Below are 114,905 nucleotides of genomic sequence, written 5' to 3'. Positions count from 1 at the left end.
TATGCATCTGGTTTATTTTTCAAACGCTACCCAGAACATATCCCATATGATCAAAACAATCCTGAAGCGTGGATTCTGATTGGTCAGACCAGCGTTGAATAGTATGAAGCACGGGCACTTCCTGATTGAGTTTCTGCCTATAGGACGAGAGGAGCAAGATGGAGTTGTGGTCAGATTTGCCAAAAGGAGGGCGGGGGAGGGCCTTGTAAGCATCCCGGAAGTTTGAATAACAATGGTCGGGAGTCTTAGTAGTGCGAGTAGGACATTCAATATGTTGATAGAATTTCGGCAGCCTAGTCCTCAGATTTGCTTTGTTAAAATCCACCGCTAAACTAAATTCAGCCTCAGGATATGTGGTTTCCAGTTTGCATAAAGTCCAGTGAAGTTCTTTGAGGGCCATCGAGGTTTCGGATTGAGGTGGGAAGTAAGCGGCCGTGGCGATGACAGAGGAGAATTCTCTTGGGAGATAATATGATCAGCATTTAATTGTGAGGTAGTCTAGGTTTGGTGAACAAAATTACTTGAGTTCCCGTATGTTCCTAGAATTATACCATGAGTTGTTAATCATGAAACACACCCCCTGCCATTCTGATTCCTGGAGAGATATTTATTCCTGTCTGCGCGATGTACTGAGAATCCTGCTGGCTTTACTGACTCCGACAGAGTATCCCGAGAGAGCCATGTTTCCGTGAAACAAAGTATGTTACAGGCCCCGATGTCTCTCTGGAAAGAAATCCTTGCTCTAAGCTCATCAACTTTGTTATCCAAAGACTGAACATTAGCGAGTAATATACTCGGAAGCGGTGGGTGGTGTGCGCGCCTCCTAAGCCAAACCAGCAGGTCGCCTTGAGTGCCTCTCCCCCGCCTGCGATGTTTTGGGTTGGCCTCTGGAATAAGTTCAATTGCTATGGGGAGAGTGAACAAAGGATCTGCTCCATAGAAGTCATATTTCCGGTCATAATGCTGGTAGTTCTGGTGAGTTACCACAGCTCTAATATCCAATAGTTATTCCTGGCTGTATGTAATGACACAAAACATTTCCAGAGCTAATCATGTAAAAAATAATACATAAAAAAAAAAAAAATCCTGCAAAGTTTTCTAAGAGCTAGTCGCGATGTTGCCATCTCCGTCGGCGCCATCTTAACATCACCATTAATCAAAGGGCTATTTTCAGATAGCCTGTTCTTTTTCCTTAAGACTATTCAAAAACAACACCTTATCCATGTGATTTATTAAAGCCCCCCAAAAAATGGAATACAGATGTACAGCAACACATTAGCTGGGTGTTAGGCCTATGCAGTAGTACACTGCCAGAGAGAGAAGGAGAGAGGTTACAAACACTGCGAGTCCAGAGATGATATATGACTAGCAGCAAAATGACAGCAGCTGTATGAGGTATTGACCACTCCTCAGTCCTCACTGAGACTTGCACCTGATTTACACACTTAGGCAGACGGTGGGGGGGAGACATGGAGAGTATAGGGCAAGGAGAGTGGTGGGGGGACTGAATGAGGAGAAGGTGGGGTGAGACGGAGTGTGGGTGATGTTAGATAGGGAGTAAACAGTAGCGAGCTACCGTAGTGATGTAGAATATTTATCTTCAGAGAGAAAGGAAGAGGAGAAACAAAGAGAAAAGACGGAGAGGCGAGAGCTATGGCTCTTGTCATCCATTAGCTCCGTTTCCCTGTCAACTACCTCCCGCTCAGGAACTGTGTGTGTTCCCTATCAGATTGAAGAGCAGAGAGTGTGCATGCGTTACTATGACCATACAGTGAAATCAGAAGGTATTCCAAATTTTGTTGTGTTACAGCCTGAATTTAAAATGGATTACATTTAGATTTTGTGTCATTGATCTACACACAATACCCCATAATGTCAACATGGAATTATGTTTTTAGACATTTTTACAAATTAATAAAAAACGAAAAGCTAAAATGTCTTGAGTCAATAAGTATTAAACCCCTTTGTTATGGCAAGCCTAAATAATTTCAGGAGTAAACATTTGCTTAACAAGTCAGATAATAAGTTGAATGGAATAACTTATTGTGTGCAATAATGGTGTTTAACATGTTTTTTTGAATGACTACCCAATATTTCTACCCCACACATATCTATAAGGTTTCTCAGTCAAGCAGTGAATTTCAAGCACAGATTCAACGACAAAGACCAGGGAGGTTTTACAAATATACAGGTGTCCTTCCTAACTCAGTTGCCGGAGAGCAAGGACACGGCTCAGGGATTTCACTATGAGACCAATGGTGATGTTAAAACAGTTAGTGTGGATGTGATAGGAGAAAACTGTGGATGGGATCAACAACATTATAGTAACGCCAATAATGCTAACCTAAACAACAGAGTGAAAGGAAGGAAGCCTGTACAGAATACAAATGTTCCTGTTTGCCATAAAGAACTAAAGCAAAACTGCAAAAAATGTGGCAAAATAAATGTAACTTTATGTCCTGAATACAAAGAGTTATGTTTGGGGCAAATCCAACTCAGCACATCACTGAGTACCACTCTTTTCAATCATTAAAGACTGCTTTTCATGAATCTGTGCTTTCAATCTTAAAGACTTTCCCAGAAAGACTCACAACTGGAATCGCTGCCAAAAGTGGTCATGTCAGATGTTCTATGTGATGTCAGGAGGTAAGAAGAAGCCACATTAGAATAGTGAGATTCCCTCCTTAGGGACAAGTTGGGGACGTGTGTGTGTGTCTCCTGTGGTGAGACGTGACCCAGCATGATTCCTGTGCATCGTGACTGGAGTGGGCGGGAGAATCCGCCCTGCGCTAAACACGACCCGGGAAACGCTGAGTGCGTTTCATTTTCTACTGCCTGTGACTGTTATGTGTCCCACCTCCACACACTCTCCTCTCCCTCATCCCTCTCTGTGTCGCTCAGAGAAGAAATCCTGTGACATCTAAATCAGCCACATTCACCACCATGCTGAGTAATGGCGGCCCGGAGGGATAGAGGGAGAGAAAGTGAGATGGAGAAAGAGAGAGAGTGGGAGGGACAGAGAGAAAGAGGAAGTCCCCTCTCACAGAGAAGGAATACTCCCCTTCCTTTCTCTCTCTGACACTCTCACAGAGAATACTCCCCTTCCCTTTTTCTCTCTAACATCCTCTCACAGAGAATACTCCCCTTCCCTTTCTCTCTCTGACACACTCTCACAGAGAATACTCCCCTTCCCTTTTTCTCTCTGACACTCTCACAGAGAATACTCCCCTTCCCTTTCTTTATCTGACACACTCTCACAGAGAATCCTCCCCTTCCTTTCTCTCTCTGACACACTCTCACAGAGAATCCTCCCCTTCCTTTCTCTCTCTGACACCCTCTCACAGAGAATCCTCCCCTTCCTTTCTCTCTCTAACACCCTCTCACAGAGAATCATCTCTTTAACATTTTATCAAGCTCACTCTCTTTCCACAGAGAAATGGGCTTTTTATTATCACAGTCCAATGAGAGAATATCACTCTCTTTCTGTCAATTCCCCACCCCCGTTTCCCATCTCTCTCTCCCTCTCAGAAACTCCATTCATCTTTCCCGATGTGCTATTCGTAATTCATAAGGATTTCCCGCATTTATCTACAACCATGTGTGACTGAATTGTGAGTACCCTGCATCCTTGTCTTTTTGCTACTGAGAGCAGTGATAGGGTAACAGGTACTAACTGTTGAAGTCATATGCCTTGAATAAAAGTGTGCAATAAGGAGAAAAACTAAAGATCTCAGCTAGTTACATCTGTCACAGTGTCTGCTACAGATAAGTGAATTACAGGGATGTGTGGGAAAGTAAGCTTTTTTGTGTGTGTGTGTGTGTGTGTGTGTGTGTGTGTGTGTGTGTGTGTGTGTGTGTGTGTGTGTGTGTGTGTGTGTGTGTGTGTGTGTGTACGGGGCATCTGTGAGGGTGTATCAAGACCTCTCTTCTCTCTGTCTGAGTCACTGTTATTTAACCAGTTGTTTTAGTCATCCACCCTCTGTCTGTCCGTTGTGTTAGTCTGTGCACTTGTAGTTACTTTCAGTTGTGCTTCATATGGTCTGCTTTAAAATAGTCCATGTTCAAAACAGAATAAACAGTGTGTTTCTTTTGAACTTAGTTGTAAGAGTACAGCACATCTCTTTTTCAATGAGGCTATATTCATTTAGATACTGTTTCATCTATTTTGAAAGAGATTCCTGCTCTGATGAATAAGGGTGGTCTTGCTAGGAATGAGAAGGGATATTGGAGAATATGGTCAAACTACCAACACTGCTAAACGCTAGCATGACATATCCACTCAGCAGCTTAGTGAAATATTGTCTCTGCATTACTCAATCACTCTATTTCCACACACACACACACACACACACACACACACACACACACACACACACACACACACACACACACACACACACACACACACACACACACAGTCTTATACAGCTAACCTTGTGGGGACACACAATCCAGTCCCATTAAAAATCCTATTTTCCCTAACCCCTAACCCTAACCCTAACCTGTACACTTACCCTAACCCTAACCTTAACCCAAAACCTAACATTAACCCTAACCCTAACCCTAAAACTGACCCTAGTTCCCAAACCTAATTCTAATCCTAAACCTCATAGAAATAGCATTTGACCTCTTTGACTATTCTTGTGGGGACTTCACACGTCCACACACACACACTGCTGCTCACACTCAGAGGTGTTTTTGGCCCTCAGAGAGAGGGATGTAATGGAGGGGATTCATTTCTTGTAGTTTGCAATGAAACCATCGAAAACGGTCAAAAGACAGTCAAATCAATCAAACGGAAATCAGCAGGCCTAGTTGAACGGAATGGCACCTACATACTTGGATGTGTCCCCAGTCTGGCCTAAGCTCTCTCTCCTCTGACCTACTTGGCTTTAGCCGAGGGGCTGAACGGGCGAGAGAGACTCTGCGATCGATGGCATTGTAATCCAGAGATATGGATGCTGGCTGCTTATGCAGAGTGTTTCATTCATGCAAACATTGATCTGTTTACGATGGCAATATACTGCAAACACAAACCAAACCAATTCAGCCGAACGTTGTCAGAGTCTCCAAAAGAGAAATCTGTCCCCAGGAGCAATCTTAACATAGATGTTCTACAGGGGTGACATGGCCTCTTCAGGTCACTTCAGCTCTGAGAGAAGAGAGAAGAGAGAAGTAGAGTGTTGAGGTGTTCATCTATAACAGAAGATGCCAGATAAGGAAGTAAAGAGGTTAGATTATTGTTGATGGTCAAAGTAAAACATTCTAACTGCTTCTAACATTCTAACTGTGTTACTGTGGGGACAATAGTAATGGTATGGTACAACAGACACACACACACATAAACACACAAGCAGCCACAGGTCATGCCTAGATGTCCCTCGTAGTTATGTGGATGCTGAGTTATTGTAAGCTGAAATCAATGGCTGTCATCTCTGGCTGAGTTGACTAATGTGTACAGGACGCTGCTGGAAAATATGGCGCGTTACCAAATGCTGCACCCACACACACACACACACACACAATAACACAGACACACACACACACACACACACACACACAATAACACAGACACACACACACACACACAATAACACAAACACGCACACAATACAGAGTTTCCGATCCTTATCTATTATCAGCCAGGTAACTGCAGCAGCAGAAGACGGAACCTGGGCCTAGTTATTTTAGTATGGCTAGGTCATCTTAGTACACAGCGTTGTACCAGAACTCAGTTTCTTGGCCATTTCTCAGAACAAGAATAGATTGAGTTTCAGAAGAAAGTTCTTTGTTTCTGGCCATTTTGAGCCTGTAATCGAACCCACAAATGCTGATGCTCCAGATACTCAACTAGTCTGAAGAAGACCAGTTTTATTGCTTCTTTAATTAGAACACCAGTTTTCAGCTGTGCTAACATAATTGCAAAAGGGTTTTCTAATGATCAATTAGCGTTTTAAAATTATCAACTTGGATTAGCTAACACGACGTGCCATTGGAACACAGGAGTGATGGTTACTGATAATGGACCTCCGTACGCCTATGTAGATATTCCATAAAAAATCGGCCATTTCCAGCTACAATAGTCATTTACAACATTAACAATGTCTACACTGTATTTCTGACCAATTTGATGTTATTTTAATGGACAAATGTGCTTTCTTTAAAAAAGAAGGACATTTCTAAAGGACCCCAAACTTTTGAACGGTAGTGTATATCCCGTGCCGGCTCCGCGGTGCCTACATTATGGCTTAGCATTGTTTCGACTTGGAGAAGAAAATCTCTCAAGTCTAAAGGTTTTGGCTAGAACATGGGTCTAGTGTCTTTAGCTAAAGCAGTGATCAGTGGTATCCATAACCTGACCAGACTTCCAGACAAATGTGCGGCTGGTGATTTCTTAGCAATGTAAAAAGTCCCTCTGTTGGTAAACAGTTAACCTTTGAGCCTGTCCTGCTTGTATACAGAGCCTGGATTTAATGCCTCGTCCGTAACGATCTGGTGGGATGTCGTCAAGCCGTCTTCCCCTGGTCTTTTGGTCATTAATCTTGTGTCCTCTGCTTGGTCATTTAATTAAGATTGGGTCAGTATTAGACAATCTGCAGAGGAGAGGAGAGGCCACGAGCCTACACCTCTTCGTCAGTGATTGGTCAGCAGTACTACTCCTAGTAGTATAGGGAACAGTGGACTGGATTCTTCAATGAACTGTTTGTTGTCATTCAATGAGAGAAGACTCGTTTTCATGCTCATTTTTTAACTTGAGAAACACTGCACCAAACGTCTTAGCTAATGTAAAATGGCGTGACTAAGACTTCCTTGGCAAAACGTGAACATGTATTAAGATTTCTTGATTGATCTTAGACTCATTCTGACTATTTTAAGGAAGTGTATACTGGATATGTTGTTGCTACGGTGTCTCAAGAGGGACAAACAGTAATATTAATAATTATGATAATTTTTTTCTCGTTTTTCATTTAAGGGAGTATGCAAGGCCCCTTCGCCTAGCCGAGTTCTGATAGGAGCAAACCTAGTATATGGGCACCTTTAATAATACAATTGCTTCTTTTCCCCTGTAAAATCAACTCACTTTATTCTTAAAGTAGACAATGAAATATGTTATTCTTGTAAAATATATCATATATCATAGAATAATTGACTACAACTGCACCCCTTTAGAGCTGAACAAAATCTTCCAAACATGTCCTCCATCGTTGGAAAGTGCGTGGGCGACAGAGAGAAACAAAATAGTGCAGTTTGAGGGCATGTGGCGGAGAGCGATGCGGACACCGGAGATGGGGGTGTGAGCGGGTGGGTCTGGGCAGGGATGATGATGTGGATTTAAAAAAAATATTTAATCATTTCATCTTTATTTAACCAGGAAGGCTAGTTGAGAACAAGTTCTCATTTGCAACTGTGACCTGGCCAAGATAAAGCATAGCAGTGTGAACAGACAACAACACAGAGTTACACATGGAATAAACAAAACACACAGTCAATAATACAGTAGAACAAAAGAAAACAAAAAGTCTATATACAGTGAGTGTAAATGAGGTAAGTTAAGGAAATAAATAGGCCATGGTGGCGAAGAAATCCTGGTCTGTTTGTATCCTCCTGCCCAGGCCCAGGGTGGCAGGCTGGCGGAACGGCACTACAAGCTGGGTTTAGAGAGGTGTGTGTGTGGGTCGGGTGGCAGGGCCTAGTCAGGGCCCGGTGGAAGCAGAAGGTGGAGAGGGAGAACCACGACAGATCAGAACAGATCTGTTGACAGCTTGGCTGAGGACCACAACACCGGGATGGAAGAGGTAGGGAGTCTTATTTATATTGGTGTGTGTACGTTGTGTGTACAGTATGTGTTTCAGTTGTGTGTGTGTGTGTGTATATGTAGTGTGTTAGACACGAACATGTTACCCGCGTGAGTGAATCCCCAGAACACGCCACTCATCTATGTGGAGTGTCCTATGATGAATGGCTAAAAGGCCCAGAGAAAAGAAGAGGACGAGACAGTGATGAAAAAAAGAGTGCAAGAAGGCTGCGATGTAGACAGGTTCATCAGCAACCTCGGTGAATTTAAAATGACTTATTTTCTTTTCTCATTCAGTGGTTAGAAACTAGAGAGGATTTTTTTTAAAGCATGAGCTGGTGCACACCCAGAGACAATTATTCAGTGTAGAGGTGCTGACTAACGGCGAATAAACTCTAAGCTATAAAAACTAGAAAGGAGAGGGGAACCTGCAAGTACCTGCAGTGCTTTTGCGGAGAGGGAGAAAGAGAGAGACAGAGATAGAACGTGAGGGGAGGGTGCAGAGAGAGAGAGGACAGTGCAGCAGTGTAGCCTAGTGGTTGTTCGTTAATGTGCACCACTACTGTCTTTGGCATAACGAGTGGCATGTTACAGAGACTGGTACCCAGACTTACTCGCCTCTGCGCATGCGCTGTCGTATGATGTACAAAAGTAGTGTTAATGTGATGCTGTCACCTACAGAGAAACTCAGCCAGGGGAAGACCATTGACTTTAATATCCAACACTCTCAGTGGGTGGCATCATACAGGTATAGGTGCATGAGCATAATATACACACGTCAGTAAGCACACAGGCATTAGATAGTAACTGTAGATTCAACACTTCACTACAGTACCAGTCAAAAGTTTGGACACACCTATTCATTCAAGTTTTTATTTTTACTATTTTCTGCATTGTAGAATAAAAGTGAAGACATCGAAACTATGAAACAACACATTTGGAATCATGTAGTAAACAAGTTTATGTTTTAGATTCTTCAAAGTAGCCACCCTTTACCTTGATGACAGCTTTGCACCCTCTTTGGCTTTCTCTAAACCAGTTTCAACTGAAATACTTTTCCAACAGTCTTGGAGGAGTTCCCAGATATGCTGAGCACTTGTTGGCTGCTTTTCCTTCACTCTTCGGTCCAACTCATCCCAAACCATCTCAACTGGGTTGAGGTCAGGTGATTGTGGAGGCCAGGTCATCTGATACAGCACTCCATCACTCTCCTTCTTGGTCAAATAGCCCTTACCCAGCCTGGAGGTGTGTTGGGTCATTGTCCTGTTGAAAAACAAATGATAGTCTTAATAAGTGCAAACCAGACAGGATGGCATATCGCTGCAGAGTGCTGTGGTTGTCATGCTGGTTAAGTGTGCCTTGAATTCTAAATAAATCACAGACAGTGTCACCAGCAAAGCACCCACACACCATCACACCTCCTCCTCCATGCTTCACAGTCGGAACCACACATGCGGAGATCATCCATTCACCTACTCTACATCTCACAAAGACACGGCGGTTGGAACCAAAAATCTAACATTTTGGACTCATCAAACCAAAGAACAGATTTCTACCGGTCTAATGGCCATTGCTCTTGTTTCTTGGCCCAAGCAAGTATCTTCTTCTTATTGGTGTCCTTTAGTAGTGGAGCCCTGATTCACACAGTCTCCTCTGAACAGTTGATGTTGAGATGTGTCCATTATTTGAACTCTGTGAAGCATTTATTTGGGCTACAATTTCTGTGGCTGGTAACTCTAATGAATTTATCCTCTGCAGCAGAGGTAACTCTGGTTCTTCCTTTCCTGTGGCGGTCCTCATGAGAGCCAGCTTCATCATAGCGCTTGATGGTTTTTGCGACGGCACTTGAAGAAACAAAGTTCAAAGTTCTTGACATTTTCCGTATTGACTGACCTTCACGTCTTCAAGTAACGATGGACTGTCATTTCTCTTTGTTTATTTGAGCTGTTCTTGCCATAATATAGACTTGGTCTTTTACCAAATAGGGCTATCTTCTGTATACCACCCCTACCTTATCACAACACAACTGATTGGCTTAAACACATTAAGAAGGAAAGAAATTCCACAAATTAACTTTTAACAAGGCACACCTGTTAATTGAAATGCATTTCAGGTGACTACCTCATGAAGCTGGTTGAGAGATTGCCAAGCGTGTGCAAGCTGTCATCAAGGCAAAAGGTGGCTGCTTTGAAGAATCTCAAATATAAAATATATTTTGATTTGTTTTGGGTGGGGTTATATCCTTCCTGTTTGGCCCTGTCCGGGGGTGACCTCGGATGGGGCCACAGTGTCTCCTGACCCCTCCTGTCTCAGCCTCCAGTATTTATGCTGCAGTAGTTTATGTGTCGGGGAGCTAGGGTCAGTTTGTTATATCTGGAATACTTCTCCTGTCCTATTCGGTGTCCTGTGTGAATGTAAGTGTGCTCTCTCTAATTCTCTCTTTCTCTCTTTCTTTCTCTCTCTCGGAGGACCTGAGCCCTAGGACCATGCCTCAGGACTACCTGACATGATGACTCCTTGCTGTCCCCAGTCCACCTGGCCGTGCTGTGGCTCCAGTTTCAACTGTTCTGCCTTATTATTATTTGACCATGTTGGTCATCTATGAACATTTGAACATCTTGGCCATGTTCTGTTATAATCTCCACACAGCCAGAAGAGGACTGGCCACCCCACATAGCCTGGTTCCTCTCTAGGTTTTTTCCTAGGTTTTGGTCTTTCTAGGGAGTTTTTCCTAGCCACCGTGCTTCTACACCTGCATTGCTTGCTGTTTACGGTTTTAGGCTGCGTTTCTGTACAGCACTTTGAGATATCAGCTGATGTACGAAGGGCTATATAAATAAATTTGATTTGATTTGATTTGATTTAACACTTTTTTGGTTACTACATAATTCCATATGTGTTTGATGTCTTCGCTCTTATTCTACAATGTCGAAAATAGTACAAATAAGGAAAAACCCTTGAATGAGTAGGCGTGTCCAAACTTTTGACTGGTACTGTAAATTCAGATAACTTAAAAAGCATAAATTCTACACAGCATGTCGCAGTAAACAAAGCCTACCTTTCACCAGACTAGAGGTCGACCAATTAATCGGAATGGCCGATTTCAAGTTTTCATAACAATCAGAAATCGGTAATTTTGGACGCCGATTTTGCAGATTTCTTTTATTTATTTATTTATTTATTAGACCTTTATAGGCAAGTCAGTTAAGAACACATTGTTATTTTCAATGACGGTCTAGGAACGGTGGGTTAACTGCCTTGTTCAGGGGCAGAATGACAAAATTTTTACGGTGTCAGCTCAGGGATTCAATCTTGCAACATTTCGGTTAACTAGTCCAACGCTCTAACCACCAGCCTTACGAGGAGCCAGCCTGTTACGCGAATGCAGTAAGAAACCAAGGTAAGTTGCTAGCTAGCATTAAACTTAATCAATATAATCACTAGTTATAATTACACATGGTTGATGATATTACTAGTTTATCTAGCGTGTCCTGCGTTGCATATAATCGATGCGCATTCACGAAAAAGGACTGTCGTTGCTCCAACGTGTACCTAACCATAAACACCAATGCCTTTCTTAAAATCAATACACAGAAGTATATATTTTTAAACGTGCATATTTAGCCAAAATAAATCTAGGTTAGCAGGCAATATTAACCAGGTGAAATTGTGTCACTTCTCTTGCGTTCATTGCACGCAGAGTCAGGGTATATGCAACAGTTTGGGCCGCCTGGCTCATTGCGAACTAATTTGCCAGAATTTTACGTAATTATGATATAACATTAAAGGTTGTGCAATGTAACAGGAATATTTAGACTGATGGACGCCACCCGTTAGAAAACAAGACGTATTTCACTGAAAGAATAAACGTATTGTTTTGTAAATGATAGTTTCCGCATTCGACCATATTAATGACCTAAGGCTCGTATTTCTGTGTGTTATTATGTTATAATTAAGTCTATGATTTGATAGAGCAGTCTGTCTGAGCGATGGTAGGCACCAGCAGACTCATAAGCATTCATTCAAACAGCACTTTTGTGCGTTTTGCCAGCAGCGCTGCTATTTATGACTTCAAGCCTATCAACTCCCGAGATTAGGCTGGTATAACGATGTGATGTGAAATGGCTAGCTAGTTAGCGGGGTGCGTGCTAATAGCGTTTCAAACGTCACTCGCTCTGAGACTTGGAGTGGTTGTTCCCCTTGCTCTGCGTAGGTAACGCTGCTTCGAGGGTGGCTGTTGTCGTTGTGTTCCTGGTTCAAGCCCAGGTAGGAGCGAGGAGAGGGACGGAAGCTATACTGTTACACTGGCAATACTAAAGTGCCTATAAGAACATCCAATAGTCAAAGGTATATTAAATACAAATGGTATAGAGAAAAATAGTCCTATAATAACTACAACCTAAAACTTCTTACCTGGGAATATTGAAGACTCACGTTAAAAGGAACCACCAGCTTTCATATGTTCTCATGTTCTGAGCTAGGAACAGCTTTCTTACATGGCACATATTGCACTTTTACTTTCTTCTCCAACACTTTGTTTTTGCATTATTTAAACCAAATTGAACATGTTTCATTATTTATTTGAGGCTAAATTGATTTTATTGATGTATTATATTAAGTTAAAATAAGTGTTCATTCAGTATTGTTGTAATTGTCATTATTACAACAAAAAAATAGAAAACGGCCGATTGATCGGTATCGGCTTATTTGGTCCTCCAATAATCGGTATCGGTATCGGCATTGAAAAATCATAATCGGTCGACCTCTACACCAGACACAAAGCTATGGTCGTGTAAGAATACACACACGTTATACAAAATGTCTATATACTTCACATTTCGATAAAGTAGGGTCTCTGCAAATGTAACTGCCACGGAGTTATTTGAATTCTATGACCGCATAGAATTAGCATATAACCGCAAATTCAAATACAAAGGTTCACAAACACAAATGGTTATGGCTCACTGAGGAGTGAGGCTTTAAAACTCAGGGAGAGATGATAGGAGGGGCTGAGTTTTTACCGCTACTATTATTGTCAGGGCGGAAGCATGCATAGAGTTTCTCAGTGAAGGTGCAGCCAGTGAAAGGGTAGATATGAGACCGGGCCTCCACATCATAATCCACAAATACTCCCTGGGGCTTTTCTCTCAGGGGGAAATCAGGAGAGGAGTTATTGGCGTGGCACTGATTCCATTCCTCAGACACACACTCCAGTATCCATTCTGAGGGGTCAGTGGAATCTGCCCCTTCCTGTTGCTGGACTCTCTGGTCAGAACGACATCCCAGTCAGTCTACCCCTAGACCGTCACCTCATAGTAGAATCTCCCTGAGGAGAAGCCCTTCTTTCCTAGGATACCGGTCCGTGAGGAAAATGTCTTTGGGTTGTTAGGGAGAGTCTGTCGTCTGTCTACATGCCTCACTTGTTTCCTATACTCAGACCGGATGAGGCCAGAATTTGCTGTATCAGGGTCCAGAGTCACATCCACTGCATACAGCTGAATCCTCTTCATTTCAGTATCACATTTCAAATTCTTCACTCCACTCCACTCCACTCTGGAGTGTCTGCTCCAGCTTAGACAACTCTCCTCAGGTTCCCCACACCCAGACCTGCACGCCATCTCGTATCTCTCGCTCTGCTTCTCTCTTGCTGAGGTCTATTGAGTGTGTGATCTACTGAACATTCTGCAGTCGTTCCTGGAACATCTGCTACACTTCTGCCTCTGTCTTCCCTTGGCTGAGCCTTCCTCTCGCCACACTGTTCCAAGTACAGCAGGGCTCCCCAAACTCGGTGCACGTTTTGGTTGTTGCCCTAGCCCTACACAGCAGATTCAAAAAATCTACTGATCGTCAAGCTTTGGTAATTTGAATCAGCTGTGTAGTGTTAGGGCAAAAAAACAAAACGTGCACCGAGTTTGGGGAACGCTGGTGTAGAGGGACAGTGTAGAGAGTCTTGTGATCTGTTTTCATGCATGAGACACAAACACGTCTGGTCAGTCCTACAGAACAGCTCCAGGAGTTTGTCATGCTCCTTACACACCCTGTCTTCCAGGTTCTGCACAGGGTCGATCAGCTTGTGTCTCTTCAGGGCTGGGACTATGTGAGGCTGCAGATGAGTCTCTAAGTAAGAGTTCAGATATTCCAGGCCGGACTGCAGGGCCTGGAGCTTCGTTCCCGTGCAGACATCACAGGCCACTCCTCTAAGCTCGGAATGGCAATGGTGTGGGCTGCTAGTAACTTTCACTTGAACTGACTTCCTGAACTGAGATCTGGTCTCCTATCAAATGATTTTTTACACATTGGACACTGGCACAGGTCAGTGGTATCCCAGTACTTTCTAATACAGATCTTGCAGAAGTTGTGTCCACATGGAATGGCTACAGGTTCAGTGAACGCGTCCAGACAGAGCACAGGAACTGCTATTCAGACAGACTGCTGGCGGAAGCCAAATCTAGACACCTGTGTGTGTGACTGTTCTCTCGGTTCTGTCTCTCTGGGCCCACACTGGTTCAATCCAGTTTGTCTCCATGTCATTTTAATGAAATTACATTGAACCAAAGTGGAATAGACGTGGTGGGGGGGCGGGGGGGCGGGCTGTCTGTCTGTATTATCAAAGGAGGTTGCGAGACCGTTCTCCTGTGAACAATACACACTCTGTCTCTTAACGTTAACATACAGTTTGACTGTTCTTCCTGGGAGACGGAATCCTCTACATGGGTGAACCCACTTTGATCATTTGGTATAATAGATTAGTTCTTCTTATCCATCATTTTCAATCATCTTATGACACAGAGAGAGAGGGGCAAATGTAATGAAAAAGAAGAGAGCGAGATGACAGTGCAGCAGCGTAGCCTACTCTAGAAAGAGGCCCGATTTCCCGACTTGCAATTTTGAGTTGGATGACCATTCAAAACGTATCTTCCCAGTCAGAGCTTGTCTTTGTCCGAGTTCCCAGTTCTCTTGAACTCACTGAAGTCTGTGATTTCCCAGTTCTACGTTTGCAGCTGTTTTGAATGTGGAAAAAGTCTTGCTGGATTGACAGCATGGCCAATGTTGAATGTTTATCCTTTAAAGCTTGGAAAAGAGACCCTTAAACCCAGACTTGGAACACACTCCACTGAATAGCAGGCTAGTGATTGCTTTTCAGTGCTTGCAGTTAGCCACTGATTCCTTCCAAGCCTCTCATTGTTGAATTTGCGATTTCCTACTAGATGTAATGTTCATGCCCAATGGCTGATGAGCACCGATACATTTGATCTATAATTTCTGTTCCTTATTTATCTTCATATGACAACGATTGAAAAGGTTTGGCCAGTAGATTGTCAACTTGATTCATGACGATGACTGCTAGATTGTTAGCTAAGATTTTTTTTGTTATGATGTTGACCTGGTCAGTCCAATCAAAGCTACTGTAGACATAATGTAATTTGACCTCATTTTATCTGTGGCCAATGACCTTAAGCCTTCTTAGATGGGCACTTCTAATGTAAATCTATGGCAGATAGAATTTTCGAGCTCTACCTGTAGATTTTGTTGGTGAGGTAGAGAACATTACCAACCCCGACACTCTGTATTTTCTGTTGGCTGCCTCACCACCACAGAAAGCACTGAGCTGGGCTGAAAAACCTGCATTTTGGAGCTGCCTTACTCAAGAAAACAAAAAAGAGACCATGTTTGTTTATTAATTGATTTGCAGGTGTACTACACAGGAGGTTGGTGGCACCTTAATTGGGGAGGACGGGCTCGTGGTAATGGCTGGAGCGGAATTAGTGGAATGTTGTAAAATACATCAAACACATGGTTTCCGTGTGTTTGAGGCCATTCCATTTGCTCCGTTCCAGACATTATTATGTACTACTTCCGATCTTTTCCACAAACACTGGTTTTACCAGCTCTCGCCCACTTGGTGGCACCACATCCACTGTCAGACATGTAAGAGTCTGGTTGTGTACTTACTAAAACAACATACTGTGTACTGTTTAGTAAAAACGTATGCATTAGTAAAAACGTATGCATTAAGCAACAAAACATACTTCTCATTCATACTGAGAAGGCGTCATCTAATGCATAATCCCGCTTCTTCCCCATCATGCATTCGTTTTTGTAGAGCGTATCCCCTATTCAGATTATCAACTGTTGTCAAAAACATGTTGTCAAATTTCACATAGCCAGGGCTGCCAACTTTTGAAGAAAGCTTGGAGTGAGATTTGCTATGTGAATTTCATTGTCCCCTGGCACAACCCCTAGACGAAAAACAATACTGTTTTAAAGCTCATTTCCTGCAATTCTACATATTTTGATTACACTTAGTCATATGACCAGGGTGTAAAATGTAAAAAATAAAATCCACAGGTCAGGTGTATTCAGACTGCTTTGAACATTCAATTAACACTCAAAATTAGATGACTTTGTTACTTTGAGATTTTTGGGGGAATGAAATTGAAAGTAACATTTTCATATTAATAGTCGATGGCAGTGGATAACCAAAGGCTATTTTTACTCGGACCTTCAAGTACGATGGTAGATTCCTCCAATGCTTTTACTACAAAGGTGATCTTTCCACCCCTACTCTTGTTCACGGTGGTCTGCAAACACACAACCTTCTGGCCTGCAGCCCTGTGCGCTATCAAGACTCCTGTGTGGCCATGTAATGCATATAGGACGAATTACATATTTTAAAACGGCTCTGGTCTGTCCAAGAAGTGAGGGTAACAACCTGGTCTCAGAGCATTTGATATTATTCTGTACAGAAATACGAGACAATAAATGTAGTATGATATCTCACATTTTGTACGGTATGTATTCATTTGTGGATGTCCATCACCCATTTTAGTATGATATCTTATGAATTACAATTTGTATGATATGTTACAAATTCTGGTTAGGTGGCTAACGTTAGCTAGCTGGCTAAGGGTTAGGGTTAAGTTTAGGGTTAAGTTTAGGGGTTAGGTTAAAGGGTTAGGAGTAGGGGAAGGGTTAGCTAAAAGGGTTAAGGTTAGGGGAACGGTTAGCTAACATCCTAAGGAGTTGCAAAGTAGATAAAAAGTAGTTGAAAAGTTGCTAAAAATGCTAGTTGTCCGCGATGAGATTTAAAATCATAACCTCACGTTTACATCCACCCTGACCAAACACCCTATTTTATTTTTTGCCTTAAGTAACAATCTGTCTTATGTAACCATACCAAACATAACATATCAAACGATTGTGTGTCCTGTTGCGTTGAGTCTGAGACCAGGCTGTGGTAAACGGTAGATATGTTGTCAGCTATCCACTGTGTTTGAATTATTATTCTGGGTACAGGGGAGGGTCACATTTTTTTCAAGTGTTCAGGGGGGTTTATGTCAAATATACATTGCTGAAGAGCACCAGCTACAATCCTGCTACAGGTTGTGTGTGTGTGTGTGTGTGTGTGTGTATGCTCTTGTATACTCCATTGCCTAGAGAGACAGGAAACATCTGGACTGGTTTGAAGAGAACGCGGACACCAGCACAACCTTACTGCACAAAGCGCATAGGGCTCAACAACCCCACATCTACTACCCTCCGCCAGCAATGGAGTGCATCAAGCAAGGAAGTGCAAACAAAATTGTGTGCTCTGCAAATCAAATCAAATTTTATTTGTCACACATGGTTAGCAGATGTTCATTGGATTGTCTCAAAATGCTTGTGCTTCTAGTTCCGACCATGCAGGAATATCTAACAAGTAATCTAACAGAACGAATTGTGGACAAATAAGGCACACGAAATCCAAATTTATGCAGACAAAAACATGCACAATTTCTACAACTTAGCTAAAGCTGCGTATGAACCTAGAAGTTGCCATCCAGTTCTGGGCTAACAGGGTAGTCTATGATGACAGTAATTGTAAGGGGTGCGTGTTGGTGGCAAGGAAGTCAGGCGCAGGAGAACAAACTTGGTATACAGTGCCTTGCGAAAGTATTCGGCCCCCTTGAACTTTGCGACCTTTTGCCACATTTCAGGCTTCAAACATAAAGATATAAAACTGTATTTTTTTGTGAAGAATCAACAACAAGTGGGACACAATCATGAAGTGGAATGACATTTATTGGATATTTCAAACTTTTTTAACAAATCAAAAACTGAAAAATTGGGCGTGCAAAATTATTCAGCCCCTTTACTTTCAGTGCAGCAAACTCTCTCCAGAAGTTCAGTGAGGATCTCTGAATGATCCAATGTTGACCTAAATGACTAATGATGATAAATACAATCCACCTGTGTGTAATCAAGTCTCCGTATAAATGCACCTGCAATGTGATAGTCTCAGAGGTCCGTTAAAAGCGCAGAGAGCATCATGAAGAACAAGGAACACACCAGGCAGGTCCGAGATACTGTTGTGAAGAAGTTCGGATTTGGATACAAAAAGATTTCCCAAGCTTTAAACATCCCAAGGAGCACTGTGCAAGCGATAATATTGAAATGGAAGGAGTATCAGACCACTGCAAATCTACCAAGACCTGGCCGTCCCTCTAAACTTTCAGCTCATACAAGGAGAAGACTGATCAGAGATGCAGCCAAGAGGCCCATGATCACTCTGGATGAACTGCAGAGATCTACAGCTGAGGTGGGAGACTCTGTCCATAGGACAACAATCAGTCGTATATTGCACAAATCTGGCCTTTATGGAAGAGTGGCAAGAAGAAAGCCATTTCTTAAAGATATCCATAAAAAGTGTTGTTTAAAGTTTGCCACAAGCCACCTGGGAGACACACCAAACATGTGGAAGAAGGTGCTCTGGTCAGATGAAACCAAAATTGAACTTTTTTGGCAACAATGCAAAACGTTATGTTTGGCGTAAAAGCAACACAGCTGAACACACCATCCCCACTGTCAAACATGGTGGTGGCAGCATCATGGTTTGGGCCTGCTTTTCTTCAGCAGGGACAGGGAAGATGGTTAAAATTGATGGGAAGATGGATGGAGCCAAATACAGGACCATTCTGGAAGAAAACCTGATGGAGTCTGCAAAAGACCTGAGACTGGGACGGAGATTTGTCTTCCAACAAGACAATGATCCAAAACATAAAGCAAAATCTACAATGGAATGGTTCAAAAATAAACATATCCAGGTGTTAGAATGGCCAAGTCAAAGTCCAGACCTGAATCCAATCGAGAATCTGTGGAAAGAACTGAAAACTGCTGTTCACAAATGCTCTCCATCCAACCTCACTGAGCTCGAGCTGTTTAGCAAGGAGGAATGGGAAAAAAATCTCTCGATGTGCAAAACTGATAGAGACATACCCCAAGCGACTTACAGCTGTAATCGCAGCAAAAGGTGGCGCTACAAAGTATTAACTTAAGGGGGCTGAATAATTTTGCACGCCCAATTTTTCAGTTTTTGATTTGTTAAAAACGTTTGAAATATCCAATAAATGTCGTTCCACTTCATGATTGTGTCCCACTTGTTGTTGATTCTTCACAAAAAAATACAGTTTTATATCTTTATGTTTGAAGCCTGAAATGTGGCAAAAGGTCGCAAAGTTCAAGGGGGGCGAATACTTTCGCAAGGCACTGTAAATGGAGTTGTTTAATAAATGCTGATAATAAAAAAAAACATACAAAATAACAAAAGTGAGTACAAAACCCATCGCACACCAACACAATACATGCACATCACATACAATCAAACAATCTACGACAAGGACATGAGGGGAAACAGAGGGTTAAATACACATGTAATTGATGGGATTGTAATCAGGTGTGAAGACAAGACAAAACCATTGGAAAATGGATCAGTGATGGCTAGAAGGCCGGTGACGTCGACCGCCGAACACCGCCCGAATAAGGAGAGGGGCCGACTTCGGCGGAAGTTGTGACAGTCTCCCCCCCAATGCGCGGCTCCAGCTCGTCGGCACCGACCTCGGGGACGACCCGGAGGGCAAGGCGCAGGGCGATCCGGATGGAGACGGTGGAAATCTCGCAGCATAGAAGGATCCAACACGTCCTCCACCGGAACCCAGCATCTCTCCTCCGGACCGTACCCCTCCCAGTCCACGAGGTACTGAAGGCCCCTCGCCCGACGTCCCGAATCCAGTATGGAACGAACAAAGTACTCTCCTCAGGACTTTAAATGGCCCCACAAACCACGGACCCAGCTTCCGGCAGGGCAGGAGGAGGGGCTGGTTTCGATCCTCACTGCGGTGACGGTCTGCGCCCACTTTCTGGCGCAGTACGGCGTGCTGAAGGTGGACATGGGTGGCCTTCCATGTATCCTCCACACGCCGGAACCAGTCGTCCACCGCAGGAGCCTCGTCTGACTCTGATGCCACGGAGCCAAAACCGGCTGATACTCAAGTACACACTGGAAGGGAGAAAGGTTAGTGGAGGAGTGGCGGAGCGGGTTCTGGGCCATCTCTGCCCAGGGCACGAACGCTGCCCACTCCCCCGGCCGGTTCTGTCAATAAGACCTACCCACATCCTGGTTAACTCTCTCCACCTGCCCGTTACTCTCAGGGTGAAAACCTGAGGTAAGGCCGACCGAGACCCCCAGACGTTCCATGAACGCCTTCCAGACCCTCGATGTGAACTGGGACCCCGATCAGACACTATATCCTCAGGCACCCCGTAGTCCCGGAAAACGTGTGTAAATAGACCCTCCGCAGTCTGTAGCGCCGTAGGGAGACCGGGCAACGGGAGGAGATGACAGGACTTAGAAACACGATCCACAACAACCAGGATCGTGGTGTTACCCTGTGAAGGAGGAAGATCAGTCAGGAAATCCACCGACAGGTGCGACCATGGCCGTTGTGGAACGGGTAGGGGTTGTAACTTACCTCTGGGCAGGTGTCTAGGAGCCTTGCACTGGGCGCACACCGAGCAGGAGGGAACATAAACCTTCACGTCCTTAGCTAAAGTGGGCCACCAGTACTTCCCACTAAGACAGCCCACCGTCCGACCGATACCAGGATGACCAGAGGAGCGTGACGTATGGGCCCAATAGATCAGCCGGTCGCGGACAACATGCGGAATGTACAGGCGTCCAGCCGGACACTGAAGGGGAGAGGGCTCTGTATGCAACGCCTGCTCAATGTCCGCGTCCAGCTCCCACACTACAGGCGCCACCAAGCAAGAGGCGGGGAGTATGGGAGTGGGATCCATGGGCCGCTCCTGTGTCATACAGCCGAGACAATGCGTCTGCCTTAACGTTCTGTGAGCCTGGTCTGTAGGAAAGGGCAAACACAAAACATGGCCCACCTTGCCTGGCGAGGGTTCAGTCTCCTCGCCACCCGGATGTACTCCAGATTGCGGTGGTCAGTCCAGATGAGAAAAGGGTGTCTAGCCCACTCAAGCCGACAGCCAACAACTCCCGATCCCCCACGTCATAGTTTCGCTCCGCCGGACTAAGTTTCTTCGAGAAGGCACAAGGGTGGAGCGTCGGTGGCATACCCGAGCGCTGAGAGAGCACAGCTCCTATCCCAGCCTCAGATGCGTCCACCTCCACTATGAATGCCAAAGAGGGATCCAGATTGGCCAGCACGGGAGCAGAGGTAAACAAAGCCCTCAGGTGACTAAAATCCCTGTCTGCCTCAGCTGTCCACTGCAAGCGCACCGGGCACCCCTTCAGCAGTGAGGTAACGGGAGCCGCTACCTGACCAAAACCCCAGATAAACTTCCGGTAGTAGTTGGCAAACCCTAAGAATCGCTGCACCTCCTTTACCGTGGTGGGAGTCGGCCAATTACGCATGGCTGCAATGCGGTCACTCTCCATCTCCACCCTTGACTTGGAAATGCGATACCCTAGGAAGGAGATGGACTGTTGGAAGAACAGGCATTTCTCAGCCTTGATGTATAGGTCATGTTCCAACAGGCGACCAAGCACTTTGCGCACCTCGGCGCATGTAGCGGAGTATATCAAAATGTCAGCAATATACACCACTACACCCTGCCTGTGCAGGTCCCTGAAAATCTAGTCTACAAAGACTGATGGCGCATTCATCAACCTGTACGGCATGATGAGGTGGTACTGAAAACCGTCTTCCACTCGTCTCCCTCTTGGATACGCACCATGTTGTAAGCGCTCCTGAGAGCTAGTTTGGTAAAGAAGCGTGCCCCGTGCATTGACTATCGCTGTGGCTATGATCTGCAGCGGGTAACTATACCTCACCGTGATCTGATTTAGACCCAGGTAGTCAATACACTGACGCAGACCTCCCTCCTTCACAAAAAAGAAACTCGAGGAGACGGGTGGACCGGATGTACCCCTGACTCAGGGATTCGGAGACATATGTTTCCATAGCCTCCGTCTCCACCTGTGAGAGGGGATCCACGTGACTCCTGGGAAGTGCAGAGTCTACCAGGAGATCTATCGCACAATCGCCCCATCGATGAGGTGGTAATTGAGTTATTTTTGGAGAAGGCGAGAGCCAAATCGGCATATTCAGGGGGAATGCGCAAGGTGGAGACCTGGTCTGGACTCTCCACCGTAGTAGCACCAACGGAAATCCCTAAACACCTACCTGAGCACTCTTGCGACCACCCCGTGAGAGCCCTCTGTGGCGAAGAAACAGTGGGGTTATGACAAGCTAACCAGGGTAAGCTCAGCACCACTGGAAACGTAGGAGAGTCAATAAGGAAGAGGCTAATTCTCGCCGTATAACCCCCCTGCGCCACCATGCCCAAAGGAGCGGTGACCTCCCTAATGAACCCTGACCCTAATGGTTGACTATCTAAGGAGTGAACGGGGAAAGGCACATCCACAGGAAAAATGGGGATCCCTAAACTATGGCCTAAAGCTTTATCTATCAATGAGATTCCCAGCTGCGCCTGAATCGACGAGCGCCTTATGCTGAGAATGCGTGGAAACCTCAGGAAAAGTGACAGACACAAACATATGAGCAACAGAGGACTCTGGGTGAGGATGGTGCCAGCTCACCTGGGGTGACGCCAGAGCGCCCTGCCTGCTGTCTCGATTCCCAGAGGAACCCACCCGGCCCCGACCGGCAGTGTGACCTCTGCACGAGCGGGAACCCCCTCCGGTCTCCCTGCACACCGCTCCTCCCAGCTCCATGGGTATCGGAGAGGGGGTGCGGGAGGATGGAACCACCAGACCCCAATCTGAACATCCGCGAGTAGCCAGCAGGTTGTCCAGCCGGATGGACAGGTCCACTAGCTGGTCAAACAAGAGGGTGGTGTCTCTGCAGGCCAGCCCCAGACAGACGTCCTCGCGTAGACTGCAGCGGTAATGATCAATCAGGGCCCTGTTGTTTCATCCCGCGCTGGCTGCCAGGGTCCTAAACTCCAGGGCGAACTCCTGGGTTCTCCTCGTTTCCTGCCTCAAATGGTAGAGGCGCTCACCCGCCACTCTACCCTCGGGTGGGTGGTCGAAGACTGCCCGGAAACGGCGGGTGAACTCCCCAAACTGGTCCAACGCCGCATCTCCCTCTCTCCATACGGCGTTGGCCCACTCCAGGGTTTTCCTGGTGAGGCACGAGACGAGGGCGGACACCCTCTCATGGTCTGATGGAGCTGGGTGGACCGTGGCCAGATAGAGGTTTAGTTGCAGGAGGAAACCCTGGCAGTTGGTAGCACTCCTGTCGTACTCCTGTGGCAAGGAGAGACGGATCCCACTGGGTTCAGGCGGGAAAGGGGCGCTCAGGGGAAACCCCAGTTGTGCTGGTGGAGGCGCTGGAAAAACTCCCTGTCTCTCCCAGGGGTCCATTGTCTGGACAACGCAATCCATGGTGACGCCAAGATGGTGAAGCAAAGCTGCAAGCTCTTGGACGCGCTCCTCCACCTCAATGGCCGGGGTATCTTCTCCTGCTGACTCCATAGTTGTGGTCGGAGATTGGGGTGTGTGTTGGTGGCAGGGAAGTCAGGCGCAGGAGAACGAACTTGGTAAAAATGGAGTATTTAATAAATGCTGATAAAACTACAAAAACCAAAATGTACAAAATAACAAAAGTGGGAACAAAACCCATCACACACCAACATAATACATGCACATCACATACAATCAAACAATCTCCGACAAGGACTTGAGGGGAAACAGAGGGTTAAATACACAACATGTAATTGATGGGATTGGAACCAGGTGTGAAGGAAGACAAGACAAAACCAATAGAAAATGAAAAATGGATCAGTGATGGCTAGAAGGCCGGTGACATCGACCCCCGAACACCGCCCGAACAAGGAGAGGGACCGACTTCGGCGGAAGTCGTGACAGTAATAACTATAACACTAACTGGGTTTCTACTGTTCACCATGTAACAAGGCCAGTTCATTTAACTGAGATTTTGTAAAGATTATAATTTATTTACAATACATTATTTTGGCCATACTGTAAATATATCAGAACTGTATAAGAGTGAAACTAAATAACAGTTAATTGGCTTACTGTATTTTATCTGTTGGCTTTCTGGCCCCTTCCTGTGTAGGGACTGTGTAGTTGTTCAAAAACATACACATGTTTTCTTTCTGAGCACAATAAGCATAAAGTCTCTCGACTTAGGTTTCACTTCAGCAAAGTGAAACTCCTCCCCATCTAATGATGTCATGCAATTTTCTACACTTGCAGTAAGACTTAACACTTTACATGGCTGAACTGTTTTTCTGTTGTCAGTCAGAGGTTAGAAACTAGACGAAAACCTGGAAATACCAGCAGAGTTTTAACAGAGGGAGAAAATGAGTGAGCAAGAGAAGGAAAAGAAAAAGAGAGAGAGTTGACAGTGTAGCAGTGTAGCCTACTGGTTGTTCATTAATTTGCACCTCTGCTGTAAGTTACTAGGAATATATGTTACTGTCACCGATATACTGCAGGGTATACAGTGCCTTGCGAAAGTATTCGGCCCCCTTGAACTTTGCGACCTTTTGCCACATTTCAGGCTTCAAACTTAAAAATATAAAACTGTATTTTTTTGTGAAGAATCAACAACAAGTGGGACACAATCATGAAGTGGAAATACATTTATTGGATATTTCAAACTTTTTTAACAAATCAAAAACTGAAAAATTGGGCGTGCAAAATTATTCAGCCCCCTTAAGTTAATACTTTGTAGCGCCACCTTTTGCTGTGATTACAGCTGTAAGTCGCTTGGGGTATGTCTCTATCAGTTTTGCACATCGAGAGACTGAATTTTTTTCAGATTCCTCCTTGCAAAACAGCTCGAGCTCAGTGAGGTTGGATGGAGAGCATTTGTGAACAGCAGTTTTCAGTTCTTTCCACAGATTCTCGATTGGATTCAGGTCTGGACTTTGACTTCCATTCTAACACCTGGATATTACGTTTATTTTTTATTTTATTTTATTTTATTTTTGTTTATTTTTGAACCATTCCATTGTAGATTTTGCTTTATGTTTTGGATCATTGTCTTGTTGGAAGACAAATCTCCGTCCCAGTCTCAGGTCTTTTGCAGACTCCATCAGGTTTTCTTCCAGAATGGTCCTGTATTTGGCTCCATCCATCTTCCCATCAATTTTAACCATCTTCCCTGTCCCTGCTGAAGAAAAGCAGGCCCAAACCATGATGCTGCCACCACCATGTTTGACAGTGGGGATGGTGTGTTCAGCTGTGTTGCTTTTATGCCAAACATAACGTTTTGCATTGTTGCCAAAAAGTTCAATTTTGGTTTCATCTGACCAGAGCACCTTCTTCCACATGTTTGGTGTGTCTCCCAGGTGGCTTGTGGCAAACTTTAAACGACACTTTTTATGGATATCTTTAAGAAATGGCTTTCTTCTTGCCACTCTTCCATAAAGGCCAGATTTGTGCAATATACGACTGATTGTTGTCCTATGGACAGAGTCTCCCACCTCAGCTGTAGATCTCTGCAGTTCATCCAGAGTGATCATGGGCCTCTTGGCTGCATCTCTGATCAGTCTTCTCCTTGTATGAGCTGAAAGTTTAGAGGGACGGCCAGGTCTTGGTAGATTTGCAGTGGTCTGATACTCCTTCCATTTCAATATTATCGCTTGCACAGTGCTCCTTGGGATGTTTAAAGCTTGGGAAATCTTTTTGTATCCAAATCCGGCTTTAAACTTCTTCACAACAGTATCTCGGACCTGCCTGGTGTGTTCCTTGTTCTTCATGATGCTCTCTGCACTTTTAACGGACCTCTGAGACTATCACAGTGCAGGTGCATTTATACGGAGACTTGATTACACACAGGTGGATTGTATTTATCATCATTAGTCATTTAGGTCAACATTGGATCATTCAGAGATCCTCACTGAACTTCTGGAGAGAGTTTGCTGCACTGAAAGTAAAGGGGCTGAATAATTTTGCACGCCCAATTATTCAGTTTTTGATTTGTTAAAAAAGTTTGAAATATCCAATAAATGTCGTTCCACTTTATGATTGTGTCCCACTTGTTGATGATTCTTCACAAAAAAATACAGTTTTATATTTTTATGTTTGAAGCCTGAAATGTGGCTAAAGGTCGCAAAGTTCAAGGGGGCCGTATACTTTCGCAAGGCACTGTATATAAACAAATTTGATGCTTGTATTCTCACCTCTGTCCCTGCAATGCTGTATGGTGTAGAGATACAAGTCTTACTGTGATACTGTCACTGACAGAGAAACACATTCAAGGGACGACAATTGACTTTAATATCCAACACTCGTAGTGGGTGGCTGCATGAACATAGTATACTGTATACACTTCAGTAAGCACATAGACCGATAGATGATCACTTTTTAGATGATTTAAACAGTAAGTAGTATTCTTCACAGGAGGTCACAATACACAGCCTGCCTAGACATAGGATACATTCTACCTGTTATGTGAACATGTCATGTTTTGAAAAATGCCTATCTAATGTTTCATATTGTATAAGGCCACTGGTTGCACAATGGTGGAAACAATGGTGTTTGAACCAGGTGAAAAAACAAATAATTGTGACAGCGACAGTAATGGTGAACATATTGGTTTTCCTTGCGACAACAGCAGATAGCATTGGCTTATATCACGAGTTAGAATTTAAGGTTGAAACTCAGTCTGTGTGATTGACAGGAGAAATTATCAGAGGTACAGTTTTTTTTTTACCACGACTCGTAATGGAAGAGCTAAATAATGGATCGAGTTTCTCAGTGAAGGTGCAACCAGTGAAAGTGTAGATATGAGACCGGGCCTCCACATCATAAATAAAGACCTGACCCTCCTCATAATCCTTACTGGTGCTCTTTCATGCCGTCCCTAGGAGGGGTGCGTCACTTGAGTGGGTTGAGTCACTGATGTGATCTTCCTGTCTGGGTTGGCGCCACCCCTTGGGTTGTGCCGTGGCGGAGATCTTTGTGGGCTATACTCGGCCTTGTCTCAGGATTGTAAGTTGGTGGTTGAAGATATCCCTCTAGTGGTGTGGGGGCTGTGCTTTGGCAAAGTGAGTGGGGTTATATCCTTCCTGTTTGGCCCTGTCCGGGGGTATCATCGGATGGGGCCATAGTGTCTCCTGACCCCTCCTGTCTCAGCCTCCAGTATTTATGCTGCAGTAGTTTATGTGTCGGGGGGCTAGGGTCAGTTTGTTATATCTGGATTACTTCTCCTGTCTATCCGGTGTCCTGTGTGAACTTAAGTATGCTCTAGGACCATGCCTCAGGACTACCTGGCATGATGACTCCTTGCTGTCCCCAGTCCACCTGGCTGTGCTGCTGCTCCAGTTTCAACTGTTCTGCCTGTGATCATTATTATTTGACCATGCTGGTCATTTATGAACATTTGAACATCTTGGCCATGTTCTGTTATAATCTCCACCCGGCACAGCCAGAAGAGGACTGGCCACCCCTCATAGCCTGGTTCCTCTCTAGGTTTCTTCCTAGGTTTTGGCCTTTCTAGGGAGTTTTTCCTAGCCACCGTGCTTCTACATCTGCATTTCTTGCTGTTTGGGGTTTTAGGCTGGGTTTCTATACAGCACTTTGAGATATCATCTGATGTACGAAGGGCTATATAAATACATTTGATTTGATTTGAGGACAACATAGTCCTCATTAGCTTGATACGTATTTCCAGTCTTCCGCCACATGGTCCAATATCCATCCTTAGGACTCGTTGTTAGGTATCCCTTCCTGTTTGTGGACTCTCTGACCACTCCTAAATCCCAGTTAAGCCCATTCACCTGCAACTCATAGTAGAATTTCCCAGAGGAGAAGTCCTTATTTCCCAGGACACAGGCAGCTGGGTCAAACCTCTTTGTCAGGGAGACTACAACACGGGTTTCCCGGTATCACTTGTTTCTTGTTCTTAGACCGTGTGAGACAGAAGTGAGCAGTATCAGGGTCCAGAGTCACATCCACAGCATACTGCTGTATCCTCTTCAGCTCAGCATCACACAACTTCTTCACTTAACTCCACTCCACAGTGTCTCCTCCAGCAGAGACGCAGCTCTCTGCAGGTGCCCCACACCCAGACTGCTGTGAACCCTGATCTCAGACCAGTCCTTGACGGGAGAAAGACTGCAGAGGGATGGGGAGCTCTGGAGGAGGTGGGTGGGGACCTCACTACGTGAGAGCTGCTCCAGCATGTTTTAAAATGTCTACCGTACATCGTAAGGCCATTGTTTGCACAATAAGTTGGAAACAAATCAAATATCACAGTGACAGTATTGGTAAACATATTGGTTGTCCCTTTGTGACAACAGATCGGATTCCCCAAGTTAGACTTGGAGGTTGCAACTCAGTCTGTGTATTCGACAGGACATATGATCAGAGGGATAGAGTTTTGACCACGTTTGGAAAAATAAGGACTGAAGTATGGATAGAGTTTCTCAGTGAAGGTGCAGCCAGTGAAAGAGTAGATATGAGACCGGGCCTCCACATCATAAAAAGAGACCTGACCCTCGTCATAATCCACAAACACCCCCACCTTCTGGGGCTTCTCTCTCAGGAAGAGGTGGACAGCAGAGTCTTCATTAGCGTTGTACTCGTTCCCATTCCTCAGCACAACAGCCCAGTATAAATCAAGAGGGCTCAGAAAAATTTCCCCCTTCCTGTTGCTGGACTCTCCGGCCATTCCTAAATCCCAGCTATCCCCTTTCACTTGTACCTCATAGTAGAATCTCCCCGAGGAGAAGCCCTCCTTTCCCAGCACACTGGAACACTGGGAAAACCTATTTGGGTTGTCACGGTGATTGTTTGGTGTGTTGGACTGTCTCACTTGTTTCCTGTCCTTAGACAAGATGAGATACCTGCTTGCTGTATCAGGGTCCAGAGTCACATCCACTGCATACTGCTGAAGCATTTTCAGCTCAGCATCACACAACTTCTTCACTTCACTAATGAGTGTCTCCTCCAGCTGAGACACTGCTCTCCTCAGAGTGCCCACACCCTGATCACTGTGAACACTTATCTTAGACCAGTCCTTGGTGGGAGGAAGGCTGCAGAGGGATGCGGAGCTCTGGAGGAGGTGGAGGTGGTCCTCAGTGTGTGACAGCTGCTCCAGCTCAGTGTGTCTCCTCTGTAGCTCAGTGATTTCCTGCTCCAGCTCTTTAATGAGGCCTTCAGCCTGCCTCTCTGCTGCTTTCAGCTTGTCCTCGACCACCTCAATGAAATCAACCTGGCTTCTCTCAATGGAACGCACCAGGGCAGTGAAGACCTGCACGCTGCCTGCTATCTCGCTCTCTGCGTCTCTCTTGCAGAGCGCTATTGAGTATTTGATGTCCTTAACCTTCTGCAGTTGCTTCTGGATCATCTGCTGCACTTCTACCTCCATCTTCCCCAGCTGGGCTTTCTTCTTTCCATACTCTTCCTTTAGAGGGACGGTGTAGTGAGTCTTGTGGTCTGTTTTTATACACAAGACACAAACACACGTCTGGTCAGTCCTACAGAACATCTCCAGGAGTTTGTCATGCTCCTTACACACCCTGTCTTCCAGGTTCTCCACAGGGTCGATCAGCTTGTGTTTCTTCAGGGCTGGGGCGATCTGATGAACCTCCAGGTGAGTCTCACAGTAAGAGGCCAGACACACCAGGCAAGACTTCAGGGCCTTGTGCTTCGTCCCAGTGCAGACGTCACAGGCCACTCCTCTAAGCTCAGTAGGGCAATGGTCTGGGCCGCTGGTAGCTTTCACTTGAACAGACTTCCTGAACTGAGCAGCCATCTCAGAAATGAAAGTATTGACAAAGAGATCTGGTCTCCTATCAAATGATTTTTTACACATTGGACACTGGCACAGGTCAGTGGTATCCCAGTACTTTCTGATACAGGCCTTGCAGAAGTTGTGTCCACATGGAATGGCTACAGGATCAGTGAACACATCCAGACAGATAGAGCACAGGAACTGCTCTTCGGACAGGAGACTGCTGGAGGATGCCATATCTAGACAGAGACCAAATGAGAAATCATGGGACATTTAATAGAATGAGTCCACTCACAAGACATTATGTCGGTCATAGTGCATAAGTGTATGTAAAGTGTCTGTTGAAAGGCACAAACAAATGCAATGTAGCTTCAACTCTATAGTCATCAAGGGTGGCATTATGATACACTAACTTCCCAATTCTAATAGATATTTTACCATATTGCACAAGGAAAAATCCTGAAATCATCTCAAAGAAAACAGGTGAAGACATAAAACACTAGTTAACCAGTTCTGCATCTGTCCATGCAATACTTACCTTTCTTTAACTGGGGCTGCTTTCTCAGCTCTTTCTGTTTGTAGTATCAAATAAGGCCTGGAGATTGTATGCAGTTATTCAAAAAAAGATTTGTGAAGAGAATGCAACTGTGCTTATGTGTACAATACACACTCCGTCTCTTAAGTTTCACTTCAGCACAGTGAAACTAACACGCTCCTCCCCATTTGATACTGTCAAGCAGTTTTTCTGCACTTCCTGGTAGACTTAACCCTTTACATGTCTAGACTCTCTTTGACAAGCTAGTTTAACCAGTTAAATGTAACTACATGTCCTCAAATGTAATCCAAGTCATCTCCAAAGTAGTTATTCATCATGAGAAGACCATACATATGAACTAGTAATGCTAGTAACTAGTAACTCAAAGAAAGGTTCAAACGTCAGGTTTCTAGTGTAAACAGTTATAAAATCGCTGAAGCGTCGTCACTTTTGAGGACACAAGCTCAAGTGCACAGTACGAATATGGTGAAAATATGACATGTTTTGATTGATGTATTTTCTATGCAACAAAACACCCCAAAACATGTAAATAAAAATAATGTACGAATAAGGCTTGACATGACATGCTTTATAAATATAGCAAAATCAAATGAAAAAACTACTATAATATTTCACCTTCCTTATAACTGTAAAATACATATTGTTTCTATGTTTAGTGTTAGAAGATTTGCATATTTTCTAAATGTCCCTTTTGATAACGTCTGCCCCCATCGCTGTGAACGTCACAGAGCTCTAGCTTGGCTTCCTGAACTCGTTAGGAACTCACCTTTCATCTTATATTAATATTGTCTGTTTATGACAAACAAAGTGTTTTTTTGTTTAATATCTATACATTACTTTAGATTAATGGCTATACATCGATCTCTGAATGTCCGACCGTGATGAAACCACTCTCCCCTGCTAAGCTACGGTGTAACGATTGCAGGCATGTGCTTTGTCAGTGGCTGGGATCTAGGATTCAGCCAGGAGTTGATGGACAGTCGGAAGAGCGAATGAAATGGTCAGAGGGACATCCCAGGGCTCTGTACAGGCAAGTTCTTACACACCATTCTCAACAAAACATTTCTGTATGGACCTTGCTTTGTGCATGGCGGCATTGTCATGGTGAAACAGCAAAGGGCCTTCCTCAAACTGTTGCCACAAAGATGGAAGCACAGAATCGTCTAGAATGTCATTGTATGCTGTAGTGTTGTAACGAGTGCGCTGAGAGTCGGGAAGCAAGTACAGGGTCAGTGAGTGTTTTAATAAATAAACAAAACAATACTCACAAACCACCAACAACGTACCGACATGAAACAGAGTCAATAACACCTGAGGAAAGAACCAATGGGAGTGACAGATATAGGGAAGATAATCAAGGAGGTGATGGAGTCCAGGTGGGTGTCATGAGGCGATGGTGCCCTTGACGATGGTGACAGGTGTGCGGGATAATCAGCAGCCTGATAACTTAGAGGTCGGAGAGGGAGTATACATGACAAGTGTTAAGATTTTCCTTCACTGAAACTAAGGGGCCTAGCCTGAACCATGAAAAACAGCCCCAGACCATTATCCCTCCTCCACCAAACGTTATAGTTGGCACTACGAGTTCTGGGAGAAAACGTTCTCCTGGCATCTGCAAAACCCAGATTTGTCCAATTGGCATTGCGCATAGTGATCTTAGGCTTGTGTGCGGCTGCTCGGCCACAGAAACCCATTTTATGAAGCTCCCAACGAACAGTTCTGGTGCTGATGTTGCTTCCAGAGGAAGTACGGAACTCGGCGGTCCCATTCTGCGAGCTTATGTGGCCTACCATTTCTCGGCTGAGCCGTTGTGGCTCCTAGGCGTTTCCACTTCACAATAACAGCGCTTACATTTGACCAGGGCAGAAATTTGACGAACTGACACGGTATCCGATGATGGTGCCAAAGTCATGTGGTGTATAATACAGTGGAGACATGGCTTCACTTATCCAATGACAAACAGATTAGTTAAGAGTTGGGGTTCTTCGAGAAAAGTAGGAAGTAGTCATTTTGTTGCGCACAACACAAGCTCTTATCATTTAGTCATTATGCTCCATTCCACCTTCCACTGTTCTGATGGTCGCTAAGCAACTCTCTTTCATGGTTGGATTTGAAACCATATTGGCCCCCTCTCTCTCTGTGTGCTTGCATGTAGACAGGCGGTCTGGTTAAGTGGTGTGTGTGTGTTATGGGTTCTGTTCTCACTCATGCGGATGGGGAGTGTAATTCAGTGGGAGAGGCTGAGTGCTGAGTGGGTTGGGCCTGGTTGGGAAAGGTCACAGCGCTCCCTGTCAGTGACCACCCCTCTGTACTCCCCACCAACACCCACTCACTGGCCTAACACTCCACTGTGCCTGAACAGAATGGAGACACACACACTCTTACACTCACACACTCATACTCACACACGCAGACTTGCACTGTCATGCACATGCCCACACGCATACACTCTCACACTGTCACACGCACAGATTCTCTCACACTAAAATTCTTTCTCTCTCTCTCTCACACACACACACACACACACACACTCCTGTACACACTCGTCTCCCAGACAGCGGAGCCCTGCAGCATGAGGGGACAGTCCATGTGGTTGTGGTTCATCTAGCTGGACAGCTCCTCGTTACTTCTAATTAACTCCTCATTAATCACCCACTCAGCACTCTCTTATTCTCTGTCATTACAGACTACAGTTTGATTTTCCTTTTTTTTTTGTCGTCGTCGTCAGTTGTCCATTAAAAGGTTGGTTATATCTGTGGCCTCCTTTCTCTGAGCTCAACCTTGCGCTCTCCTCTGACTCCGTCACACACAGACACTCACCACAGACACTCACCATGGGCACCAGTGATTTCAGCCCTCTACTGATTAATTGTACAGATTTCACCTTTTATTTTAAACCACAAGAATCTCTTGAGAGAGAACCTGGCTAGAAAGGTGCTAAAGACGTGGGATGAAGAGCAGAGTTATAGGGTGGGAGATGCGCCCTGATGCGCCCACTCTGTCGTCAGACTGAGGACAAAACTGATTATTGCTACAACCTAGAAAACATATCATTGATTGTGATTATTGGTATGTTATTAATAACTGTTTAATCCTTTGCTTTCTGCCCTGCATCTCTCATATAGTGATGTCCACCGGCTCTGAGGCGGGGGAGAATGAGGAGAGGAAGGTACTTCCAGCAAGTGTACTACGACTGGCACACAGATCTTCTCCTCACACACTGGCTTTACTGACTCTTGCCCACTAGGTGGCACCACATCCACTGTCAGACCGGTAAGAGTCAGTGGTTGTGTCCGAAATCTGTCTTGCCACTACTTTACTAAAATGACACACCGTGTACTAATCTTACCACACACTATTTAGAACGTACTGTTTACCAAAAATGTTAAGCAACAACTTCTCATTCATACTGAGAAGGTGTCATCTCATGCACAATCCCGCTTGTTCCCCGCAATTGTATTTTTGTCAAACCCGTGAGTGTGAAAAGACGATCCTCTTCCTCGAAGGAGTGCAGCGAGTTCTACTTGATGAAAAGCCGGAATGACATCCTGGCATTTGAAGAATAATCCATTTTTCGAAATTTAACATAGCCTATTATAACACGTTCTATTTTCGTATACACAAAAAGCCATTTAGAACTCCAGCAGCATACGGGTATTCGGGCACGGCCACTGGCTGCCTCACAAATTACATGACACCCTGATATTCCCCAAAGGGTGAAAAAATAGTTGATGATAATTTAGGTTTACCATGAAATCATACTATGACATGAGGAGGTCATATGTGCTCATGACAAGTCTTACATTACTGTATTGTATGTTCTGGCTGTAGTATTACATTACTTGCAGACAGCAAATGAGGAACGCATAAACTGGAGTGAATCTGTGAATCGACTTTGCTCTCTCTCAGTCAAGTAGTGGTGGGTAGGTTTGGCTAATCAGCACCTCCAATTCAGGTGCACCCCCCCCCCCACACACACACCAACAGGACACACCCCTCTGCCGCACAAATACACACCATCAAAGTAGTGAAGCAAACACACACACAGCACATGCACATAACTTGTGTATACCTCTGTGCACACGTTATGTACACTCTGCACATCACACATCGCACACACAAACAAAACTACAGTTATAACACTTGTTTTGTTGACATTTCAGATGAATATACCTTTTTTTCCAGACAAATGAAACATGCACAGCAAAAATGTTGTGTGCAGGAATCATTTGGTCCAATAACGTTACTAGTATCTTGTGGATACCATGATCGCACATATAAGCAATGTAAAACATATATATTTCTAATGTTCTACAATAAATGTGAATTTTCACGAAAAGGGTTGTAAAAGTTTCCGGAATTTCACAACCCTCCACAGACATAAACCTGACAAGTTGGCAATATATAAACACAAGAAGTGTGCTTGGAAATGTGGGAGTTTTTGTTCCTGCCTCATATGTTCAGGAATTACACTTAATTACAGTAAAGTAAACTAGAGTTTCTTAACCCTGCACACACATACAATGTCATCAACAGAGTTATCAACAGAACTTTGAGTGACATAGTCCTCTCTGTCGCCAGCCCCCTTTATAACCCTGGGTGTGGGGACAGTATAAAGAGGAGCACTCGAGCTACGCAGAATAGTCCGTTCTTTAAGACTACTCAGAACATTCTAATCTTTTTCAGAATATATAATAAGAATGAATGAAGTTCTAGCCTTACTACTGCTGTCTCTGTGCTGCGGCCTGTCCAGGGGACTGGGCGGTAATCGGGACAGTGAGGGGTACCTGGGGACTGGGGCTAGTCTAGCTGTCTGTCTGCCCGACACCTGTGCCTTGTTCAGGGAACTTGCAGCCATGAAAGAGAGACTAGGAACCATGGACCAGACGCAGGCTGCCCTGAAGGAAAGTTTTGGGGCCATGGGACAGAAACTGGGAGCTGTGGAGACCAAGCTACAGGGCAGTGAGAGTCAGGTGGAGGAGCTGAAGAAAGTGAATACAGGTAAGTAGCACAGAGATGTAACAAGCAAAGCATTCTGTGACGTGTTACACAGCGTCACACACGTATTCTTATTTCATTTATTTATTCATCTTATGGATGACTATCTTGAATACAATTCCCATAGGGCGACGCACAATTGGCCCAGCGTTGTCCGGGTTTGGCCGGTGTAGGCCGTCATTGTAAATAAGAATTTGTTCTTAACGGACTTGCCTAGTGAAATAAAGGTAAAAAAAATAATAATAATGACAATAATAATAATTTGTTGAGCCTTTACTACACTGTAATGTTGAGGTTTTATTACGAAATATGTTATGTTATTACAGCTCAAGAGGAAGAACTGAAAGCCTTGAAGAAGAGCTTATCAACTGGTAAGAGCAAGGTTCCACTCTTCCTCAAAGTGGCATCTACAGTGCCTTGCGAAAGTATTCGGCCCCCTTGAACTTTGCCACCTTTTGCCACATTTCAGGCTTCAAACATAAAGATATAAAACTTTATTTTTTTGTGAAGAATCAACAACAAGTGGGACACAATCATGAAGTGGAACGACATTTATTGGATATTTCAAACTTTTTTAACAAATCAAAAACTGAAAAATTGGGTGTGCAAAATTATTCAGCCCCTTTACTTTCAGTGCAGCAAACTCTCTCCAGAAGTTCAGTGAGGATCTCTGAATGATCCAATGTTGACCTAAATGACTAATGATGATAAATACAATCCACCTGTGTGTAATCAAGTCTCCTTATAAATGCACCTGCACTGTGATAGTCTCAGAGGTCCGTTAAAAGCGCAGAGAGCATCATGAAGAACAAGGAACACACCAGGCAGGTCCGAGATACTGTTGTGAAGAAGTTTAAAGCCGGATTTGGATACAAAAAGATTTCCCAAGCTTTAAACATCCCAAGGAGCACTGTGCAAGCGATAATATTGAAATGGAAGGAGTATCAGACCACTGCAAATCTACCAAGACCTGGCCGTCCCTCTAAACTTTCAGCTCATACAAGGAGAAGACTGATCAGAGATGCAGCCAAGAGGCCCATGATCACTCTGGATGAACTGCAGAGATCTACAGCTGAGGTGGGAGACTCTGTCCATAGGACAACAATCAGTCGTATATTGCACAAATCTGGCCTTTATGGAAGAGTGGCAAGAAGAAAGCCATTTCTTAAAGATATCCATAAAAAGTGTTGTTTAAAGTTTGCCACAAGCCACCTGGGAGACACACCAAACATGTGGAAGAAGGTGCTCTGGTCAGATGAAACCAAAATTGAACTTTTTGGCAACAATGCAAAACGTTATGTTTGGCGTAAAAGCAACACAGCTGAACACACCATCCCCACTGTCAAACATGGTGGTGGCAGCATCATGGTTTGGGCCTGCTTTTCTTCAGCAGGGACAGGGAAGATGGTTAAAATTGATGGGAAGATGGATGGAGCCAAATACAGGACCATTCTGGAAGAAAACCTGATGGAGTCTGCAAAAGACCTGAGACTGGGACGGAGATTTGTCTTCCAACAAGACAATGATCCAAAACTTAAAGCAAAATCTACAATGGAATGGTTCAAAAATAAACATATCCAGGTGTTAGAATGGCCAAGTCAAAGTCCAGACCTGAATCCAATTGAGAATCTGTGGAAAGAACTGAAAACTGCTGTTCACAAATGCTCTCCATCCAACCTCACTGAGCTCGAGCTGTTTTGCAAGGAGGAATGGGAAAAAATTTCAGTCTCTCGATGTGCAAAACTGATAGAGACATACCCCAAGCGACTTACAGCTGTAATCGCAGCAAAAGGTGGCGCTACAAAGTATTAACTTAAGGGGGCTGAATAATTTTGCACGCCCAATTTCTCAGTTTTTAATTTGTTAAAAAAGTTTGAAATATCCAATAAATGTCGTTCCACTTCATGATTGTGTCCCACTTGTTGTTGATTCTTCACAAAAAAAAACAGTTTTATATATTTATGTTTGAAACCTGAAATGTGGCAAAAGGTCGCAAAGTTCAAGGGGGCCGAATACTTTCGCAAGGCACTGTATCTATCCATGTCCTTCTTGATATCTACTTGATTGTTTGTTCATTCATTCATTCCCCAGCCCAGCCAAAGGTGGCCTTCTCTGCAGCTCTCAGAGACTCTGGCGGTGGGCATATTGGACCCTTCACAACCAATACCCCTTTACAGTACAAAAGAGTCTTCTCCAACACCGGCAGTAGCTACAATCCTGCTACAGGTACTGTGTGTGTGTGTGTGTGTTTGTGTGTTTGTGTGTGTGTGTGTGTGTGTGTGTGTGTGTGTGTGTGTGTGGTCAATCAGGTAGTGTTATTTATCTTCCTTCATAGGCATCTTCACAGCCATGGTCAGAGGGATGTACTGCTTCCGCTACTCCATGTACAGCAACAACTCTGGCCGTCCCAACTCTGTCGTGTCTCTGATGAAGAACAGTGAGATGCTGGTTACTACGTGGAACACTGATGACAGTATGAATGTCCACGAAAGCGCTAGCAACGCAGCGGTAGTGCAACTGGAGGTGGGAGACGGTGTGTACATCCAGCTCTGGGCTAACCGGGTCCTCTATGACGACCGTAATAACTACAACACCTTTACTGGGTTCCTACTGTTCACTGTGTAACAAGACCAGTTGATTTAACTGAGGTTTTGTAAAAATGTGAATTGATTGACAAGATATTAATTTGGCCACACAGTATAGGTTTTCAAAAACAAATACATCATATCTGTATGAGTGAAACGAAATAAAAGTGAATTGTCTTACTGTGTTTTATCTGGTGGTTTTCTGGCCCCCTCCTGACTAATGTGTTAAACGGACCTATTTGGATCTGTAAATGTCTCCTGAGGCCACTAGCTAGGTCATTACCTAATGTAATGTTATGCCAGGGTATTAATGTGCTGCTGGTCCCTGTGCTGTGACAGTCAGTTGACACCATGGAAATCCTGTGGGCTGAGCTGCTCGCTGCTGCTGCCAGAGATGCTGGATCAACGACAAGACGTCTAAACAACAGACCCACTGCGGCCAAGGCCATTGTCTTACCTTTGTACTGACGTTGTGTGTGTGTGTGTGTCCTGTGGATGTGCGTACACACGTCATATATCACCACAGAGGAGCCATAATGACAAACTGCAGGAACACTGAATGCGTATAGTCGCTGGTGAAAGTCTACACACCTCTTACGCAGTCTTCACATGTTGCTGCCTTCAAAATAAATCTTTAAAGGGATTCAATTAGATGTTTTTTCCTACTAATATACACAACCTACTCCACATTATCAAAGTGGAAGAGAAATTATAGAACCCCCCCCCTCAATAGGATTGAGATCTGGGCTCTTCGCTGGCCATGGCAGAACACTGATATTCCTGTCTTGCAGGAAATCACGCACAGAACGAGCAGTATGGCTTGTGGCATTGTCAAATCCGACCATCACCCCTGCCTTGAGACAAAACTGCGACTCGTCAGTGAAGAGCACTTTTTGCCAGTCCTGTCTCGTCCAGCGACGGTGGGTTTGTGCCCATAGGCGACGTTGTTTCCGGTGATGTCTGGTGAGGACCTGCCTTACAACAGGCCTACAAGCCCTCAGTCCAAATTAATTGTTTATGGTTCATTGAACAAGCATGGAAAACAGTGTTTAAACCCTTTACAATGAAGATCTGTGAAGTTATTTGGATTTTTACGAATTATGTCCTGAAAAAGGGACGTTTATATCCATTGTCTTTGTCAAAATTTCTCATGTTTAGTCAATTTGGTTGGGAATCATTGATGGACAGCGATATTCAAACCTTGTTTCTGATTTTCAAGCAGATTTAAGTCAGGACTGTGACGGGCACATTCAGGTACACCCGACGACAATTGGAAAGTATTCTGGTGTGTCTTTGGCACTCAAATTTGCGCAATTGTCCTGCTGAAAATTGTAATTCTATCCCAGGGTTTTCAGACGACGACGGTGGGTTTTCGTCAAATTTTTTACCTGGGCTTTGCTCCTCATCTTTATTTTGATCCTGACAAACTCCCCGGTGTCTGCAGGTGATAAGAATACCCATAAAATGATGCTGCCACGACCAATATTTGAAAATACAGACGATCAACAACATTGCATTCACTCCTCACTACTGGCCTGTATGACAAAGTGAAAAGGAGGCCTGTGTTAATAAAATCCACTCCAAATAATAAATGATGTTTGCATCGAGGACGTTAAGTAATACTGCAAGACAACACAGCAAAGAAATGACATTTTTGGCCTAAATGAAAAACGACAGGTTTAGGCCTGTAATACTCAAGGCAGGCAGACTGGTGGACAAAAAGGGATTGATTCCACCAGTCAGCAGAGAAAGAGAGGCCCTCCACCAGTCAGCAGAGAAAGAGAGGCCCTTCACCAGTCAGCAGAGAAAGAGAGGCCCTTCACCAGTCAGCAGAGAAAGAGAGACCCTCCACTAGTCAGCAGAGAAAGAGAGGCCCTCAAACAGTCAGCAGAGAAAGAGAGGCCCTCCACCAGTCAGCAGAGAAAGAGAGGCCCTCCACCAGTCAGCAGAGAAAGAGAGGCCCTCCACCAGTCAGCAGAGAAAGAGAGGCCCTCCACCAGTCAGCAGAGAAAGAGAGGCCCTTCACCAGTCAGCAGAGAAAGAGAGGCCCTCCACCAGTCAGCAGAGAAAGAGAGGCCCTCCACCAGTCAGCAGAGAAAGAGAGGCCCTCCACCAGTCAGCAGAGAAAGAGAGGCCCTTCACCAGTCAGCAGAGAAAGAGAGGCCCTCCACCAGTCAGCAGAGAAAGAGAGGCCCTCCACCAGTAAGCAGAGAAAGAGAGGCCCTCCACCAGTCAGCAGAGAAAGAGAGGCCCTCCACCAGTCAGCAGAGAAAGAGAGGCCCTCCACCAGTCAGCAGAGAAAGAGAGGCCCTTCACCAGTCAGCAGAGAAAGAGAGGCCCTTCACCAGTCAGCAGAGAAAGAGAGGCCCTTCACCAGTCAGCAGAGAAAGAGAGGCCCTTCACCAGTCAGCAGAGAAAGAGAGGCCCTCCACCAGTCAGCAGAGAAAGAGAGGCCCTCCACCAGTCAGCAGAGAAAGAGAGGCCCTTCACCAGTCAGCAGAGAAAGAGAGGTCCTTCACCAGTCAGCAGAGAAAGAGAGGCCCTTCACCAGTCAGCAGAGAAAGAGAGGCCCTCCACCAGTCAGCAGAGAAAGAGAGGCCCTTCACCAGTCAGCAGAGAAAGAGAGGCCCTTCACCAGTCAGCAGAGAAAGAGAGGCCCTCCACCAGTCAGCAGAGAAAGAGAGGCCCTTCACCAGTCAGCAGAGAAAGAGAGGCCCTTCACCAGTCAGCAGAGAAAGAGAGGCCCTTCACCAGTCAGCAGAGAAAGAGAGGCCCTTCACCAGTCAGCAGAGAAAGAGAGGCCCTCCACCAGTCAGCAGAGAAAGAGAGGCCCTTCACCAGTCAGCAGAGAAAGAGAGGCCCTCCACCAGTCAGCAGAGAAAGAGAGGCCCTCCACCAGTCAGCAGAGAAAGAGAGGCCCTCCACCAGTCAGCAGAGAAAGAGAGGCCCTTCACCAGTCAGCAGAGAAAGAGAGGCCCTCCACCAGTCAGCAGAGAAAGAGAGGCCCTCCACCAGTAAGCAGAGAAAGAGAGGCCCTCCACCAGTCAGCAGAGAAAGAGAGGCCCTCCACCAGTAAGCAGAGAAAGAGAGGCCCTCCACCAGTCAGCAGAGAAAGAGAGGCCCTCCACCAGTCAGCAGAGAAAGAGAGGCCCTCCACCAGTCAGCAGAGAAAGAGAGGCCCTTCACCAGTCAGCAGAGAAAGAGAGGCCCTTCACCAGTCAGCAGAGAAAGAGAGGCCCTTCACCAGTCAGCAGAGAAAGAGAGGCCCTCCACCAGTCAGCAGAGAAAGAGAGGCCCTTCACCAGTCAGCAGAGAAAGAGAGGCCCTTCACCAGTCAGCAGAGAAAGAGAGGCCCTTCACCAGTCAGCAGAGAAAGAGAGGCCCTTCACCAGTCAGCAGAGAAAGAGAGGCCCTCCACCAGTCAGCAGAGAAAGAGAGGCCCTTCACCAGTCAGCAGAGAAAGAGAGGCCCTTCACCAGTCAGCAGAGAAAGAGAGGCCCTTCACCAGTCAGCAGAGAAAGAGAGGCCCTTCACCAGTCAGCAGAGAAAGAGAGGCCCTCCACCAGTCAGCAGAGAAAGAGAGGCCCTTCACCAGTCAGCAGAGAAAGAGAGGCCCTCCACCAGTCAGCAGAGAAAGGGAGGCCCTCCACCAGTCAGCAGAGAAAGAGAGGCCTTCCACCAGTCAGCAGAGAAAGAGAGGCCCTTCACCAGTCAGCAGAGAAAGAGAGGCCCTTCACCAGTGGAGATTGAAACCATGTATCTCGTTCTTTCTCTCTCTGGCCCCCATGGAGCAGCAATCTAAGGCCATCTCCAAACAACACAAAAGAGATGAAGAGAAAATTAGGGTCCTTTGCGTCCTCTGCCCAGACTGGCCCTGGTCAGACATTGGAGTAATATTGACCAAACATTCCTCTCAACAATGATGGAGATGTGGAAATTACTATCAAGGATCCATAATGTACGAGTCCACAGAAATGGATCTGATTGGCTAGTCTGAGTGGACAGAAGGCAAATTATGGTTTGTTCAGAATTGGGGTTCAGAATTGGCTTTCCTATGCCACCGTAGCAGCCATCCCCAGCCTCTGCCCCTCTCCTCACACAGACATACACAAACGCACACCTGTCCCTACATGCTCACCTCCCTCCCTCGGGAAATTCTATACTTGTCTGACCGACCGGCCGCTCCGTTTGGCTGGTCGCACTAGCAACGGCCTGCCCGTTGCCAACGGCAGCAGAGGATAAATAAAGTGTGTGTGTGTGTGGGATGAATGAGGCCGCCAGACAGCCTTGCCATCGTCAGTGAACAGAGAGAGAGAGGGAGAGAGTGATAAACGTAGGGATGAAAAGTGCTGGATAAAGACAGAAAATGGGGGGAAGGGGGGGGGGGTATGTTGCTGAAGATAAGGATATTATAGATGGCTGTATTTCCTGTCTCTACTGCTGTGTCGTATACAATACACATAATACATCACAGGAGGTACAACGGAAAGGGAGATTCCACAACATTTTTCTAGAAATTAGGCAGATGCTGTGGCTCTAGAAAATAAATCTAACCCAGCTGCTCTCAAATGGATTATGTTAATCCAGTTGCATTATCACATAATGATGAGGATGGCTGGCTGTAAATTACAATGAGAGGAACGTTTTGAAGTGCTCTGATTCACCGTGGTGTGCTATGCAGACATAGATTTATAGATGTGATTCTGACTGGGTAACATTTGGTGTCTTCATATTGGGCAATGAGGCCACGTGCACACAACGCGCGCACACACACACACACACACACACACACACACACACACACACACACACACACACACACACACACACACACAATGCAACAAGGTTTTATTCCATCCCTCCGTCTTGCCAAGTCAGTCAGCTCAGTGATGTCAGTGTGCCTATGCAGGATTACTGCCACAGCTGTTGTAACTTGCTGAGATCCAAAAATACACACACAAACAAACACACACCCTTTCGACTAGTCATAGGCTACAGGAAAAACGAAGCACTGATAACCAAATGCACACATCTCACACCGATGGAGGAGATGGACAGTATCGCTCACGTTCCTGCTCAAGGTATATAGACTCACTCACTATCAATGATTACATCAACAACAAAACAGCACCATCCCACCAGTGTGAGAACTAAATAATATCTCTTAGGAGTAAGGGCCATAAGAAGTGCCTGAGGAGGGTTGGTGTGAGGTTCTCCTCCATGCTGTGATTGTTTAGGGAGGGTTAAAGAACCTTTAAGTCATTGAGCAGGAGGAGTGTGTGAACACACACACACACACACTGGGACCAACAGCCAGCAAATGAGGAATATGCAATAAGAGTGGGGGTGTGATTGAATCAACCTGCTGCCTCTTGGCTCCCAGCTCTTGACTCACAGCCCATAACTGAATAACAATGCCAGGGAGTCCAGGTTGATTTGCAACTCATGGTGATTGATTTAGATTCTTACTCTCATCCACTCTACTTCTACACAGCAGGTCATTTACGAGCGCTCCCGTTGGCTATACTATCAGTATCAGTACTATCAGTATTATTAGATTTTGGGAGGATTTTTAGTCTCACAAAAACTAGAGCTGACCTTCAGAATTTGGAGAGGTGATGTTTCTCGCTCTTCTACCATGAACTCTGGTCTGAAAATCGTTTTTGGATTGCAGAAACTCCCCCTGGCTTGCACTGCTCCTTTCTTTTTGTCTCGCTCTCGCTCTCTCTGTCTTCCCCCCTCTCAATTCAATTCAAAGGGCTTTATTGGCATGGGAAACATACATTGCCGAAGCAAGTGAAATAGATAAACAAAAGTGAAGTAAACAATTTAAAAAATGCACAGTAAACATTATTCTCACAAAAGTTCCAAAGGAATAGAGACATTTCAAATGTCATATTATGGCTATCTATATACAGTGTTGTAATGATGTGCCAATAGTTTTCATTTAAATTTGATTTGAAGTACAAAAGGTAAAATAAATAAGCATAAATATGGGATGTATTTACAATGGTGTTTGTTCTTCACTGGTTGCTCTTTTCTTGTGGCAACGGGTCACACATCTTGCTGCTGTGATGGCACACTGTGGTATTTCACCAAATAGATATGAGTTTTCTAACATTTTGATTTGGTTTCAAATTCTTTTTGGGTCTGTGTAATCTGAGGGAAATATGTGTCTCTAATATGGTCATACATTTAGCAGGAGGTTAGGAAGTGCAGCTCAGTTTCCACCTCATTTTGTGGGCAGTGTGCACATAGCCTGTCTTCTCTTGAGAGCTAAGTCTGCCTACGGCGGCCTCTCTCAATAGCAAGGCTATGCTCACTGAGTCTGTACACAGTCAAAGCTTTCCTTAAGTTTGGGTCAGTCACAGTGGTCAGGTATTCTGCCACTGTATACTCTCTGTTTAGGCCAAATAGCATTCTAGTTTTTGTTAATTCTTTCCAATGTGTCAAATAATTATATTGTGGTTTTGTCATTATTTGGTTGGGTCTAATTGTGTTGCTGTCCTGGGGCTTTGTGGGATCATTTTGTGTTTGTGAATAGAGCCCCAGCACCATCTTGTTTTGAGGACTCTTCTCCAGGTTCATCTCTCTGTAGGTGATGGCTTTGTTATGGAAGGTTTGGGGATCACTTCCTTTTAGGTGTTTGTAGAATTTAACGGCTCTTTTCTGGATTTTGATAATTAGCAGGTATCGTCCTAATTCTGCTCTGCATGCATTAATTGGTATTTTACGTTGTGCACAGATTATATTTTTGCAAAATTCTGCATGCAGAGTCTCAATTTGGATCCCAGACCTCACAACCATGAAGGGCAATAGGTTCTATAACTGATTCAATCATTTTTAGCCAGATCCTAATTGGCAGGATGAATTTTGTGTTCCTTTTGATGGCGTAGAAGGACCTTCTTACCTTGTCTCTCAGATCGTTCACAGCTTTGTGGAAGTTACCTGTGGCGCTGATGTTTAGGCCGAGGTACAGTATGTATGCTCTAGGGCAACAGTGTCTAGATGGAATTTGTATTTGTTGTCCTGGCAACTGGACCTTTTTTGGAACAGCATTAGCTTTGTCTTACTGAGATTTACTGTCAGGGCCCAGGTCTGACAGAATCTGTGCAGAAGATCTCGGTGCTGCTGTAGGCCCTCCTTATTAGTGGTGTAAAAGTCGGGGGTGGGGGGGGGGGGGGGGTCACTGCACTGCAAATAGTCTGGGTAACCATTTGATTAGATGTTCAGGAGTCTTACAGCTTGGGGGTAGAAGCTGTTTAGAAGCCTCTTGGTGCTCCGGTATCGCTTGCCGTGCGGTAGCAGAGAGAGCGGTCTATGACTAGGGTGGCTGGAGTCTTTGACCATTTTTAGGGCCTTCCTCTGACACCGCCTGGTATAGAGGTCCTGGATGGCAGGAAGCTTTGCCCCAGTGATGTACTGGGCCATACGCACTACCCTCTGTAGTACCTTTCAGTCGGAGGCCAAGCAGTTGCCAAACCAGACAGTGATGCAACCAGTCAGGATGCTCTCGATGGTGCAGCTGTAGAACCTTTTGAGTATCTGAGGACCCATGCCAAATCTCCTGAGGGGGAATAGGTTTTGTCATGCCCTCTTCATGACTGTCTTGGTGTGCTTGGACCATGTTAGTTTATTGGTGATGTGGACACCAAGGAACTTGAAGCTCTCAACCTGCTCCACTACAGCCCCGTCAATGAGAATGGTGGAGTGCTCGGTCCTCTTTTTCCTGTAGTCCGCAATCATCTCCTTTGTCTTGATCATGTTGAGGGAGAGGTTAATGTCCTGGCACCACATGGCCAGGTCTCTGACCTCTTCCCAATAGGCTGTCTCATCATTGTCGCTGATCAGGCCTACCATTGCTGTGTCATCGGCAAACTTAATGATGGTGTTGGAGTTGTGCCTAGCCATGCAGTCATGAGTGAACAGGGATTACAGGAGGGGATTGAGCCCCTGTGTTGAGGATCAGCGTGGCGGATGTGTTGTTACCTACGCTTACCACCTAGGGGTGGCCCGTCGGGAAGTCCAGGATCCAGTTGCAAAGGACGGTGTTTAGTCCCAGGGTCCTTAGCTTATTGATGAGCTTCGTGGGCACTACGGTGTTGAACGCTGAGCTGTAGTCAATGAATAGCATTCTCACATAGGTGTTCCTATTGTCCAGGTGGGAAAGGGCAGTGTGGAGAGCAATAGAGATTGCGTCATCTGTGGATCTGTTGGGGCGGTATTCAAATTGGAGTGGGTCTAGGGTTTCTGGGATAATGGTGTTGATGTGAGCCACGACCAGCCTTTCAAAGCACTTCATGGCTACAGACGTGAGTGCTACAGGTCGGTAGTCATTTAGGCAGGTTACCTTAGTGTTTTTGGGCACAGGGACTATGGTGCTCTGCTTGAAATATGTTGGTATTACAGACTCGGACAGGGACAGGTTGAAAATGTCAGTGAAGACACTTGCCAGCTGGTCAGCGCATGCTTAGAGTACACTTCCTGGTAATCCGTCTGGCCCTGCAGCCTTTGAATGTTGACCTGTTTAAAGGTCTTACTCACATCGGCTGCGGAGAGCGTGATCACACAGTCTTCTGGAACAGCTGATGCTCTCATGCATGTTCCAGTGTTATTTGCCTCGAAGCGAGCATAGAAGTAGTTTATCTCGTCTGGTAGGCTCGTGTCACTGGGCAGCTCTCGGCTGGGCTTCCCTTTGTAGTCTGTAATGGTTTGCAAGCCCTGCCACATCCGACGAGAGTCAGAGCCGGTGTAGTACGATTCGATCTTGTTCTGCCTACGGCTATGGAACCCTGACCTGTTCACTGGACGTGCTACCTGTCCCAGACCTGCTGTTTTCAACTCTCTAGAGACAGCAGGAGCGGTAGAGATACTCTGAATTATCGGCTATGAAAAGCAAACTGACATTTATTCCTGAGGTGCTGACCTGTTGCACCCTTGACAACCACTGTGATTATTATTATTTGACCCTGTTGGTCATCTATGAACATTTGAACATCTTGGCCATGTTCTGTTATAATCTCCACCCGGCACAGCCAGAAGAGGACTGGCCACTCCTCATAGCCTGGTTCCTCTCTAGGTTTCTTCCTAGGTTCTGGCCTTTCTAAGGAGTTTTTCCTAGCCACCGTGCTTCTACACCTGCATTGCTTGCTGTTTGGGGTTTTATGCTTGGTTTCTGTACAGCACTTTGTGACATCAGCTGATGTAAGAAGGGCTTTATAAATACATTTGATTGATTGATGTGGATAATGTAGTTGCTGTCGGATAAACGCAAACAAGTGGAACAAATGAGCGAGGACGAAGAGCATGCAATGTCTCAGTCAAATTCCGGTGCCTAGAGCCATGGACATGCCTAGCGCCAGGTGAGCTCCACCAAACCTACTAAATGGATAAGCAGCATGGTTGTGGTGGAAAAGCCTGGCAAAATAAGAGTCTGCCTTGATCCAAGTGCCCTGAACAAAGCCTTATGTAGGGCACATTACCAAATGCCTATCAAGCATGGCAAAAGCAAAAATCTTTTCGGTTATAGATGCAAAAAATGGGTACTGGCAGGTACGTTTGGATGAAGAGAGTATTTATCTCACCACATTTTGGATCCCCAATGGTAGATAACAGTAGACGAGGTTACCTTTTGGAGTGAAACCAGCTGCAGAGGAAAATCAGCGAAGGCAACATGATGCACTTCAGGGACTGCCAGGAATAAGCGCCATAGCTGATGACATCCTGGTATACGGCTGTGGTGCTACAATGGAAGAAGCAGGGCAGGAACATGACCACGACCTGACTCAGCTCTTACAAAGAGAAAGGGAGATGAATCTACAACAGTGGTAGGCTTGATTACCAACAACGATGAGACGGCCTACAGGGAGGAGGTGAGGGCCCTCGGAGTGTGGTGTCAGGAAAACAACCTCTCACTCAATGTCAGCAAAACAAAAGAGATGATCGTGGACTTCAGGAAACAGCAAAGGGAGCACCCCTCTATCCACATTGACGGGACAGCAGTGGAAAAGGTGGAAAGTTTTAAGTTCCTCTGTGTACATATCACCGACAAACTGAAATGGTCCACGCACACAGACAGTGGGGCTTAAAAAATAACTTTTACAGGTGCCCAATCGAGAGCATCCTGTCGGGCTGTATCACCACCTGGTACAGCAACTGCACTGCCCACAACTGCAGGACACTCCAGAGGGGGTTGCAATCAGCACAACGCATCACCGGGGGCAAACTACCTGCCCTCCAGGACACCTACAATACCTGATCACACCTGTCACAGGAAGGCAAAAAAAGATAATCAAGGACAGCAACCACCCGAGCCACTGCCTGATCACCCCGCTTCCATCCAGAAGGCAATGTCAGTACAGGTGCATCAAAGCTGGTACAGAGAAGCTGTTTTTCAATCTCTATCTAAAGGCAATCAGATTGTTAAACAGCCACCACTAGCACAGAGGCGGCTGCCTACCTACGGACTTGATATCATTGGCCACTTTAAGGATATGCACTAATTGAAAAGGAGTGCCTAGTCATAGTGTTAACCTGTGAGCGTTTTGATCAATACCTTCATGGTAGGGACTTTATCACGGTGCACACTGATCACAAGCCACTTTAGGTTATCTTAAAAAGAACTCTTCTGTCTACCTTAAAGCGACTTCAAAGGATGATGCAAAAGCTTCAGAATTATTGACCACAGGTAGCATGCAAAAAAGGAATAGAGCTTCACATTGCAGATGTGTTGTCTAGAGCAGCACTACCAACAAGTCACCCGCAATATCGGACAAATTAGACAAATTAGACGGGTATATGCTGTACAAGCTGAGTTTGAAGATGTGAACCATGCTACTGATGAAAACATCTCCCCGCAGACACGGGATGCTATCAAAGCTCATTCAGCAGAGGACAAAGACATCTCGAATGCTTCAGTCTTTTATCCTAAGAGGCTGGCCGGACACAAGAAAGATTACGCCCATCCTGGTGAGGGACTAAGACGAACTCACAACGCAGGAAGAGGTCGTCTACAAAGGCGACACATTGGTAGTGCCAGAAACTCCACGCCCAATGATTCTGTCTCGTATCCATGCAGGGCACTCAGGGGTCGAAGCCAGTCTCAGGAAAGCCAGAGACTCAGTATTCTGGCCCAACATGACCCAGGAAATGAAACATTTTGTGGCTGTGTGCAGCATATGTAATGCTAATCTACCAAAGCAGCAAAAGGAAACGCTGCAGCCACATGACGTACAGTACCAGCACGTCCTAAAGAGGGAATGGATCTGTTCACAGTAAAGAACGTTCCTTTTGTGATTATGGTGGACAACTATTCCGATTTTTGGGAGGTGGAGAAAGTGATTGACACAACAGCCGCTTGCATCATCGACTGTTATAAGCAGCAGTTTAGCAGCAGATATGGCATACCTGACAGTGGTATAGTGACGCATAATGGGCCCCAGTTCACGAGTCAAGACTTTGCTTTGTTTGCAAAAGCCTGGGAGTTCCATCATGTGCCCTCTTCACCACACCACAGTCGTAGTAATGGTGAGGCGGAGGTCAGCAGTGAAAATAGCAAAGACTCTCATCACAAAGGCTATGCAGGAAGGCACAGATGTGTGGTAAGCCATTTTGGCGTGGAGAAATACTCCCACAGAGGGCTTCAGCAGCAGTCCAGTACAGCGCTTAATGTCTAGATGCACTCGCTCTCTGTCGCCAACAACTCCCAAGCTCCTCGCACCAAAGGTCATTAGGGATGGTCAGGCCCACAAACGTGCACATCAGGCCAAGTCAAAACATTTTTATGGCCAGCATGCAAAACATCTGCCTGTAATAAAACAAGGCCAAGCTATCAGAGTGCTCCGCTGTGGGCAGGACACATAATGAGGGCAGAGCAGTTCTCTGCCGACCGTGCCTCCACAATTTCAAGAGGCTGTGGAAGAGGAAGGAGAGGCCCTAAGGCTCCCAGAGGTGCCCAACATCCCAGAGGTGCCCAACATCCCAGAGGTGTCCAACATCCCAGAGGTGCCCAACATCCCAGAGGTGCCCAACATCCCAGAGGTGCCCAACATCCCAGAGGTGCCCAACATCCCAGAGGTGCCCAACATCCCAGAGGTGCCCAACATCCCAGAGGTGCACAATATGCTACTAGTGCAACACACTAGGACAAGGGCTAACATAAGACCGCCCCTGCGGTACGGGGACTATGTCCCTTAAGGGATGAACAATAAAAAAAAACGTATTATGTTTTGGTTTTAATTAAGTGTAGATAATGTAAATAGGTATTTTCACTGTGGTATTAAAATGGTATGACGTGCTCGAGCTAATTATACATGAAAAGGAAAATGTTAAGATAAATAGGCATAATGCCAACCCCGAGATGGCGCTAGTGGGGCACCTATCTAAAATATATAAACAGGTGCATTTTGAGCGTCTGATTAGGATGTCGTGACCTGTAACATGTAATACCTGAGTAAAGGATTAGGCAGTTGTGTAAAGTACTTAATTAAAAATATTTCAATTACTACTTGAAATAGTCATTTTGTTTGGTATCTGTACTTTACTATTTTTATTTTTTTACTTTACTACATTCCTAACGAAAATAATGTACCTCCTTACTCCATACATTTTCCCTGACCCCTAAAAGTACTCGTTGCATTTTGAATGCTTAGCAGGACAGGAAAATGGTCCAATTCAAGCACGTATTAAGAGAACATCCCTGGTCATCCCTCTGCCCCTAATCTGGCAGACTCACTACACAAATGCTTTGTTTGTCAATTATGTCTGAGTGTTGGTGTGCCCCTGGCAATCCATCATTTAATAAACAAGAAAATGGTGCCGTCTGGTTTGCTTAATATAAGGAATTTGAAATGATTATATTTTTACTTTTGATAATTAAGTATATTTAAAACCAAATACTTTTAGACGTTTACTCAAGTTGTATTTTACTGGGTGACTTTCACTTGAGTCATTTTCTGTTAGTTATTATCTATTACAGTTTTTTTCAATTGCTAACAAACATCTGTCAATACTGAATCCACTTTTCAAAACTCCCTCAAACCACCAAAACTCTTGATATAAGTTTCAAAATAAGCTTGTTCAACCATAACACTGACAACAATTCTCACAAAGCATGCAACACTCATAACACACTAACCTAAAAAAACACTCTTCTCTTTGAAGTTTGAATGATTTTTCACATAAATCACTATTTCACTTTATTGACTGTACTAAAGTATATGTAACAAGAATGAATCGGTGTAACGGTGGGTGAGTGATGGGTGTGGGGTCAGACGCAGACAGCAAAAGTAAACGGGAAAAAAACGCTTTAATATCCTCTACAAAGTAACAGGTCCAAACATGGGTGAAGCCCTAAACACAGGTGCAAACAAACCCAAAACCTTAGTTACAAAACCCGGACAGTGAAAACCCAAAAGACAACAATGACCACAAAAGTAACAAAAACAACAACAAGCCCGCACAAACACCAGCAGGCTAAACAAACTTAAATAACACCCATCCCAAAACCCCAACAAGGAATAGGTGAAAACAATTAGACAAAAACAAACGAAAAGGAATAAGGGATCGGTGGCAACTAGTAGACCGGCGACGACGATCGCTGAGCGCCACCCGAACAGGAAGGGGAGCCACCTTCGGTGGTATTCGTGACAATCAGGAATGCAGCAATTTGCTTCAATAGCATTTATTTGTTCTATATCTTTGCAAAAAGTAATTTACTTGTGAAAAATTTAAAAATCCTGAAATTACAGGGCTGCAATAATAATAAACAAAAAAAACCATCAACTTGTATAGTATAATCACTCATACTGTACAGTACTGTGAGGGTTCTAGTTCTCATCACCATGTATAATATAATCACTCATACTGTACAGTACTGTGAGGGTTCTAGTTCTCATCAACATGTATAGTATAATCACTCATACTGTACAGTACTGTGAGGGTTCTAGTTCTCATCAACATGTATAGTATAATCACTCATACTGTACAGTACTGTGAGGGTTCTTGTTCTCATCACCATGTATAATATAATCACTCATACTGTACAGTACTGTGAGGGTTCTAGTTCTCATCAACATGTATAGTATAATCACTCATACTGTACAGTACTGTGAGGGTTCTTGTTCTCATCAACACGTATAGTATAATCACTCATACTGTACAGTACTGTGAGGGTTCTAGTTCTCATCAACACGTATAGTATAATCACTCATACTGTACAGTACTGTGAGGGTTCTAGTTCTCATCAACACGTATAGTATAATCACTCATACTGTACAGTACTGTGAGGGTTCTAGTTCTCATCAACACGTATAGTATAATCACTCATACTGTACAGTACTGTGAGGGTTCTAGTTCTCATCAACACGTATAGTATAATCACTCATACTGTACAGTACTGTGAGGGTTCTAGTTCTCATCAACACGTATAGTATAATCACTCATACTGTACAGTACTGTGAGGGTTCTTGTTCTCATCAACATGTATAGTATAATCACTCATACTGTACAGTACTGTGAGGGTTCTAGTTCTCATCAACACGTATAGTATAATCACTCATACTGTACAGTACTGTGAGGGTTCTAGTTCTCATCAACACGTATAGTATAATCACTCATACTGTACAGTACTGTGAGGGTTCTAGTTCTCATCAACACGTATAGTATAATCACTCATACTGTACAGTACTGTGAGGGTTCTAGTTCTCATCACCACGTATAGTATAATCACTCATACTGTACAGTACTGTGAGGGTTCTTGTTCTCATCACCATGTATAGTATAATCACTCATACTGTACAGTACTGTGAGGGTTCTTGTTCTCATCAACATGTATAGTATAATCACTCATACTGTACAGTACTGTGAGGGTTCTAGTTCTCATCACCATGTATAGTATAATCACTCATACTGTACAGTACTGTGAGGGTTCTAGTTCTCATCAACACATATAGTATAATCACTCATACTGTACAGTACTGTGAGGGTTCTAGTTCTCATCAACACGTATAGTATAATCACTCATACTGTACAGTACTGTGAGGGTTCTAGTTCTCATCAACACGTATAGTATAATCACTCATACTGTACAGTACTGTGAGGGTTCTAGTTCTCATCAACACGTATAGTATAATCACTCATACTGTACAGTACTGTGAGGGTTCTAGTTCTCATCAACACGTATAGTATAATCACTCATACTGTACAGTACTGTGAGGGTTCTAGTTCTCATCAACACGTATAGTATAATCACTCATACTGTACAGTACTGTGAGGGTTCTTGTTCTCATCAACATGTATAGTATAATCACTCATACTGTACAGTACTGTGAGGGTTCTAGTTCTCATCAACACGTATAGTATAATCACTCATACTGTACAGTACTGTGAGGGTTCTAGTTCTCATCAACATGTATAGTATAATCACTCATACTGTACAGTACTGTGAGGGTTCTTGTTCTCATCAACACGTATAGTATAATCACTCATACTGTACAGTACTGTGAGGGTTCTTGTTCTCATCAACACGTATAGTATAATCACTCATACTGTACAGTACTGTGAGGGTTCTTGTTCTCATCAACACGTATAGTATAATCACTCATACTGTACAGTACTGTGAGGGTTCTAGTTCTCATCAACACGTAGAATATAATCACTCATACTGTACAGTACTGTGAGAGTTCTAGTTCTCATCAACACGTATAATATAATCACTCATACTGTACAGTACTGTGAGGGTTCTAGTTCTCATCAACACGTATAATATAATCACTCATACTGTACAGTACTGTGAGAGTTCTAGTTCTCATCAACACGTATAATATAATCACTCATACTGTACAGTACTGTGAGGGTTCTTGTTCTCATCAACACGTATAGTATAATCACTCATACTGTACAGTACTGTGAGGGTTCTAGTTCTCATCACCATGTATAATATAATCACTCATACTGTACAGTACTGTGAGGGTTCTTGTTCTCATCAACATGTATAGTATAATCACTCATACTGTACAGTACTGTGAGGGTTCTTGTTCTCATCAACACGTATAGTATAATCACTCATACTGTACAGTACTGTGAGGGTTCTAGTTCTCATCACCATGTATAATATAATCACTCATACTGTACAGTACTGTGAGGGTTCTTGTTCTCATCAACACGTATAGTATAATCACTCATACTGTACAGTACTGTGAGGGTTCTAGTTCTCATCACCATGTATAATATAATCACTCATACTGTACAGTACTGTGAGGGTTCTTGTTCTCATCAACATGTATAGTATAATCACTCATACTGTACAGTACTGTGAGGGTTCTAGTTCTCATCAACACGTATAGTATAATCACTCATACTGTACAGTACTGTGAGGGTTCTTGTTCTCATCAACATGTATAGTATAATCACTCATACTGTACAGTACTGTGAGGGTTCTAGTTCTCATCAACATGTATAGTATAATCACTCATACTGTACAGTACTGTGAGGGTTCTAGTTCTCATCAACATGTATAATATAATCACTCATACTGTACAGTACTGTGAGGGTTCTAGTTCTCATCAACATGTATAATATAATCACTCATACTGTACAGTACTGTGAGGGTTCTAGTTCTCCCTCTCCTGCATTTGGCCACAAGTTCACATCAACATCACATCTTTTGTCGTCTCTGGAGATGCATCTTGGAAAGTATCTTCTGGAATGTCTCCACACCCCGCATTCAAGTCCAGTGAGGACATCTGGTCATGTGGATGGTGGTCATAAACCTTCCACCTCCACGCAGAGAAAAACTCCTCTATGTGGTTTAGGAAGGGGGGAGTGTGGAGGCAGGAATAGTACTGACGTCCTGGGATGTGCAGCAAGCCAGTCTGACTGCAGTGGTGGAATGCCACATTATCCCACACAACAACGAAGGTAGGGGAGTTTCTTGCCCCTCTCTCTTCAGCTGGCACAAGTCGATGAGTTGCTTCTACGCCTGCATTGCTTGCTGTTTGGGGTTTTAGGCTGGGTTTCTGTACAGCACTTTGAGATATCAGCTGATGTAAGAAGGGCTATATAAATCAATACATTTGATTTGATTTGATTATGCAGGTCATCCAGAAAAGAAAAGAGCCTGTCTGTATGTTTCTGTAACAGCAAACAATCATTGGACAGTTGATTTTATTTTTATTTATTTATTTCACCTTTATTTAACCAGGTAGGCAAGTTGAGAACAAGTTCTCATTTACAATTGCGACCTGGCCAAGATAAAGCAAAGCAGTTCGACACATACAACGACACAGAGTTACACATGGAGTAAAACAAACATACAGTCAATAATACAGTAGAAACAAGTCTATATACGATGTGAGCAAATGAGGTGAGATAAGGGAGGTAAAAAGGCAACAAAAAAAGGCTATGGTGGCAAAGTAAATACAATATAGCAAGTAAAACACTGGAATGGTAGATTTGCAGTGGGAGAATGTGCAAAGTAGAAATAAAAATAATGGGGTGCAAAGGAGCAAAATAAATAAATAAATACAGTAGGGAAAGAGGTACTTGTTTGGGCTAAATTATAGGTGGGCTATGTACAGGTGCAGTAATCTGTGAGCTGCTCTGACAGTTGGTGCTAAAAGCTAGTGAGGGAGATAAGTGTTTCCAGTTTCAGAGATTTTTGTAGTTCGTTCCAGTCATTGGCAGCAGAGAACTGGAAGGAGAGGCGGCCAAAGAAAGAATTGGTTTTGGGGGTGACCAGAGAGATATACCTGCTGGAGCGCGTGCTACAGGTGGGTGATGCTATGATGACCAGCGAGCTGAGATAAGGGGGGACTTTACCTAGCAGGGTCTTGTAGATGACATGGAGCCAGTGGGTTTGGCGACGAGTATGAAGCGAGGGTCAGCCAACGAGAGCGTAAAGGTCGCAATGGTGGGTAGTATATGGGGCTTTGGTGAGAAAACTGATTATACTGTGATAGACTGCATCCAATTTGTTCGAGTAGGGTATTGGAGGCTATTTTGTAAATTACATCGCCGAAGTCGAGGATTGGTAGGATGGTCCGTTTTACAAGGGTATGTTTGGCAGCATGAGTGAAGGATGCTTTGTTGCAAAATAGGAAGTAAATTCTAGATTTAACTTTGGATTGGAGATGTTTGATGTGGGTCTGGAAGGAGAGTTTACAGTCTAACCAGACACCTAGCTATTTGTAGTTGTCCGTGTATTCTAAGTCAGAGTCGTCCAGAGTAGTGATGTTGGACAGGCGGGCAGGTGCAGGCAGAGATCGGTTGAAGAGCATGCATTTAGTTTTACTTGTATTTAAGAGCAATTGGAGGCCACGGAAGGAGAGTTGTATGGCATTGAAGCTTACCTGGAGGGTTGTTAACACAGTGTCCAAAGAAGGGCCAGAAGTATACAGAATGGTGTCGTCTGTGTAGAGGTGGATCAGAGACTCACCAGCAGCAAGAGCGACATTATTGATGTATACAGAGAAGAGAGTCGGTCCAAGAATTGAACCCTGTGGCACCCCCATAGAGACTGCCAGAGGTCCGGACAGCAGACCCTCCGATTTGACACACTGAACTCTATCAGAGAAGTAGTTGGTGAACCAGGCGAGGCAATCATTTGAGAAACCAAGGCTGTCGAGTCTGCCGATGAGGATGTGGTGATTGACAGAGTTGAAAGCCTTGGCCAGATCAATGAATACGGCTGCACAGTAATGTTTCTTATCGATGGCGGTTAAGATATTGTTTAGGACCTTGAGCGTGGCTGAGGTGCACCCATGACCAGCTCTGAAACCAGATTGTATAGCAGAGAAGGTATGGTGAGATTCGAAATGGTCGGTAATCTGTTTGTTGACTTGGCTTTCGAAGACCTTAGAAAGGCAGGGTAGGATAGATATAGGTCTGTAGCAGTTTGGGTCAAGAGTGTCCCCCCTTTGAAGAGGGCGATGACCGCAGCTGCTTTCCAATCTTTGGGAATCTCAGATGACACGAAAGAGAGGTTGAAAGAGAGTGCTGCACACATGGTGATGTTAGCGCCTCTCTGACCTGGGACATCCACGGTTGCTCTCTGTCCAATCACATTTCTTACCCTGCGGCGTGTTTTTGCCAGGTTGAATCCAGCTTCATCCACAAAGATGAAAGCCAGGAAAACTGCACATACTGTCATCTCCATTACTCTCTAAAATACAGTAAATACACAGATTTACAGTACTTTACATTATGCATAGCTGGGTATGTGCCCTGTTTGGTTATTGAACAGACATCTTACCTGGACATATTGATACCAGAGTTCTTTCACATGTTCACTGTTTCTCTCAAAGGGTGCAGTGTACAACTGCTTCATCCTTATTGTATGTTTCTCTAGGACTCTTCTCGTTGTGCTGACCGTATTCACATTCCCAACAGTGATATTGTCTGCCTGCCAGCACTCTGTCCCGAATTTCCCACAGTTTTATTTTATTGTTGCCAATTACCATGTCAACAATGGCAATTTCCTGCGCATCTGATAATATTCTGCCTCTCCCTCCTGTGGGAGGCAACCTTTGGATCCTACTGAAAAACACAAAACAATCAATATATTTAAAAATGTCAGTACATGTAAAAATGTGAACATACTGTATTGTACTGTAATATGTAGTTCAATTATCATTGAAGGATGCACATCTCACCTGTTGTTTTGCCAGAAAATTCGTACTATTGATGCAACTGTTGAGCGCTGCAGATTTGGTTGCACCCTTAAACCGGCCTCTCTCAAAGAGAGACCATGGTTTACAACATGGTCAATAATTGTGGCCCTTATCTCACCAGTGACCACCGCTCTTGGTCTTCCTCTCCTTTGTCCTCCACGCTGTCTCCCTCTCCCTACCACTCTTCTTTTCCCACAAACCTGTCTTCCTTGATCCGTTTCCAAGCTAAATCATTCCGAAGCCGTCCTCTTTTGTCTGTTTGGTAACGAGACTAAAAACAGGACACATGGGTCGGCTTTCAGCTGAAATCAGCTGTGTTCGGAATGATTCCATATTCCGCTGAGATTTTCTATATTTTTCAATCTAGTTACTGCAGAAATGCACGACATTTCCCATCATTCTGTTTTGAATGTGTTTTAACAGTTTAACAGTTTTGGAAACAGTGTGTTAGCATTTGAAAACATGTGCTGCAAATATATAGTTTTGCAGGTGGTGAAGTATGAATGAGAACAGAGTTCATGGATTTCGGAGAATGTGGTCATTGGATGCATTTTGTGTGAAAGCAATGAAAAATGATTCACAGTTTGGTCCACATACACTTCTGTTTCACTGACTGTGTAAAGAGTTTTGACAATGTGACTTCAGTTTTGACCAATGCATCTTAGCAATTTAAAAAACTGTAACATATCTTTACTTTTACTCAAGTATGACAATTGGGTACTTTTACTACCACTGGGATTATGCTTGCATTTTACCAAACTCTCTGACGTGAGTTATACATATAAGCATAATAACACTAACGTTGCTAATTTATGCTGAGGTTTGCCTGGAATCCACAGAACTGGAGGCAATCTGCTGCTTCCTGTGAAGAGGGATGGTATTGTTGTTTGGCTAACAGAGGTGTGTGTGTGTGTGTGTGTGTGTGTGTGTGTGTGTGTGTGTGTGTGTGTGTGTGTGTGTGTGTGTGTGTGTGTGTGTGTGTGTGTGTGTGTGTGTGTGTGTGTGTGTGTGTGTGTGTGTGTGTGTGTGTGTGTGTGTGTGTGTGTGTGTGTGTGTGTTCAGCTAATGGAGGTCTTGTGGTTTCCTTTCACGGGTCTCATGATCGCACTGAGCTCCAAGTCAGAGCCATGGAACCCATGACACAGTTACATGGTGACCTGCTAGTAGAGGAGAATGCCCTCAGGCTCAGAACATGGATCAGTTTATCCTCTCTAAATGATGTCCGTTTGAAGTCCACAAAACTGACCCTAGATCAGTGTTCCTGGGAAATTTAAACACAAACACGTACACACACTTGGCTGCATACCACTGTGCTATACCACTGTGATATACATATGGTTCTATGTAGAATAGAATCAGAGGGACCCATCTAGCTGAGCCATTCTGGAAATCATAGCATAGCATAGCATAGCATAGCATAGGCCATCTCATCTCAGACTGGAGGAGAGAATAAGGATAGGTATATCACTATGTGTGTGTGACAGGGATAGCAGCCCAGCCCGAGCGAGCATGGATTGTCACATGACTGTGACTTATAATAAAACTCTCCTTTGAGTCAGCTCATGTGTTCTTACCAATATGACTGGTAGAGTGAGGAAGGGACAGAGAGGGAGGGGGTGCGACAAGAAGATGAATGAAGTTGGGGCTTTGGGGATGTCATTGACTGTTAGAGGGAGAGCTTTAAGAATTGAGTAAGGGATGTTGTCGTTGGGTAGGCTATTTGTGTGTGTGTGTGTGCTTCTACATCTGCATTGCTTGCTGTTTGGGGTTTTAGGCTGGGTTTCTGCATAAGCACTTTGTGACATCTGCTGATGTAAAAAAAGCTTTACAAATAAATGTGACTGGTTGATTGATTACTAGGCCCACATAAATCACTATTTTCCCACTTATATGACAACACAGGTATTATACAGGTAGGTGAAGGTTTCCTCAGTGTGTCTGTTCTAATTGGGTTGTTACTGAAACACATACACACTAATGTACTGTCATCAACAAATAGTGGTGTACTGTTCCATTCATACTGGATCATACTGATCTCAAGTGACATTTTAATTTACAAAACCTGTTTGTTCATTGAGATTGTAGCAAATAGCTAACTAGAGCTTGACCCTTGACCAGGTGACCCTCTGGGATAGTCACTCCCACCTGTGCCATGAAAATCCAGACCTCTTGGCAGATATGTTTGTTTGTCTGCCCTATAATAGACACATAAGATCAAAGGAACATGGCATGTGAATGAGAAATAATGTGTATATAGTCATTGACATGATATGCCATGCTATTTAGGCCATATCTATTGATCGCTGCAGCTGTACATAGCCCATTGAGTGTCTGCTGCCAACACACTGACTCAACTCTAGCCACTTTAATAATGGGAAAATTGATGTAATAAATGTTTCACAAGCCACTTTAAACAATGCCACTATATAATGTTTACATACCCTACATTACTCATCTCATATGTATATACTGTACTCTATGCCATCTACTGCATCTTGCCTATGCCGTTCGGCCATCACTCATTCATATATTTTTATGTACATATTCTTATTCATTCATTTACACTTGTGTGTATGAGGTAGTTGTTGTGAAATTGTTAGGTTAGATTACTTGTTAGATATTACTGCATGGTCGGAACTAGAAGCACAAGCATTTCGCGAAACTCGCATTAACATCTACTAACCATGTGTATGTGACAAATACAATTTGATTTGATTTGTAAATCGCCCTTCCAACAACCTACCTCATCCCCATATTGTTTTTATTTACTTTGTTGCTCTTTTGCACACCAGTATTTCTACTTGCACATCATCATCTGCACATCTAGCACTCCAGTGTTAATTAGCTAAATTGTAATTACTTCGCTACTATGGCCTATTTATTGCCTTACCTCCTTACTCCATTTGCACACACTGTATATAGATTTTCCTATAGTGTTATTGACTGTACTTTTGTTTATTCCATGTGTAACTCTGTGTTGTTGTTTTTTTGTCGCACTGCTTTGCTTTATCTTGGCCAGGTCGCAGTTGTAAATGAGAACTTGTTCCTGGTTAAGTAAATGTGAATAAATAAAACAAATTATAATAATAATAATAATAATAATAATTACTGTATGTAGTACACGAAGGAGGGGCTTGCTTTATTTTTCGGGAATAGTTTAAGTGACGTCACCCCAGCAGCCAGCGCCCCTTCCACCCAAGCCCTAACACGCTCCACTCGGGTTCTACAGGCGTGTACATGGTGCTTGGTAGAGCTGTCAGCCGCAATAGAAATACATATCTACTGGTATAGAGCGTTTTTTTTTGTCGCAGTAAAGTAGGGATTACATTACCAAATCAGTTCGAAGATCGACATTCTTTATTTAAACGAGCTACTCGTGTTTTGAGTATTTCAAACGGGTCCGTTTGCCGCTAGAAGAAGCAACATAAAAGGGGCGGGTGCGATTCATTACTGGCTCCAGTCCTGTGCAACACCTCAGCTAATCTGACGTTACAGTCTGGTGAGACATACTGTCACTGAGCCTGCCAGGTGAAGAGCCAATTTGGACGAACACTAGCGATGAAATAATTATTTAGGGCATTTTTATAGCTATATGTGTCTTTCCTAACGCCGAGGTGTCACGCGGGTGATATTGCGCTGTCATTATTTGACTTTCGATTTTTTATTTTTTATATCTGTATTTATTCCATTGGTTGTTGGATAACATTAGCTTGTTAGCAAGATAGCTAGTTAAACAACAATGTCGGATAACCAGAGCTGGAATTCTTCGGGTTCCGATGAAGACGTGGAGACGTCGGAATCGGGAGTCGGGCAGCCAGTTGTTGGTGTCGCCGAGCTCGGTGGAATCATCAGCAAGGTAACTTTAACGTCTAAGCTGGTTTTAGGCTCACTCCCCCTCTTCATAAGATACAAAAATTAAACAGGTTGATGATTTGAGGGTATTTCGCCAGTACGGATGTGGGCTAGTTCCACGAAGCAGTGTTGGTTTCCCCCTCTGCTCGCACAGAGCCAACTGTGGTCGAAATGTAACCGCTGAAAGGCGTCACATGAAATGTTTTCAATAGCTAACTAAGCCTTATAGAATCAGTTATTGCCTGATTGATCTAATTTAAAACTGTGTGGGGTTGTCATTCTAAAGAGATTGTATGCCTGACCTGCTAACCCAAGCATGTTAAGAGCAGAAACATGTAATTAATACAACGGGTTTGGAATCTCTAACCCTGACAATTTGACTGGTAAACTCATGGGTACACTTGCAATGGCTGCCTGGTATTTCCATGGTAATGTAGAATGTTCATTCAAATTATGCTAACTAATGTGGCTCATGCAATGGAATGTATACTGAACTATAAACGCAGCATGTAAAGTGTTGGTCCCATGTTTCATGAGTTGAAATAAAAGATCCCAGAAATGTTCCATAAGCACAAAAGCTTATTTCTCTGAAATGTTTAGCACAAATGTGTTTATATATCTGTTAGTGAGCATTTCTCCTTTGCCAAGATAATCCATTCACCTGACAGGTGTGGTATGGCAATAAGCTGATTTAATGGCATGATCAATACACAGGTGCACCTTGTGCTGGGGACAAAAGGCCACTCTAAAATGTACAGTTTTGTCACAACACAATGCCACAAGATGTATCATGTTTTCAGGGAGTGTACAATTGGTATGCTGACTCCAGGAATGTCCACCAGATCTGTTGCCAGAGAATTGAATGTTAATTTCTCAACCATAAGCTGCCTCCAATGTCATTTTAGAGAATTTGGCAGTACGTTCAACCGGCCTCACAACTACAGGCCATGTATAACGTAGCCAGCCCAAGACCTCCACATCCGGCTTCACCTGCGGGATCGTCTGAGACCAGCCACCCAGACAGCTAATATATCTGTGGGTTTGCACAAACACAGAATTAATGCACAAACTGTCAGACACAGTCTCAGGGAAGTTCATCTGGTTCTCGTCGTCCTCACCAGGGTCTTGACCTGACTGCAGTTCGGCGTCGTAACTGACTTCAGAGGGTAAATGCTCACCTTCATTGGCCGCTGGAGAAGTGTGCTCTTCACTGATGAATCCCAGTTTCAACTGTACCAGGCAGATGGCAGACAGCGTGTATGGCGTCGTGTGGGCGAGCGGTTTGCTGATGTCAACATTGTGAACAGAGTGCCCCATGCTGGGGTTATGGTATGGACAGGCATAAGGAAAACAATTGCAATTTGAATGCACAGAGATACTGTGACGAGATCCTGAGGCCCATTAATCCGCTACCATCACCTCATGTTTCAGCGTGATAATGCACGGCCCATGTCGCAAGGATCTGTACACAATTCCTGGAAGCTGAAAATCGCCACGGTTCTTCCATAGCCTGCATACTCACCAGACATGTCACCCATGGAGCATGTTTGGGATGCTCTGGATCGACATGTACGACAGCGTGTTCCAGTTCCCGCCAATATCCATTGAAGAGGAGAGGGACAACATTCCGCAGGCCACAATCAAGTCTGATCAACTCTATGCGAAGGCGATGTGTCCCACAGCATGAGGCAAATGGTGGTCACTAGATACTGACTGGTTTAATGATTGACACCCATTTTTTTTTTTTAAGGTGTATGTATGACCAACAGATGCATATCTGTATTCCCAGTCTGAAATCCAATTGACTGATTTTTATTTATTTCTTCTCCTTATGAACTGTAAAATCTTTGCAGTTGTATTTTTGTATAGTGCATTTAATGTAATTTGTGTTGCTTCAACAAATCACAGCACAGATTGATGGGTGCGCTTTCTGCTTTTACTTCCTGCTTTGCTCCTATGGGCTAGTTGAAAGATGACAATGGGATTCTAATATACCATAACTCTGCAAAACTGGTACCAGCGTTGCTAGTTAGCAGCGTTGCTAGTAGTTATCAATAAAGGTCCAATAAATGTATTTTCTAACGCTGCAAAATGGAATTATTACGTTGTCTTAACCCGTATATTTTAGACCTAGCCTAGTATGGGTGCACATAACAATGGCCGTCAGTCTTCCCATTATGCCATCATTGAGTTGAATGGGGATAACCATTCTATTTCTATGGCTTGGGAGATTATTGCACATCGTCATTCTAAACTCGCTTGCACGGTCATAGTGAGCCCCTTACACATGATACATGAGTTTTAGATGGATGAACATTACATTCCTTATATTCTCTTGTTTTTATACAGCTGTGTGTGTGTGAGAGAAAGAGATTGTGTGAGTGCGTGCCGCAGATTGTAACCTCAGATTGTTGCCACAGTAGAAGATTGCATCAAAACATTTTGTTAAGAATCGGATATGAATGTGGATGTTATAGACTTAGCCAATGAGCTCAAGGCACAGTAAGTTTATGGTTTGTGTGTTCCACTGGCTATCCTAATCACGACTCTCCCTTCCTAGTGTTTCATCACCTACTACCCGTTGTGTGATTTGAAATGGTTGTTTTCATCCAATTCAAATGTCTCATTTAATGGGGGGGTTTTCTCATATTGCTTGAATTGTAAGTGTTTCTGTTGTAGCCAGCTAATGTGTCCCAGACTATTGTGCGCATCCTCATTATAACATTATCACTTTGTAAATTCCTCCCTCATAGTGAGGTAACTTTTTTGAAATTGTACTTTCTCTCCCTTCAGTGGACTAACTACATCCACGGCTGGCAGGATCGCTGGGTGGTCCTGAAGAACAACACTCTGAGCTACTACAAGTCTCAGGACGAGAGAGAGTTCGGCTGCAGAGGGTCCCTGTGTCTCAGCAAGGCTGTCATCACTGTGAGTATGCTACCCTGTTCTATAGACCAGTGGTTCCCAAACTGAGGCGGGCCCCCTAGCAGGGTTCTACCCTGACCTTTAAAAAAAGAAGGGGGAGGGGAAAAAAGGAACATTTTTACTACAAGGCGCACGTGTGCGTTTAAGTTGAAAAATGTAGGCGAGCGTAAAGAAATTTAGGAGCACAATGAAAAATATTTGAGGTAATAATTGGTTGCGCCTAAATAAAAATTCCAGGTCACACAGCAAAATATTTAGGCGCATATGCTAATAAAATGGTCGTACTGTGTGTGGGGGGGTAGGCGGGGGGGAAATGGTAGTGCATCAGCAGCTTTCCTCTTGTCATGTCAGTCATTGCAGACCTTAGAGCTATTTATAACTTGTATAAATGTCCAGATCAATTAGCCCATGTCAGCTAATGTTTTTAACCTAGGGTTTTTAGCCCATTGCTGCTGTTGTAATGTTTGAGTCACATGAACACACCCAAGAAATTCCAAAATGTGTGAAAATGTGTGTTCCCCAATGATGGAGGGGGGTCTGGCTCAGTCAGATACTTAGATGCTTGTATGCTCAGTCGGATTATAAGCAACGCAGGACACACTAGATAATATTTAGTAATATCATCAACCATGTGTAGTTAACTCGTGATTATGATCGATTGTTTTTTATAAGATAAGTTTAATGCTAGCTAGCAACTTACCTTGGCTTACTGCATTCGCGTAACAGGCAGTCTCCTTGTGGAGTGCAACGAGAGATGCAGGTTGTTATTGCGTTGGACTAGTTAACTGTAAGGTTGCAATATTGGATCCCCCAAGCTGACAAGGTGAAAATCTGTTGTTCTGCCCCTGAACGAGGCAGTTAACCCACCGTTCCTAGGCCGTTATTGAAAATAAGAATGTGTTCTTAATGGACTTGCCTAGTTAAATAAAGGTATAAAAATTAAACGGCAAATCGGCTCCCAAAAATACTGATTTCTGATTGTTATGCAAACTTGAAATCGGCCCTAATTAATCGGCCATTCCGATTTAATCGGTCGACCTCTAGTAGAGATGGAGCCAGCCGAGCAAAGATTAGGGGCACAGTGGTATCTCCTGACTCAAGTTGCCTGCCAAGTCAACACACACACAGCAGGGCACAGTGCAGCGTGTGGAAGTGCGTTTGGGTCAGAGAATGACATGACATGTCTGGCGCTGTGCCAAGATCACAATTCAGCACATACTTCTGAGCTCTTGTTTATTTCTGACTCCAGTTGAATTAGTGGGTATGTGAATGATCTGGAAGTGGTATTTTATGGACAGCGTAACAAGCTAGTGAGGGATCAGCTATTGACAACGACATACATTTTACACGCACTCATTGCATTGGATCCAAAATGTGCCCTCTTGATCAACTGAGGAAAAACTAGCTACCAAAAGCATCTTATGGCTCAAGTTAATCATTAGAATCATATGGTTCTAAAGATTAACTTCAACTTAAGATGCCCTTGGGGAACTGGGCCCAGAGCTAAAGCTGAGTGTATGACTGAGCAGAAGAAACTGTTTTCATTTAAAAACAAAAACAACACAACTCCTGATTGCGACTTAGTGCTGGAGGGTTAGTAGCTCATCAGGTGACTGACTGCTGGTTTCAACATACCACTCTGAGCTAGGATAAACTTAAGCCCTACTGAGACCTACTCAGATCCTTTCACAATGCTTCCTTCCTTCCTCCCTTCCTTGAAGTAATCACTGATCTAAGGCCTAGATTCAATCAGATCGAGCGTTAACCGGCGATAGCCAACACAAGTATAGCTGATGTTTTGGCAGTGTTGGTGGTTTAACTGTGTTGGCGCTGTCAAATTGATGAGCAGCTGCTCTTGTGATTGTCATGAAGCTACACCCGTCCCACCAGTTAAGAATGAGAAAGTGACAACTATAGGCCTATAGAAATAATGATGCGAAAATTGAAAATTGTTAAGCGAAATAATGAGGATTTCTATCAGCCTAATTGAGGTGTAGATTACATCTCACATTCCCGTGTTGGGATCTCGTAAACGAGGAGAAATGGGATTTCTCTTAATGCAACCCCGTGCAGCCAATTGCAATGTCCATTTTAGGTATAACACCGGGAGCCACTTGTGGATTTGACAGCTCTAACGCAGTTCCGACACCGCCAAAACAACCACTCTGCGGGTGTCGTCTAGCGTAGATCTAAGCCTAACACTATTTGATCAAGGCAAGGGGGACAACTATCATAGCTTTTACCAATCTAGTCATGTCATCCACTGACCATAGCATGATGATGACACGAATGGAAAAAAAAGAATGTGTTCAAAGGTCAGGTTGTCATGGTAACCGATGAACGTTGAATACTGATTCCTCAGGGCTTTGAACCCTGTGAACCGTCACTGTCCTGTAACTGGCAGCTCAGTGGTTTGCCAAGCACATTATCATATCCCACCACCGTGTGTACACACACACACAGCAGGATGAATGAGTGACTGTTCCCGGACTGGTCAGAGTGGTCAATCCATTCAGTCTGTATTTATTCAGCTTCATCCATTCTCTACCACTGTAAATATTAACTTCCACTGTGTGTGTGTAATTTAGTCTATGTTCCAGACCTGGGGAGCAAACGTTCCATAACGGAAGCTTCCATTTGATCATAAGAAATCAACAATGGAAACAAACAAAACTAAAATGTTGGTGTGAGAGAGACACTCGCCAGTAAGGGCTGTCCCTGACAAAAAAAAAAAATGTTTAACCTTATTTTTCCCATATAGACAGACACACCCAATGTGTTTGAATAAAATCAACTACATATGTATGCACTGAGCTTGTCTGATGCTTTAAGCATACTGATATATTAAATAACTAAGATGCACAAATGACTCCAGAACCAGCCCGATAGTCACACTGTTAAAAAAAAAGAGAGCGAGTGCCTGTGTGGCTGGCGCACGTTGTCTCGCTCTCCTCCCTACTGCTTTGAAAAAGCACCACAGCAAGTGTTTGTGCTGAAGCTTTTCAGTCATTTAGTTTCTGACTTGTTTCTGACTGAAAGGTTATGTTACCAAAATCCGTCATTTGTTTAGGAAAACCATTCCCTCAACCCTTGCTCATGTGATATGTATGCATTGCATGCATGTGACCAATTGGGCCTTGATAGCCTATCATAATCACATCAATAAATTGATTATAACCAAATTCCGAACACAGTAACAAGTGACAGCAAAATGGATGTAGAGGACGTGAAAAAGAAACAGCAGGCAAATGTTTACTGGTTGCTTAGGAGGGAAAGGGGACGTCAGATGTGTGAAAGAGCCTGGGCGCGAACCCAGAACCTGGGCGTGAACCCAGAGTCTGGTGGCACAGCTAGCACTGCAGTGCCCTAGACCACTGCGCCACCCGGGAGGCCCTTTTTTGCAGCCTTTTAAGCATTTTAGTACAGTTAAATAGTTAACACATGGACGCAGAGGTCTAAGGCACTGCATCTCAGTGCTAGAGGCGTCACTACAGACACCTTGGTTCGAATCCAGGCTGTATCACAACCGGCCGTGATTGGGAGACCCATAGGACGGCACACAATTGGCCCAGCGTCGTCCGGGTTTGACCGGTGTAGGCTGTCATTGTAAATAAGAATTTCTTATTAACTGACTTGCCTTGTTAAAGGTTAAATACATTTTTAAAAAAGCAGGAGAAATCATTTTAGTTATAAAATAATGTTAGATAATTTCAGTATCACATCTTACATGCTGACCAGACGACTCGCGCATCATCGCGAGCATGTTGATTTTGTCCACTAACCAGACGTGATCAGGACATGCAGGTTGAAATATCAAAATGAACTCTGAACCAACAATATTCATTTGGGGACAGATTGAAAAGCATTAAACATGTATGGCAATTTATCTAGCTAGCTTGCTGTTGCTCGCTAATTTGTCTTGGGATATAAACATTGGGTTGTTATTTTACCTGAAATGCACAAGGTCCTCTACTCTGAAAATTAACCTCTCTAGGGAACGTGAGACTGTAGCGTCCCACCTCTTCAACAGCCAGTGAAACTGCAGGGCACCAAGTTCAAAACAACAGAAATCCCATAATTAAAATTCCTCAAACATACATGTATTTTACACCATTTTAAAGACACACTTGTTGTAAATCCAGCCACAGAGCCCGATTTCAAAAAGGCTTTACGATGAAAGCAAACCAAACGATTGTGAGGTGAGTGCCTATTCACAGAATAACACAGCCATTTTTCCAGCCAAAGAGAGGATTCACAAAAAGCAGAAATATTGATCAAATTAATCACTAACCTTTGATCATCAGATGACACTCATAGGACTTCATGTTACACAATACATGTATGTTTTGTTCGGTAAAGTTCATATTTATATCCAAAAATCTGAGTTTACATTGGCGCCTTACGTTAAGAAGTCACAAAACATCCTTTGATTTTGTAGAGAGCCACATCCAATTTACAGGAATATTCATAATAAACATTGCTAAAAGATACAACTGTTATGCATGGAATTTTAGATGCACTTCTCCTTAATGCAACCGCTGTGTCAGATTTTTTTTTTTTTTACTTTACGAAAAAAGCAACCCATGCAATAATCCGAGTCGGCGCTCAGAGCCCAATCAAGACACAAATATAGCCGCCATATTATGCAGGCAACAGAAGTCAGAAGTAACATTATAAACATTCACTTACCTTTGATCTTCATCAGAATGCACTCCCAGGAATCCCAGTTCCACAATAATGGTATTTTTTCCCGATAATGTCCATTTATGTCCAAATTCCTCCTTGTTCTAGTGTTCAGCACACTTTCCAAACTCACGACGCGCCGGCAGGTCCAGTGGAAAGTACTGACGGAAAGTTAAAGTTATATTACAGTCCATTAAAAACATGACAAGCGAAGTATTGAATCAATCTTAAGGATGTCTTTAACATAATTCTTCAATAATGTTCCAACCGGAGTATTCCTGTGTCTTCAGAAGTGCAATGGAACAGAGCTCGCTCTCACGTGAATGCGCATGTTCAGGTCATGATAGACCTTACTCATTCCTCTCTCCTTTTGCCCCACCTCACAGTAGAGGCATCAGACAAGGTGCTACCGACTGTTGACATCTAGTGGAAGCCTTAGGAAGTGCAACATGACCAATATCCCACTGTGTCTTCAATAGGAGCTGAGTTGAAAATCGACCAACCTCGGATTTCCCACTTCCTGGTTGGATTTTTTTTCTCAGGTTTTTGCCTGCCTGATGAGTTTTGTTATACTCACAGACATCATTAAAAAAAAATTGAAACTTCAGAGTGTTTTCTATCCAAATCTACTAATATGCATATTCTAGCTTTTATGGCTTTGTAGCAGGCCATTTACTCTGGGCATGCTTTTCATCCGGACGTGAAAATACTGCCCCCTACCCCAAAGAAGTTAATCCACAGATAAAACGGTAAACCAAGTTTGTTTTCTAGTAATCTCTCCTCCTTCAGGCTTCTTCTTCTTTGGACTTTATATGGGAGTTGGCCACCAACTTTAAGATGCATTACCACCACCAACTCGACTGGAGTGTGGACCTCAGTTCATCTTTCAATCCCCCACGTGGGTATATGCTCCTAAAAACCTATGGGAGAAGCGGGACTTTCAGAGCCTCAAGCTTCACAAATCGAAACCAGTTCTATTTTAGCGCCTGGCTACACGGACGCTTGCGAGCGTTGTGGGTGCAATGAACCAGTCGACCAAATGGGCTCAGCCCTACTCTCCAGCTAGGCAGTGGAGGACGGTTGGCAGTCAGGACAATTGGGTTCCCCGTTATTGTGACCAGGATCGAATACAATCTACTGCTCTCAGCTCTATTCAATTGAACTGATTCCATTTAGTCTGGAATATGCCAGCTTTTTCTCGCTCGGTCTCCCTCTATATATGTCCCTTTCTATATACGTCTCTCCTTTATGTGTATATAATATCTGCCCTTGCTACTCTGCATGTGGCTCTGGCGTACTCCCCTTGCCTTGAAATCACTGAGTGACTCTCAAAGAAGGTTCACACTCCCTGGTTACACAAAGTGTGTCTGTGTCTCTGTCATGCTCACTGAAGTGGAAGATGTCTGCTGCTTGCCTGAGGCTGGTTCGGCAGGCAAAATATGAGTGTGATATATATATATATATATAAACACACACATTGTCATTCTCCAGTGCTCAGTGATTGTCACTCGTGAGGTTAGGACATGCAGAAATGTGGCTTTACTTCCCTGTCAGTGTTAATAGACATGTCATCATGTCACAGAAAGACACTGAGGTAGATGTGTGTGTGTGTGTGTGAGAGTGAGGCCACAGGGTTCCGCTTCAGATGAAATCGCATCGTGCAGTGTGTGTCCGTTCCCCGAGGGAAGCAGAGAAAACAAAGATGAAAGAAACAACCCCAGGGAAAGAGGGAGAAACTCATAGAGGGGGCTGACAATGGGTCTGTCTGCTGTCTCCGCTGCTGCTCTGCACCGATTCAATGAGCCGTGTAGGCCTAGCTTTTTTTATCCCCCCTCTCTGGTGTGTGTGGTAAATCAGAGATTTGAGCCAGTATATTGGTTGAGTGGTCAAGCAGCACAGATCCTTGTGGATCTGCAGCATGGCCAGTTGTCTAATTCTCACTCTCGTCATTTTTTCTCTCGCTCTCTCACTCATTATTTTCCCTCCCGTTCCCTCTCTCCTATATTCCTCTCTCTCATTCAGTGGGGGTTTCAACGTTCAGTTGAATGCTATTAAAACGTGACTGCTCATTGTCAGGCCACTGCTGAAGGTGTCTGCATGCATCATGGCATTTCTTCTTGAGGCAGGCTGAAGTCGGTAGACGAACTCTACGCCCATTCGTCTGTGATTGGTCAACAGTAAGGATTCTTCAGTAAAGTCTTTGTCGTTCATTTTCGTGCACTTTTTTTTCATTTAGAAATACTACACCAAACATCTTGTAAAATTGTCCAACTAAGATCTCGCAAAACAACGTCAAAACTCAAGAAATCTGAAATTTGTCATTGACTATTTTGAGGACGTTTGTACTGGCTATGGCTCAATAGACAAACCGTACTATTGCCACTTTTTTTTTTCAAGTTTTTGAAGCGAATGTCTTTTAAGGGAGTATGCAAGCACACTTGATCGCATAGCAATGGCTACTTCCGGCGCCGACAGAGATGGCCGCCTCGCTTCGCGTTCCTAGGAAACTATGCAGTGTTTTGTTTTTTTACGTGTTATTTCTTACATTAGTACCCCAGGTCATCTTAGGTTTCATTACATACAGTCAAGAAGAACTACTGAATATAAGATCAGCGTCAACTCACCATCAGTACGACCAAGAATGTTTTTCGCGACGCGGATCCTGTGTTCTGCCTTTCACCCAGGACAACGGAATGGATCCCATGCAGCGACCCAAAAAAACGACTCCGAAAAGAGGGAAACGAGGCGGTCTTCTGGTCAGACTCCGGAGACGGGCACATCGTGCACCACTCCCTAGCATTCTTCTCGCCAATGTCCAGTCTCTTGACAACAAGGTTGATGAAATCCGAGCAAGGGTAGCATTCCAGAGGGACATCAGCGACTGTAACGTTCTTTGCTTCACGGAAACATGGCTCACTGGAGAGACGCTATCGGCGGCGGTGCAGCCAGCGGGTTTCTCCACGCATCGCGCCGACAGAAACAAACATCTTTCTGGTAAGAAGAGGGGCGGGGGCGTATGCCTTATGGCTAACGAGACATGGTGTGATGAAAGAAACATACAGGAACTCAAATCCTTCTGTTCACCTGATTTAGAATTCCTCACAATCAAATGTAGACCGCATTATCTACCAAGAGAATTCTCTTCGATTATAATCACAGCCGTATATATCCCCCCCCAAGCAGACACATCGATGGCTCTGAACAAACTTTATTTGACTCTTTGCAAACTGGAATCCATTTATCCGGAGGCTGCATTCATTGTAGCTGGGGATTTTAACAAGGCTAATCTGAAAACAAGACTCCCTAAATTTTATCAGCATATCGATTGCGCAACCAGGAGTGGAAAAACCTTGGATCATTGTTACTCTAACTTCCGCGACGCATATAAGGCTCTGCCCCGCCCTCCTTTCGGAAAAGCTGACCACGACTCCATTTTGTTGATCCCTGCCTACAGACAGAAACTAAAACAAGAGGCTCCCACGCTGAGGTCTGTCCAACGCGGGTCCGACCAAGCTGACTCCACACTCCAAGACTGCTTCCATCACGTGGACTGGGACATGTTTCGTATTGTGTCAGATAACAATATTGACGAATACGCTGATTCGGTGTGCGAGTTCATTAGAACGTGCGTTGAAGATGACGTTCCCATAGCAACGATTAAAACATTCCCTAACCAGAAGCCGTGGATTGATGGCAGCATTCGCGTGAAACTGAAAGCGCGAACCACTGCTTTTAATCAGGGCAAGGTGACTGGTAACATGACCGAATACAAACAGTGCAGCTATTCCCTCCGCAAGGCTATCAAACAAGCTAAGCGTCAGTACAGAGACAAAGTAGAATCTCAATTCAACGGCTCAGACACGAGGCATGTGGCAGGGTCTACAGTCAATCACAGACTACAAGAAGAAATCCAGCCCAGTCACGGACCAGGATGTCCTGCTCCCAGGCAGACTAAATAACTTTTTTGCCCGCTTTGAGGGCAATACAGTGCCACTGACACGGCCTGCAACGAAAACATGCGGACTCTCCTTCACTGCAGCCGAGGTGAGTAAGACATTTAAACGTGTTAACCCTCGCAAGGCTGCAGGCCCAGACGGCATCCCCAGCCGCGCCCTCAGAGCATGCGCAGACCAGCTGGCCGGTGTGTTTACGGACATATTCAATCAATCCCTATACCAGTCTGCTGTTCCCACATGCTTCAAGAGGGCCACCATTGTTCCTGTTCCCAAGAAAGCTAAGGTAACTGAGCTAAACGACTACCGCCCCGTAGCACTCACTTCCGTCATCATGAAGTGCTTTGAGAGACTAGTCAAGGACCATATCACCTCCACCCTACCTGACACCCTAGACCCACTCCAATTTGCTTACCACCCAAATAGGTCCACAGACGATGCAATCTCAACCACACTGCACACTGCCCTAACCCATCTGGACAAGAGGAATACCTATGTGAGAATGCTGTTCATCGACTACAGCTCGGCATTCAACACCATAGTACCCTCCAAGCTCGTCATCAAGCTCGAGACCCTGGGTCTCGACCCCGCCCTGTGCAACTGGGTACTGGACTTCCTGACGGGCCGCCCCCAGGTGGTGAGGGTAGGCAACAACATCTCCACCCCGCTGATCCTCAACACTGGGGCCCCACAAGGGTGCGTTCTGAGCCCTCTCCTGTACTCCCTGTTCACCCACGACTGCGTGGCCACGCACGCCTCCAACTCAATCATCAAGTTTGCGGACGACACAACAGTGGTAGGCTTGATTACCAACAACGACGAGACGGCCTACAGGGAGGAGGTGAGGGCCCTCGGAGTGTGGTGTCAGGAAAATAACCTCACACTCAACGTCAACAAAACTAAGGAGATGATTGTGGACTTCAGGAAACAGCAGAGGGAACACCCCCCTATCCACATCGATGGAACAGTAGTTGAGAGGGTAGCAAGTTTTAAGTTCCTCGGCATACACATCACAGACAAACTGAATTGGTCCACTCACACAGACAGCATCGTGAAGAAGGCGCAGCAGCGCCTCTTCAACCTCAGGAGGCTGAAGAAATTCGGTTTGTCACCAAAAGCACTCACAAACTTCTACAGATGCACAATCGAGAGCATCCTGGCGGGCTGTATCACCGCCTGGTACGGCAACTGCTCCGCCCACAACCGTAAGTCTCTCCAGAGGGTAGTGAGGTCTGCACAACGCATCACCGGGGGCAAACTACCTGCCCTCCAGGACACCTACACCACCCGATGTTACAGGAAGGCCATAAAGATCATCAAGGACATCAACCACCCGAGCCACTGACTGTTCACCCCGCTATCATCCAGAAGGCGAGGTCAGTACAGGTGCATCAAAGCTGGGACCGAGAGACTGAAAAACAGCTTCTATCTCAAGGCCATCAGACTGTTAAACAGCCACCACTAACATTGAGTGGCTGCTGCCAACACACTGACACTGACACTGACTCAACTCCAGCCACTTTAATAATGGGAATTGATGGGAAATTATGTAAATATATCACTAGCCACTTTAAACAATGCTACCTTATATAATGTTACTTACCCTACATTATTCATCTCATATGCATACGTATATACTGTACTCTATATCATCGACTGCATCCTTATGTAATACATGTATCACTAGCCACTTTAACTATGCCACTTTGTTTACATACTCACCTCATGTATATACTGTACTCGATACCATCTACTGTATCCTGCCTATGCTGCTCTGTACCATCACTCATTCATATATCCTTATGTACATATTCTTTATCCCCTTACACTGTGTATAAGACAGTAGTTTTGGAATTGTTAGTTAGATTACTTGTTGGTTATTACTGCATTGTCGGAACTAGAAGCACAAGCATTTCGCTACACTCGCATTAACATCTGCTAACCATGTGTATGTGACAAATAAAATTTGACTTGATAGCCGAACTGAAGCATGCTGACTCCTTTAGCCAGTGCATACAAACGACTGAACAGAGTGTGTTGGTCAACCAGTTTCTGTTAGAATTGAAACCGGAGTTGCTCAAGCCCACTTGAGCCTGCTGTCCTGGCGCGCACACACCCATTCCGTCCGTTCAACATTGAGGATGAATTTGAAGGAAAGCACCTTTCCTGTTGTCACTCTCGCTTTTCATAGCCTTACTAGAAAAGCAAACGTGAAAATAGTAGTCATGTAAATATTACAGCCATTCAACTAACATTGCATAATAATACTGTTATATGCAGCCACTGACTGGATGTTTTGGGATTTTGGCTTATTTAAAAAAAAAAAAAAAAAAATTGAGCTGTGTGTGTGTGGTATGTATGTATGTATGTATGTATATATATATATATATATATATATATATATATATATATATATATATATATATATATATATATATATATATATGGGAACACTAAAATAACACTACCACTACCTAGATCTGAATGAATGAAATATTCTTATTAAACACTTTTTTCTTTACATAGTTGAATGTTGTCACGAACTGGCTCAAAGCCCGTAACAAAGGGAGACAACGTGGAGATAAGGAGTAACAAAATATATATTTATTAACTAAAGCAACTAAGGAAAATATACACTACTGATTACTGATTACACACACCATTGACAGGTGCCAAAGCAAACAAACAAAAGGCCACCAAGAACCACAACACATTCTACAAAGGTGTCTGCATGGAGAGAGTCTCCTCCATGAATGTGGAAGAGGTCTATTTATCCTGGGACACACCTGGCCCACGGCGTCTCCAGTCTCTGTCACATGTGCTCAGTGTGAACCTGCTTTCATTTGTGAAGAGCACAGGGCGCCAGTGGCGAATTTGCCAATCTTGGTGTTCTCTGGCAAATGCCAAACGTCCTGCACGGTGTTGGGCTGTAAGCACAACCCCCCACCTGTGGACGTCGGGCCCTCATACCACCCTCATGGAGTCTGTTTCTGACCGTTTGAGCAGACACATGCACATTTGTGGCCTGCTGGGGGTCATTTTGCAGGGCTCTGGCAGTGCTCCTCCTTGCACAAAGGCAGCGGTAGCGGTCCTGCTGCTGGGTTGTTGCCCTCCTACGGCCTCCACGTCTCCTGATGTACTGGCCTGTCTCCTGGTAGCGCCTCCATGCTCTGGACACTACGCTGACAGACACAGCAAACCTTCTTGCCACAGCTCGCATTGATGTGTCATCCTGGATGAGCTGCACTACCTGAGCCACTTGTGTTGGTTGTAGACTCCATCTCATGCTACGACTAGTGAAAGCACCGCCAGCATTCAAAAGTGACCAAAACATCAGCCAGGAAGCATAGGAACTGAGAAGTGGTCTGTGGTCACCACCTGCAGAACCACTCCTTTATTGGGGGTGTCTTGCTAATTGCCTATAATTTCCACCTGTTGTCTATTCCAATTGCACAACAGCATGTGCAATTTATTGTCAATCAGTGTTGCTTCCTAAGTGGACAGTTTGATTTCACAGAAGTGTGATTGACTTGGAGTTACATTGTGTTGTTTAAGTGTTCCCTTTATTTTTTTGAGCAGTGTATTTGAGTGGTCCATTTGTTTTTTTCCCCAGGACAATGGGGAATAAAATGTGTTTTTAGGAGTTAGTTTGCATAAGATGACAACAAAAGGACACTTTAGGTAGCCTTGCTTGTAGGCGCGTTGGGCCAGTAACCGAAAGGTTGCTGGATCGAATCCCTGAGCTGACAAGGTAAAAATGTCATTCTACCTCTGAGCAAGGCAGTTAACCCACTGTTCCCCAGGTGCCGAAGACGAGGTTGTCGATTAAAGGCAGGCAGCCCCCCGCACCTCTGATTCAGAGAGGTTAAATGCGGAAGACACATTTCAGTTGAAGGAATTCACTTATCCAACTGATTAGGTAGCCCCCTCTCCCTTTTAAGGATCAATTCCTCAGTTCAAAAGGCTGGCGAGTAGCCTTAGAGCCCTAAAGTAGCAGACCTGGCCTTTAGCCTCGCCACTCAGAAAGCCACTAGCATCCATTATTAGCTCCAGATTTAGCTTCAGCTCTCCTCTCTGCTCCCCTCAGGGGCTTGGAGACAGACCACACAACGGGGAGGGTCTGTTGAACCAAATCAATCTCTTGTTCCCTCGCTCGTTCTCCTTCCTCTCTCGTTCCTTCTCTCTCTCTCGTATGTTCTTTGGTTCTCTTTCTCTCTCTTACGTTCTCTTCCTCTCACGTTCTTTCTTTCCTTCTCTCCCTCTTTCGCTATCTTCTCGTTATCTTTTTTCTGACATTATTTTTCTCATGTACTTTCTTTCCTCATTTCACTCGTTCTCTTCTACCTTTCTACATCCCCCCTTTTCTCTTGTTCTCATGTTTTTTTTTCTTTCTCACTCTTGTTCTGCTTTGCACTCTACCTTTTTTCTCCTTCCCTGTCTCTATACATCCATCTCCCCTTCTGACTCAATGCATATTTGATAAAAACCAAGGCCATTGGCAGTGATACTCTGAGGAAGGATGGCAAAGCAGAGGTCAAGAGAATTGACAAATGTCAATGTGTGCAAATTAAGTCTTCTCTCTGCCTACCTCAAACCCTTCAGCCTATTTATGGTGCTATTGCAGAAGGAAGCTCTTTGATGGGTTTAATCTGTCCAATGAATGGCTGAATCTGTTTTATTCAGTAATATTGTAGTTTTAGGGTGATTGGGGAGGAATAGAAGGGGCAGGGGCAATCAGGGTTGATTTTCAAGGGTTTACTAAGCGAGATTGGAGGGTAGTATGGAAGAAAAGAGGGCGAGACAGAGAGCCGGAACGAAAGACGGGCTATGGGGGAGGTGTTGAAAGTGTTAGAAAGTGTTAGTTGAAACAGGAAATGGGTCTCTTCCTCTGGTCTGGTTCTCATGACATCCTGTGGGCTGATATCACAGGAGACGAGTCGTCTCTGGCCCGCTGTCCTATTTTTAAAAATGTATTTCACCTTTATTTAACCAGGTAGGCTAGTTGAGAACAAGTTCTAATTTACAACTGAAACCTGGCCAAGATAAATCAAGCAGTGCGACATAAACAACAACACAGATTTACACATGGAATAAACAAACATGCAGTCAATAATACAATCAAAGGTCCCGCCCTATCCTGCTCTCTCTCGTCCCGCCCTATCCTGCCCTCTCTCGTCCCGCCCTATCCTGCCCTCTCTCGTCCCGCCCTATCCTGCCCTCTCTCGTCCCGCCCTATCCTGCCCTCTCTCGTCCCGCCCTATCCTGCCCTCTCTCGTCCCGCCCTATCCTGCCCTCTCTCGTCCCGCCCTATCCTGCCCTCTCTCGTCCCGCCCTATCCTGCCCTCTCTCGTCCCGCCCTATCCTGCCCTCTCTCGTCCCGCCCTATCCTGCCCTCTCTCGTCCCGCCCTATCCTGCCCTCTCTCGTCCCGCCCTCTCTCGTCCTGCCCTATCCTGCCCTCTCTCGTCCCGCCCTATCCTGCCCTCTCTCGTCCCGCCCCATCCTGCCCTCTCTCATCCTGCCCTCTCTCGTCCCGCCCTATCCTGCCCTCTCTCGTCCCGCCCTATCCTGCCCTCTCGTCCCTAACCTGTCCTGCCCTCTCTCGTCCCTAACCTGTCCTGCCCTCTCTCGTTAGTCTTCTTTTCCCCAGTGACCCCACCCATCTACCCTTTTAGGGTTTGAGTTTTTGTACCAGAACACAGATTTATGCTCAGTGTTGTATACACCGCAGTAATACTGTATGTGAAATGCTGGAAGTCTTGTTTATATATGTAGATATGTGGTGGGCTGCAATTGTTTAGATTGGTTTCTCTTAGGGATGTTAACGGTTTACTGTTAATTGGTTAGATGCCGAAAATACATTTGAGCGTCATGCTTATTGGTCTATAGGATCATTTGCATAATTGAGTGGAATTAAATTGATGCTTCTTTTGTTAGTTAATCGTGTAAATTATTAATGACATTCGCACAGCATGTGTTACAGAACCTAGTAGCTGAATAATATCACTTGTCGGACAGTGCAGCTCTCAGACAGCTGGATGCTGCTGGAGTGAAAAGTGTTCTTATTCGAAGCCCAGTCATTGTGCAACAATTCTAAATGCAATCGCATGTTAAAAACAGGTTGGGCCGGCCGCTTCAACAGCACAATGGGGAGTTTGTCTTTGGAAAGAGAGGCGTGAAAGAGGCCTCAGCCTTAAACCTGTCCTTTAGAAGTTTCAGGACTCCTCCCTGCATGCTTCAGACAGAACTTTAAAGAGAAGAGAGGGTACCTAAGTACTCACTCGCGTGTATATGTCCGTCAGCTGAGAGATCCAGGGCAGGAGGAATGAGTTTTTTATTTTAACCCTGCTTTCCAGTATACCCTCCCAGTTTACCCACGCCCGGCAGCCCATTCCAAGGAGCCCTCTCACCATCGTCTCCCATTCCTAGCACCCTAGAGTAGACTTGGGCGGAATATAGTCTTTCGGGATATTTGAAAATAGCCACGGGATGTTTTTTTTTTAATACCGTCAATACTGTTAACTATTTCGTTGATGTTTTTCAGTACATTTTCATGTTTGTAGCTACTTTTTAAATAAATACTTGCAGTCAACTTGTGCAATATGTAAGGAGATTGCGTTCTTCATGTCGCATTAGTTTACATTATGTAGCTTACCGTAGTTCCCCAGAACAGTTGAGCCAGTCGTGTTTGTTTGTAAATAGCACAACGGGAGGAAGCTGGATCAGATGAGTCCATTTGTGTATTTACAGGGGTTGTGTTTTATATTGACAGTCAAGTGTTTTTTCTTCAATAGAGTGATCAGGGAAGTACAACTATAGTTTTCCTTCACAGAAAATACATTAGTGCAACACATTTGGCTGGCAGCCACACAAGTTAAATGAGCTTACAATTGAAAAGGTAGGGTGTATTTTCTTTTATTATTTTAAACGATGTATGGCCATCATATTTCTAATGTTTATCGTAAAAATAATGAGACCAATATACATTTCCTAATGCAAGATTAACTTTAGGAAAAACATAAGTCAGAGCGCTGTCTGCTGATATGCCCGTTCGTGAATTCTCATTCGAGTGGAGAAGTGTAAATGAGGCACAAAATCAGTCCGATGCCGAGCAGAAATTACAATAAGAAGCATTATAGATCTTTGTTTACAGAACGCAGCAAGATATTTCTTATGCTTTTTTAACCTTTTTTTTTTTCCCCTGTGTGAAAAAACAAATTCTGCGTTAACTAGCAAGTTTAATCTTAGGGGTCGCGTTATCTAAGTAAGTATCTGAGTTAATAAGGGGACGGGGCATCATAATGTGTTAGCTTTCTGCCATGTTTGAGAAGTCAAAGCCCTTTTGGATGAGTTATCTGTACAGCTGCCACTGCTATATTTTTGATTTCCTTACGCTCCTCCCCCGTCTTCCCCGAGCAGCAGGCGGGCTGGTGCAGCGGTCTAAGGCACTGCATCGCACTCCTAGAAGCGTCACTACAGACCCTGGTTCGATCCCGGGCTTGATCACAACCTGGCTGTGATCGGGAGTCCCATAGGGCGGCGCACAATTGTCCCAGGGTTGTCCTGGTTAGGGTTTGGCCGGTGTAGGCCGTCATTGTGAAATAAGAATTTGTTCTTAACTGACTTGCCTAGCTAAATAAAGGTTGCCCTAGCGAGTCCAGACTCCAGTACTCTTCTTCCTTCAGATAAACACAATGTCTCTCGTTCACATTCACTTGTAAATGTCCAAACTCACCAAAAATAACATTCGGTAGCTCTTATGTGTGTGTACGTACATAGTCACTTTAACCACATGTACATACTACCTCAGGCTGACTAACCGTTGTCTGTATATAGCCTCGCCACTGTATATAGCATGTCTTTTTACTGTTTTATTTCTTTACTTGCGTCTTGTTCACCTAATACCTTTTTTTGCGCTATTGGTTAGAGCCTGTAGGTAAGCATTTCACTGTAAGCTGTTGTATTTGACGCACGTGACAAATACACTGATGTATAATTTTATGAGCTGGATTGCCGGTCTTTGCAATTTGTTTATTTTCATTTGCGCTCGTTAGCATATTTAGCTAGCAGCCTCCGTGGAAATTCATTATTACTTGTGCTAATTTTGTTAACATTCTGGTAATAGATGGCCAATGGGCTTTTTTGTCTTTTGAGGCCTCATGTGTGCTAAACACATGGTAATACCATAAATCCCGGGATGAGAGAAAGACGCTATTATGATATGAAAATCTGGATACTGCCCTAGCCTTGAGACCCCTTCTCTCCCCTCAAACACACATGCTTTCTTTAAGGCTAGTGGTAGATTATTAGTAAAAATAGAGAACAATAAAGGACCAAGACTGCTGCCTTGCAGAATACCACACTTTACATGTTTTACATTAGAGAAGCTTCCATTAAAGAAGACCCTCTGTTCTATTGGATAGATGGCTCTCAACCCATGATATGGTAGAGGATGTAAGGCCATAACACTTAAGTTTTTCCAATAACAGACTACGGTCAATAATATCAAAGGCTACCATTACAGCTCCCACAATCTTATCAATTTCTTTCAGCCAATCATCAGTCATTTGTCAGTGCAGTACACGTTGAGTGCCCTTCTCTATAAGCATGCTGAAAGTCTGAAATTGTTCACAAACAAGGTTTTGGCTAATAGTCAGTCAATTAGTCACTGAGTGTCAGTTGGTGTGGGGCTGAGGCTACTGAGCAACACGAATACTGGAGATTGACGTTCTGCAGAAGTTAACTTCAGTAATGGACAGCAACGTTTGAACGTGTGTTTTGTATGCCATTTACTATTACGTTATTTCTCACCCAAACTGAGCATCTGGTCCTGTCCTCTCTCCCGTCCAGGTTTCAGCACAGCTATATTAGACTCTTCCACTGAGCCCCCCATTCTATAGAGCTGATGCTGGCTGGCTGGGCTAGAATGACTCTGCCAACTCACTAAAATAGTCCCGTTCTGCTGTGATGCACACACACTCTCTCATTCCATTAGATCTGCCAGTGTGAGGTTTGGTATTGGAAGTGGGGTGTTGTAAAATAAATTGACCATCTTACGAGGTACTAGTCTGGGGGGGCTTAACATTAGTTCACCCCAAAATAACTGTTTTTTTGCCATAGCTCTCCAAGAAGGTCTGAGCCTACTGTCAGTCTTTACAATTTATGTGGGATTGAGGCATGCAGATTTCTTCTAATGAATGAATTCCAGAACAGGATTATAAAAACCACTTAATTAGCCTGTCTGACTGGTTTTGGTGGTAAATGAAGGATCCATCATGTTGTAGCTTGGGGATCTGGACATTTACCTTACTCTCTATCGCTCGCTGTCCTAAACTGCCCTTGACCAAACCACACACACCCAGTTCTCTGGCTGTGATTAGCCCTGGTTTGTGACTTGGCTCCTAGTCTCTCTCTCTCTCACTCTCACACTCTCACTCACAGAGAGAGCACTTATTTTAACTTAATATAATACATCAATAAAAATCAATTTAGCCTCAAATAAATAATGAAACATGTTCAATTTGGTTTAAATAGGGCAAAAAAGTGTTGGAGAAGTGAAAGTGCAATATGTGCCATGTAAAAAAGCAAACGTTTGAGTTCCTTGCTCAGAACATGAGAACATATGAAAGTTGGTGGTTCCTTTTAACATGAGACTTCAATATTCCAAGGTAAGAGGTTTTAGTTTGTAGTTAATATAGTATTTATAGGACTATTTCTCTCTACCATTTGTATTTCATATACCTTTGACTATTGGATGTTCTTATAGGCACTATAGTATTGTCAGTGTAACAGTATAGCTTCCGTCTCTCTCCTCGCCCCTACCTGGGCTCGAACCAGGAACACATCGACAACAGCCACACTCGAAGCAGCGCTACCCATCGCTCCACAAAAGCCGCGGCCCTTGCAGAGCAAGTGGAATAACTACTATAAATCTCAGAGCGAGTGACGTTTGAAATGCTATTAGCACGCACCTAGCTAGCTAGCTAGCCATTTCACATCAGTTACACCAGCCATTAGGCTGATAGGCTTGAAGTCATAAACAGCACTGTGCTTGTGAAGAGCGGCTGGCAAAATGCACGAAAGTGCTGTTTGAATGAATGCTTACGAGCCTGCTGCTGCCTACCATCGCTCAGTCAGACTGCTCTATCAAATCTTAGACTTAATTATAACATAACACACAGAAATACGACCCTTTGGTCATTAATATGGTCGAATCCGGAAGCTATCATTTAGAAAACAAGACGTTTATTTCAGTGAAATCTGGAACCGTTTGGTATTTTATCTAACGGGTGGCATCCCTAAGTCTAAATATTCTTGTTACATTGCACAACCTTCCAATGTTATGTCATAATTACATACAATTCTGGCAAATTAGTTCTCAATGAGCCAGGCTGCCCAAACTGTTGCATATACCCTGACTCTGCGTGCAATGAACGCAAGAGAAATGACACTATTTCACCTGGTTAATATTGCCTGCTAACCTGGATTTCTTTTAGCTAAATATGCAGGTTTAAAAATATATACAGTGCCTTGCGAAAGTATTCGGCCCCCTTGAACTTTGCGACCTTTTGCCACATTTCAGGCTTCAAACATAAAGATGTAAGATGTTTTTTGTGAAGAATCAACAAGTGGGACACAATCATGAAGTGCAACGACATTTATTGGATATTTCAAACTTTTTTAACAAATCAAAAACTGAAAAATTGGGCGTGCAAAATTATTCAGCCCCCTTAAGTTAATACTTTGTAGCGCCACCTTTTGCTGCGATTACAGCTGTAAGTCGCTTGGGGTATGGGTCTATCAGTTTTGCACATCGAGAGACTGAAATTTTTTCCCATTCCTCCTTGCAAAACAGCTCGAGCTCAGTGAGGTTGGATGGAGAGCATTTGTGAACAGCAGTTTTCAGTTCTTTCCACAGATTCTCGATTGGATTCAGGTCTGGACTTTGACTTGGCCATTCTAACACCTGGATATGTTTAGATTTTGCTTTGTGTTTTGGATCATTGTCTTGTTGGAAGACAAATCTCCGTCCCAGTCTCAGGTCTTTTGCAGACTCCATCAGGTTTTCTTCCAGAATGGTCCTGTATTTGGCTCCATCCATCTTCCCATCAATTTTAACCATCTTCCCTGTCCCTGCTGAAGAAAAGCAGGCCCAAACCATGATGCTGCCACCACCATGTTTTAGAGTGGGGATGGTGTTGTTGCCAAAAAGTTCAATTTTGGTTTCATCTGACCAGAGCACCTTCTTCCACATGTTTGGTGTGTCTCCCAGGTGGCTTGTGGCGAACTTTAAACGACACTTTTTATGGATATCTTTAAGAAATGGCTTTCTTCTTGCCACTCTTCCATAAAGGCCAGATTTGTGCAATATACGACTGATTGTTGTCCTATGGACAGAGTCTCCCACCTCAGCTGTAGATCTCTGCAGTTCATCCAGAGTGATCATGGGCATCTTGGCTGCATCTCTGATCAGTCTTCTCCTTGTATGAGCTGAAAGTTTAGAGGGACGGCCAGGTGTTGGTAGATTTGCAGTGGTCTGATACTCCTTCCATTTCAATATTATCGCTTGCACAGTGCTCCTTGGGATGTTTAAAGCTTGGGAAATCTTTTTGTATCCAAATCCGGCTTTAAACTTCTTCACAACAGTATCTCGGACCTGCCTGGTGTGTTCCTTGTTCTTCATGATGCTCTCTGCGCTTTTAATGGACCTCTGAGACTATCACAGTGCATTTATACGGAGACTTGATTACACACAGGTGGATTGTATTTATCATCATTAGTCATTTAGGTCAACATTGGATCATTCAGAGATCCTCACTGAACTTCTGGAGAGAGTTTGCTGCACTGAAAGTAAAGGGGCTGAATAATTTTGCCCGCCCAATTTTTCAGTTTTTGATTTGTTAAAAAAGTTTGAAATATCCAATAAATGTCGTTCCACTTCATGATTGTGTCCCACTTGTTGTTGATTCTTCACAAATAAAATACAGTTTTATATCTTTGTTTGAAGCCTGAAATGTGGCAAAAGGTCACAAAGTTCAAGGGGGCCGAATACTTTCGCAAGGCACTGTATGTTATTCCCAGTACTATGGCCTGTGCAATATTTAAGTGTTTTGTTGCTGTACATTTGACAGTTTTTCCTCCCTTTCTCTTTCCTCGCTTCGTCTCTCTCTCACTCCCTCAGCCCCATGAGTTTGACGAGTGCAGGCTGGATGTCAGTGTTAACGACAGTGTGTGGTACCTGAGGGCCACAGACCCAGAACACAGACACCAATGGATCAACTCCATCGAACTACACAGGGTAAGACTTATAATAATACACACACTGGAGTGTTCAGTATGTCTTTTACCTCGGCTGCATGTTTCTTATCGTCACATCTAATGTCTACCTACGAGTGCCAGGTAATAAGATATCATGTAGGTCATGGTTGCACACAGTCCGATCAGGGATGTGGTACATATACTGAACCAAAATATAACCGCAACAATATTTCATTGATTTTACTGAGTTACAGTTCATATAAGGAAATCAGTCAATTGAGGGGGCGGTCAGTATCTGGTATGACCACCATTTACCTCATGCAGCGCGACACATCTCCTTCGCATAGAGTTGATCAGGCTGTTGATTGTGGAATGTTGTCCCACTCCTCTTCAATGGCTGTGCGAAGTAGCTGGATGTTTGCGGAAACTGGAATACGCTGTCGTACACGTCGATCCAGAGCATCCCAAACATTATTAATGGGTGACATGTCTGGTGGTGAGTATGCAGGCTATGGAAGAACTGGGACATTTTCAGCTTCCATGAGTTGTGTACAGATCCTTGTCATGGGGCTGCAGACCTGCCAACATGCACGCATTTTGCTTACCCACTACGCAATTCTCTGTCCATGTCCGAGTTAAAAGTACGCAGAAATGAATAGGGCCTGATTTTTTTATTTTAAACATAAATCTGACATCTAATTCTCGAGCTGCCACATGCAGATGTACGGAGTTTGTGCCAACCCAACATGGAGATGAATACATCAATATTCAACGTAGCTACCCCGTGTCTGCTTTTCCTCCTTTTGTTGTGTTGCTGAGTTTGCCGACTGTCATCTGTACATAAGCACATGGACAAATCGCTTATCGGCTCCGTGTGTTGTGGAAAGGTCAACGTTAGAGAAGCTAACGTTAGAGAACATAAGATGGACATTCAGTGGGCTCTAAAGTGACAGCAGTTCACTCACATTTGCTAGTGAAAGAAATGAAATGCAAATACGAAAATGAACTGGTCGCATTTGTGCGCGTGATATATTTAATTCTGCGTCCCATTAGTTGTATTTTCCACGTAACATTACGAGGATCACACAACCTGATAGACTGACTAATTATGATCCATGTCACAAAAAGCATAATCTAAACATCTTGGCATTAAATGGAATTCGGGAGTTTAAAAGAGTGCACGATGAAGATTGAATGAATGTCCACTATTAGCTATAGCGGCAATGCTTCTAAAAATGCCTTTACACCAGATTTGATATTTTTCCAATTTCGACTATCTGAAATTATGTCTGCGCTGCAAAGAAATCCAATAGGCACCTTTTTACATAGGCTGAAGCAGCAGACTTTTCTAGCAAACAGCGTTCAGATTCCCTTTGCGGTAGCCTACTTAAGCTTTGTGTAGCCAGTTTGCGATAATTTGTTTTTATGTTTTCAAAATGATTTGCTCTTAGTGTTGATTAGGAACCGTGTCTAAAAAGCCAATACTTGTGAGCTGTATTCCTCTACTATAGAGACTAAACTATAGAGACTAAACTTGGGGGCATATGCTAAGAAAAACGTTATAGATAATTATCTCCATTCTACACTGTACATGTAATGGAATAAACATACAGACATATATTTATTTTATATGTTCTGTACTTAGCAGTATGAATCTTTTATTTCTGTTTTGTAAATACCTTTTTCAGAGGACTGAATTGAACCACGTGTGATCCATAATGTTTGTCTAAGCACATGAATCTCAAATTTGCCACACACGTCTGGTATTCTAAAAAGTTGGACAGTGTTGGCAGGTCTGGGGCTGTGCATTGTCGTGCTAAAACATGAGATGGCAGCAGATGAATGGCACGACAATGGGCCTCAGGATCTCGTCACGGTATTTCTGTGCATTCAAATTGCCATCGATAAAATGCAATTGTGTTCGTTGTCCGTAACTTATGCCTGCCTACACCATAACCCCACTGCCACCATGGGCACTATGTTCACAACGTTGACATCAGCAGACCGCTCACCCACACGTCTCCATATACGTAGTCTGGATGTGAGGCCGGTTGGAAGTACTGCCAAATTCTCTAAAACGACGTTGGAGTCGGCTTATGGTAGAGAAATTAACATTCAATTATCTGGCAACCGCTCTGGTGGACATCCCTGCATTCAGCATGCCAATTGCATGCCCCTTCAAAACATGAGACATCTTTGGCAATGTTGTGTGGCAAAATGGAACACTTTTGTGGCCCTTTATTGTCCCCAGCACAAAATGCACCTGTGTAATGATCATGCTATTTAATCTGCATCTTGATATGTCACACATGGCAGGTGGATGGATTATCTTGGCAAGGGAGAAATGCTCACTAACAGGGATGTAAACAAATTTGTGTACATTTTAGAGCAATGAGAAGCTTTTTGTGCATATGGAAAACGTTTTAGTTCAGCTCATGAAACATGAGACCAACACTTTACATGTTGCGTTTATATTTTGGTTCAGTGTAGATGGTTGAGTTGTTTCATTCATTTCGTATCAACCAGGCACTCACTCCCTGTTACAGTTGTGTGTGTGTGTGTGTGTGTGTGTGTGTTTTACGTGTGTGTGTGTGTGTGTTTCTATCAGAGTCTAAGAGAGGGGAGGATAGACAGTGGAGTCATCCAGAGGACATCACTAGTCCCTCCAGCAGCAGTGTGTTTAATGGCAAGTCTACCTATACTAAACCAGCTACTGTGTGTTCTACTACCATTTAGCACAGTGCCCTTAATCCAGTGTGTGTGTGTGTGTGTGTGTGTGTGTGTGCACGCTTTATCCAGACTTGTCATTTTCTGTTCTCACCATTGAAAGCAGGTCAGATAATGAGTGGCACCTATTGTTTACACTCCGGTATTAAAGGATAAAGTTCCCAGGGAGGGGTTCTCACTGACACACACGCAGTAATAGGTTGTACAGGGCTCTGCATCACTGATCCAGTTTATAATTGTTTCCACAGACGCTCTGATCCTTCTGGAATTAGGTCCTGTTACTCATCAGAGGGGGGGAGAGAGGGAGGGCAGAAGAGGGAGTTGTGGATGGATTAGCGTAGAGTTTAGGATGGAGGGGTGGGGGAGAGGCAAGATGTGGTGGGAGGAGGAGTGTACGAGTGGGAGGACCATAATAGACAGAAGGGATTCTTCACTCTGACAGTCTGAGGCTATTTTCTAGGGAGGGATATGCTTACGCAATGGTAATGGGTTGTGAGAAGGCTTTGGTGGGATTTACGGTATTACTGGCATAGCACACAAGGAAGGGGGTGCTAAAAATGCAATAAAAGCCCATTGGACCTCGATTACCAGAATGCTAACAAAATGAGCACAAACTAATAGTGAAATCACATACACTGTTAGCTAAATGCTAACAAGTGAAAACAAATTCCGAAGACAGGTAAATTCAGCTTATAAAGTTATATAAGCTTAGCTAGTAGCTACCAAATGTCATTTTCGGCGAGTGTGGAAATTTACAAGTGGAAGTGAACATGAGATTGTGCTAGTGAACAAAGTTGTGATGCATGCTTTTCTGAAGGATGAGCAGCATGTGTACATGAAGCAGAGGGTGAGAAGAACGAAGGAGGGGAAAAAACGCTAGTAGGAAGCACGGGGGAAAATGGCAACTGTACAGACAACTCATTCAGAGCTCTTTGGCAAAAAGCCATTCTAAGATATCTGATGGCAAACATTTTACTAGTGAAATGCATACAAGCGTAACTTCACCTCATGTGCACCGCTCAACAGAGACTCGCCGATTAGATAGAACACTACGGACTCACCAGCTCCCGCAGTCTCCCGTTGTGCTATTTACAAACAAACACGTGACTGGCTCGACTGTTCTGGGGAACTACGGCAAGCTTCATAATGTGACCAGCGACATGAAGAAAGCAATAGGTTTTTATTTCCTAACTTATTGTTGACTGCAGGTGTTAACTTTTTTTTTTAATGATACATATATTCACATTTTATTGGAAAAACATCAGTTTGGACGGTTTTGAAAAACCATCCCGTGGCTTTTTCTAAATACCCCGATATGCGGTATACCGCCCAAGCCTAGTTGTGAGGTTGCAGGTGGTGTGAAGGAAAGGGTATCGGAGCCCAGAACACAGCAGAACAAATGGTAGACCTTGTCCTATGAGCATGTAATTAACATATTTAAATAGTGAACATTGTGTTTGTATGTGGTGTCAGACACTAACGCTTCAGAACATAATGATGAATTTGTCCTTGAAGGCAGAGTAACCGCCCCACCCTTAAAGGGATACTTGGGGATTTTTATAATGAGTCCAGTATAAAGGAAGTTGGAGGTAGTATATCGGTTGCACTAGTGCTGGCTAGCAACTTCTTTCCAGCTGCACGCAGAGATATACAAATGGTATCCGCCAAGTTCGTCTGACTGGGGAAGAAGAAAAAAGGGCAAAATCCCGGAGTATCCCTTTAAGGCATCCCCATGCTTCCCACCCGAAACAGGTTGTGTGTGTATTATGACATTTTGTGAAGTTTTGGTCTTCAAGGGTTTTTTTCCCGGCTGTTCGTGCACACATTTTGTCTCGAGGCAAGTCTGTAGCTGAAGTCTGCCCCTTCGTCAACAGTAGGGATTCTTCAATTAAGTGTTTAATTCAATTAGAGACAAATGCTTTCATGCACATTTTTCCCCTTGAGAAATACTGCCTCAAACATCTGCATGTAAAATTGCGCAAAAATGTATGACAGATTTCTTGGGTTGTCTTCGATTAATTCAGACTATTTTAAGGAAGTGTATACTGGCTACAACATCTCAAGATGGAAAAACAAAACTTTTTTTCAGCTTTTCTCATTTTTCAAGCGAAGGTCTGAAGGGAGTATGCGAGCACACTCGTTGGGTTCGCCTAGGATGGACGCCAGCTGAACCAACGCATGCGGAAGGCTTTCTCCTCTCCCTCCCTCCTTTCCTCGCTCTCTCCTGACACATGTTAGTCATTCCTGGCAGTGGGTTTTGGGAAACCCCTCCGTGTCACACTCTTCCCCCTTCCTCTTGTTCCTCCCAGCCCCAGGGTGACCCTCTGATTCAGCCAGAGCAGGAAGGAATGAGTCACACACACACACACACACACACACACACACACTACGCCTTCTCCCCACAGTGAGTCACCAGTCAGAAACTCTCGGCCTGTGAGGAGGCCCTTCTCTCCCCCTCGTAGTCTCTTGTCTCCCTCTGATCGCTCTTCAGACTCACAGCAAAGTGTCAACTTTCACTAGAGAAAAACAATCTGGTCAGGGCTATAATGTTCTTAAATTATTTTATATAGTAAATAATATTTTGTGTTGCTCTTTGCTACTTGAGTAAACATGGTCTGTGTGTGATTGTATGGAAAGTTCCACGTCTGTCCGGTAAAATATTATTATCTGTTAGTACACCTAGATAGACAGCTGGTTTCACATAATGAGTCCATCTCGCTCTCCGTCTCTCACTCACTCTGACAGACGTTTTAGTACTGTAGCTATGTGTGTGTTTAAGTTATATTCAGACTGGGGCATTGCATATTTACTCTTTCGCTCTCTCCTCTTCTCCATCTCTCCCTTCCCCATCTTTCTTGGTCCTTGAGTGGCGCAGCGGTCTAAGGCACTGCATCGCAGTGCTAGAGGCGTCACTACAGACCCGGGTTCGATACCGTGCTGTATCACAACTGGCTGTGATCGGGAGTCACGTAGGGTGGCGCACAATTGGCCCAGCATCGTCCAGGTTAGGGGAAGGTTTGGCCGGGGTAGGCGGTCATTGTAAAATAACACCTGACTTGTCTAGTTAAATAAAAAAATGAAAATACAATTTCTGGTGAATGTGTTTGTATAGACTGATAGCAAACACACTGCTTCTTTGATCTTGTGGCCGATTTTGTCTTTATCAATCAGCCAGATAAGAAACTGCATTATATTCATTAGCAGCTCTGTGATTTGGCAGATAGCGGCTGTATTGAATGGCCATTGTTGAAATGGGTATAGCTGAGAGGGCGACAGTAGTATTGAAAGCCCTGTTGGAGGCAGGAAAATGGTTACTCCTGGTCATTGACCGATAGTAAGCTCTGGGTGGGTGATGCAGGGCCAGGCAGCGGCCATGGGAACAGTCTGCCACCTGGTGGTGAGGAATGGAAGCACACGCCGTCTTCATCTTCGTTTGGAAATGCTTAACTAAGCTACACGCTCGGTTCCACTTGAACCCTTAACCCTGTGTTATGGCCCCACACAGTGTCTGTACTCTTTTCTGAGTGCTAATTCACACCGGGTGAATCACTATGTCCTCTCCAGACAGATCTTCCTTTTCCCACCTCGCTCGCTCTCTTTTTTAAGTGTCAGGGTTCGGTAAGAAGTCAGGGATTCTATCCTCTGTTAGAGGAAGTCACCCAATACTCCATTCTGTGACAGTGTTCCATGGTCACCGTGGTCACTGTTGCTACGGTCCCACTGTGTTGCTGTGTCAGGCTCATAGAGAACTGTGTGGTCAGGGTGATGTTGCACACACTCCTGAAACATACAGGGGTGCTTGTGTAATGGTGAGATGGTGATTGGTGATTCTCATTTAAGTTAAGACGTTGTTTTTAAGTCAAAAAAATATGCGTTATAACCCATCCTCTCATACAAGATGTACTGGCTAAACCTTGTTTACCACACCCGTAGAACCGTGGTCATATGAAAAGACACGTGAATAACATGTACACAGAGGAAAGAGTCAAGTGAAAATGTGTCAGCATGACTTGTCAGAAACACAGGTAGTGATTGGGAGGGGAGGACAGAGCTAGAGATGGGACACACAGAGAAAAGAAATGGGGTTGGAGAGTGTTTAACGTTCACCTCATACTCTGTCCCAGTGTGACAAGTAGCGGTGAAGGTGCTTGGGGATCAGGAAGTTTACTGTCGAGTGTTTGACTGAATACACCGTGGGTCTGTCTGTGACTGTGTGACAGGGTGAGTTGAGATGCGTTACATGTGGCGTGATACGGTGACTTGTATGTCACCTCCCCTTGCTGCTGCTGACGAAGCGCTTAGGACACTTCATGTTTTGGCTAATGTGTTAAGTTGATAGCGATGTGGATATATACTTAACGTTATCGTCACTCTCTTCCCTCCCTGTGTCTAGGCGGAGTCTGGGTATGGGTCAGAACCCAGTCTGAGGAGACATGGCTCCATGCTGTCTCTCACGTCTGCTACCAGCGGCTACTCTGCCACATCCACATCCTCCTTCAAGGTGAGACCTAAACACACACACACACACACACACACACACACACAGAGTGTTTGCTGACCGTGCCGCTCCTCTGTTTGGACCCGAAAGGGTCACAGCCTGAGAGAGAAGCTGGCGGAAATGGAGACGTTCAGAGACATCCTGTGCAGACAGGTGGACACGCTGCAGAAGTACTTTGACGGCTGCTCCGACGCTGTCTCCAAGGATGAGCTGCAGAGAGACAAAGGTAAGACGATGAATGAATCTGTCAATCAATCAGATGCTTATGTCAGACAAATTCTTAAGTGCTGGACAGCCACAGGTCTACGATCCTTTGTGTAACTGTGGAGGAAGATACTTCCACATGCACTCTGAGACAGCAAAACCAATACGTTCCTGCAAATGAACAGAAAACACCGCAACAGCTACCTCCAAAAAACAATGGCAAAGTGCCACAAAAATGTTATTTGGTGTTCCCAGCAGAAATGCTAAGTGTGTGTGTGTGTGTGTGTGTGGATCATGAAAATATTCAGAGCTTTGGGGAAACATTTGCAGAATCTTCAACGGAATGTGTTCCGTCAACCCCCTCATTGAGATGCAGTCATTTCTCTGTCCCTCTCTCTCCCTTTCTCACTCTCTCTTTCTGTCTCTCACCCTCCCTCTCATTCTCTTCCTCCACCCCCCCTCTCTCTCTCTCTCCCCCTCTCTGTCTGCAGCCAGAACATTTGCTCATGGTGGAGTTTGCGCTTTGTCACCGTGCCGAACGATGGCTCTGAATGACCACGAACAATCAAACCGTTCCTTTGTTACCCATCAAATCCCTTCCTCGTTCCCTCCTCTCATGCCCCCTCAGTCCATCCATCCCTTACTCCTGAATAAGAGGCCAGGCCATTGTTGTTCTGAGGACAGTGAAGTTCTGTTAGCGTGCCGTGCTGGGTGGCTGCATAGGCAACTCTTGGCACTACTCTGGCTCTATTGATGACTCTTTGCAGGGGCTTTATAGGGACTGGTGTACTACTGTTTGACGATTGCTGATCTCTCTCTCTTTTGCGCTCTCGTTCCCTCTTTTTCTCTCCCTCCTTCTCTCTCTAGTTGTTGAGGATGATGAGGATGATTTCCCCAACACTCGGTCAGACGGAGAGTTCATCCACAACAACAACGGCAGCAAGGAGAAGCGTGAGTACAGCAGATTCACTTCTATAGAAAGGTTACATAGCTTGCAGGATCAACCTTTTTTGAGGCTATTTGTGCTTTTGAAAACTATTTGTTGAAAATGAAAAACTATTTGTAGTCCATGTGTGTATGCATGTAGTAAACATGAAATATGATTAGTGTCCTGAAATAAATGTTTCAAAACACCTAGCTATGTTTAAACGTGTTTTTACACGCACATTCTTCTCTGTTCAGTGTTCCGATCTCTGAGCCCTAAGGGCATCAATGGAATAGACTTTAAGGGCGAGGCGATCACGTTTAAGGCCACCACAGCTGGGATTTTGTCCACCCTGTCCCACTGCATCGACCTGATGGTGAAGAGAGAGGACAGCTGGCAGAAGCGACTGGACAAGGAGACGGAAAAGAGGAGGAGGATAGAGGAGGGCTACCATTCCGCTCTCTCTGAGCTCAAGAAGAAGTCTCACTTTGGAGGGCCTGATTACGAGGTGAGACGACTGGGTCGGTTCTGATGGTTTTGAGCCAGATGGGAAAAGACACCCGTCGTTCTCAGTAGGTAATGAGCGCCGTGTTGCTCTTCCCTTTTCTTATCCTTCTTTTCCTCCTCTCTCTCCTCTTCCTCCAGGAGGGGCCTAACAGCCTGATCAATGAGGATGAGTTTTTCGATGCCGTTGAAGCCGCTCTTGACAGACAAGACAAGATGGAGGAACAGGTACAGGAGCCAGGACAAAACCCCTCCGCCTCAATTGATAGAGATGAAATCCAATTCTATGATGATAATGATCAATCTTCATATTAAATTGAGTGTTTCATCCTGGCCGCGTGTGTCTCTAGTCTCACACCGAGAAGTCGCGGATACAGAGATCCAGTCCAGTTCCCCCGGGAGATGTCTACTCCACCATAGGATCACACAGATTCGCTGACAAGGTCATTCGCCTCATTTAGTCCATGAACACGTCACTTTAACAGTCACCCTCACGCTATGCTCGCTCTCTCTCTCTCTCTCTTCCTTTCCCCCTCATCTTTTTCTCCTTCCTTATCTCACTCTTCCCGTTACCTCGTTCTCTTTTTGTTTGGTCGTGTTCTCGTTTTCCTTCCTCATCCCTCTCTTCTCATCCTCCCTGTAGCCCCATAGTCACTGCCCCCCCCCCCCAAATCAGTGACACCAATCCTCGAGGACTGGAATTGCCCACCCCTGCATTATATTATTGGTTGCCACCCTGAGTCACTACACTATATTTAGCTAGCATGCTTTTGTCTTTGTCTGCTAGTACAGAGATTGACTGGCCTTTGCAGTTTGCATGTCATAGCTGTTACCTCACCACAGTACAATCAGTGGTTTGTCTTTCCTTTAACACATTTGTGTTTGTCAGTGAGCTGTTATTTCCATCTGACATTTAACCCCATCTGTCCCTCATGTTCCTCTTCCTGGTTGCTTTTAATAGGTGGAGGAGATGGTGCAGAATCACATGACCTACTCGCTGCAGGATATGGGCGGGGACGCCAACTGGCAGCTGGTGGTGGAGGAGGGGGAGATGAAGGTAGGGGAAAAGGAGAGAGAGAGAGAGGAGTGATTTGATTTATGCATGTGCCTTATGTGAAAGAAAGCAAGAAAGAACCTTTGTTGCCAGTACTTCAACTAAGTAATTCTGTCTTCAATCCCATAGTTGAAGTAAAGTAGTAACCATGGTACCCCTCTCTGTTTTGTGTAGGTGTACAGGAGGGAGGTAGAGGAGAATGGTATTGTCCTGGACCCCCTGAAGGCCACCCATTCTGTGAAGGGAGTCACGGGACATGAGTTGTGTCACTACTTCTGGGACACGAACGTACGCAACGACTGGGAGAGTAAGTCTCATCTGAACATTGTAAACATTAAGTTCTGTCATTTCTTGCTATGTTCCTTATTTTTAGTGGACATGTTCTAATCTGTTTCTCTGTCCGTCTCTCTTTTCATTCATTCAGCCACCATTGAGAACTTCAACGTTGTGGAGATGTTATCGGACAACGCTGTAATCGTCTATCAGACACACAAGGTAAGAGGGAACGTGTAAAACACACACACAATCTATGGGCTCTGAGAAAAGATTGGGTTTTTAAAGGAAGGAGACAAAGCCAAAACCTGAAGACTTGTGATGTAAAGCAGCATTACATGTGAACTGTATTGCAGAGGGTGTGGCCTGCATCCCAGAGAGACGTGCTGTACTTGTCTGCTATGAGGAAGATCCTGGCTAACAACGAGAACGACCCAGACACCTGGCTGGTCTGCAACTTCTCTGTGGACCACGACAACGCCCAGGTCATTTGACCCCATCCTACCATTTATGAGCTCCAAGATTTTTGGGGTGTTGTATTGATTAGTTAAACACTTATTCAGGTCCGTCTTTGACAAGGTCTCTCTGGCAATAAATATGTGTCTCGGTGAGACAACCCAAATAATAACAACAAAATTATGGTTAATTAAAATATTCAACTTGGTAAGAATCTCCTATGCTTGTAATTCATCTTCCTCCATGTCATTGTCGCCCTGCAGCCCACCAACAGGTGTGTTCGTGCCAAAATCAACATTGCCATGATATGCCAGACCCTGGTTAGCCCACCAGAGGGCGACCGAGAGATCAGCAGAGACAACCTTACCTGTAAAATCACCTACGTCGCCAATGGTGAGCTCATCTCTTTAACCGCTCTAATAGGCACTAGAGATGGCCATGCTAGAAGGGACAAAATAAGCAGTATTACCATGGCCATGTAGTACATTGCCAGTAACTACGTATTCTTCAATTAGGATTTGAGTGACTTCCTTTTCGGAATAATAAGGTTAGGGTCCGGGTTAATGTTATAGGGTTAGTGAATGTTAGGCAAGCCAACAAGTGCAGAGGCAAACTAGCCTACTACTAGCTATTCCTGCCTCCCCGCGGTGGCGGTGTACGCACCCACTCCACCAGGGGTGACTAGGAGATATTTGTACTGCGGCAAGTAGTTAACCACAGAAAACCATGTGACTAACTCGATTCTTTATCGTTTGACAGCCCTAATTAAATATGAAGGTGTTGTGAATTAAACTGTTCTCTGTGATATCCTGTGTAACGTGCATTTTCTCTTCCTGTCTGTCACAGTGAACCCAGGAGGCTGGGCTCCTGCCTCAGTTCTGAGGGCTGTGGCCAAGAGGGAGTACCCCAAGTTCCTCAAACGCTTCACCAGCTATGTCCAGGAGAAGACAGCCGGGAAACCTATCCTCTTCTAAGTTTCACAGGACTCGCAGCACCCCTGTCCACACAACAGACTGTTCCGAACATTGTGTATCATTTCAACCCAACTCTAGCTAGCCATCATGCTAAGTGCTAGGGTACAGCTAGGCCTTTTCAGACTAGCTTCCATGCGAGCTCTCTTGCTAGGTCTTCAGCTAGCTTCAATGCTAGTTTCCCATTCTATACCTCATGCTAGCTTCCTATACTAGCTCTCGTGCTAGTTTCCAATGCCAGGTCTTATGCTAGGTCCTTTCCTAATTCTCAAGCTAGTTCTTATGCTAGCTCCCATGCTAGTTTCATTAGCTAATGCAGAAAGACCTATAAGAAAATGTCAATTGTGAGATATATTAATATAATATATAAATGTACGTATGTGTTATAAGAAATTTATAAGAAAGCAGTTTAAGACTGGAAGACAAAATATTACTCTATTTTAGTCCTGCTTTTTGTAGTCCTTTTTTTAAGAGATGGAGTTTGTTCCTATTTTCTGTTGATTTAGCTTTTTATAATAATCAGTGCTGTTACAGCTTATTCTCATGCTGCTAATTTTCTTAGTACAACTAAATCAGATCGCCTTTTTTCCAGAATGATCGTCTTGTTTGTAAGAAACAAAAAAAACGACAAAATTCCAGAGGGCTGTCATTGAACTATGACCCCTATGACATTTTCTTCTGTCTCTCTGGTGAAAACACTACTTTGCTGGTGCTGATGGAGGGACGAGGCTAAAACTTATTTTATTTTAAAATGTTGAAAATGTATTAAATCTTCACATTTCTTTATTTTGGGGTTGTACTTGGGTTTCAATGTTATACTATAGCACAATTTTGATTTGGGATTTTAGATATCTGGATTATAGCTGTATATAATGTCAACAACCATTTCTGCTTCACAGCCAGCTGTAAAAATGTTTGCAAATGCTTTTTGTGACTGAATTGACTCTATGCCTTAGACTGGGGGAGATAATACAATACGTTTTGGGTAGGGGAGAGGAGAGGGTGCTGATAGACAGTACACCCATATGAAATCACTAGAGACGTGCCAAGGGCCTAGTTCCAATACCTGATTATCGTCCCTTTCTCTCCTGACGATCCCTGATATGACTGAGTGGGAAACTTAAACTTGACACTTACTTATCCAATCAGGATGATGTCAGGGCAGTTATTGGTAGGAAGGGAGGAAGTAAGGAGGTCCTTTTTAAGCAAGGCATGGGTAGCAAACTCATTCCATGGAGGGCCTAGTGTCTGCAGGTTTTTGGTTTTTCCTTTCAAATAAGACCTAGAGGACCAGGTGAGGAGTTCTTTACTAATTAGTGACCTTAATTAATCAATCAAGGGAGGAGCGGAAAAACCCCAGACACTCTGCCCTCTGTTTAGACAGTTTCTACATTTTACAGCAGACTGATGCTTTGTCGCCTGCTGGGTACTTCAGTGAAAACAATGATGGTCTCCACATAGTGAAGACTTGTCTTTAATTTCAGATAGACTACCTATTTATATGAAACTAAGGGGTTAATACGATGACTAATTCATTTCATACCTCCTTTTAGTTCAAACATTGTGATATTGAAATCAGCAGAAACTGATGTTCACCGAAAGGCTAGGTCATTGCAGGAGCTATATACCAATCAACTTTTCTGTCCAATGGAGAGATTGGTTCAAATCCTTAGAGGATGATGGTGTGGCCTGTATGCTGGCTTTCATTCCAACTGATCCTTGATTTGGTCAAGTGATTTTAAATTATGTTCACCCCTTTGTGAAGAAGTCCAATAAATTATTTCTAGACTAATGTATAAAGCCACGTGGAGAAATACCTGGTTAGAAAGACATTTTAAAGGCTGGTTTCCCAGACTCCGATTGAGCCGACTTCTGGACTAAAAGCATGTTCTACATACAATTTAGTCCTGGAATCAGCCTAATGTGGGTCTCGCAAACTGTCCCAATAAGTTGTCCCTCTCCTACGAATGAATATACATTTGCACTGAATGTAAAATGTTTGGAAAATCGTGTAAATAAAAGTGTTCACACTAAAGCTGTTGGGATTGACTTAACTACTGTGAAATTTAGAAAGAAAAGTTTGACATTTCTCCAGTCTGGTATGCTATGAATCATTGTTTTCCCTCTTCTCTCAGGTTCTCAAAACTCAGAATTTCACTAATTATGCAGAATGCCAAACAGTCAAGGTTTTGATTGGAAACATATTGCATTAGTGTTTGTTTTTGTGACTAAATACATTTGAGTAGAAAACCAGTTGACAGTGACATGGATTCCAACACAAGCTGTAAGGCCAAGCGTCCCAACAATCGATAGGCCACTAGCGAGCTACTTAGTCATTTATTTTATTGCAAACATGAAACCTTGTCATTTTCCAATAAAGTAAATGTCTATTGTTGGAGCCAATTTGGGTGTATCTTATAGTCTGGTAATATTCAGGCAATTACACTACAGACAACTAGGTGCAAATAAATGGTGGTGGTAAACGCATCAGGTGACGTGTGTGTGTGTGAGCTCATGGTTTTTACAGCCAGGGTGGCAACTCACTGGGGACGTTTTGTAGCTTTTTTGTTGCCACGTTTCAGAAGTAAATAAACTTGGCAAGCTTTCGCCAGTTGATGTACTGTTAGAGAAAGCTGGCCAAAAGTTGGCTTACATTTGCTATTATTTTTGCCTCAATCAAACTAGACCTGAATCAAACGATGAAACCATCAGCCATTCGATTGAAGATTTGATATTCTGATGTTTTTTCAGTGCAGTGTGAGTTGTGTTACTCAGTATGCCAATGTAACGTTACTGATCTGTCAGTTTCCCTAGCTAATTCCCTACTTTTCACAGTGACACAGTAATAAACAGCTCTAACATTACAGGCTTCACTGTCATGGTGCACAATAAAAGTCTGTGCGGGAAGATTTCTTCATCCTGCCCGCACCCGCTAGCTTTCTGTCCCACTCGCTTCTGCAAGAACTGGTCCCAACTGTTGTCCAGCAATGTTATTTTAGGCATATTTGACACAGCTCACTTGCCAGCCATGGTCCCATCAATGTTGTGCCCTATAAGCAATATCAAATGTTAAAAAATAACTTATAGGTTTGATTACCAGAGATTCTCACATGGCCCTTACATTGTATTACTGGGCAATATCAGCCAATATGCTAGATGTAGTTTGAAGAGAGCAGAGTTGGAGAGACTTGCACTTTCTCTTGAGATATGTTTATAACCTACCTTTTAGGAGTGGAAGATTTGCAGACAGAAATATGGGTGACCAATATTTAGGCCTATTTCTAGGCAATGTAGTAAACTATAGCCTAATCATAAGCCTATTTAGGAAGGACTTTTCCTTGGAAAGATGACTGTCCCGTGATTCTCTGCCCATGTACAGTGCATTCGGAAAGTATTCAGACCCCTTTTTCCACATTTTATGTTACAACATTCTAAAATTAATTGTTTTCCTCATCAATCTACACATAATATGCTATAATGACAAAGCAAAAACAGGTTTTTAGAAATGCTTGCAAATGTATAATTTCTAAAAAACAGAAATCCCTTATTTACATAAGTATTCAGACCCTTCGCTATGAGACTCGAAATTGAGCCATTGATCATCCTTGAGCTGTTTCTACAACTTGATTGGAGTCCACCTTCGGTAAATTCAATTGATTGGACATGATTTGGAAAGGTACATGCCTGTCCTATATAAGATCCCACAGTTAACAATGCATGTCAGAGCAAAAACCAAGCCATGACTAAAGGAATTGTCCGTAGAGCTCCGAGACAGAATTGTGTCGAGGCACAGATCTGGGGAAGGGTACCAAAACATTTCTGCAGCATTGAAGATCCCCAAGAACACAGTGGCCTCCATTATTCTTAAATGGAAGAAGTTTGGAACCACCAAGACTCTTCCTAGAGCTGGCCGCCCGTCCAAACTGTCAGGGAGGTAACCAAGGACCAGATGGTCACTCTGACAGAGCTCTAGAGTACTTCTGTGGAGATGGGAGAACCTTCCAGAAGGACAACCATCTCTGCAGCACTCCAACAATTAGGCCTTTATGATAGAGTGGTCAGAAGGAAGCCACTCATCAGTAAAAGGCACATGACAGCCCGCTTGGAGTTTTCCAAAAGGCACCTAAAGACTCTCAGACCATGAGAAACAAGATTTTCTAGTCTGATGAAACCAAGATTCAACACTTTGGCCTGAATGCCAAGCGTCATGTCTGGAGGAAACCTGGCACCATCCCTACAGTGAAGCATGGTGGTGGCACCATCATGCAGTGGGGATGTTTTTCAGCGGCAGGGACTAGGAGACTTGTCAGGATCGAGGCAAAGATGAACAGAGCAAAGTGCAGAGAGATCCTTGAAAACCTGCTCCAGAGCGCTCACCTTCCAACAGGACAATGATCCTAAGCACACAGCCAAGACAATGCAGGAGTAGCTTCGGGACAAGTCGCTGAATGTCCTTGAGTGGCCCAGCCAGATCCCGGATTTGAACCCGATCGAACATCTCTGGAGAGACCTGATAATAGCTGTGTAGTAACGCTCCTCAGAGCTTGAGAGGATCTGCAGAGAAGAATGGGAGAAACTCCCCAAATACAGGTGTGCTAAGCTTGTAGCATCATACCTAAGAAGACTCGAGGCTGTAATTGCTGCCAAAGGTGCTTCAACAAAGTACTGAGTAAAGGGTCTGAATACTTATGTAAATGTGATATTTCAGTTTTTTTTTTTTTATAAATTAGCAAACATTTCTAAACCTGTTTTTGCTTTGTCATTATGGGGTATTGTGTGTAGATTGATGGGGAGAAAAAAACCCAATTTAATCAATGTTAGAATAAGGCTGTAACCTAACAAAATGTGGAAAAAGGCAAGGGGTCTGAATACTTTACGAAGAGACTCTAGGTCAGATAATATGTCTATACTTTAAAGTATTTTAAGTGTGCTTGATATACATTGGAGTTTGCACTTTTGGGACTATTCCGTTAGTTCCATTACACAGCTAAAATTGTTATTAATCAAAGAAATTGAAATGATGTAAAATATGAAATAATTAAGTTAATCCTGTCTCTACCAATGGGAATATATCCCTTCGTTTCCAGGCTTGATCACCATTGGTCTGTTTTTTCAGGCTTGTAAAAGTCATGAGCTGACTAACTGAACGTAAACTGTAGGCTATAAAAATATTTCAGCATCACATTGCCTGCTTCAGGCTTAGTTCTTCACCCTCCCTGAAGAAAATGTGAACATAAACAAACATTTTATGCTAAAGAAAGTCAAGGGAAATATTGTTGGAACAATGTGTGTTACTCAGGCTACATTTTTTAAGTGATGTAATATGGCACCTGCACCCACTGAAGGGATGTCAATAGTATCCAGCTCCCCTTTCCTAGATTCCTTTACTCCTTTCCTCACTCCCTTTTCCTCCTTTCCTAGCTTCCTTTCCTCCTACACTAACTTCCTTTCCTTCATCCTTTACATTCCTCTTTACTGGCCATGGTAAAGACCACATACATCCTACCACATACATTTGAACTCCTTCCTTTTCTTTCCTCCTTTCATAGATGCCTTCATTTTACTTATTTCATCTCTCCCTTTCCTAGCTTCCTTCCCTACCTCAATTTCCTCTCCTTCCCCATCTTCCTTTCCTTCCCTACCTCCCTTTCACGCCTCCTATCTTTTATCTCCTTTCCTAGCTCCCTTTACTTGCTCCTTTTCCTCCTTTCTTTTCCCCCTTTCCTAGGATTAACCACAGGTAGTAGAGGAAAGTAAGAAGGAAAGGAAGTTAAGAAATTAAGCTAGAAAGAAGGAAAAGAAAGGGAGTTAGGAAAGGAGGAAAGGGAGTGAGGAAAGGAATCTAGTAAAGTAAAAGAGTTCACATGTATGTTGTAGGGATTAACCACAGCCAGGAGAGAGGAAAGGAAGCTAGGAAAGGAAAGGGAGCGCTGAAAGGAAGCTATGAAAGGAAAGATGGAAAGGAATCTAGGAAAGAAAAGGTAGTGTTCACATGTATGTGGTAGGGTTTAACCACGTTCAGTATATGGTTATAGTATTGGTTTTAGTGACAAGGCTAGATTTAGTCACAGGCTGCTGCGGGGTGCATCTCGGATACGCCGCGTGGTTTGAGCATGACAAAGGTATGATGCGTTGTCAGCTGACTGCAGTAAATTCACCGACCTCTGCAAACACAGACCAGCAGCTGAAACCCCATCTTCTTTTCCATCTAGACCGCTCTCTCCTAACCGAATAATGGCTAGCCAGTCCCAAGGTATCCAGCAGCTACTGCAAGCTGAAAAACGAGCTGCAGAAAAGGTAGCAGAAGCCCGTAAACGTAAGTTAAAATCTGATATTCAACGGTTTATGTAAGCTAAACTAGCTAGATAGCAGTTAACTGACTTTAGCTTGATTGGCTAACATTTTGCTGGAAGGTAACGTTAACTAGCTAATGGCACAACAAACATTTGATCAATCGATAGCTACTCGAATATACCCCAGATAGGAATAAATTCATTGATTGGGTAACGGCAGAATGTGGAGATGGCCAGGCATACAAAGCCTTATTCAATCCAAGCTAACTAGCTAGCAACATCTGATGGCTAAGTTAGCTACCAGCAGGTAAAAAAAACAAAAAACATACTAACTGGCTTATTGTCAAGGTCTCTGTATTTTTTTTTGCTAATTATTGCCACCTGTAGTAACTGTTAGCTACTGTTATTTCTAGTAAATGTCTATACTCAAGGGTGTCGTGCACATGATGGATGCCAACCAAATTGGCCTACTGCTGAGTTTTTTTTTTTTTTTTTTTTTACAATTGGTATTGGTTGGTTGTTCCATATCATACACAACTGAGCTAGTAAGATGTGAAGTGTTCCATAGTGGTGGCAATTAAGCGACAGCAATCGGTGTGTAGGGTAACTCACCTATACTGTCCCCTTAGTAAATTATCTTTGGAAAGACACAGATTCGTAGATATCATCTGATCTCACACTTACCATAGGCCTAGCTCCCGGCAAGAGGCCTGTCAGACCTAACGCTTCGATCACACCGAGTTGTATTGCTTCTTTAATCAGAACAACCGTTTTCAGCTATGCAAGAAGTTTTTCTAATGATCAATTAGCCTTTTAAAATGATAAACTAACACAACGTGCCATTGGAACACAGGAGTGATGGTTGCTGATAATGGGCCTGTGTAGACATTCCATGATGAAAAAAAAAAAACAGCCGTTTCCAGCTACAATAGTCATTTACTACATTTAACGTCTACACTGTATTTCTGATCAATTTGTTATTTTAATGGACAAATTTGCTTTCCCAAAAAATAATTTTCTAAATGTCCCCAAACTTTTGAACGGTGTACATTTGTATTTATCAGAATTGTCTGTGATTACACTAAAGAGGGTTTTTATTCTCTTACTGCAGAAAACACTTTGTTCGGTCTTTTCTGTTGAGTTGAATTTCAAGAGCTGGATTAAAAACTAGCTCAGTTTATGGTATAAGCTATTTTCACATTAAGTTGACTAAAATGGTGCAGATCTCTGTTAATTAACGCTTATGTTCACTGCTCCTACGTTTTTGACTCATCCTGAAGTTTATACTTTTTTGTCATTGTCTATAGTTTCTCTTAATGCTAGGGGGTTACGAAACAATGTAAAGCGCAAGGCCTTTTATTTGCTAAACAACTTCGAACAGATTTTATGTATTTTTTTCCCCAAGAGTCTCACTCAATTTCGGCTGATGTCAACTTATGGAAGTCACATTGGGGCAACGATATTTGGCTTTCTCGTGGCTCTGAACGCTCCACTGGGGTAATATTCTACACTTGGATTGTGACCCCTTTGGTCACTATTTGTCTTGTGATCAGTTACAATGACATTATGCTCATTACTGTCAACTTCTACGGGTACAACACCAAACATGCGAATGATGAGTTCCTTGAATCTTTTTAGAGAAACAAACTGAATTGGTTTATCTAAATTTCCCAATTTGTTATCGTTGATAGGAGAGGACTTTTAATATTACTATAGATAATTCAACTGATAGATGGCCCCCTGGTAGGCCAAACAATCAGAATTTGGGTTTAATACTTTTTATGGGAAAGTTTAATCTTACTGATATATGGAGAGAGGTTTCCGGCAGACAGATCATTCACTTGGAGTAACAAAACAGGTTCCACACAGTCCAGAATAGATTTGTCTTCTGTCGAAATGGATTGATCGTGAGTGTTTTGCTACACATATTTGTACTACTCCCCTCACAGACCATAGGGACATTTTATATTGATGTCAAAATATTTACCCCTGATACTACACTTGGTAGAGCATCCTACTGGAAGCTAAATAGCTTCTTATTCAATAATGATATAGTTAAGTTTGAGGTTAAAGATCTGCTCTCACACTTTTGGGAAAGAGCTTGTGGCGAGATCTTGCAAGAACTGGGAGCTCTTTAAATTTGAAATGGCCAAATACCTTAGAAAATATGGTAGTAATCTTGCTAAGACCAGAAGAGCTGAGAAGGGAAAAGGTGCTCATTTAACTTCCCTTTTCTCAGAGGTCCCCAGCCAGCCTGTCGGGAAGAGGACATGGAACTGACTTACAAAATAAACTGGATTTTATTTATAGATTAAAAGCAGAAGAAGCCTTTTATTAGATCTAGGGAAAAATGGCTTGAGGGAGAACAGAATTCATCCTATTTCTTTAGACTTGAGAAATGTCACTCTACAAATAACACTATCCATAATTTAAGCATTTATTACAGATGACCAAAAATGTATTGTTAACTACTGTAGCAATTTTTACTGAATTGTATAGCTCTATCTACTGTCAGGAATCCAGATGTTTTGTCTCCCTGAATAATGTTAACTCTCAGTGATATAGAATCTAAACTGTGAGATTAACCCATCATAGTTGAAGAGATGATCTAGTCTATCAAACATCTAAAGAACAGTAAATCCCCAGATATTGATGGAATTACGGCAGAATTGTACAATTTATTTTCTGAACAAGTAGCTCCCTTCCTACTTGAAGTCTTTTTAGAGTGTTAAAACAATGTTATCCCTCCTACAATGAATCAGGGGTTAATAACACCGGTACCTAAGCCTAAAAAATAACTGCTGCTCATCGATAGCTGGTGTCCAATTTGTCTTTAGTTATTATTAAAATATTACATTTACTACTTGCAAAATACTTCAAGAACTCCTGGATGCAATCATTGAAACACAATCTGGCTTTATGAGGAACAGACATATTTCTAACAATAGCAGACTAGTATTACACATAATTGACTACACTAGCCTTAAACAACCTCTTGTAACTACCCATCCGGGAGCGTAATCAACTGACACTAATTAGCATAATGCAACGGACATAAATATTACTAGAAAATATTCATGAAATCACAAGTGAAATATATTGAAACACAGCTTAGCCTTTTGTTAATCACCCTGTCTTCTCAGATTTTGAAAATATGCTTTACAGCCAAAGCAAGACAAGCATTTGTGTAAGTTTATTGATAGCCTAGCATAGCATTATGCCTAGCTAGCAGCAGGCAACCTGGTCACGAAAATCAGAAAAGCAATCAAATTAAATCGTTTACCTTTGAGCTTCGGATGTTTTCACTCAAGACTCCCAGTTAGATAGCAAATGTTCCTTTTTTCCAAAAATATATTGCTCCGTTAGTTCTTCACATTTGGCTGAGAAAACGACCGGAAATTGCGGTCACGACAACGCCGAAAAATATTCCAAATTAGCTCCATAATATCGACAGAAACATGGCAAACGTTGTTTATAATCAATCCTCAAGGTGTTTTTCAAATATCTATTCGATAATATATCAACCGGGACAGATGGCTTCTTAGTAGGAAAGAGAGAAACGATGGCCGCATTTGTCCCTTACGCACAAAACTCAGACTCCAGCTGACCACTGACGCAATGTTGACGTTCAGGCAATTTTTTTCAAAATAAAAGCCTGAAACTATGTATTGTAACACTAGACACATGAACCATAAACAGTTAATGAACATGCACCTGTGGAACGGTTGTTAAGACACAAACAGCTTACAGATCTTAGGCAATTAAGGTCACAGTTATGAAAACTTAGGACACTGAAGAGGCCTTTCTAAAAAAAAAAAGAAGCCCAGGGTCCCTGCTCATCTGCGTGAACGTGCCTTACACGGAACCCAAACTGGTTGCGCACGTGCATAAATGTATTTTGTCCCCCTACACCAAACGTGATCACGACACGCAGGTTAAAATATTAAAACAAACTCTGAACCAATGACAGTAATTTGGGGACAGGTTGAAAAGCATTAAATATTTATGGCAATTTAGCTAGTTAGCTTGCACTTGCTAGCTAATTTGTCCTATTTAGCTAGCGTGCTGTTGCTAGTTAATTTGTCCTGGTATATAAACATTAGGTTTTTATTTTACCTGAAATGCACAAGGTCCTCTACTCCGACAATTAATCCACATAAAACAGTCAACCCGAATTGTTTCTAGTCATCTCTCCTCCTCCCAGGCTTTTTCATGTTTGAACTTATATGGTGATTGGCATCTAAACTTTCATAGTATTACCACGACAACCGGGGAAACAGTTCGTCTTTCAATCACCCACGTGGTTATAACCAATGAACAGATGGTACATGGGTGCCTGCTTCTATAAACCAATGAGGAGATGGGAGAGGCATGACTTGCAGTGCGATCTGCGTCAGAAATAGAAAGGACTTCTATTTTAGCCCTTGGCAATGCAGACGCGCGCAATAATTGAATAACATAGATTTCAAAAATTATTTTGCAACGCTCGCGCCAGCAAGCGGTGTAGTCAGGGTATTAGGCATGCTGCAAGGAGGCATGAGGACTGCAGATGTGGCCAGGGCAATAAATTGCAATGTCTGTACTTTGAGACACCTAAGACGGCGCTACAGGGAGACAGGATGGACAGCTGATCGTTCTCGCAGTGGCAGACCACGTAACAACCCCTGCACACAATCGGTACATCCGAACATCACACCTGTGGGACAGGTACAGGATGGCAAAAACTGCCCGAGTTACACCAGGAACGCACAATCCCTCCATCAGTGCTCAGACTGTCCGCAATAGGCTGAGAGAGGCTGGGTTGAGGGCTTGTAGGCCTGTTGTAATGCAGGTCCTCACCGGCAACAATGTTGCCTATGGGCACAAACCCACCGTCGCAGGACTAGCAAAAATTGCTCTTCACTGACGAGTCGCGGTTTTGTCTCACCAGGGGTGATGGTCAGATATGCGTTTATCGTCGAAGGAATGAGGCCTGTACTCTGGAGTGGGATCAATTTGGAGATGGAGGGTCCATCATTGTCTGGGGTGGTGTGTCACAGCATCATCGCACTGAGCTTGTTGCCATTGCAGGAAATCTCAATGCTGTGCGTTACAGGGAAGACCACCTCCCTCATGTGGTACCATACCTGCAGGCTCATCCTAACATGACCCTCCAGCATGACAATGCCACCAGCCAGCCTCGTTCTGTGCGTGATTTCCTGCAAGACAGGAATGTCAGTGTTCTGCCATGGCCAGCGAAGGGCCCGGATCTCAATCCAATTGAGCACGTCTGGGACCTGTTAGATTGGAGGGTGAGGGATAGGCCCCCCCCCCACCCCAGAAATCTCGGGGAACTTGCAGGTGCCTTGGTGGAAGAGTGGGGTAACATCTCACAGCAAGAACTGGCAAATCTGGTGCAATGCATGAGGAGATGCACTGCAGTACATAATGCAGCTGGTGGCCACATTAGATACTGACTTTTGATTTTGATCCCCCCTTTTGTTCAGGGACACATTATTCCATTTATGTTAGTCACATGTCTGTGGAACTTGTTCAATTTATGTCTGTTGAATCTTGTTTATGTTCATACAAATATTTACACATGCTAAGTTTGCTGAAAATAAACGCTGTTAACAGTGAGAGGACGTTTCTTTTTTTGCTGAGTTTATATGGAATACGCTGGACATGTTGTTTAAATACTTTGTTTTTAGAATAGTGGTGTCTTTTACTTAATTATTAGGAATTCTTATTATTTTACAAGATCCCAAAGATCTTGCAATTGATTTGGATGCCATTCCCTCAGGGACGTGTCAAGACCTGACCCGTAGAACATCAATTAACCCTGTTGACTCATCAGATTTTGTTTTTATTTTAGTCCAATCAACAGAGCTATACTAGCCTCATTTCAGCAGGATGTTGTATTTATACCTTATGTCATGCCTTATTGGAATGGTTTTATTGATATCTGTTGGGGGGGAATTGGATATTGCCACACACATACCTACTTAACAAAATTAAAGAAGTTTCTTTTTAAAGTTATTCATAAATATTATCCTGCCAACCACTATATGAAGTAGTAAAAAGAACATGAATTCAAATTGTACCTTTGTGCAATGACCACCCAGAAACAGTGTTATCTTTTTTTATTTTTGTACATTGTAAGGAATCTGTGGCTAGACATCAGTAGATTTATAATTGAACACATTTATGAAGATTTTACATTATTATGGAGAGATGTGCTGCTTGGATTTTAAAAAACACTTATGATACATCAAATTGTTCCAACTTAATTTCTAATTTCACTATTCTATAGGCCGAATGTCATATTCACAAATATAAATGTACAAACCGAACACATTTTATTACCTTGCAAAAAGAAATCAAACTATTTTAAGAAAAATAATCAATTCTGTGTGTATGGTCCTTGTGTAATGTGATATTGTACCCCCTAGCCCAAATGTCCTTTGTATATTCTTTTATATATTATGTTTTCCATGTACTTTTTGTATTGATTTGTTGTTAATAAGAAAAAGATGCCAAAATTTCCCGGATGTTGTACTATATTCGCCAAAATACGAAGTGTACAAGCAGTGGACACTTTCTGTGCTTTTAGGGTCCTTAATGCAGAAAATGGGCATGGCTTCGCATTATTTTCAGATTTGGAAAAAAATGGCGGAAAATATGCAGCCGATGTCCGAGAGCGGATACCAATTCATTGCTTTAACTAATTATGACAAATGTTGAGCAATGTAATGACAAATGTTGAGAAATGTAATGACTTTTCTAATAAGTTACCTTACACATTGTGTTGGCTGACAATTTGTTAGCTACGCTATCCGTACGAACCACATAGCATATCATTACAGCAGTATGTGGCGGTAGGTTAGCTCGCTACCTAACGTTAGTTGGCTACTAATACAAACTTGCCAGTATATGAACTATATGCGATCTAACTACCCAATGTTTGACTTGATAATTCATGTCGTTCTTAGTTTAGCAAAGTTGTGTTCTCAATGGACATTTGGGTGCTTTCGTAAATTCGCTCTGGCTATCTGCTCTGATGTCAAAGCAATCTTGTCTGACTGTACCAGAGCGCAGAATAACTGAATTTACAAACGCTCAACACCCGCTGAATATGGCCAGTGTCGGCAAAAAAAATGAGTAATTAAATTGTTGCCACCAGCACAGTTAGTCACCAACCCTCTGGATGACATAACAGCTTAACCAGCTCTGCTAGGGCAAGTAAAATAGTCAGTGAGGTGTTCTCTCATTTGTGTCTGGAAGTAGTTATGTTAGGACAGAACGCTCGAATCAACCCTACTCCTCAGCCAGAGCATCCAGTGTGCGCTCCGAGAGTGAAACGCCTTAAATTTGCAAACGGCCAATCTGACAATGCTCTGAATTTATAAACACCCAGAGCGCACTCTGGCACACGCAAAGTTGTAAAATGTCTAGCTAGTCATTTGTTATGCTAGCAAGATATTGCATAGCAACAGCATCAACTTCCGGTAGACAGGCGAAGCGTTTGTATGCTCAACTGAAAGGACAGTTTGTTTACAGTATACTAACATTAACTTGTAGTATGGGTATTCGACCACAGTTTAGGTCTCGTTTCCCACTTCCTCTGTTGCCAGGAAGCACACAACCAACTGCATAGTTATGGTTGACTTAATGGGACTGGCAATTCAGTGTCTGCTCCAATGCATTTGACTTACTAAGACTAAGTGCAGATTTTTTTGTGTTTTGATCAGGTAAGAACCGTCGGCTGAAGCAGGCCAAGGAGGAAGCCCAGGCAGAGATTGAGCAGTACCGTATGCAGAGGGAGAAGGAGTTTAAGACCAAGGAGGCTGCGGTGAGTCACTGGGGAGACTGTTTGAATTGGTAAAGGAGAAACGAGGCATATGCTTTCCTAGTCAAGGAACAGTAGTTGGTAGCGATCAGAGTGAGGGGAAGTAGCAGATAAGCTAATTGTTTTTGCTACTTTATTAACCAGAGTTACGGAGAAAGAGAAGGCACAGAGTGAGCAGTTGTGGCTACTAGGGAGCAGGGGAAGAGGTTTGAATGTGTAAGATGCAGGAGGTTCAGATCACCGGAGCCTGCACGGAGGAGGAGGGGAAAGCAACCAATTAACTTTTGCTAATAGACAAACTTCTTGCAAGTTATTTATAATCCCATGCGATTACATAATACCTGTCTTGACAGGTACTTTCGTTCTCATTTTCCATTGATTAGAAATCTCCTGACTTGCTTGCTACACAAGCATAGCAGCCATGCAATTCGCTGTGGGAAGAGCCAGGATCAGAGCACATGCCCTTTTGCAACTTCTTCCAAATCATTAATATTGAGTAGCAATCATGCAGCCCATATGTTTTGATTTCTAAAACATTGTTCAATCACAACTAAAGTTACCAATTAACTCTGATTTAAGTGTAGCCTATAAGACTTGTTTCAAATTCTATTTTTTTATTTTTTTTATTGTGATCATATATATTAAATGGATATGTTCCAAATGTGTGCACCAGCAGCTTGTATGTATAGAAGCCTGGAGATGCTAAATATGTGTAAATGTATGGTCAATTAACATTATACTGGCAGTCATTTGCCTGAGTTACCTGTTAACTTTCATGACCGCCACAGCCCTACTTTATACTCACTGTATGTTTGTGAAGTGGTTTGTCTTGTAAGGTGGCCTTAATCACTCTCATTCCTCCATTAGGCTCTTGGATCTCATGGTAACTCTGCTGTGGAGGTGGACAAAGAGACGGTGGGCAAGATGGGCAGCATCCAGACTAGCTACCAACGGAACCGCGAAGGGGTGCTGGGCAATCTGCTGAAGATGGTGTGTGACATCAAGCCAGAGATCCATGCCAATTACCGTTTTGCTGGTTAGACCCCCATCCCTTAAACTAAGGAAGCAGTGACACCCTCCCATTGCACTGCCATCAGTTTACATGCTTCATTGATACATCTGCTACACCCATGGAGCCATCTCCTTTCTCTGCCAGCTCACTTGAATGCTCTATTCATAAGTCTATTTTCTCCAGAAATTGAATCATCAGATGGGTATAAGATTCACATAGGTAGGCTATACATTTATCTAGTCAAATATAAAGCATATTGACTCAATTGATTAATCGAAACAGGCAGAGGTTGTTTTGGTCTGATGCAGTGCAATGTCTCTGTGGGTTCTGTCTTATTGGCGTCCTGTATCAATGTGTTTCTGTGATGGTTAGTGTATATGTGTCGCAGTGTGATATTTATTTATATGGACTTATTTGTGGAGACCAATAAAGTACTTATTCCAGTTAATAGAATTTTAGCCCCAAAATAATCTTTTTTGAAAATCGATCTGTTTTGTTTTAAATGTTTTCCTGCTATGAAAATAAGATTGTGTGTGTATAGTGGACATTCTTCTGTTTAGACATCGTGACATTATGAAACTTTAATAAAGTCTTCTCAATTGCTAAAATGTCCATATGTGGTTTTCTTAATTTACACTCAACAAAAATATAAACGCAACAATTTCAACAACCAAATTCTCTAAAATGACGAAATGAACATTAAATTCTCAGGCAATAGCTCTGGTGGACATTCCTGCAGTCAGCATGCCAATTGTATGCTTGCCAACTTGTGACAACTGCAGATTTTAGTGGCCTTTTGTACCCAGCACAAGGTGCACCTGTGTAATGATTATGCTGTTTCAGCTTCATATGCCACCTGTCAGGTGGATGGATTATCTTGGCAAGGAGATGCTCACTACTGGATGTAAACAGATTTTATTTGTGCACACCATTTGAGAGAAATAAGCTTTTTGTGCATATGGCACATTTCTGGGATCTTTTATTTCATGGAAAATAAAATGCTGCTGATGCTCCCAGGTGATAACGTTTCCACCCCTAGGTCTTCATCAGGCATGCATCTTATTTCAGCTCCTGAAACATGGGACCAACACTTTCCATGTTGTATTTATATTTTTGTTAAGTATATTTCCTCACGTACCTTACGGGCTATTTGTTTCCTAGGTTACAGCTAATGTAGAATTAGCTAAATGTTGTGAGATTTCTCCCTCCAAGTTCCTTGTTGTGGAACCAGCCAGAGGGGTCGCCTATGAAGCTTGTATGAGGCGTTAGCGAGGTAATTTTCGTCAACTCGGGATAGCCGGTAATACGAAAGTGACTCACCTTTTAGCCAGGTAAATTTCATAACAAACCTGCTCGGATGCAACCTGCTCCGCTTGGTCAGTGTTATCCAGAATCCTTGGGACATCCTTACCTTAATCCTTAACCATTTGAAATGTCAACTTCAATCAGGTATATACCAAATCCACTTACCTTGAATTAAATGACTGAGCCAAGCCACAAGTTTGACTTTTCCCTGCCTCTTGCAAAGATTTTCTTCATCCCCTTCATTTGAGGGCTACAGATTTAAACATTTTATTAATCAAATGTTTTTTTGGTTGTTAAATAGTAATGACAATGCATCTTAAACTTCACGCAATGTAACACTTGTATGATTAAATTTAAATCTATAGGATTGCGAAATGTGCTTGTGCAAAGGCGGCATTAACGATAAAATAAAGACAGCACTTGTAAAAGCCTATTTCACACCATGGCCTTATTTCATTTGAAAAAGCTTAAATATTTATTTGGGCACAAATTAAAATGTGGTGCTTCATCGCCCATGGATTGATGTTTCACAATTGTCTCAATGAAAATGCCTTGGCTTTCGACTAGGCACGTGACGTGCACGTGCAGTTACAAGCCTGGTAGAGTTAGCGGCAGGTGGATTAGCAATATCAACCGTCGTAGTACGAAGGAAGCCTGAGGTGGAATCTGAAGCTGGTTAGCTTTAGAAAACCCTGAGTAGATCTAGCTTGCTTCGTACGATACCCCTCTGATTGCTGTGTTCACTGAAATAGAATGGTGAATGCAGTGATAAGGCTGCTTCCTCCAGGCTATTGTTCAGAAGCCCAATACTGGAACGGACCAAAGAAAGCAGAACAACTGCAGCCATGTCTGTGACTTCTTATAGATAAGACAATGTGTTATGTACATCTAGGCAAACTCAATATCTGCCCCTGCTGAGGTTTACATGTCACTGTTGTTCTCAACTATTCAAGTACCCAAATTGTTCCTCCAGAGGTCACTACAACTTGCCTGATGACTCAAACTAAATTCTTCTACTGCTCTGTTTGTTACACATGTCCGTGAGACTGCCATTATTTAAGTCATTTGTGGTGATGTCAAAAAAGGGGGGTGTTGTACAAAACAAAGTCATCAGCGATTGGATCATCTCTAATCAATCAGAGTATCAAAGCAAATGACACATTTTCAAAACTCTGCTTTACCCACATGTGTTCTGGACAAAACCATTGGTTTCAGGGACCAATCAGAACGGTTAGAATGTGTTTGCATTCTTGGGGAGGTACTCCGATCCAGACTCAACTGCGGAGAAGAATCTAACGTCTGTGGTTGTGGCGTAGAGTTTGGCCCAATATGTAGTTCTAACAAAGACAGTACAGGATGAAGACAGGCAGAAATCAAATAAATCAAATAAAAATTGTATTTGTCACATACACATGGTTAGCAGATGTTAATGCGAGTGTAGCGAAATGCTTGTGCTTCCAGTTCCGACAATGCAGTAATAACCAACGAGTAATCTAGCTAACAATTCCAAACTACTACCTTATACCTACAAGTGTAAAGGGATAAAGAATATGTACATAAAGATA

At 43.6% G+C, this 114,905-nt stretch overlaps 4 protein-coding genes across 5 annotated transcripts; 3 read left to right on the top strand and 1 right to left on the bottom strand.

Moving 5' to 3' along the window:
• Window positions 1-26,330: 26,330 nt before the first annotated feature.
• Window positions 26,331-30,561, bottom strand: LOC110509679 (zinc-binding protein A33). Its single transcript, XM_021590702.3, has 2 exons — window positions 30,353-30,561; window positions 26,331-30,053 (listed from the first exon to the last, which is right to left on the bottom strand). The coding sequence occupies exon 2, from the start codon at window positions 30,049-30,051 to the stop codon at window positions 28,414-28,416; it is 1,638 nt and encodes a 545-aa protein (XP_021446377.3). The 5' UTR covers window positions 30,052-30,053; window positions 30,353-30,561; the 3' UTR covers window positions 26,331-28,413.
• A 2,934-nt stretch (window positions 30,562-33,495) lies between these two features.
• Window positions 33,496-38,133, top strand: LOC110509328 (complement C1q-like protein 2). The gene is made up of 4 exons (XM_036968286.2): window positions 33,496-35,371; window positions 35,695-35,739; window positions 37,460-37,594; window positions 37,704-38,133. The coding sequence occupies exons 1-4, from the start codon at window positions 35,071-35,073 to the stop codon at window positions 37,991-37,993; spliced, it is 771 nt and encodes a 256-aa protein (XP_036824181.2). The 5' UTR covers window positions 33,496-35,070; the 3' UTR covers window positions 37,994-38,133.
• Window positions 38,134-60,768: 22,635 nt separating this feature from the next.
• Window positions 60,769-98,937, top strand: LOC110509680 (ceramide transfer protein). Of its 2 annotated transcripts, XM_036967425.2 has the most exons (16): window positions 60,769-61,476; window positions 64,266-64,400; window positions 85,214-85,330; window positions 87,899-87,976; window positions 92,411-92,518; window positions 92,606-92,741; window positions 93,587-93,670; window positions 93,902-94,152; window positions 94,290-94,376; window positions 94,499-94,591; window positions 95,110-95,205; window positions 95,377-95,509; window positions 95,627-95,697; window positions 95,832-95,960; window positions 96,195-96,324; window positions 96,778-98,937. In XM_036967425.2, the coding sequence occupies exons 1-16, from the start codon at window positions 61,360-61,362 to the stop codon at window positions 96,903-96,905; spliced, it is 1,893 nt and encodes a 630-aa protein (XP_036823320.2). In that variant the 5' UTR covers window positions 60,769-61,359; the 3' UTR covers window positions 96,906-98,937. The 2 variants fall into 2 exon arrangements, with proteins under 2 accessions (XP_036823320.2, XP_036823322.2); XM_036967427.2 differs by lacking the exon at window positions 87,899-87,976 and having other exon boundaries at window positions 60,790-61,476.
• A 4,165-nt stretch (window positions 98,938-103,102) lies between these two features.
• Window positions 103,103-112,643, top strand: atp6v1g1 (ATPase H+ transporting V1 subunit G1). Its single transcript, XM_021590705.3, has 3 exons — window positions 103,103-103,218; window positions 110,926-111,026; window positions 111,891-112,643. The coding sequence occupies exons 1-3, from the start codon at window positions 103,137-103,139 to the stop codon at window positions 112,062-112,064; spliced, it is 357 nt and encodes a 118-aa protein (XP_021446380.1). The 5' UTR covers window positions 103,103-103,136; the 3' UTR covers window positions 112,065-112,643.
• Window positions 112,644-114,905: the final 2,262 nt, after the last annotated feature.

This window comes from Oncorhynchus mykiss, chromosome 29 (genome assembly GCF_057628025.1).
Source record: "Oncorhynchus mykiss isolate SJ-2025 chromosome 29, ASM5762802v1, whole genome shotgun sequence".
NCBI classification, from domain to species: domain Eukaryota; kingdom Metazoa; phylum Chordata; class Actinopteri; order Salmoniformes; family Salmonidae; genus Oncorhynchus; species Oncorhynchus mykiss.
This window is presented reverse-complemented; position numbering and strand designations above follow the sequence as displayed.

Bases quoted from the DNA above. Each gene is read 5' to 3' on its own strand.
- atp6v1g1 (XM_021590705.3), top strand. From the start codon at position 103,137: ATGGCTAGCCAGTCCCAAGGTATCCAGCAGCTACTGCAAGCTGAAAAA. The intron at 103,219-110,925 runs GTAAGTTAAAAT...TGTTTTGATCAG, and splicing joins GGTAGCAGAAGCCCGTAAAC to GTAAGAACCGTCGGCTGAAG. The intron at 111,027-111,890 runs GTGAGTCACTGG...TTCCTCCATTAG, and splicing joins TTAAGACCAAGGAGGCTGCG to GCTCTTGGATCTCATGGTAA.
- LOC110509680 (XM_036967425.2), top strand. From the start codon at position 61,360: ATGTCGGATAACCAGAGCTGGAATTCTTCGGGTTCCGATGAAGACGTG. The intron at 92,519-92,605 runs GTGAGACCTAAA...TGGACCCGAAAG, and splicing joins CATCCACATCCTCCTTCAAG to GGTCACAGCCTGAGAGAGAA. The intron at 92,742-93,586 runs GTAAGACGATGA...TTCTCTCTCTAG, and splicing joins TGAGCTGCAGAGAGACAAAG to TTGTTGAGGATGATGAGGAT.
- LOC110509328 (XM_036968286.2), top strand. From the start codon at position 35,071: ATGAATGAAGTTCTAGCCTTACTACTGCTGTCTCTGTGCTGCGGCCTG. The intron at 35,372-35,694 runs GTAAGTAGCACA...ATGTTATTACAG, and splicing joins GCTGAAGAAAGTGAATACAG to CTCAAGAGGAAGAACTGAAA. The intron at 37,595-37,703 runs GTACTGTGTGTG...CTTCCTTCATAG, and splicing joins TAGCTACAATCCTGCTACAG to GCATCTTCACAGCCATGGTC.
- LOC110509679 (XM_021590702.3), bottom strand. From the start codon at position 30,051: ATGGCATCCTCCAGCAGTCTCCTGTCCGAAGAGCAGTTCCTGTGCTCT.